The following is a 141,321-nucleotide window of genomic DNA, read 5'->3' as shown; positions in this document are numbered from 1 at the left end:
GAAAAGGTAGGAGAAGTGAAGTATGCAAGGATTTTGGGAGATGGAAGTCTACTTGTAGGATGTAATAATGAAGTACAGGTGGAAAAAGCAAAGAAGATGAGTTTTATTGGAAAAATAAAAATAGTAAAAGTAGTAAGAGTGGGGGAGAAAAGAATTGGAGGAAGTAAGGGAGTGATATATGGAATTCCACTTACTGTGAATATGAAGTTGGTGGAGAACCTGAGAATGAAGAATAGGTCAGTCAAAAGTGCAGTAAGAATGACAAGGGGAATGGAAAAAGTAGAAACAGAATCTGTATTGGTTGAGTTTGAAACAAAGGATGTACCAAAAGAGGTATATTATGGATTTATGAGATATAGCATAAGGGAATATGTACCTAAACCAATGAGATGCTATAATTGTCAGGAATTTGGGCACATGGCTAATGTATGTAAAGGAAAGAGAAGGTGTGCTAGATGTAGTGGGGATCATGAATATGGAAAGTGTGGGGAAGAAGTAAGGCCAAAGTGTTGTAACTGTGGAGGGAACCATAGTGTTGCATTTTGGGGATGTGAAGTGATGAAAAAAGAAGTGAAAGTGCAACAGATAAAAATACAATGAAACATTTCATATGTTGAGGCTGTAAAGAGAATTGAACAGGAAAAGAAGAATCGGAGTGAAGAAATGGTGACAAGGGAAGATCATCAAGAAAAGAAGGGAAGATGGGAAGAGAAGAAGAAAATAGTGACATTCATTGCAGGGGTGATAAATGCTACGGCTGAAGTCAGGTCTAAAACTGAAAGAATTCAGATTATTGTTAAAGCAGCAATACATCATTTAGATATGGCAGGATTAAAGTGGGAAGAAGTGAGGGATGAACTCAGTGTACAGTCGAGTCAAGAGACAACATGTGTGGGTTAATTTTAGTAATGCTAATCCTTCAATGGAATGCAAGAAGCTTGATCGCAAATGGGCAAGATTTTAAACAATTTGTTAGAAGTAGAAGAGAAAAAACAGATGTTATATGCATTCAGGAAACCTGGCTAAAGCCTAATTTGGACTTTATAATATATGGATACATATCAGTTAGACAAGATAGGGAAAATGGTGGTGGTGGGGGATGTATTACATTTATAAGACAAGGGATTCCGTATAGGGTGTTAGGTGTAGGAAAGGAGCAAGAATATGTAGTGGTAGAAACATGGGGGGAAAGGAAAAAAATGGTAGTTATAAATTATTACAATCCGTGTAAAAATTAGATATAAACAAACTTGATGAAATAGAGGGGCAAGACAATAATAATATTGTATGGTGTGGGGATTTCAATGCGCATAATGCATTGTGGGGTAGTGAGAAGATGGATAGTAATGGACAAGTAATTGAAGAGTTATTGGATGAGAAAAACCTAGTATGTTTAAATGATGGAAGTAAAACAAGGATAAATGTTAGTAATGGGAGGGAATCTGTACTTGACCTCACATTGGTGTCCAGAAGTATGGCACCGATATGTGATTGGAGTGTCTATAAAGACGGAACAGTAGGAAGTGACCATTATCCAGTATTGTGTAAAATTAATATTTCTTTATCTCAAAGTACAGAAGGAAGAGGAGGAAGATGGATATTTGAGAAGGCTAATTGGGAAAATTTTCAGGAAGAAAGTGACAGATATTTGAACCAGATTGATTATAATGATGATATAGAGACACTGGAAAGTAAAATAAAGAATGGTATAATAACAGCAGCAATGAAGTCCATTCCAAAAAGTAAAGGTAATGTAAAGAGGAAAACCGTACCATGGTGGGATGAGGAATGTAAAGAAGCAGTCAGAAATAGGAACAAAGCATTTAAAATAATGAAAAGAACTCATAACTTCATGCATATGATTAAATATAAGTATGCACAGGCAATAGTAAGGAAAACAATTAGACAGACAAAAAGAACATATTGGAGGAATTATTGTAGTTCAATTGGGAATACGACTCAGATCGGAGAGGTGTGGACAATGATTAAAAAGATGGGTGGTGAAAGGAGAGAATGGAGTTACCCAGTACTGAGTAGTGGAAATGAAATTGCAGTGACGAATAAAGAGAAGGCTGAAATGTTAGCAAATACATTTGTCAATGTGCACAGCTCTAATAATTTATCTGAAGAAGGGAAGAGAGGCAGAGAGAAAACTAAATCTGAAAATGTAGAGGCACTTACGAAGATGGGAAAAGTAGAGGATGAGCAAAATGTACTGTTTAACATGGGAGAGTTAAATAGAGCAATGGCCAAAACTGGGAAGACTGCACCAGGAAAAGATGACATTTGTTATAGTATGTTGAAACAGTTAAGTGAGGAGGGGAAAAATAAGTTGTTGATGCTGTACAATAAAGTGTGCGAGGAAGGGAAATTACCAAAGAGCTGGAAGGAGGCAATTATTGTTCCGATAAGAAAACCTGGAAAAGAAGCTAGTAAACCAACAAGTTTAAAGACCTATTGCCCTGACATCTCATGTCTGTAAATTAACGGAACGTATGATAAATGAGAGACTAATGTATATTATGGAAAAAAGAGGTATGGTGGTTGAATGTCAAAGTGGGTTTAGAAGAGGTAGGAATACTATGCATGCAATATTGTGTTTGGAAGATAACATAAGAAAAGCTCAAGTAAATAAAGAGACAACAGTGGCAGTATTTTTCGATGTGGAAAAAGCATATGATATGCTATGGAGAGAGGGATTAATGATTAAATTGTATAATATGGGAATTAGAGGAAATTTTCTTAATTGGATTAAGGATTTCCTGGAAGGAAGAACAATTCAGGTTAAAATAGGGGCAGACATGTCAAATGAACATGTTGTAGAGAATGGAACACCTCAGGGGAGTGTTGTAAGTCCCACATTATTTTCAGTAATGATTAATGATATATATGTAAATATACCAATAGGTATGGGAAGATCACTGTTTGCGGAACAGAGAAAACTAAAGTGATGTTTTTTACAGGGAAGAAAATTAAGGAAAATATTCATATAAAACTATATGGAAGTAATTTAGAGAGAGTTAAAACATTCTGGTTTTTAGGATTACAATTTGACACAAGGTTAACATGGGTAGAACATATTAGGAATGTAGAAGATAAATGTAACAAAGTAATAAATATAATGAGATGTTTAACAGGACTAGAATGGGGAACAGACTATAAGTCACTGAAATATATATTTTAAAGTTTAATAAGATCAAGGATGGATTATGGAAGTGTGGCATATGGATCAGCAACCACATCTGTACTTCGGAGGCTTGATGTAATACAGGCTAAAGCACTGAGATTATGTTTAGGAGCAGTTAAAACATCACCAGTGTGTGCTCTACAGGTGGAAGCGGGAGAAATGCCATTGAACATTCGACGTAAACAATTGCTAGTAAATTATTGGGTAAATCTAAAAGGACACGGAGATAGTCATCCAACTAAAAGAACATTGGGAAAGGGAGAGAGCACAAAAGTTTAGTTTTGGGTGGATAGGAGATGAGGCAGCGAGAGAATTGGGGGTATATGAAAAGGAATTCTGCCCAACAGTAACATGGCCTGATACACCGGTATGGAAGCTAGAAACAATGGAAGTTGATTTTAAGTTACTTCGAGTCAAAGCAGTAAGTAATAGTACAGACCTGGCAGCGGAATTTTATAGAGATATAGATTTTAAATATAAAGAGTATGTTCAGATTTATACAGATGGATCAAAGGATCCAGAAACAGGAAAGGCTGGATCTGCAGTTTACATTTTTAATCAAAGAGGTGAGATAAGCAGACGAACAACAAATGATCTGAGTGTGTATGCAGTTGAATTATACGCTATTATGATAGCATTAGAATGGATTGAGGAAAACAAAATTAAAAAAGCTTTGATTGGAAGTGATTCAGTGTCAGCTTTATACAGTCTCATGACTGGTATATCTAATAGCCATCAGGATTTACTGTATTCAATATTGATAATGTACACAAGGATGAAGGAAAAATGCTATGAGATTCAACTGACGTGGATTCCTGCACATATTGGCATTGTGGGTAATGAGAGAGTGGACAAGTTAGCTAAACAAGCTGTGAAAAAAGAGAATATTGAAGTAAATATTAAGTTGTCAAAGTCTGAAGGAAAGAGTATAGTATGGAAAGAAGCCATTAGAGAATGGCAAAATCAGTGGGACAGGGAAACTAAAGGGAGACATTTGTATGCTATTCAAAATAAAGGGTTGTGAAGAATAGGGGAGGGAATAGAAAAGAAGAAATAGTTATGACAAGATTAAGGATAGGTCATAGTAATCTGAATAGCACATTATACATTATAAGAAAGCACCCAACTGGTTTTTGTGGTTGTTGTCAGGTTGCAGAAACTATAGAGCATGTGTTGTTGAGTTGCAAACAATATGAAGAACAGAGGAAAAATATGATGGAAGAGTTGGGAAAAGTTGGAATAATAGGGACAGGAATGAGGGAAATACTGCAAAGTGAGGAGAATGAACAAAGCAGAGGAAATATTTTATTTTATTTATCAAGAACAGGTCTGATGAGAAGAATACGATGTAAATGGGTATTAAAGGAAAATAAATCTGGAAGATGGCGGTAGTGCAACAATAATGGATGCAAGCTGCCGATAAACCCTAAAGAAGAAGAAGAAGAAGTAGTTTAAAATGGTCATGTGGTGTGCAGTGGCAATGAATTTAGGGCTATAGTATAACGTGTTACATCACAGGTGTAGAAATGCCTTCAACCAAGACGCCTGCAGGTTATACATGAGGTCTGAAAACTGTTCCGTCTTGACTTGGTAATACATGAACGCTAATAACAAATCATGTAGGGATCACTTGGACCCTCTGTCGTGAACATTGCACAAGAGCACATGCGCTAGTTAAAAAGTAATGCGAACAGAGCACGACGAGGACGGCAGCTCAAAATGTCTGGGAAAGACTTTGAATCGCTAGAGAAGCTTCTGGAGACATGTGTACCTGAGGCTGAACTCAGAGAAGTCCGAAGACTGCTGTTCGGAAAACAACTGAAGTAAGTCACAACCGCGCATTCACTAGAGACGAAGACTACACACCACAAAGCTCAGTTATATGACTGGAGAGAGCTGCAGCACACACACAGATAACAGATGACTCATTTTATTTGAACATGCTGTACAGTGAAACTAGGTAACTTAGCCTAAATCTGAAATAGTTGAGGAGGTTAACAGGTTCAAGCGGGTAAGTTAGCTCTTGTCCAATTGTAAGAGAGCTCTTATAGAAGTTCATTTTCGTAACTACATTTAAGTTGAAATTGAGTAAATGATTTATGGTGGACTTTGGCCACAAAGGGGTCTCTCTCTGGGAATGTCGTTCGCCTGACCGAACCCGGAAAACAGGTCTCATCGCTTCCGCTTGTCAGGGAACGTGCTAACAGCCGTAATAATAGCGATATCTATGGACTTTCAAGATAATCATTTAAACTAGCTATAGCAGTTTTTATTGTTGACGTTTTATTTAATTTTTTTTATATATAAATGTTAGTGAAAAGAATAAAAATAAAAAACGTTTAGATGTCATTCTGCATGTCATGGACGTTGGTTATGATAATCGTTGGTATCTACTTTGACGGCATCTTGACGTGCTCTAACTTTATATGACGATGTAATCCCCATAGATGTCCCATGAATAGAAACAAGTAGGCCTAACCTTTTCCTTGGTTTAATTTATGCATTTTCTTAAATAAAAAAAGGATTTCCTCTGGCCAGACGAACCAGCAGTTTATTTGTTCGTGCTGCAGATTGCAAATTGATCTATAATAAATTTGTGTGATTATAGACGTTGAGTGTTTGACATTTAAAATTATAATGCCTTTCAGGGACCTAAACCTTCCTCAGAGTGCAAGAGATGCAGCAGAGGAGCAAGATTTTGATCTGAAGGGTTATGTGTTTGAGGCATCTCCAGAGCAGCTCAGACCACCCAGAACCGTCCGCGTGGGACTCATTCAGAACAAGATAGTCCTTCCCACTGATGCTCCTGTACTTGAACAGGTGAGAGAACAAAGAACACAGTGCATATAAGGGCCAGCTGGCATATTTTGGCTATGATAGGCCCATATGTACATATACTAAAAGAAATTCCATACGTGTATTATCCATTTGAGTTATTCACACTTCTGGCTCAGTATTCTCATTTTGCTTTCACAGATCACAGCTCTGCACAAGCGCGTGGGGGAGATGGTGGCAGTGGCGGCCATGTGTGGGGTCAATATTGTGTGCTTCCAGGAAGCCTGGAGTGAGTACACACAAACACATGCATCTAACTCTCTTTCCTCTGAATTCATCAATCTCCATCTGTAGCAGGAATATATACAGCTCTCGGGTGTCATATGAAGTTTATGGCATCTAGTTTGTTTATTGGTCAACCTTGTTGTTGCGGGGTGTTTTAATTAATCAGACAACACTTAACAATATTAACAAGCAAAACTTTTCAAGGTATTTTTATATTACGTAATTTTTCACTAAAATTTAATTATTTATTTATTATTTATTTTCACAATAGTCCTAGTTTAACATCCTGTTAGGTTTGAAATTATATGAATGTATGCAGTTCAAAATGTGTGTGTATATATATGGAAATCAAATGATTTAGAAATGGTATTAAATAAATTGTTATACATTAGTGGTGTCAAATGTGTATACTGTATATATAAATACACACAGATACATGTATATATTTAAGAATAATATGTAATGTAATGTACATTTATATGATATAAATCATATATACATGTAAATATTTCATAAATATATACAAGTGTGTCTGTGTGTATATATATATATATATATATATATATATATATATACACACACACACACAGCACACAAACTTTTTTCTTGGATGTTATTAATCACTTTGACTGCCCTATTATATATGTAATACATTACAATTTCTGAGCAATTTAATGTTTAAGTATTAATGATTACTAATCTTTCAGTTTTTTACAGTGGTGTAATTACTCTATCAATCAATATAATATGATTAAAATAGACATGCATCATATTTTTTTAATTAATTTAAAGCAATTTCTAAAATATTTTTAAGTGAAGAATAGCTGAAGAATAGCATGTCACACATCTATATAGAGTCACAAATGTTAGTTTTTTCTGTTTCCATTTCCTGTTGTTCTTTACTGAGTTTATTTATGAGCATATGGATCGGAAGACCTCCTTCTTGACCTACAGTGACGTAACATGCCCGTGAAGACATCAGCAGAATCTGGTTTACATCAGCAGAGCGCAGCAGGACGGTAGTGACGAAGTTTCAGCTGCGCTCGCAGTTTGTCTGTTTGTGTTGGCCGTGGCATGCTGTGGGGGTGCAAGCTGATGAAAGGGAGTCTCATGCTCCAATTATAAACTCTCCAGGCATCCCAAAGGTCATTCAGTCCCTCTGGGTTTCAACAGGTCTCTTTGCCCAGGCTTCAACATCCTTAACCACCCCACGTAAACCTTTGACCCCTGAGCTCTGACTTCCTGTGTTTCCATGCAAATCTACGACGCATCTTTGCTTTGATAGTATTGATTTAAAAATGCGTGTAAACAAATAATAATTTCGTTCTGCTCTAAACAAAACAACAACTGCCAATGAAAAATAAGACCATAAACTTATCCACTATACTCCTCATCCTCCCTCTCAGCAAGCAAAACAAAGTTTTATTGGACACCAAGGAGAGTCAATTTCGATAGTTTGAACTCTCATAAATAAAAATCAGTCTTGGTAAGAATAAATTCATTCAGGGAAAGCATTATTTTTTTTTCCTGTGTTCTCCATCCATAGCAATGCCTTTTGCATTTTGCACACGAGAGAGGGAGCCCTGGACAGAGTTTGCCGAATCGGCCGAGGATGGGCTCACCACACACTTTTGTATTCAGGTAAGAGTTAAATAAATGAATAATATTTAACCTCAGTCCAAACTCAAGACGAGGCTGTGTGTTAGCAAGGACTGAATGGTTTGATTCCCTTGTGCCCATTGCAGAGGGAGTTCATTTTAATATAGGGCATGTTTTTTAACTGGTGCAGTGCTGTGCAGCTGCTTTGACGCTGGTGATTTGTTAATGGATGTAGCAGGAGGTTAAGCCCACAGAGGGGATGGGGACATACTGACCACGTCAAGAGCCACAGGCCGATGAGCACTGCGGCACGTAACTGTGGAATTTTCTGACACTGAACTCTGAGGAATTACATGGCCTTTGACCGTTTACAGAGAAACTGCAACTATGCTTTCGCAAATATGTCCTTCATTGATATTTCTAGAACCAACAAGCGCTGTATTATTTATTTAAGCACTGCTTGGTCTTTCCTGTTCAGTGTCATTTTTCATCATGCAGATTCTTCAAGACCACTAGAGATTATACACAAATGTCTAGGTTTATTCATTTCTTCAAAATTAAACAGTTCATCCTACATAAAATGATTTGAATATACCTCTTCTGTGATGACCGTTTTTAATTTCTAAATAAAGATACATTTTAATGTTTTGGAGAAGTAAAGTGGTAGGGTGATGCAAATCGTCTGATATCATGTAGAAAGTAAATGAATGAAATTCTAATATGAAATAATATCAATAATAACAAACTGTAAATAATATTATATGATGAAAATTTATATTCACTAAATAAAACTTCTATCTGTTTTTTTTTTCATTTTGTTTTTGAACATAAATTAAAAATTTCATTATTATACAAATTTGATGAATAAAAAGAAAAAAAAAACATTTGAAAAAGAAAACTATATTAAGTAGTTTGTTTTTATTATAAATGTTAAGATAGTTTTTCAAAACTCATGGCTTTTTAATATTTGAAAACATTTCATCCAGCAAATCAGCCTCATGTTGTGCGAACATCATTCAAAATAAAAAGGAAATATAAAACAGGAATTTAGACCCTCATCTCTGTGTCAAGGTCAGTAAACCTCCTAAAATATCCGATAATTTGGGTTTTTTACAGCAAGGCAAAGTTAGCTTTGGTTAAAAATGTCATGTGCTGCTTGTGTTCTTTACTTCTTAATGCAGTCGTTACATCTAATTCTGATACTACATGTGCTTGATTTTCATTTTGTAGCTGGCCAAAAAATACAACATGGTGGTGGTGTCTCCCATTTTGGAGAGAGATGAGATCCACGGTGGAACATTGTGGAACACTGCAGTGGTGGTGTCCAATAATGGCAATGTTCTAGGCAAATCACGGAAGAATCACATTCCCCGCGTTGGAGACTTTAACGAGGTCGGTGTCACCCTCTGCATAACAGTCAAACAACTGTCAGTGTGAAAGAACACAGCTACAGTCACACTCTATGTTTAGGTTAATAGAGAGTCATCACTTGCTTACATTAAGTTACATGAGTTAATTAAGCTGTAAATTAAATATTGATACAGTACAGTCCAGTTTAAGACCGTGAAAAAGCTTTTGCATTTGTAAAATAAAAATAAAAAACATACAAATTAAGATTAGGTACTGTATTCAAATATACATTAGCGGTCAACCATTTAGATTAATGAGGAAAAAATTATCTATTTTAAAAATTATATATTTTGTGTGTTTTTGAAAGAAGTCTCTTATGGTTACCAGGGCTGCATTTATATGATTAAAATACAGTAAAACAGTAATAATGTTTATTCCTGTCATGGCAAAGCTAAATATTAATCAGCCATTATTTCAGTTTTTAGTGTCACATGAGTTTTCAGAAATCATTCTAATATGCTGATTTTGTGCTCCGTTAGTATCTGTTATTTTTGGTACTCGGTTATTAACAATGGTTCTTCTTATCAGTGTTGAAAACTATTTTTGCTGCTTAATATTTTATTTGTGGAAATCATGATACATTTTATTTAATGAATATAGAGCTCAAAAGAACAGCATTTATTTGAAATATTTTGCAACATTATAATTGTCTTTACTGTCCTTTGCTAAATTAATAATCTTATCCAAATTTTTGAATAACATAAATTGATAGTAATAAGAAATGTTTCATGAGCAGTAAATCAGCATATTGAATGCTTTCTGAGAGATCATGTGACACTGAAGACTGGAGTTATGGCTGCTGAAAATTCAGCTTCGTCATCACAGGAATAAATTTCTTTTTAAAGTATTTTCAATAGAAAAAAAAATATTTCACAATATTACTGTTTTATTTTTGATCAAATAAATCTAGCCTTAGTGAGCGCAAGATATTGTTTTCAAAAACATTACAAAAATCTGAATTTAAAATGATTCCAAACCTTGGATCTCTACTGTATTATACAATAATTATGAACCATGAACATCAATATTTGCTTTTGCTTGACTGACAGCAACACTCAAGCTGCACGAACTCCACTAGTTTGTGTAAAACCTGAATATCATGTTCTCCAGAATTCTTGATCCAGAGCGTCTTGAGCTCCAGTGGAAACCAGAACTCCTGAACTTCTGAACAAAGTTACATAATTACTTATTTGAATAGTGACCTAGAAATAGTGCTTATTCTGACATATCTGTTATTCATTTTAGGTCGTTACAATGTATTGTTTTTCAGAATCTTAAAACTTTATTTTCAGGTTTAAGTTACCAAAAACAAAAAAACAACACCACATTTTTGAACCCCTCTGTTTGAACCCCTGTGTACACATAGCTATCTGTATTTTGTGCCACCACATGGGCATTTATGTATCTTAGTGGATAGCTGTTGTTCAGTGCAACCACCATAGACATTCTTGTTATCAGAGATTTCCTGCATGTTAGGTGTCATTTTTCAGGTTAAACGTGTTTGTGTGTGTGTGTTTATGTGGTTTATGAGGACACAAATTTGTATAAAGACATGTGTATGACAGGTATTACAATGAGAATGTAATTTATGAGGACATTTTCAGTGTCCCTGTAATTCAAAAGGCTTATAAATCATTCAGAATGGGTTTGTTTGTTTTTATCTAAAAATGCACAAAGTTTCTTCTAAGGGGAAGGTTTAGGTGTAGGGCGATAGAAAATATGGTTTGTACAGTAGAAAAACCATTATGCCTATAGAGAATCCTCATAAACCATAAAAACCAACGCGTGTATCTGCAATACTTGATCTTTGGGCCGTCTAAGTGGTTGATTTCTCCCCAGCTGCGCTGTTTATCAGTTTCCTGTTGTGCCTTTGATCCATTCCACATTGTTATACTGATCAGTTCAGGAAATGTGCCCACTCTCTTTTCCTGTTTTAGGGGACCAGCAGGAACCAGATGGCAGAAGATGGCTCAATTCTGTTTTTTTCAGTAAAATTAAGGAGAATTTTGCTGCCATCTATGCTGATACATATCAGTGTTGGAAAGGTTTACACAGAAACTCTTCTGAGAATCCAGCTCAGCCCTGCGTGAATTTCCATGATGCAGCAGTTGCATGAATTTACACTAACATCACAAACTATGGCCACAATTTAAAACACTGCATAATGTATATAATGTCTTCATCTTCTCAAAAGTAGATGCACAGATATCACATAGGCCGATGATAATCTATAACCACCTTTCCACTGTTCCAACAAACAGATTTAGTCAAAATTGTTCTGAAGAAGCCATTTATTACTCTCTCCTTATTCACCATGTTAAAATGAATGAAAAAGATCACCAAAAGTTCTTTAATAGTTCTAAAATAATTATTTCAGGCATTATTATTCATTATCCAGCAATGCTTAGTATAAAAGTATCTGCCATTCTCACCTTACACTGAAAGTTTCAATTATTCATTTTCAAAAGAATATTCTGTCAGTCACAAAAATTGTAAATTAAAATGGTTTTGCCTAAGCCATTTTCTGATAAAAGATCATTTCAAACCTAGTCACATTAGCTGTTGGTGAAGGTGATCATGTGTAGTTCAAAACTAACGTGCTACTGATATTCCTGTGTTTAACTCTTTTGTACAATTTTTCAATAAATAAAATATAGAAATAAAAAACATTAGAAATATCCCCACTACTAAAGCACAGACTGATCGTATATTAAATCAGCAATATATCAATCACAATTTTATTACATTAGCACTTTTATTACTGCATGGCCAATCAAATTCAAATTCTGGAAATATCTGTTGTATAAACAAAAGAATAAAACCTTTGCAACACACATAAAACCCTCAGTTATCAGTGCCCTTTTGCTACATAATCTAGCGAGCTCACATTATCCTCCTCTCTGCTCAGTACATTAACTCATTTAGATCTGTCCATATGGCAAATATGGGTGTATGTGGGAACTTTTATGGCAATAACCTTTTGATGCATGTCATCCACTACAGTGCAAAGGTCTTTTTTTAACCATTCAAGATGTGAAGTTACATCCAGGCTACTATGGGTGGCCTTGCCCATAATTTTTTATGATGGCGGTCTTGTTAATGTTGTTTAATTTATGGCGACATCAGTTCAAAATTCCTGTTCTTAATGTTGTAGCCCATGTGGGATATTAAGTACTATCTTTTACTGCAACAAGAAAAGTAGTAGATCTTAAAGGGATAGTTCAATAAAAAATTACTTTTTGGTTTTTTTCATTGGAACAGATTTAAAGAAATTACATCACTTGCTCATCAGTGGATCCTCTGTAGTGAATGGGTACCGTCAGAATGAGAGTCCAATATGGCTGCATGTTTTAATAAACAAATCCATCCGAGATGTTTTTAACTTAAAAATGTTGCCTCTGGCCAAAATATGAGATGTTTTAAACTTAAAATGCCTCAATAATGGATTTGTTTCTTATGAATATGCAACTTTTCTCTTCGTAAGACATTAATTGATGGACTTGAGTCATGTGGATCGTTAGTGTATTATTATGTTCTTATCAGTTTGGACTCTCATTCTGACGGCACCCGTTCACTGCAAAGGATCCATTGGTAAGAAAGTGATGTGATACTAAGTTTCTCCAAATCTGTTGCTATGAAGAAATAAACTCATCTACATCTTTGATGGCCATTTTTTGGGTAAATTCTTTACTGTAAACTCTCATAATTTTGGTTTGAAAAGCTCAAACTCAAACTTGATTAAAAATGTAACTATATCCTTCTCCAGTCAACATATTACATGGAAGGGAACACGGGTCACCCTGTATTCCAGACACAGTTTGGAAAGATTGCTGTTAACATCTGCTACGGCCGACACCATCCTCTCAACTGGTTAATGTACAGCATACATGGGGCTGAGATCATCTTTAACCCTTCGGCCACAGTTGGATTGCTCAGGTATCATGTTATATACCTGTTTTATTGGAATAACGCAGAGCCTGTATTCCATCATGCTGATGCTGTTTTGTGTTACAGTGAACCAATGTGGCCGATTGAGGCCAGAAATGCTGCCATCGCAAACCACTGCTTCACCTGTGCCATCAACCGTGTGGGAACAGTATGTGCCACCTGTTCTCCAATAAGTGTGCCAAAAAAAATATTTCAACATGCTTAAAAATCACATAAATTATCCAATAGCTGCTCTTGATTCTAAAACATACACAGAGATTTCTCAGGAAATTTCCTGCTTGCCCCAACTATGCACTGTTTATACTGTGATAATATGACAACAACAACTAAGGTAAACTATATATATAACTAATATGATTAGATAAGCACACGCTAAATCATTTAAACAGGATTATAAGCCAAACTGCAAATAATGTTACAGATGAAAAAAACAAATTGAGTGCTTGCTTTTTTTCTGTGGCTCTGTGGAGTCTGGTCTCTGTTAGTGGTTATAATGTCTTAGAGGGATGACTTTTATTCTAAGAGATAGATACAGTAAACCAATTATCTTTAAACTGGCTTAAATTGGAGTTATTTCGACAGTCTGTTATGCAGTGCCCATGTGCCTCACATATGAAATGTGTTCAGATAGGTGTTTTCTTCTGCCCTCTACTGCTGATTTCTGGGTATTATTGAGCCTTGATATAGATCTGTCTTTTCCAGGAGTATTTCAAGAATGAGTTCACATCTGGAGATGGAAAGAAAGGTATTTATCCATTTATTGTGAGCATGTGCATATATTTGCGTAAGTAAACTTGTTTTCTCTTGTTTGTGACTTGAACGAAAGTTAAGGCCAAAAGGTCCTTTAGTCATATATATGTACGTTTGGTGTCAGTACGAATTTTATTTTTTATTTTTAAAGAAATTAATTCTTGATTTCTGTTCATCCAGGAATTCAGAAAAACAAATATAATTGCTTCTGTAAAAAAAATATATATATATATTTTCAACATTGATAAAAATACAAATGTTTCTTTATTGGCAAATCATGCATAATAGAATGATAATGAAGAATTATGTGACACTGACAGCTTTGTCACCACAGGAAAAAATGACATTTTTACATGTAATACAGTACATTAAAAAATTATATTGTAAATTGTAACAACATTTCACAATTGTACTGTTTTTACTGTAGTTTTAATTTAAACGTAATTAAAGAAAAAAAAACCATACCTACCCCAAACTTTTGAACAGTGTACATTATAGGATTCCTTGTCTTCCATAAGTCAAGCAAACAGATAGCCATCCCCAAAAGTCATGCCATTGGTTGAGCCAGTGTTTAACCACAAATTGGTTACTTACAGATTGCATATTAAGATGAATATGTATATGAATATCCCAGAAAATTGGGATATATTTCACTTAATGAACCTAAAAAGGTCTGAGTGTAATGGAGAAATTTCTCATAAGTCATTCATACAGCAGATGGCACTAAAATTAAATATGGGTCAAAACCTACAGATCATTCCCATCTGTATACATATTTGAGTCCACCTGAGATTGTCCATGAGCTTAATGTCTCTGTGTCAGCATATAAAGTATCAGCGTATCTGTCTGTCAATCTAGTACCTGTATCGGTGGCGGGCTGAGGACAAGGGAACTTGTTCACAGGTGTCGTGTTCCTAAAGCTCGAGTCTGTCAGGCTCTGTTCTCGCTTTCAGCCCTCATTACTGTTGCATAAACCTTTAACCTGAATGCAAAATCCCCCTTTGCTGTTTTACATGTGAAGCCTCTATGTAACATGACTAGGGTCACACAGACATAAGCCACAAACATATATGAGGGGCATTTGTCCATGAATAGGGTACAAAATACGGTCGAACTTATTTAAAAAACAGAAAAAAAGAAGGAACAACAAATGATCAGTGAAATTAGGTGCTCAATCTTCAGAAAATTTTGAAAATAAGCCTCAGGTGATGCAACTAGATATGATATGAGGTTTGATTTTACAATTCTTTTTCTGTGAGGTTCACATGTTTTGCAACCCTGTTAAAACATAAATAAATACAGTGACATGGCATTGATGAAAATGGACTGATAAAATGTTAAAACAAACAAAATACTTCATGTCAGGATGGATGTTTTGACATCCAATGTTTTTCACAAGACTTATATTATTTACAAAACTCTTACACAAATCCAAACTGATCACAACTTTAACACCTCTAGTCATTCTTTCAAAATCTGATCTCATGCTTCCATTACAAATACAAATATTTTTGACCACTCAAACATTGTTCAGAACATAAGATTATTGTAATATATATTGAGAACATTTGATTTAACATTGTGATCTTCTTTCAATTAAGTACTTCTACCAATCAATTCATTCAAGAGCAAACAATGCAACATACATATTTCTAATCCTTTTAGTTTTTTTGCTTAAATAATTACAGTAATACAGGCAATAATTGTCAAATTAATTGTCAAAAGGTATGATGGCTGGAACGTCCAGATGATATAATCTGGCAAATGTGGACGGCGAGGCCCAGCCGGCCGCCGCAAAGATCTGTGCAATAGACACAACGCTAAACCATGCCCAAGAAGAGTGGTGCAGCCACCGAAGCATATAAAGAGTTGTTCCAACTGCCTAAATGGGGCAGAATGCTCAATATAATTATCAATATAATATCCTTAATGCTCTGACGGGGCAGAGTAAGTTTAACTTCTGGTCATTCTCCAAAGGAGGAAGTGCCAATAGCCACTTTACCGATGCTAACTCCAGTAAAAGAACAGTGTGTAGCATCAGGGAACGAAGTTTAATGGATTGTAGATCTCAAATTGAGCAAAATCAAATGTAGGCATTGTGATGGAACGAGGCAGATTAAGCCTCCTAGACCCCTTCAGAAAGCGAACAACCAAATTGTTCCTGCCCACCGACTGGCCAGCTAAAGGACTGTGATAGGCTGCTATGGCTACTACATAGACCTTGAGCATGGAAGGGGAACGGTCCTTGTTGAACAGCTCTTGCAGGAAGGACAATATCAGAGATATGTCACAGGAAGCTGGGTCTTCACTGCAGGTCATGCACCAGGAAGACTGTAAAACGGAGCTCTATCTTGAGAGAGTCAATTGTAGGGCAATCAGTGGAAAAGCATAAAGGAAGAGGTTGGGCCACGACTTGCCCAATGTGTCCGTGTCCTTTGAGAAATAAGTCGGGCAATGAGAGTTGTCTTTTGAGGTGAAGAGGTCGACCTCTGCCTTGCCAAAAATCTCAGAGATTTTCTGAACCGTCTGCGGGGCCGCGGTACTAAAGGGGCCGCATACAAAGCAGGCCCAACTGTAGCACCGCAGATGCAGATTCCATGAGTCTCAGTATCTTCAGAAATATCTTGAGGGGTCAAGAGTTTGAAAAGAGGCTGCAAGCTGCTGTATAGCCAGTGCACATTCTCGCATGCCCGATGCCCTCATTTGGGCCGAGTCGAAAACTGCTTCCATGGAATGCTATCCGCTGGCTGATAGACAAAGCACTCTTGGCAAAATTGACCCTGAGCCCCAGGCATTCTAAATAGCTGAGGAGAAGGGACCTGTGAGATATTATCTCATCCTCCGACTGGGCTAAGACAAGCCAGTCATTGAGGTAATTCAGAATGTGGATTCCCATCTGTTTCAGAGGTGAAAGAGTCCATGCACTTCGTTAAAGTATGGGTAGCCAGGGACAGCCCGAATGGGAGAATGTGTATTGATATGCCAATCTCTCCAAGGCGAATCTCAAGAATCGTATGTGATGGGTGGTTATCTGGATGTGAAAGTACACATCTTTCAGATCCATGGAGAAAAACCAGGACCCTTGGGCACTCTTGTGAGAGAATCTGCTTCAAAATGGTCATCCTTGAACAGCCATTTCATAAGGGCGTGCTCTAACACCACCAGGCTGGCCATGGACCTGCCTTTCGCATGGACTGTCGTTTTGGTGGGATGTAAATCCAGGTCAGTCACACTGTGCAGCTCCTTAAAGCTGCGAGGTGTGGGCCGGACTCATCCATGCTCTTGAGTAGAGCCCTGTGCTGTTTTCCTTAAACCCGCTCCCGCTGAATGTATGACCAGGGCTGCCTGCTCCTGCAACCTATGTGTTCCACTCCCGCCCGAAATGTTTGTGTACACTCCTGTCCGCTCCCGCGGACTTTATCTCAGAGCTTGTGAAAAATGTAAACAAATAGGTACTAATCTCATCCAAGTTAACATCCAAAATAACAGATTTTAAACATGATTGCATTTAAATAATATTAAGTAACCAATGCTAAACCAAAGCAACGACCATGAAAGAACATTTTTTTTATAAGCGTTATAAAACATTAACCGTTAAAACAAAACTGCAACTAGCGGCACCTCAGTTTATAAACGCAGGCTAGGCCTACTGCATACATGCACCAAACGACTGACAAGGAAATAACTTTACCATTAAATAAATAAACAGAGAACTTTGAAAATACGCTAGATATCATTTTAACAAAATAAATACAAAATAGATAAAGCAAAATAGAATGCGTTAAAAAAATCTCACAGATTTCACATTCACAATAGCTTGCTTAACAGGCTGTTGCAAAAAAGAAAATAAATTATATATAGTGTATTTGCAACAAAGCAGCTCCGCTTTGAATTGTAAACCTAGGCTTCTTTGGGCTTATTACTTTATTTTAAAATATATTCAAATAGAATTTTTTTTTTAAATTGTATAGAAAAAAGCTATTTTAAATAGTAAAAACAGGAATATTGTGAGATATTATTACAATATTTTTGATCAAATAAATGCAGCCTTGGCAAGCATATAAGACTTTTTTTGTAAAAACATTAATAAAGTCTAACAGTACACAAACTTAAAATGGTAGTGTGCATTTTGTGTATGATTTCTAGTTTGTGTCATCCGTAGCGCACCATGACTTTGGCCATTTTTATGGCTCCAGCTATGTAGCTGCACCCGACGGCAGCAGATCCCCAGGATTATCCAGAACCCGTGATGGCCTGCTGGTGACAGAGATGGACTTGAATCTAAATCGCCAAGTTGCAGACAAATGGAATTTCAAGGTGGGCATAAAAAAAAAAAAAAAAACTAAGTTCCACTTTATATTTCATCAGATAGAGAGGTTAGATAGTCAATTGTCTCTGGTAGCATCTGCGTGCCATTCACATGTGTGAATCTCTCCATAGATGACTGGGAGGTATGAAATGTATGCAGAGGAGCTCAAAAAAGCCATCCAGCATGACTTCAAACCCAATATTGTTAAGGAGTGAGCTTATCAGGAAAACATGAGTGCCAAAAGCCATTGAGAGGAACCACACTTTTATCGGAAAGACATGCTTGGCACATGCAGGAGAAACACATTATGTATTAGAATAAGTCATTGTACCTCTACTTGAATTTCACAAAATAACCTTTATAATTTATCGGTTAATTTTTACGGTCAATAAATGGAAGGATGCATTTGAATAAAATACAAATCCAACTTTATTAATTTCTGAAATGCAACTATATATATTTCATAAAAATAAAGTTTGCCATATGAACATTCCTCATGTTCATTAAAAAAAAAAGCACAAGCAGATGTAATTGGACATCTGATGTCTTAAAAATCAAAGAAATAACAACAAAGGACCATTTAACCTGAATGATCAAAGATTAAATAACATAATTATGGCTGGTGGAACAACATGTGCAAGCATTTCATATGTCAGCCGTTGTGTCACAAACCATCGACGACTGAACCATTTGAGCCACTGAGCAGGCGTAGTGTGTTAACAAGATAGCAAACAGCAAAGCATTGACAACACTGTGTTCAGACCTTTTCAAATGGTAAAACTCTAACCCTAGTGTTCCTGTTCTCTAGGTGGAATTAACCGAGTGTAGTTACTATGAATTACCTCAACATAATATAATCATGAGAATTGAAAAGTGTAATACAGTAAATTACTCCTAAACGGGTCTAATACTGTTCTACTGCTATGAGCAAATTTAAAGTGTACTTTATGATCATTCAGGTTCAGAGTTGCCCACAAAGCACCAAACGCTCTCTTGCTACTCTACATGAGGCTATAACAGATGTCCAGGTGATTTTGTTCTTGAGGAAACCCCTGGAGAAGTGAATCCACACATAATATTGCACCTATGAAACGTTTTTCCCCCCGACAGTGGAATAGAATTTAACATTCTGGATTTATCAAATCTTACCTGAGTTTTTAAAAACAACTTTTCTCTTTTACAATAATTAAAACCTTTCATTGTGTTAAGTGGATTCCAAGAGAAACATTTAATGAAAAATCAACACAACCCCATGATTTTGCAAGGTTACCCTGAACAAACACAAAGTGTCTATCTTTACATGAATGGAAAAACAATGTACACTCCTCCTTCACCTCTTACAGTGGCAGACACTACATATGAGCTATAGATAAAAATATAAGTCCACATCACAATAATGACGAGTTACATATACATAGCATTTCCCTTTCCTTTCTGTGTAAATATTTCATTCTGTGGCCAATGTAGCACCATAGTAATGCTTTGTGCGATGCTATAGCTCTAATGAAGACCATAGCCAGAGGTGACACATACTACCTACTACTGGCCAGCGGCACTGGTTCCTGTTGGCAAAAAATGCTACCCAGCCAACCACAGTGGATGCAAAAGTTGTTTAGAATGTTTATTTGTTCAGAAGCTGTCAAAACTCAGCCGTCTTTGTAGATGAACAAAATATCTTCGTCAGTTCCATAGCTTCTTCTGGCCTCCTCGAAATTACTAAAGCTTGTGCAGCACACACCTGTCAATAAAAGAGATGGGCATATATTTTAATGTGTAAGATTCTGTATTATCATTAGAAACACATTACCCAAAAATGAATATTTCCTGAAAATGTACTCACCCTTAGGCCATCTGAGACATACATGAGATTGTATAACAATTTAGTATTACATCACTTGCTTATCAGTGGATCCTCTGCAGTAAATGGGTGCCGTCAGAATGAGAGTCCAAACAGCTGAAAAAAACAATCCATGCGAATCCAGTCTGTTTAAATTTAAAATGCTTTGATGTATTTTTTTCATACAAACACTCTGCTTTTTACCTAACAAAATGTTTATTTGTGGACTAAAGTATTACTCGTGGATTATTGTGATGTTTTTAATCAGCTGTTTGGACTTTTATTCTGACAGCACCCATTCACTGCAGAGGATCCATTGATAATCAAGTGATGTAATGATTAACTTCTCCAAATCTATTCCGATGAAGAAACAAACAGTCTACAACTTGGATGGCCTGAGTAAATTTTTTAAGCTAATTTTCCTTTTTGGTTTAACTATTAATTTAACAATAACCATAATAAACACTATAGTAAATAAGGCTGGTGGGTGTAACATGTAAGTGCCTTTAAAAACTTGATTTGAAAAAAAAAAAAAACTTTTTATATGTGTAAAGTATTTGGAATTAAATATTTGAATTAATATTTATTAATATTATTATGTATTTAATTAATAATTATTATTTAATTTTTTTTATGTTTTGAATTAAAAGTGTGCTAGTGCTGTCTTTAAGAATAATGGCAAAACTTCACAATACATACGGTCCGAGTAGGCGGGGTTGTTGTAGAAGATGCTGCCAGTTTTACGATTAAATCCACACACCACCACAAAGTGGCCCTGGTAATCTGGCTTCCTGCAAAAGCACTTCTGACCCACAGGCAGGAAACAGCAGTATTTGACAGGTGTGGCGCACAGCTCACACACCAACAGCACTGCGTTGACCAGCACGATGGCCACATGACCCTGCTCCAGGTGGCTCTGGATCTCCTGAACCGTAACAGAGCTACAAGAGCAAGATGTGATCAGATTTCATCATACATGGCACAGGAGCTTCATTTTAGTGTAATATGTCTTGATATAATCTCACAATGAAATCTTCTGATGTCACAGAACTGGAACTATATACACAACTATTAAATACAATGTTATACTGTTTTGTCTAAATAAAAAACAACCAGTTTCCATGATTTTTCCAGTTGCGCTTATTTACTGCACAGGATGTTTTTAGTTTAGTCTTTATAATATGATTTAAAAAATGTTTATTAAATATACACATTAAATGTTTGTTTGTAGTTTTTTTTTAACAACTGTATTCATTTCCATGAATTTTCAAGCATGCCGTTTCTTTTCATATATATCCAAATTTTCAATTACGATTTTGACCGGCACAACGTGTCTGTATGCGCCACAAAGGAAAAAAAGAAAATGTGTTAAATGTGGAAACCTCACCATTTTTTCACCAGGACTCCTTTGCTTTCAGCCTTCAGAAATAGTTCATTCACCCTGTCCTCTTCCGTGTCAAAATGCTTTTTGTAGAAAGACTAAATGCAGAAGAAAATTATTCAGATGCCAACTGAGTACGAACTGGTCCCTTGATTATAATTACAGCTCTTCAGTCATAAATAAAATCAAGAATATTATTTATGTTAATGATAAATGCCATTTTCTTAGAAAAAAGGACCGAAACATCCATTCTTTCGTGTGCTGCATGTGACACTCAGCTTGTACTCTCTCTGCAGTGATCATGACTGTATCAAGTGATTTGAAAAACAGATGGCACCTGGTTCCTGAAGCCCTTGTCCACACCAAGCGTCTGTGTGCAGAAGCAGTGTCTGACCCCCAGCTTACACATGAGATAAGCCAGATCAATAGTCCACACACTCTCAGTAAACTCCAAGTCCAAACACGCTCTCTGAAATTCCTCATCACTTACTGGATTTAAATACCTGTGAACAAAAACAAGAGTTTAAACATCTGAACATTCGAGTAACTGCATAATACATCACTCGGGTCAGGATTCACACTTACTCTAGTACCATTCTCGAACAGGCCAAGCCACAATCCCAGTGGTACAGCTGTCGGATGACCGGTACGTTTAACATCACATCATCTGGCAAAACAAGGTCAGACAGGAATCTGAGCAGCATTCACATTAACCCAAGTTGCATTATCAGGTTGTATTGAAGATCATTTAATTTTGGTAATGAACTGAGGTATATAAAACCATTATGTTGTATTTATGCATATAAAATAGAAAAAGGTAAATGAGAGTGAATAACAACTTGGAAAAGTTATACACAAGCAGCATGAGGATAATATATGAACTGTTCATTAAAATTCTATATATCCGGGTTGAGGATTATGTATATTAGAGAAGGGTCATGATTAATTGTAATGCTAGTTAGTTTCCAGCCATCTAAGATGTTCCGTTTAAACGGCATGTATCACAAACTCACCGTTCATGATCCAGTCAGTGTGTGTCTCTCTGTATAGTTGTGTTTCAGTGATGTTTATTAGCAGGGCTTGATTCATGAAGCTTGTCTGCTAGCTAGGTTAACGTTAGCCGGACAGCTGTTGCCCTCCTGTCCTCCACACAGGACTCGCTAAAATCTGTCCATCTTCAGCTCAGTGAAAGCTCTTTAATGACTGTTAATGAAAAGCGGTCAAACAGCTACAAACACGACTTGTTTAACCCACGCCTTGCGGTCATTCCCAGGGATGAATGTTTCACTTCCTCTGTGTCAATTCAAAATTGGCTTTGAAAATACACGGAGCTGCGCCCTCTGCTGGCGAGACGAGAATTGACCGAGAAACTCCGCCTTGATTCGACAAAAACAGTGACGAACTACAATATTTATATATTTATTTTTTATTTTTTGAGAAATCTGTTTTTTTTACTCGCACTTACTAATCTTGAGGTGAAAGGTTTGAGTGTGTTAAATATATTTAAGAACATTCCCCCCCTAGATTAGTAAATGAGAGTAACTTAAGGTTAAATTTGTGATTAAATTGGTTTATTCTAGTGCTAGGTATTCAGGCATATTGTTTCATTTGATATGCTTATAGGGCTTTTTACTAATACCTAAATACCTAGTAATAGTAAAGAACCCATTTAATCACAAATTTATCCCAAATATCCTAGGTCAAATCTGTTGTGTTTGAATGTTGTGTCGTTCAGTCCGGTAGGGGGCAGTACGTGTCTCCAGTAGAATAAAATCCCCGGAAATTCAATTGAACGCCGAAGACAAGACTGTCTGTGGACGTTTTTTTGCACGTTTGGGTGAGTTTTTATTAATTTCTCTGATAAGGGTAGACTAGTCTGTCTTGGTTTATTTGTATATTTATTGTCAAATTATTACTTCTAGTTATGTGTGTGTTTTTATTTTACTTATGACAAACTTGCGTTGAGAACCGTCTGAGCCATTCATTTCATTTAAACGGCTTCAATTAGATTTCACTTCATCGTAAAGCAAAGATTTATATTTTGTCCTCTGCCATTTTCTCTCTCTTAAAGTTGACTGATAGCTTGTTAAGATGTCCATTGGAGTTCCTATCAAAGTTCTTCATGAAGCAGAGGGACACATAGTCACCTGTGAGACCAACACTGGGGAGGTCTACAGGGGCAAACTGATCGAGGCTGAGGACAACATGAACTGTCAGGTACAGATAGATGTGTTCTGCTAATCTTCTGAAAGTCTCTTAATTATTTTCTTATATAAACATATTAAAGTAATACTTTCTTAGCTATCTTAATGATACTTGTATACTTAATTTTGTAGTGAGATGACTATATTCATCTCAGTTCAAGCAGCATGTGAATCAATGCTATTTTCCTCTTTAATATTTGCAGCATGAAAAACATGAATAAATATTGGAATGCATGTTGAAAAAATGCAAACAATTTAATATAAATGAATGTTTCATGAAATCGATCAGAGTTTTAAAAAACGTCAATAAGCCTACGTTTTATTACTGTTTTTCATGTTAAATGTGAAGAATGACAGGTTGGATGCCACAGACTTTTTTTTTTTTTTGGCAGCGTATAGGTGGAATTTTCACATTAACTTCACGCAATATTACATGATTATATTATCGTAGTTTTGACTTTCTTAAAATATTGTGACGTTAATCTTATTTTTCAACTTGGCACTAAAATGCCGCTGTAGGCTGTTTGTACTGCAACTGCATGTAAACAAAATCTTGCCACAGAAGCCCAAAAAACAAAAACAATATATAAATAAAATGCTATGGAGATGTTTGAATTATTTATTAATAAACTAGTATTTTCTGAGTCATTGTCAAAAGATGAATTTGACGGTCTTGAGGAGATGGCGTCTTTACGGATTAGCCTACATAATGAAAGAGTTTTTATTTTTGATTTAAATTATTTAATTTCAAAGTATTTAATGCTTTCTATAAGATCTATTTATCATGTCTGTGAGGAGGCAAGTATTCGCTAAGTTTCGGTTCATCATTGTGAAGCGCTCCTGCTCAAGACCAAGACGACAGGAAACGCATCCTGTTTGTTTTCCTTATTTTACAAAAGCACAGGACTTTGTTGATTATTGTGAGTGCATACAAATAAAAGTAGACTCTTTACAATACCGAATGATATATTACTCTTACCTTTTATGAGCAAAAATGACGCCGTATGATAAGTTTCCTCTCTTTTAGGGCTGGACTATATGGGCAAAATTTGGGGCTCCAAACAAAAAAATCGAGTAAGGAGCCATTGGCTCCTATAAGAAAAAAACTTAGGTGCCAAATGATTTTTTTAGGTGCCACAGAATAAACATGTTTTATGCGTTTTATTTAAATTATTTATTTTACATTTTAACTTTTTAATCATACTGACGTGTTTATGTCTCATCTTTTCTTGACTTTATCAGCATTTTAATCCATCTTGTAGATGACCTGGGAATGAAGGTTCACTTAAAGTGGGAGCTAAATGTATTTTCCAACTTGAAATATACAGTCATGCGTTGTTTATTACACAAAATCTGTACCAATATCATGGACCATAAGCATCACTTGGCCCCCGAGTATAGTTTGGGGTCCTCCTCAATGTATCCTGTAAATGTTGTCATACTCTCTCAAAAATAAAGGTGCTTCATGATACCATAAAATAACCTTTTTTCCTGTCTAAATGGTTTCATAAAGAACCTTTAACATTTGAAGACAATAACAGATTATGAAAAGGTCAGAAAGAGATTGTTCTTCAAAGAGCCTTTGACTGAATGGTTCTTTCTGGAACCAAAATTGTTCTGTGAAGAACCTTTTAAGATCCTTTATTTTTAAGAGTGCATGTCTTTCACACTTTCTGTCTGTTTTTCTTAATTGGTAAAATTAAATTTTATAGGAGGAGTTGAATCATGTAGACAACAGGTTAAGTAAAAACATTAAAATTCAATAGCTCATAAATATAGCAAAATGCTCCTCTTTATAGTTATTTTTCTAGCTGACTGATGAGCTTATGGACACCGAAAGGTTACGGAGGTTAATATTACGTTGCAATGTTTACAAGCTTTACACGTTTACCGCAGTTTGAAAGTGTTGTACTGTAGAATCTCTTATAAAATAGCCTACCTTTTGATGTTATTTCATGCTCATTATGTACTCTAGTAGTAAAGAGCAAGGTATGATAGGTTCACGTGCTGCTTGAACTGAGGCACTACTCGCGATCGTGCCTGCCGCATTAGGGACCGTTCATATGTCGCGTCTTTTGCGCGCTCAAGTTCGTTATTTCAAATGTAGGCGCGCGGTATGCGTGCGTGCTCATAATGGAAGCGACGCGCTCGTTTTTTTCCAGGCGCGCCCACACCGCATCGAGTTAAAAACATCTCAACTTTTCAGAATCCCGCAAGCGCACCGCAGGTCATGTGACAAGAACCAACCAATCAGCTTAATCCTTTCCAGCACCAACGTTGAAAGCTCAGCCAAGATGAAGGAACAGCTGATCATAGCTGTATATGGATAGCCATTTTTAAATAAATTTAGTAACAGAGCTACTGCAAGTGATTTTTAGTGCTGCAAATCCATTTATCCTTTGCTGAAATTTACGCGTCTTCATGGAGAGGAAAAAAAAGCAGAAAGCGGCGCGCCTAGCGTTTTCCACGCGTTTTAGGCGCGATTTGTGAACGGCCCTTTAAAGAGCACCAAAACTGTATTTATTGTTTGAATTTTTTATGAATTTGGAATAATTTTAAAGCTGATACTTTGTAAATTAAAAAGTAACAAATCACAAAGCTTTTGAAGTTCACGCATTAACAGAACACAGCATGGACTAAGATCTTGTTAAGAAGAAGCCTTATGATTGTAAACGAGAACTGTTAACGATATTGCCAATATCCACACAGATGACAGCTTTACCTGTTGTAGTTTGTTCAAGTTATGAACGAAATAGACGCTGTTTTTCTGCACTTTCTCTTCGAGTCTCCATCATTTCTCTCTCTCGCGCGTTTATCAGGTGTGTGTCAGCGCTGCTGCGCGGCAGATGAGGACGGTTTAAAACTCTTTTTCCCACTAAAACTTCGATGCGCATTCTCTCAATGCGCGAACATAACAAAAGATGTGAATGCAAAACAATCAGGAAAAAAGGCATTACATGCAATTTTTTAAGAGATAACATGTAAATACATAGGCGTAGTCGCCAGTGGCGACCTCAGCAAAAACTTCACTCGCATTTTAATATTTATGGTCGCAAATGCGACCGTTTTAGTCGCAGTTTGGAGCCCTGCAATATATTTCTTAATTTCAGTCAGTACGGTATAATTCTGATATCGATATGAACACTATTAAACAAGCCTCATAAAAACTGCCAAGAATGGCCACAACAGATGTCTGTATCTACAAATTTATGAAAAATTTATTGAAACTATGTAACATTAAAGGGGGTTGGGGGGTGGCACAAATGAATAAATGTTCACCTTTTATTTGTATTTATCCTTCATACAAACAAGAAATGTGTAATCACTGTCAAATAAACATCACAGACTCACCTTATTAATATTAATATCTTTAACTTCAAACTATAGGCTAACATACACTACCAGTCAAAAGGTTTTGAACAGTAACATTTTGAAATATTTTTACTATTTAAAATAACTGTTTTCTGTTTGAAAATATAATTTATTCCTGTGATTTCAAAGCTGAGCTCTAGCATCATTACTCCAGTCACATGATCCTTCAGAAATCATTCTGATTCACTCTCAAAAAACATTTATTATGCTGAAAACAGCTGAGGGGAATTTTTCAGGTTTCTTTGATGAATAAAATGTTCAGAAGAACAGCATTTATCTGAAATATAAATCTTTTGTAACATTTTGAATGTCTTTATCATAACTTTTGATCAATTTAAAGCATCCTTGCTAAATGAAAGTAATTATTACTATAATATAAATTTCTATTATATAATAACAATAATAATAATAATAAAAAGCTTTTGAAGCTTTTTAATGGTATAGTGTATAATGTTATAAAGCTTTTTATTTCAGATAAATGCTGATCTTTGGATCTTTCTATTCATCAAAGAAAATCTGAAAAAAATGACTCAACTGTTTTAAATATTGATAATCAGCATATTAGAATGATTTCTGAAGATAATGTGAAACTGAAGACTTGAGTAATGATGCTGAAAATTTAGCTTTGATCACATAAATAAAAAAAAATCACATTTTTCAAAATGTAACTGCTTTTTGTGTATTTTGGATCAAATAAATTCAGCCTTGGTGAGCAGGAGATAATTCTTTATAAAAATAAAAAAATCTTACTGTTCAAAAACCTTTGATTGGTAGTGTAAGATGACTATTATAGATTGAATGTGCTTCAGCCAGGATAAAGAGTATGAAACGTGCTTCAAGTTGCTTAAGAAAACAAATAAAAACAACAAAAAAAGAGCAATAACAAAAGCATGTTACTGGAGACCGGCTTATTATTAAAAATACAAGGGGACTCTCGGCCAGCAGGAGGCGCTGTGAGCGGCAGCGGCTGTAATCAAAGCAGCTCCGCTCATGAACGCTACTTTATCAGATAAAATGAAAATGCCACCGAAACTTTTCTGAAGACAGTCCTTTCCCTTCAGAGATATTTTCATTTAAAACACCCACAACGCGTTTTGATTTCAAAACGTGCAGTGCTCATGTTTATTCAACGCTACAAATAAATCAATGTATGGGAAACACTGGTAATGAATATCGGAAATGTTTAAAAATCATATCACCGTTATTGAAAAAAAATATCTCGATACATATTGATATTGAATTACTGTCCAACCCTACTCTCTTTATAAAGAATGCAAGTGATGCGCTGGTGCCTCCATGTCCTGCAAAGTACGCTTCAGCTTCCACTCTCCACACAAATGACTGTGTATGCGTCTAACAGCACACATACATCTAGGTTAATTTTTTTTTATTAATATTGTGAATTGCATGACATGTTTTATGTCAATGTATTTTTTTAATGTAAGTCTTGTTGATTTGATAAGGCTAAATTGATCAAACTTATCCTCAATTAAGTCGGAGAGAGAAAGACACTGGCTCAAGTCAGACTCAGGCCTAGAATTCTGAACCTGTGCAGGGCTCTATTCGTTCCCTTATTTAAATTAAATGTTCTCCCTCGGCTTGGTGGGCCCCCAATATGCCCAGGCCCATATGTACCAGCATACCCAGATGCTACACCCCTGTATGCATGTATGTATATGTTTGTTTGAAACAGGGATTGTACAAAAGTACACCAGTTTCTTGTTGAAAAGGGTTTCTATATCTTTTTTTTTCTCTCTCTCTAAATTGTCATTCAGATGGCAAACATGACAGTCACATACAGGGATGGCCGTGTATCTCAGCTGGAGCAGGTGTATATTCGTGGCAGTAAGATCAGGTTCCTCATCCTTCCCGACATGCTGAAAAATGCTCCTATGTTAAAGAGTATGAAGAACAAAAATCAGTCCGCTGGTGCAGGTCGAGGAAAAGCAGCTATTCTTAAAGCCCAAGGTAAATACTGTTTACTCCAGCCCACACGTCTAACATCAATATTTTTTTTATTTTATTTTTTAAGAGAATTGAAGTGACTTATCAATGGATATTGTTTTTATAAAGATGTTATTGAAACGGCAATCAAACTAAGTTTGCATTAATGTTTTCACAGTGGCTGCCAGAGGCCGTGGCCGGGGTGGACCAGGACGAGGGAACGTGTTCCAGAAGAGGCGCTAGTTTTATGTTGATAACTCTTTTTTTTTATTTTTTATTTTTACATTTTGGTCTGATGTATTTTAGAAGTTCATTTTATGCTTTGAGAAATAAATGGGTGATTTTGCTATTTTTCCTGATTCTGTGAGTTTCTTTCTTTTTTTTTTTTCTTAGCATATTTATAGTTCTTTATATATCAGCAGCCATACTAAATGAGCTGTCAAGTTTTAAGACACCACAGTCAAACAAATGCAGTAAGAACACTAATGAATCCGTGCATTATTCGTTCTTTTCATATTCAATTAAGAAAACAAATTCGGAAAATCAAAAAAGGACTTATTTCCTTATTCGTTTACAAATACAATATTCAAAAAACAAATAATGAGTGAATTTTTTTTTTTTGTATTTTCGATTACATGCTCAAACTGAAAATGGGAAATATGAAAAACGCCTCCACCATGAATCTGATTTTGATATTTAGTTATCCAACTTTGTCCGTGTATCTTTTGGTCATTTGATTTTCTATTTAAAAATAAATACAGATAAATGAGAAGCGGTTTGATTTTCGTTTTGTTTAAGAAACTCAAAACGAAAATGTAGCTGGATTTTTCGTATTTTTGTTTGTGGGTAAAAAATTAGATTATGCTTTAATATTTGTTTGAATGTGTGGGCGGCGCTGAAACGCCCCTTTCATCCCTTCTGTATACTGCACCACAAGCGGCAACCGCGAGCTCAGTTCATTTTCAGGAGAGAAGCGGCAGACAGCAGAGTTTATTAATCCTGCGAATTCTTTGCTAGTGGTGCTTGCAAGCTTTAAGTGAGTCATTGCGATCGAACCGAATCATTTAAACGGTTGATTCATTCAGAAACGAAACACTGTCACGTTGCTCAGAGACGCAAAACTGTGCTTTGGTGGCTGTGTTTGGAATTATTTTCTGTTGTAGAAATAGAGCTAAAAAAGGCAATATGGTGTCTAAAACGCAAGTCTCTTAATTAACTTGTTTACTGAACTGTTATATATATGTATGTATATATTCATGATGATTTTTGGAGGAAAAGATGGCATTCTTTGTGTGATTTTGATTTAATATATGAAATTATATAAATATGTGAATTTTCTGCCCCTATATCTTCAATTTTGTGATCATTCTAAATGCATTTTAGGAGACTGAATCACACAGTGAAAGAATGCGCGCGCACATCATTAAAACAAAAATAGCACACTCCTCACCACTGTTTTTTTGGCTAATTTGTGCAAAACCTCTTGCTAACATGTCAAAGCTTCATTTTAACCACCAATGCAACGATCCAATTATTTAGCTTACCTCTACATTCTTGCGAAGGGTTGATGTCTTGTCGAGATTTTATAAGCTGCTAGTTTGGTCTTCCTAGGCAAGTACAGCTTACACTGCATAATAGAGCATACATATGGCCAGGGGTTCACTTCATTTCCTTCGAGTTCAACTTCAGAATATGACGGGGTTTCGTTTTCAGCGGTGTCTGCACCACTAACGCCTGTTTTGTCCGTCTGCATCTTTCTTGTGATTTTAGCGCCAGTTTGCCCTCCTGCCCATTATGCCGTACTTTCCAGGGAGCCATTTTTTTTTTTTTTTTTTTTTTTTTTTTACTCAGTAATTAATGTGTTTTAAAATGTAGCGAAGTACAATACTTCAAACAAAATATACTTAAGTAAAAGTAAAATTACAGATTTAAAAAATTACTTTAAAAAGTATTAGTACACAAAAAAGCTACTCAATTACAGTAACGCGAGTAAATGTAATTCGTTGCTTTCCACCTCTGGCTTTATATATATATATATTTCTTTTGACCAAACAGAAATTAATTTATTCAATGACATTTGAATTTTACTGTAGGCCTATGATCTACAATGACATGAAATATGCGGATTTTTAGCCTACTAATTTTATTCTATGTCTAAGAAAAACCTCACAGGTAGCCTAACATGTTTTCATTTGCTATTACATACAGCAACTGGGGCTTTATCTTGTAGAGTGTAGTCTGCACTTCTCCGATCGGCGGATCCCGATCCACATCTTCCATCCCGATAACAGGGGAAAGAGCTTCAGCTCCGTCAGTTTGGATCGTAAGACACCCTAAATAACACGAAAACCTTGCAAAACTCAACAGGATGTGCTTTCTGCCATCTCTGTCTACATTAACTTCTTTCTGAAACGTCAGAAATGAACCAGGCTCATGAATCAGACGAACCATGTCTAGCTGGACATGTCTAGGCTACTTTTAAAATAATGCATTTAAATAGAATAATAATAATAATAATTTTATATTTAGGCCTATGTAATTCAAATGAAACCAAGAGAGGTGCAGTGTTCCCGTATGAACTCAATATCTGTAATGATGTCACACCATCACTATATTAATACGGTCATCTACAGAGTTCGTGAATTCAGTTCATAATTCTAAGTAGCCTATAGCCTATAATTAAAACATTTAAAGTCTAATTATGGGGAAAACTTAACTTATTTTAATATAAATTTTATTATAAATGTGGGGTTGGGTTTTTCCCATTTTATTTTTTTTAATGAATGGCCTAGAATAAAATAAGTAGGCAAAAAAGTAGTAGTAGGCCTATATTTTATTCCATGTCGTTGTAGATCACATGCTAAAGTAAAATTCAAATGGCGTTTTATGAATAAAGTTGTCAAGTTTTGTCAATAACATGCAGCAGCTGGAAAAATATAATATTATTTTTTATTTTATTATTAATTTAATTAATTAATTATTATTATTATTATTATTTTATCTTGCAAGCACCACTAGCAAAGAATTCGCAGGATTAATAAACTCTGCTGTCTGCCGCTTCTCTCCTGAAAATGAACTGAGCTCGCGGTTGCCGCTTGTGGTGCAGTATACAGAAGGGATGAAAGGGGCGTTTCAGCGCCGCCCACACATTCAAACAAATATTAAAGCATAATCTAATTTTTTACCCACAAACAAAAATACGAAAAATCCAGCTACATTTTCGTTTTGCGTTTCTTAAACAAAACGAAAAAACGAAAATCAAACCGTTTCTCATTTATCTGTATTTATTTTTAAATAGAAAATCAAATGACCAAAAGATACACGGACAAAGTTGGATAACTAAATATCAAATCAGATTCATGGTGGAGGCGTTTTTCATATTTCCCATTTTCAATTTGAACATGTAATCGAAAATACAAAAAATCACTCATTATTTGTTTTTTAGTCCCTTTTTGATTTTCCGAATTTGTTTTCTTAATTGAATATGAAAAGTACGAATGATACACGGATTCTAATGTATTTTCTTAAATGATTCTAGCAATTGAGCTGCTGGTCATGACTGAGGGTGTTCAACCGCTTGATTTACATGAGTTTCACACGTTTATAGATACTGGCTTGCAAATGTGAGGAGTGCAAATGTTATAGGGTACCTAACAGATGTTTAACCAAATGTCTGCAGATGGCTGGCACTGCATATCTTAATACTTTCATTAATCCTGCATGTTAAGAAATTACATGCAAAGCTTATGTAAATTCTATTGAAATGTATAGTAGCTGTACTACAGGCTGAAACAGAGTTTTGACCTTACATCAAGTACTGTGGTTTCGTAGTGGACATTTCTTCAGCAATGGGCTGTAAAAACTGCTGTAATGCTTGTCTCCAGTGTCTCTTTGGCTATGAAACCAATGTAATGCTGGTTATTAATAACAAAGGTGTTGGAGCCCTCTTCAGACTGATCCAGTTTTTGATCATTACCTATGTTGCTGTGTGAGTACATTTTTACAACGTTATACAGTATTTAAACTTTGGAAGAAATATTGATTGCATCTGCTTGTGTTCATCTAAATTTTAAGACTCTTTGAAATAAGTGTAATTAAAGCTCGAAAAGCTTGAGGTAAAGCTATTTAAAAACCCAACTGTTTTCCATTTCTTGTGGGTTTTTTTTCTTCTTCCTTTGTTACAAATGTATATATCTTTACACCCAAGCTTAAGCGTGTTGTGCTCTTGGAATGCAATGCAGTCTTGATAGTTTAGCCTAACTCCATATCTGCATTATACTGTTAAGATATGTCTGCTGGATTCAGCGCGCTTACCAGGACACCGACTCAGTGATCAGCTCGGTCAGCACAAAGGTGAAAGGAAATATTTTGACCAATTCACCCATTGAGGGGGTTCATGTTTGGGACGTACCTGAATATGTTATCCCACCCCAGGTATCTACATTCGATTGACAGAAACCCATTGCAATAGTTTCTCTGAGAGTTGTTTTGTTTGTCCATATGGCATATGCTTTTTGTAGAAATGAATTCCAGATTCAGTCAGCCTTGTTTTTGATTTGGTAGGGAGAAAACACTTTCTTTGTGTTAACAAATGTGATTCTGACTCCAGGCCAGAGACAGAGCAAGTGTCCTGAGGTACGATCAAATACTTCTATGTTTTGTCTGTTTTCACACAAGAAGAGAGCGTTGCATGTTGGATTACAAATGATTCATTTTTTACAGATTCCGAGTGAAGTCACTAAGTGTGAATCTGACAGTGATTGCAAAGAAGGATACAATGAAGTCCATGGCAATGGTATGCGTTTATGTTCTCTCAACAATACTGCGTAATAATTCAATTTTCTGATGTAAGCTGTAAGGTAATGGCACAAAGTGAACTCTGTTCCTCTTCACAGGTGTTCAGACTGGACATTGTGTGCAGTACTCTGATACGATCAAAACCTGTGAGGTGCAGGCATGGTGTCCGCCTGAAAATGACGCCAATATTCCAAAGTGAGTGTCTTTAGCAAAAGTGGGCAAGTTTGATGACCTTTGCTCGATTGAATCTGTGAATATTAATATAGTCTGATTTTGCAGACCTGCTGTTCTAGGTGCAGCAGAGGACTTTACAGTGCTCATCAAAAACAACATACAATATCCAAAGTTCAAATTTAGAAAGTAAGTTCATGCATTTTAGTCTGCATTTAGAATTCCAATTCCAAATGTTAGTGTGCTAGTGAATCTGTTGTTTGTGTTATCTCTAGGCGAAACATTCTGCCTCACATCAACTCCACATATTTAAAAAGCTGCATGTTTAATCGTGAAACAGACCCAGACTGTCCTATTTTTCGTCTGGGGAACATGGTAACTGAAGCAGGAGAGGACTTCAGCGTCATGGCTCTTAAAGTCTGTATCTTCAATAAAGCTGTATTTCTGTATTACTTCTTTATAGACACAACTGTCAAAAAATGTTTAAATTAATATTTATGCAGCAAGGATGCATTAAATTGATCACAAGTGACAGCAAATACATTGATAATGTTATAAGTTTCATTGATATAACAACACAACACTGATAATATGTTTCTTGAGCATCAAATCAGCATATTAGAATCATTTCTGATGGATCATGTGAAACTGAATATTCAGCTTTGCCATCACAGGAATAAACATTTTACATTTTAAAATATTTTAATACTTAAAATAGTTACTTTAAATAGTACAAATATTGTTTTACTGTAGTTTTGATTAAATGAATGCACCCATTATGAGCATAAGAGATTTCTTTTAAAACATAAAAAGTACTACCTTTGAACTTTTGAAGTATTGTGTATTTAGTATTAAGTATTTTATTTATATTTATAGAAGTTTTATAAGTGAATTACTGTAGTTGACAGTGTGTTTTACTGTTGAAGGGTGGCATTATTGGGATTTTCATTGACTGGAATTGTGACTTGGACTTCTCGGAACGTTTCTGCATTCCCAAGTATTCTTTTAGCAGACTGGACAACAAAAATCCTGAAAATAATGTTGCCCCTGGCTACAATTTCCGGTAAATGCAGTTAAACTGATTTAGATTTTTTTTTTATTGTAAAGCTGGAGGGTAACAATTTTGTTCTTTCCCACAGATTTGCAAAGTATTATAAAAACAATGAAAGCATTGACACACGGACATTGATAAAGGCCTTTGGAATCCGCTTTGATGTCATTGTGTTTGGGATGGTTTGTGAACTAGTCTACTAGTAAAAAAAATAATAACTAGCATCTATTTATTCGATTTTCGATATCCGTTAATCTCTTATGGTCTCTGCAGGCTGGTAAATTCAATATTGTGCCCACTATTGTCAATCTTGGTGCCACTCTTGCCTTTCTCAGTTTGGTAAGCTCTGTTTTTGTTTTTTTTCAAAGACACCTATTTGAGTAAAATGCCTTTGGCTCAATAATTTTTATGTTGTTTCTGAACTTCTCCCAGACGGCTGCTGTTTGTGACTGGGTCATGCTTACTTGTATGAAAGATCGTGACAACTATGCCAAACATAAATTCATTCATCTGAACCAAAATGGTGACAGTATGCCACTGGTAAGTTAAAAAAATATTATAATAAAATTAGGCAATATTATACTTATAAAAATGATATTATTTTATACTGTTATAGAGCTCCATGGAGACAAGCTCATATGGGACTCCATGATGGAGTGAACTGGACACTTTCACCGCACTTAAAACCAGTAAAACACAATATATTCTTGTATATATCCTATATATACACACTACTTCAAATGTTTGGGGCTGGTAAGCTTGTTTAAAGAAGTCTCCTAGTCACCATTTTTGCATTTATTTAATAAAAAAAATACAGTAAATATTATCACAATATAAAATAACTGTTTTCTACTATACATTTAAAATGTAACTTTTTCCTATGATGGCAATACTTTTTTTTTTTTTTTTAACTCGCCACAAAAAAATTGAATGGTAATGTATACTAACCCGTGTTTATCCATCACATTTGAATATGATAATATATTAATTAATTTTAATTAATGTTTATTCATTAGTTTGTGAGTGTATCAGTGTTTAGTCACACTTAAATTTATTAGTAAATCAGGTTGACTGTACATGCTTTGACCTCTTCATTTGTTTTTTTTTTAAATCAAAGGCATCTGTGTTAGGAAAAACATACTAACAGCATTTTTGTAGTTAATATGAGTCATAAATTGGTTGCTTTGCAGGTTAAAATTGTAAAAAAAATCCCTCATCATATTCTGTATTGTTGATTGTGGTTTATATCATTCCCATTTTGGCATTGGCATTGAGATTGAATGGTCAATCATAAACTGAATAAAGTCTTATCTACTGAAGTCTGTCTGAGACGGTACGGCCTGATAGAGTCTAAGGCCACTGTATTTCCCATCAGGGCTGGGGTATTCTGCTCTTATCATCCATATACAGCAACTGGGTATTACTGGAACAGCATCTCTAGGTGTGCTGTCACCAAAGCGCCATCTAATGAATTGAGCATAGGCCCCATGACGCAGCTGAGCCTCCTCACGCAGCTCCGCTAGTGGATCCACATAGAACAGAGTGGTCTCCAGGACAGAGCGACTGACAACCAGTGTTGAAAAGAGCGGGGACGAGGTAATGCAGCGTCCTTTCCTCGACCGACAACACAGCTGCTCCTGCAAGGAGTTGGAAGGCCGGCAGCAGTCACACTGACACCAGGCTGGACACCCAGACTGTGGCATCTCCAGTAATGACGTGTCAATGCTTTGTTTGCTGCTGTGACTTCTGGGAAGGTTTTCATACACTTTTAGCCCACGACTCTGCTCTACACTTCTGCTTTGACAACACTGCAGAACACTCATGAAAGTCTTCATGCCTGTCAAATCATTCTGAAAGAGAACAGACCAGGGTTATTACAGTTTACTGAAACTAAAAAAAAAAATGTTTTAAAAGTACATAAAATGTTAATTGATAAAAAAAAAAAGTAAACCTACTTTAAGCATGTTGGTGAGGCAATATTTCAAATTTTCATCCATTCAAGTATAATCAATATAGACATAAAAAAATCGACTATAAAATTTCATAAAATTTTCTATAAAAATGATGACAAAATTATATAAAAAATAATTTTAAATAAAAAAAAAATTATTTTTTGAGTTAATGCAATGCCATATAACGCATAACATAAAATCAGTCTGACCAAATATTAAAACTCATTGAAAATGAAAGTCATCATTAACTCTCATTATCTTATCATTAACTAATTAACCTAATACTGGTAGCAGATTATTATAAGAGAGATAATTTAATGAATTTCATACAGTGTTAAAGGCACAATATGTAATTTTTCTGCTTAAAAATAGCAGAAATCACTATATCTATGTTATATATATATTTTTTAGTTGTGTACTTACATTATCCCAACAGTTTCCACAAACTTTCAAATTCGGAGAAAATTATAGTTTAATTAGAAGACACTGCACGTTTCTTTATTTCCGTTTTGTCGGCCGTCTATGGTGTCATATAACCTTTGACCCCTCTAGTTTATCTAACTTCTTGCGGAACCCGGCGGAACGCAAAATACAAAGGTGAACAGAAGCAAAGAAGAGACGAAAAAGAAAAAGTAGTAGCTAGCCTTGATCAAGACTATTATATTTTATATTTATATTGTTTATATTAGTATTTATACCTCAATCAATAACTTAGCTATGGATCATGATTATGTTTTGCCTGCACGTTCTGTGAAGCGCAAACGTACAGGTGAAATAAATGACCCGAGAAGGTTTTGGGACAAGAGAAGAAACAAGACGGGTAAATATTGGAGCTGCATTTCTAAGATGGAGAGAGCTTCGTGAAACTTCGCTGAAACTACAGAGAGATGCCGAACTCGCTTGCATTATAATAAACAGGTAACTGTATCTATCTGTATATTTTGTGAAACGATGATGTCTTGTGTAAAACGCAGACAGACTAGCTCTCATGTATTGTTAATGTAAATCCACATTTGTTCTATATCTAGCTGGATAGAGTAGCTTCAAATGCAGTTCACTATCTTGTTTGATATCATAGTATAAACGTAATTATAATTATTAACGAAAGGCGACCGTGTTTTTTAACATATATTACTACTAGCTAGATGAAATATTGATTTGATAGGGGTCTGATAATTCATATATCTCTCCGTTCGAAAAGACGTGATTGTCAAAATACTAAGTTAGAATGAATGCAGAATGTGGGGAGCGACAGAGCGCGTGTTCCAATGACAACAACTCCCATGAGCCCACGCTCTTTCCCGACGTCATCAAAGTACGTCTTAAGTTATTATTTTGATTGAGTGACCCCTGGTGGCCAAAAATCCCATACTGTACGTTTAATACATATCGACTCCTAAAACACTCATAAAACACCCAAGTATGTCAGCAAAAAACAGTACATGATGCTTTCTGATCATTTTCACAGAATTTAAACACTCTTTTCACAATTTTACCAGAAAAATAGTGGTGGCAAACCATAGTAAAAGATGTCTTTACAATGCAAAATGGATTTTGCCATTTATGATTTTACCACATCATTATTTAAATATCAGGGTGCTTTTCACCAACAAAAATCGGAGGATTTGAGAAGTGATTAGTGAGCCACATGGAGTGTTCGCTGACACTTCTGGGTGCTTTATCAATGTGTGATCGTGAGTCAGGACATACTGCCATTGTATTGAATTCATCGTTTCTTTCTGACTGAACTAATCCTTTAATACAAAATGTATTAAATTTTTTGAAAGTTTAATAACAAGTATTAATTTACTGTCAGTTACTATATTATATGAGGAACTCGACTTACTTTGCGCTGGTGTAAGGAAAGGGGTTTTGTCTCCTGTAATCTTTTCTTTCTGGATTTTTTCACCACCCGTAATTGATCCTCATCCACAAATGACACACAAAGGAAGCACTGCAACAAACACAATACTAAATGGTAGATTCATGTACAAGGAATCTCAGTTTAAGATGTATTTAGCCTGTGTAAAGCATTAATGAAACTGAAGTGCTATATGTCAGTGTTTCTAAGGTGTGTTGACCTCTTCTCGGTCCTGTATGGCCTCAAATTTCCTCTCAATGTAGTTCTGTTTTGCCTCTTTGGAGTAACAGCCGGTCCCAATAAACCAGTCCAGGAACATTGTTGTCTTAAGACAAATTCGATGGTAAACATTTCATTACTTCAGACACTTTTCCAACTTGCTGAGTGTTTAAGGGCTACTCACAAGAGCATAATACGAGAGCGTAGATCCAATGTAGATGATTAGCTGAATGATGCTGAACTTTCCAGCCTGCAAAGAATTTACTAAATATTTTATATGCTAAAGCTAACATGCAAAGTAATGACAATATAGTATAATATAATCTCACCTTCCCAAACACCATCACATCAAACCTAATCCCATACATTTTAAAGAGCGTTCGCTGCTGCTCACCATTCACAATAGAGTATCTTGCAAACCTACACGAAATAATGAATTTAAATATCACACAGTTCGCATGTTCAATATGATTTAAGTTGTTCACACCTGAAATTGAGCCCAGGGTACAAGGTTCGGTTGCTTTCTTTTTCGTCCAAGCGACGGAATGAGTATTTGGGCAGACAGCTGTGAAAGATGTGGTTCAGGTCACAGTCCCAGTTGATCTGGATCCCGATCACACCACCCTGTGGAGCAGATACTACCAGAGATGTAAACACTTGACAACAATTCACTTACCTACTTTGCAACTAAATTACAAAAATACACTACTGTTCAAAAGTTTGTGGTCAGTAAGATTTTTATTTAAAGAAATTAAAACTCTTATTAAGCAAAAATGCAATAAACTAATCAAAAAGGACAGTAAAGACATTAATAATGTACCAAAAGACTATTTTAAATAAATGATGCTCTTTCAAACTTTATATGAAAAGATTGTTTCCACAATCACCTATGTTAAGCAGCATAACGGTTTTCAACATTGATAATAATAAGAAATGTTTCTTGAGCTCCAAATCAGCATACGGTATTGGAATGATTTCTAAAGGATCATAAGACAATACAGACTTAAATTCAGGATACTTTGATGAATAAAAAGAACATTTATAATATACATTACCATTCAAATGTTTGGGGTCAGTTATTTCTTTCTTTTTTTAAAGATTTTTTCTTTTTTTTCCAGCAAAGATGTTTTAAATTAATAAAAGTGATGGTAACAACTTATATTTTTAGAAAATATTTATATTTTACATAAATGCTGCTCTTTTTTTACTTTTTATTCAAAAGTATCTCAGGTTCTTAAAATATTAAGCAGCAAAAACTGTTTCTAAGATTGATAATAAATTAGCATGTTGTTAATAAATCAGAATGATTTCTGAAGAATTATGTGACACTGAACACTGTGATGGATGTGATGGATGATGAAAATTCAGCTTTGCATCACAAAGTAAATCATTATTTTAAATAGTAATAACGTTATTTTAAATAGTGATAATATTTCACAATATTACTGTTTTTTTCTTTTATCAAATAAATGCATCCTTGATGAGCAGAAGAAACGTCCTTAAAAAACATAAAAAGTCGTACTGATCCCAAACTTCTGACCAATAGTGTATGTCCTAGTATGCTTAGAAAGAAAGGTTTTACCTCCACTGCTATCTCTGAAAACTTCTCCTTGGCCTCACTCACAATGTCTCCCAAACGGAAAATGGGGCAGTATGGATTTTTGTAGTGGTTATAAATGCAACCTTTAAGGTCCGTGTCTTTCATTTCAGGCAGGATGTTTCGTCTAAGATAAAAACATAAATTAATTACTATATTATCAGTATATGCTTACTATTTGCTCAATCAGATTTTATATATAAGGTTGAACTCCTGAAATTGAAAATGTTATTGCTACTGCTAACAGTTCACGCTTTATTTAAGGTGTCCTTGTTTCACGTTACATGTACTTACTGTTATAATAACAATGAATTATGCATAATTACATGGAAGTAACCATAAACCAAACCCTAATCCTCATCCTAACAATACAGTAAGTAGTACATGTTGTTAATTAATATTAATAAGTACTTAAATGTATAATTACACTCTAACAAGGACACCTTGATAAAGTGTAACCCATTAAGCATGTTAGTGCACCAACATTTGTACAGTAAATATCATAGCATTTGCAACTATAAAACTTTTGTACTATACCTTATGTAATTAAATGCTGGAAATCTGATGTTATTCTTGATCATCACAGTGAAATTTTCTGCAGATGCCAAAATAGCCGGCCTGGGGAAACAGAAATGAAAACCTGACATAAAAAGACTTCTGTACACCGAATCTCTGTTCATATAAAACTGCAACTTCCTCAAACAGATTCCTCAAAAGTCCCTGGCATTGGTAGCTTTGAACTGCAGTGTCAACTGTTTTTGATTCATTTTGCAGCAAAGCTGATGATGAGCAGTTTTCTATTGCCAAATAGCTTTGCTTACACAAGTTTGAATCTTTATTAACAAACAACAGTATACAGGACAAACAGCCAATCAAGAGTCAATCCTACATTCAATTAGGACAAAATACTGTTCACCAAAAAATAAATTTTAGCTCATTATTTACTCAACTTCATGTCATTCCAAACCAGCATGACTTTCTTATTTGTAATGAAAAATGTCTCAGTTTTTTTGGAACATAAAATGAAAGTCACTTTCATTATATGGACAAGAAATTTGTTTTATATTAACATAATATCTGCATATATTACATACAGGTTTGAAACGACACAAGAATAAGTAAATAATAACAAAATGTTAAATGAAAACTATCCCTTTTATATGAATTAACACGTTACAGCACCTGGGATTCCTCTTGTTCTCAATGGGGCACCAAGCTGTAACTTCACATGTTTTCTTTAGTATATCTAACTTCACACAGGCACCTGTTTGAAGACCTTAAAAACAAACACAGAAACAAACCTCAAATCATGCAAAAACATCCAATAATGGTTTTCGATGAAATAAAACACTTGGGTAGTGATAGTATTTCCTGTCAAGCTGTATGCCTTAAAATAGTTTCTTTATATGACATTACCATGGTTATGTTGGTTAGAAAACCCTTTCTCACAGTCTTTATCTGTTCGACACAGTTTCCCATGTGGCAGAACCTGAAGTGTGAACATAAAACCGTCTGTTGAATGGATTATATATGGCTTAAAATGGTAGTGGTAAATTAATCACACCCAAAAAATAGAATTTTTTTTAAAGTTTAAGATACATTTTGTATTGTATTACCAAATAAACTGAGATTTGAATAGCTGCACTTACCTCGGGGCATTTACCTTGTTTTTGGTTCTTTGTTACAATGACATTTGTTGCCACAAAAAAGGAGTTTCTTCCCTGCCGAAATAAAACAAGAACAACATTATTTATTAGGCTACCTTTATTTGTTTGACTTATTACCTTAACTTACTACCTCATATTTAAGAATCACTGGAATGAGCATAAATCTGTTTTGGTGGCATGAAATAATAATAATAATAAATGGTGTATTGTTACCTGATATGGTCCACTGTAGTCCACCACATCCCACACAACTTCTCCAATGTCTGGTATAGTTATATTTGCCACTCCCTTAACCTTTGTGGTAACAGAACTCACGACAAGATCGTACTCTTGATATTCTTTATTCCATAACATCATGATGCTGTAAAATAAAGACATTACTTTCACTTGATGCTGAGAATCAAGAATCTGCGTTGGTCAGTGTACATGTAAACACTCACTGGCATTGACTCTACATGAATGAGCTTTTGTTGAATGATGCGGGGGAGACATGCAAGAAACAACGGACACAAACACTTACCAAATGAACATCAAGATAACTCCGTTTAACGTCCATTTCAGCGACCCGAGTCTGACGCTCTTGATTTTGACGAGTTTTTGCGTGTCATATTCACAGAGGTTCAGCAGAGTGCAAGGCATGGTGGTGACTAGTAAACAGTCAAGGCACGGACTATGGCAGTGAGTGCGGAGCTCGGGCTCCGCAGGAGGAGGAGGAGGTCACGTGGTCTTTTGGAAGACAGTTATATTATAACTCTCTTTCTTGGGACGGAGAAAGACTTTCCACTTACAGCAGACTAACGTATTCAAAATTAGGCTACATTATATCCTCTTTCATCTTGGAATCATGCCTTCTCTTGTCTTTAACATTATTTTAAATACATTTTAAACAACTAGGCTATTTTTTTCGTTTCTGCGGAATTCCATTCTTTTTTAAATCTTAACTTGAAAGATGAAAAGTTATATTTTTAATTATTTTAATTTATAAGGTATATATTTCAACTTATTTATATAGGCCTTCATATTTAACATATTTTTTATAATATTTTCATACCATTCACAGTGGCCCCAAAAACAAAACATTTCAAGTTAATTTTTTGACAAGAGCCAAGAAGTAAATGCAAGGATCATTCCTGCCTAAATTAAGAAAATGTATGTTTTTGAAAAAAAAAAGTATCTTATGCAGGATCATTTATTTGAACAACAATGCAGTTAAACAGTAATACTGTGAAATTTAAAACAATGCAACTCCTGGCTAAGTTGAATTTTCAGCAGCCATACTCTTTAGTGTCACGTGATCCTTTAGAAATCATTCAAATATGTTGATTTGGTACTTTAAAAACAGTTGTGTTTCTTAATATTTTTGTTATGTATTCTTTTCTGTATTCTTTGTAACAAATTTATTTGAAATAAAAAAAATATTTCATAACATTATTAATATCTATAATATCACTTTGTATCAGTTTAACCCATCTTTGTTTAACAAAAGTATTCATTTCTTTGAAAATATAATTTTAATGATATCTGAATGTGAATTTGCTATGAATTAACCTCATACAGGCCAAATCTAATTCAGTTTATTTAACAGCATGCACAGAAGAATCTTCAAGGTTACATTTTGAGTTTCTTTCATGTTGTTACATCACAGTCTCATCAAAATACTTTTTTTTTCATCTGTAAAACCAAGGTCGGCGTGATTTTGCCAAGTAAGACATGATCCTGGATCAACATTATTGTCCAGAAATATAGACTTGACCCAAACCCTACCCCTAAACCTAACCCTATTTATTCCTAAAACCAGAGGGAAATGATAGCTGATTAACAAGAGTGTAGAAGCACCTAACACTGATTGTAAGCCTAAAACAGATATTTCCTGAAAAGTTATATCTCAATTCTGACTGGTTTATTGGAATGTTGTTCCAGGTTAAACAAGGATGTTGATCCAGGAACATGTCGTACTTGGTGAAATCATGCTCACCGTCAAACCATTATCCTGTGCATAACAATGGAGAAACTTGAGAGTGGAAAACTTAAGTCCCCACATCTTATATATTTGCATAGTAAAATTGTACAGATTGCATTTTATCCAACATGTTTCCAACTATGTCTAAATAGCAAACAAACAAGATTTGAATAGGCAAATTCTGAAAACTGATTACATGAACATTCAATACTGATTGTTACATATACATATGGCAGCAAATGCAGTCTCAGTGTGTACAGTAAGTGACACGCATGAGCTTTATATTCACCATAAGCGAAAAATAGAGATAATATAGTAAATTCCCAATTTATCTTGTTTTAGGTTTGTGTAATCTGAACTGTGGTAAACATGGTGCATTTCTCTCATTTTACCTAATTTGTGTTTTCAGCTTTGAACAAAGCCTGCTCTGATTCACCCCCATAAAGTCACTTTGCATAAGAGATTGAGTCCCTGTTTCTACATAAAACAATACACATCTTGCCAAACCTCATATCAGTGCAGGACTCTGCTTTGTGTGCTTCACTCTCCCAAGAGCAACATCATGACCCTCGTTGGGCAAGTTCTTTTTTTTGTCGCACTTTTGATAGTTGGTGTTTCTGGAAACATTTTTAACCTCATTTTTACTATACAACAGCAAGTGAAGACCAGGAGCGTTCAGACTGTCAATTTGATCCTAAACGTCATCTCCATCAACAACATTATCTTGGTACTCGCCACCTTCATGTTGGTAGTTAGTGTCTTTCAGAATCCCCTGATTTGGTGCATCAGGCCATATCCTTTATCTATTCGGACTGAAATATATCTAATGATGAGTTGTAGCTTCATCAGCTTCTGGGCTATTGCATGGCTGAGTCTCTTCTACTGCATCAAAGTTGTGAATTTCTCCTCTGATTGCTTCCGAGCACTGAAGAGGAACATCTCCTCTGTGATCAACGCTGCAGTGCTGCTGAGCTGTGTGTTATCCTCCTTGTTGTTCTTTCCTATGTTCTCACTCGACGCTGCAGATTCAATGGAACAAAATTACAACGTGAACGACATTGGCAACTTGACCTGTCCACTGCCCTCCTTCACTATACAGATGAACGCAAGCGCATACGCTGCTGCTATTCTTTGCCTCCTCTGCCCGATCCCTCTGACGATCATGCTGCCTACCTCTATCAGAATGGTCATCCATCTATGCGCCCACACGCTGGCTCTCAAGAAGAACCAGACCCAGGTGCAAGGATCTGACTCATACCTCCTGGTGTGCAAGATCACCGTCTCCCTGGTGGGAGTTTATATGTCCACTCTGTGTATCGTGGCTTTGTTTATCATTATAAGGTTAATTGGGCAGTCTATCACCTACCACATCTTAGCCAGTGCCTTTAGTTTTTACAGTGGCATGACTTCTCTCCTTCTGACAGCTTCAAACAGGTATCTGAAAGAGAAACTCTGGAGTCTGTTCTGCTTTTGGAAGGCAGAGGAACAAGGTAGCAAAAGCCAGACAGTTGTGACAGGGGATGTTTGATCTGAATTCTTCAAATCAAAAACCTCTTGTTTTAAGTCTCTTAAAAATAAAGAAAGTAATAGTAAGCAATAAGGTAAACATAAAATTATGATTTAGTCACTTTGGATAAAATCATCTGCTAAATGAATACTTGTAACTCTTCCTATTTGATTGCCTTTATACTACAGTTGGCTGAATAGTCAGGAGAATAACCAACACAGTTTCATAACAATTCTTAACTATTTTTATATTTTGGTGATTTGGTTGCTAATTTGTTTGAATCTCACTCTTATGTTTTCGTATGATCTGATTATGTGGTTATGTTTAGGGATGGACCATCATGCTTAATTTTGAACATTTCTGAAAATGTCATTGTTAGATTCACAGTGCATGACTCCATACAAAATCACCAACTCTTAAAATATGTATGTTTTCTTTTGCAGTCGGATTGGAATACTAGAATCAAGTTAGTATTTGTTTAATCATTTATTCAAATAAAATGTTCTAATTACATTATGTAGCGCAATGAATGTATCTTGCTGTGATAAAAAAATTGTATTGTGATATATGTAGACAGACATACTGTAGTCTTATATTTTACTGTGAAAAATATCAATAAAAAAATTCTGTTCCTAAGCAACTGAAAATAGCAAAAGACTATATTACTCATATCTCATACTTATATTGCATTTGCTGTTACAAGTTTGGATAAGACTTTATTTTATATAATGACAAAAATACTTAATAACATTAATAACAATTGTATCATAACAATAAATTATGCATAATTAAATGCAAGTAAGCCAAACCCTAATCCTAACCCTAACCATTTAGTTAGTATATGCAGTTAATTAATATTACTCAGTAATTAAATGTATAATTATACTGTAACGAGGACTCCTAAAAATAAATTATAACTCAAGCTTGGGATTGTGCATGCATTTTGGCTTTACCAGTCTAAAATCTATGCTTTCTTAAGGCTATGTGAGCATAAGAAATAGCATTTATTGGACAGTTCATGTAAGAGTTTTTGCTCATTTTAAATGTATTGTTTAAATGGGAGTTTTTGAGAATTTGGTATTTCACCATTCAAGGCAACACACAACATAATATATGAATACAATGTAAATTGTACAAATGCATACCTTTAGGCATAATTTTATTATAACATTTTTATTTTGAATACAATGATTTCAATACCATAATATTTTCTAAACCGTGTTTTATCTAGTCCATATTACTGCAAAAAAACTTGATTAAAGATATTTTTTAATACTAGATTATTGGACCGCCTAAACAGACTCAGTTAAACATTTTCTGTAACTTTAGCTTGAGAAACTCTGGTAAACCTTTGTTCTCAAAGGTTTGTGGCAATGTATCAACGTTCATGATAACCTTATGGGCTTCATCGAAGACTTCCACACCGAACTCCTTCTTAACTCTGTCTCTCCAGGCACTCAGAACAGGTCTGCCTTGAAACACATCTAGACCTGTACCGACCGGCTTCAAGACACACAAAAATTGGTAAATATGTCACGTTTAAGTAAAGTACTTGGTCTAAGAAATCAAATGCACAACATGTACCTGCATTATCTCCACGATAGCTACAAGATCAGCCAGAGATATTTTATCTCCAATTATAAAGGGCCTGCTCTGAAGAAACTTGTCTTTAAAAGTTTTCAAAGATGCGTTGAGGTCCTCCACAGCAGCATCCATCTTCTCCTTAGGAACTGGGGCCCCAGTGACTGCAGGCAAGACCCCCTAGAATTGGAAAATACTAGTTTGACTGTGGATAATGCATGCATTAAAGAGAGTAAAAAAGAAGCTAAAAGAAAGCTTGCATAATCACAGTTTACTCAGTACACACAAACACAACAAATGACCGGTTAATAAAGCAACTCTTACCCTGAACCAGAAGACCTTTGACCCATGAGTTCTTATGTTCGTGTGCTGCCAGGAGAGAAACTCGTCGACTCGTGCACGCTTCTGCAGGTCAGCTGGATACCAGTGGTCAGGAGTGCAATGTTTAGCTGCCAAGTACTGCAGTATAGCTATACTATAGAGAAAGTATACAGTCTTACTTCTAATCTTAATATGAATCAAATGTAAATCAGGGCAACAACATACCTCTCTGTTAGAATAAAATCTCCATCTTTGAGGACAGGAACTTTCCTTATGATGCTGACCTTACCAAATTCCTCTCCATATTGTTCACCTTTAGAGCAGGAGAAAAACGTCTGATGACTAATGCACTTTATCACAATGGAATAAACATAAACTTAAAACTGTGTCTAAAGTATAAGGAATTTTTTTAACATGATCAACGTTAAAAACATTTAGATCAGGTGAAACGGCTAAATGTTACAACTGCAGATTACCAAGATTACATGCACAATTCCATAAAACAGCTACATATAAATAAATCACAAATCACCTGCAGATAAATCCACGGCTTTGAATTCAAAGGGAATTTTATTTATCTTGGCAAATAGGAAGACGGAGCGGCATGGCTGGGAATGCAAATCGAGATACAGTTTCAGTGGCATTTTGGATGAGAAGTGTCCAAGACGAGCGACTCTCCGGACTTCTCACCCTCATATGTGCTGTTTTTATGCTCCGCCCTCCATGGGTCAATGGCACAATGTTCTTGCGACACCCTAACACTACCATGTTGTGGCTGTCGGCTTCGTTTATCTAATTCTAGCGTTAGATGTCATGATCAAAGACAAATGGCAAGAGCTGAGAAAAACTTGTCTGCATGTCATGAGGAAATTGTCTGAGATATCGTGAAGGGACGAGAGCAAGAGATAAAACATTGTAAAGAAACTGAGTAGGAACTTCAAATTTCGCTAATAATACTTTTCCCAGTATAGGCTAATGGTTAACTCGGTTTTCTGTGCGTTTTAGGGGGTTTGCGTTAAGAAAGATTGCGGTAATATGTTAAAGTCCATTCAAATTCACCCCATCCGTGAATCTTCCTAACTCTTATGAGCAGTTTATTTAGTTAATTATTAATCACTAAAATATCACAGTCATCAAAGTAGTAGGCCTAGGCTAATTTGCATTTACCATAATATTTGAATAGCTTTAATATATAGGCTACCAAAAAAATTGGTAAAAATTCTCAAAATCTCAAAATTGAATTTGAGATCATTTTATAGGCAAGACCTGCTTATATTTTAGATTTATGTCATGTTTTCAGTAATCGCCTTCAGTATTTCAGTCGTCTTTTTGCCTGCCATTACATGTAGGCTATTTTCTCCTTTTACTGTTGCCTAATTTCAGCAATGTAAATATGCAGCACTTTTATGCTTATAGGCTCTTATTTTACAGGCATCTTTCCTGCATCAAATGCTTTACACAAAAAAGAGAGAGAATTAAAAATTTTGAAATATCATAAAATTCTGTTTTAGATCTGACTGTTTATTTTGCTTTATATACATTTATAAGTGCCATGTGCACTTACAATGACAGGTCAGAAAGTTTCATAATTTTAATTGAAGAATTCTGCCACATGATGGCGCAAGAACACCTTTTCTTTTCGCAGAAGAACAAATTTGATTCAAAAGTCAGCAGCACCTTCTGGAGCAAAAAGCAGTGAGCGAGTAGTATATCAAATGTGCAGAAATTAAAATGAATTTACTCACCCTCATATCATTTCACTTTCTTCTTGAAGAGAACGTTATAATGATCTTTTAGTTTATTATGGAAATTCGTTAAGCTCTATATAGCATCAAAGGAGTGCTATTTCTGCAATGGGAACCAGGCAATTGTCCTTATCAGATACAAATTAAATCAACTGTTAGATCATCCACCACAGCCCCATCAAACTCCAAAGAGAAGTAAATAAAGATCGCTTGTGGTTTGGAAGAATAAATGTAATGGTTCTGGTGAGGCCATTGGGTTTTTCCTGCTGAGGCTCCCGGCAAGACTTCACTCAAAGTCTGGTTTGAATTTAAAAAGGCACGTGGTTCCAGATTATAGCAGATAAGAACCAAACGGTCTGTGTAAAACCAATCGGTCTGTGTAAAAGTCTGGCTGAGATTGTTTCTCCATGTTCTCTCCTATAAACAGAAGATGGTATTGACAGATTCACTTATTTATTGCTCTGAGAGGCATGCATTGCTTCTGTTTGATTTGGTGATGAATTTTCTAAACAAACCCAAAGAATTTTTTTTTAAGGATTAGTATTTTTGTTTGTTATTATTCAAGGAATAGGAGATGACACAGCACTGCTTCTGAATCGTTTGCTATCCTTTTGTAAATGTGAGGTTGAATGAAAATTTGATTCTTATTCAATTTGATAATATTTACTTCAGTGAGCCTTGTTCTCATAGTCTAAATATAAGTAAATAAAAACCTTCTTTAAAGTTTTTTTAAAGTTAGATTACAGTTTTAATTACAGTTGGTATTTTTTAATAATTGTTATTGTTTTTTTCATTTTTAGCTTATGTCCTTTAAATTATACTAACACAACTTTTGCTAAAATATTCAAATTAATATTAAATATTATTAATAATGCTTTGGATTTTTATTTGTTAGTTCATGTTAATATATAATCTCAATGACTTTATTAAAGTAATGTAGCTGATTACATTTGATTACTTTTTGATTAATTTACTCAATTTTATAAATTTCAACTGTTAATCATTTTCAAACATTTAAACCAGGCAGACTTTCGCCTCTTCTTACTTTGAGATCATTCTGAGGATTAATGGGTTTAAAAAGAAAGAAAGAAAGAAAGAAAGAAAAAGGTATATAAATAGTTTAATAGCTATGATATGATACTGTTTTTGAAATCAAATCTTTGCATAGCCAATTTCTTGAAAAAAAAAAAAAACCAACAGGTTATTTTTATACAATAGGGTGACCATATTTAAGTTTTCCAAAAAAGAGGACAGTGGTGGGTCTGGTTCATTGTTGGGGCAGGAGGCGGAGATTCGCCTAACATTTACGTATAGCAAAGTTTTTTGTTTGTTTGCTTGCTTTGTTCATAGATAAGGTCATTATTTATAATAAAAAAAGTAGAAAGAATAGAGAATGCCAGTGTTGAAGGCTCTTTTCTTTTTAAAGAGGTTATATAACGTTGCTAAAAAGAACATTATTTTGTGTATTTGGTGTAATGCAATGTGTTTATGCAGTTTAAGGTTCAAAACACATTATTATGTACATTATTGTTGCTCTTCTATGCACCACCTTTTTACATCAATTTTTACAAAGCTCATTGTTCTGAAAAGCGAGGTGTACACTGATTGGCCAGCTATCCAGTGCATTGTGATTGGCTGAATATCTCAAGCTTGTGACGGAAATGTTACGCCCCTTACCAATACTGTGGTGTCCTGGCTCGACAAGACACAACCAATAAAACCCATTACAAACGAGGCATTTATAGCATCCAGGGTCAAACAAAGATTAAAGAGATTTATTTTCAGCTGTATCTTGAAAATGATTACTGAGCTGCTTGGATTGAGTTGGGCAGGTCATTCCACCAGGAGGGAACAGTTCATGAAAAAGTCCATGCAAGTTTTATCACAGGTTGAATGCAAAATGTTTCAGTAATGGCATTTCAGTCAAATGTATTTTATGCAGTATTTCAAACCTTTAACCCACTTGGCAAAATCAACCAATGGCAAGAGTTTAAAAGTAGCCAAATTCTGTGGAAAAAAAAACATGGATTTGTCAATCCTGCATCCAAAAAGGACTGCAGGAGTCAGGATCTGCTTTACAGAATCCGATCTCACCGGCAAATTATTTTATCTTGCAAGATGTGCTCCCTGTACACTGAGTGTGTGTGATCTCGAAATCGAAAGTGAAAGTGAACAGCGCGAATGCTCATTTAAAAGAGATGTAAATACTCCGCATAGCCCACTGAGAGCGGCTTCCTGATGCACCAAAGTTATACACCACGAATGTTAAAATGAGTGGACGCGAAAATCGAGGGAAAGAAACACGTTGCAGGAGCAGACAGCAATGATCAGAAATTTAGCGGGTGCGGGATAAAGAAAGCCGACTCCCGGACATTTTGGGCGATTAAGAAATCCCGAACGGACGCATTTTTTAGGTCCAAAAAGAGAACGTATGGAATTATTTATAAATCAACCAAAGTAGGAAATAAATAATCGAATAAGCTGTTCTATTTTGTCCTAAACTCCTGAAACATTGTCTCATATTTTCACGCAATACAATTTATGAAAGAAATCAGTTAAATATGCATGTGGGTAGCCTATGTGGGAAAAAATGTAAAATGTAATTGTATTATGTAAATGTATTAATAAGGCCAGGTAAAAGTAAAATGTGGAAGTTGTCGAGATCTCACAAAATTACGTCGTTTTTCTACACTCTAGGCTAGGTTGTATTTTATAATGAGTGTCCCAGAGTTCTGTTGTTTCGCTCTGTCCAGAAGCAAAAGAGTTAAAAGTCACGTGGGGAGATCAGGCAATATTGTCACTCCGGCCCATAAGGAAAAAAGCGGTGTATTTGAGGAAAGAGAACAAAGAAATAATTGCATATAAATAAGCGCAGTCTCCGCAGCAGCAGTCGTCCACACGCATCGCGCGAGCTTGCACAACCTTCTCAGGCACGTCCACTTCCAGCTGCGGAGCTCCAGGATTGAGGAGGATGCGGGTCTCCGGGCTTCTGTCAGGCGCTTTCACTCTGCATGTGCTCCTGACCGCAGGATGCATGCCTCTGCATGAGGGACGAGGACTCAGAAAGCATAAAGAGCCTCCGGTGAGTTTATTAAAGCACACATTTGATACATTGTTTGATTCTAGCTCTTAAAAACCGTAGGCTGCTGTTTAGTGAGTGTTTTTTATATATATTTAGCTGGTCTAAAGTTGTTACTTGCCACAAAATTTTTAAGTTAGATTTTTTGTTTAAAATGTTTAAGATTTTTTTTTTTACTTTCATGCTACATGGCAAATACAAATAGATCAGCTGCACGAAGAAAGCAAAATTTGTTGAGTTTTGTCTTGATACGATTATTGGCACCGGACTCGTTTATACCTGTTCATCATCATCATCATTAATCAAAAATAGTAAAACAGCGTCTGAAGCCTAGAATTACGAGCCAGAACCTGTCAGTTTCATCTGGCTTTGTTCACTTTTTATGATTCAAGTTTAATGATGCTTACCAGAGCAACTTTATATCATTTAACTGTTTAACTGCCACTAAATGCTCTTGAAAGCCTAAATAAATTTTTTTCAACTCAAAATATACTTACAGGCTTCCTGTTTTCTTTATGGTTTTCTGTTTATGCCTTATATTTGAGTTGTTTTTTTTTTGCTTATTAAAATAACCTAACCTGTGGATAAAATGGATTTTAGTGTCGTGTTAGTGTTGTGTTTATGATATAATGTTGTCTGTTTGTTCTCTCAGCGATGACAAAAGAGCGAGGGATTTGTGCAGGCATGGGCAAGTTTGTCTTTTCTGTGCCATCTGGAGGGACACACACTCCCTCTCACACACAGATGCATACTGTAGAGAGAATTTAGGGAATGTGATAGTCTGCTCACAGAAACCCCACTGTCCTTTTTCCTGTTATGATTATTTTGGCCCCTTGTTCCCAGGCACGTCCACAGCAAAAAGAGAATAGATTATGTAGTTTAACAACTGTGAAAATGCTTGTTTCTTTTTTATTATTTTCACATACCCATCTCATTTTCACATTTGACCTGGTGCCTCTAGGACACCCAGTTCATTCATACCATTTATTTGAGGTTAATATTATGCAGGTTAATATTTACACCACCTGAGTCATGTAATTTTCAATTAATTTTAGTTAAGGTTGAATGCCTGAATATGGGAAGCAAAAAAATGCATAAAAGTTGTCAATACAGTGGTTAATCAGAATCAGAATCAGAATGAGCTTTATTGCCAGGTATGTTTACACATACGAGGAATTTGTTTTCGTGATAGAAGCTCCGCAGTACAACAGAATGACAGCGACAGAACATAAAACACATAATAAAAGAATACAAAAAATACAAAAAGTAGGTAAGGAATGACAATATACAAATTGACAATTGTAGGCAGGTATATTACAAAAAGCAGTTATGTATGTACAGGTATATTATGTGCAACATTTAAGTGTACACTAAGTATGTGTGTTAGATAAATAAGTGTATGTGTATATAAATATAAAGTGTAGTGTGTTCCACAGTTATTATCAATTGTTCATTAGATATCAATTGTTCATTAGATGGATTGCCTGAGGGAAGAAACTGTTCCTGTGTCTGGTCGTTCTGGTGCTCAGTGCTCTGTAGCGCGACCAGATGGCAACAGTTCAAAGAGGGAGTGTGCTGGGTGTGAGGGGTCCAGAGTGATTTTGGTTTGTTTTGCTCACTCTGGATAAGTTTTGCTCACTCTGGATAAGTACAGTTCTTGAATAGAAGGGAGGGTTGTACCGATGATTCGCTCAGCAGTCCGGACTACCCTCTGTAGTCTTCTGAGGTCAGATTTAGAAGCTGAGCTGAACCAGACAGTTACTGAAGTGCAGAGGATGGATTCGATGATGGTGGAGTAGAACTGTTTCAGCAGATCCTGTGGCAGGTTAAACATCCTCAGCTGGCGAAGGAAGTCCAACCTCTGCTTGGCCTTTTTCACAATGGAGTCAATGTGAATGTCCCACTTCAGGTCCTGAGAGATAGTGGTGCCCAGGAACCTGAATGACTCCGCTGCAGTCACAGTGCTGTTCATGATAGTGAGTGGGGGAAATGCAGGGGGGTTTCTCCTGAAGTCCACAATCATCTCTACTGTTTTGAGGGTGTTAAGCTCCAGGTTGTTGAGAGTGCACCAGACAGCCAGCTCTTTAACCTCCTGTCTGTAAGCGGACTTGTCACCGTCCTGAATAAGGCCGATGAGTGTGGTGTCATCTGCAAACTTCAGGAGCATTTAAGTATTATTTGCTAGCTTATTGCATTAGTGGAGCCACAACAAAACATCAAACTGATTGGGAAAAATTGGGATTATTATTTATTTTTATTTTTTTGAAAAAAAAAATGAAAAAAAGGCTGGTTTATACACTCCTGTATTGGGACTGTGCTGTATAAGAGCAGTTTTATTGGATCTGTAGGTGCTTATGTAATTTTTTTTTTTTTTGTGAAAATAAATCTGTCAGCTGTATTTAGGTGTTAGGTTTATAATATTGAGTTTAATAAAACTTCTGTAAAAAATACATGTGGGCTATATATGATCAAATTCAGCGAATGTAAGTGCTTAAGATACTGATGCTTATCTGTTTAGTAGGCTAATCATGAGAAGTCACTGCACGTATCATACTTTATCTTAACAGGATATTGTATACTTTAGTCATTTTTCCTTAGCCTATGTGTTCACATCATGCCCATAAATAAAGAAAAAGTTTGTCTGGTCTGGCTATATATATATATATATATATATATATATATATATATATATATATATATATATATGAATTCACCTGCAACCCAAACAGTGTTTCCAACACAAACAACATTGTGTTTTAGAGTCTAGCAGTTCAAGGTTATTGGGTCAGGTGATTCACTCACCTTAACTGGTTGGGAAATGCCTCTGCTAAGATTTTGACAGGGTCATTCAAGGAACAACCTGATCTTCTTGGATGTGTCAGAGCAGGAATATCTGTGTGGGAGAGGTTTATGTGAATAAGCCAAGTACCAAAGTCCTTCAAGCAATTATCCAAACTTGAAACATTTACCAGTGCTGGTAGACAGAGGACTTGAGCTGCTGGGGATAAAGTTTAAAAAGAGCACTGGTGCATATACTGTATCTGGGAGCTTATCACTGAAAGCTTCCATTAAAGTCTCCTTTTGTCCTGTACTGGACCACTCATCACTCCCAAGTCAGCTGCAGATTCTAGAGGATTTACCTGTGGATATTTGTTCAAATGGTAATCCTTTAAAGCTTCATTTATCTTGTCATGAAGAGTTGTGATAAAATAGTGTAAGGATTAGCTTTTCTTTTTTCTCTCCCTGTCTGATGTCTGTAAACCAGATTGGACAGTGACCCAGATCTTTGATCCTGCACTCTACCCATCCAGCATGTTTTTTTAGGGTCAGAAGATTCAAGCACTTGATGAATGTGGAAAGATGAGGGGTCGACAACTATCTTACTAAATCAAACAATATTTCAACATGCATGATGCTTTTATTTTACTTAAAGGTGCCATTGAATGCAAAAAAAAAAGAAAAAGAAAAAACCCTTTTGTAAGGTGTTTGAAGTTGTGTGGCTGTAGTGTGTGAAAACAACCAGCCTATAATGGTAAAAATCCATTCACTTATTGTTTTATAATTCCAAAAAATCATAAACAGTCTTTCTACACAAGCAGTGCTAGACTATGACAACATAGTCGATGAAAGTCCCACCCATGTGTGACGCTCTCTGCCTAATTAGCATATACACAGCTCTGAGTGAGAAGCTGCGGTCCGCCATTACTGTTCTCTCGCTGTAGCTGCTGGAGGTACAATGTCAGCGCCAAAGAGCCATTAAAAGTGTGTGTTAGGATGCACTAACGAACATAGGAGTCTCCTTAGACCACTGAGGATATGGTGGTTACATTTCATTTTACACCAGACTCGACTGCCTCACAAACGAGGATGAGTTCAGTGCTGGAGTTTTGCAGAGATTGCTTCTGAAAGAGGGGTCGACCCCAGCGCTTTGTGCTCAAACGTCCAGACTCCAGACAAAGTAAACATCACGCGTCATATTTTGTTTTCCAAAAGAGCATCTTGGCTCCTTGTAAGGCTAATGCTAATGCTGCCTTCACGTGCCACCAGAATGATCGTGAATAGAAATGTGATAGTTAAAAATTACGTTTGGAAGTAATGTTTAAGGTCAGTAACACAGTCACAGTAACACTGGTATGCCATGAGCATGAGCTATTGAAGCTCTGCACTCTTTTAAGAAGCTAGCAGGGTTGCCAGGTTTTCACAACAAAACCCTCCTGCGGACATGAAAAGCAACCCGTGGCATCTGTGTTAAAAAAACCACAGACTTGACAACACTGAAAGGGAGGCGGGAGTACCAACTCATTCTCATTTAAAGGGTACATACACATAAACAGAGCGTTTTGGCTCACACCCTAAAAGTGTCAATTTCAAGAAGCTATTAAAATTATCTGTGGGGTATTTTGAGATATATTAAAGGATCCAAATAGGCATACTCCTTTACTATACAGTAAAAACTAAAATTGAAAACAGTAATATGTCCAGATTTATAGTATTCTTGAAGCAGTAGGCAAAAAAAAGTAACCGGATAACCTACTACTGTCAGCAAAGCACCTCCTTAGAGAGTATGTGAATTTGGATGCAGCCAGTAAGTATTTTGATGTTTATGTCTTGGCCCAATTCACTTCAAGTAAGTGCTTCACTGTAACTCATATTTTTGCTTTTTGTAAAGAGAATGATGGAAATGTAGAAATTAATTTAGTCACAATTGCTCTACGCTGGGACAGGCAGTGTTGCATGAGAGTGTGGCTCAAGCACCGACCCAACTAGTGAATTTAACCACACATGAAAGGAGATGGCAGTATTTATAAATTGGCTTTGTCTGGGGGCTTATCTGAAACATAAATTATGTCGAACTACAGGCAAAACGCTGACTCAGAATATTTCCAGGATTAAAAAATGTATCAGAAACCATTGTTGGCTAGCTATCATACTCACTGAGACAATTTTTTCTCTCCCTCTCTGATGTCTGTGAGCCTATTAAGCACTGACCCAGAATTTTGATCCTGCTCTAAAAAGGTATTTTCAGTAGCTTTAGGGTCAGATGGTTCTTTTAAACAGTGCTGATAAAAGTGGACAGCTACGTTCTCACACTTATTTCAAAATTCACTCTGATCTTGCATCCAGTATCAGCATGAAAATACCCATAGCATTCCTTTCCACATCATGCCACAACCACTAGGCTTTTTATCGGTGCATACCGCAGCTTTGATTTCTGTTTTGTGTATTGCAATTTTCCTGCTTAATCTCCTTAAAGACGTTTAATGAAATAAACTGCTTAAACTTTGGGGATTGCATTTTGGCAGAACTTCAAGACACCTTGGGATATTTTTTTTCTATAGATTATTACACACACACACACAAGAAAAAGCAACCTATTGTGTTGACTTCATTCCCCCCTGCATAGTATAGCAAAAAGTGTGTCACAACTTGAGCTTTGAGCTGTAGTTCTTGAAACTTGCATCGCATGAAAAAAATACAAAAAGCACCTCATCTTTGTGTTTGCCAGAAGTGGAATGTGTGTGTTATTCCAGGTTTATGGCAGAGGTCTACTCATAGGTCAGGAGTCACGATGCAGTTGGATGTTATGGTGATATAAACAACCAAAATTTATTCAAGCATCTGGTTTGAATTTCATTAAGTTTTTATCAGACTGATGTTTCATGAGCTGTACGAGGAGCCTGATTTTAATGTATGCATTAAAATAGTTTTTAATGCATTAAAATAATAATATGTCAGGTTGATACAACTGTCTTAATATTGTTATGAAAAAAAATGAAATTCATGAAAAAAAAAAAAACGTAGTACTAGTTTGGTACAATCTTTATTATTATTAATAATAATAAATGTAAAAAATATTAATATTATAAGAACCTGCTTTGACTGTGTCATTTCTTATTAAACATTTAAAACACTAATCAAACCAACAAGCGGAAACATGTAGGGGGAAAAAAAACAAATCTGGAAATTATGCCTTCTAGGTCAATGTGTCACTTAAAGGGATAGTTCACTCAAAAATGAAAATTCTCCCATTAATTACTCACCCTCATGTCATTCCAAAACATAAGCCCTTTGTTCATCTTCAGGACACAAATTAAGATATTTCTGATGAAATCCGACAGCTTTCTGACCCTGCGCACAATCTGTATTCTTGTAGCTTCATAACATTACAGTTGAACCACTGATGTCACACGGATTATTTTAATGATGACCTTATTAACCTTTTGGGTCTTGAACTTGTCAGTTGCGTTGCCTCTATGCAGGGTTCAGAAAGCGGTAAGATTTCATCAAAAATATATTTTAATTTGCATATAAATATTAAATGGATAATTTTTTATCAGTATCAATTTGTGTTTCGAAGATGAACAAAGGTTTTGTGGGTTTGAAATGACATGAGGGTGAGTAATAATGTCAAAGTTTTCCTTTTTGGGTGAAACATCCCTTTAAAATATTAGATAATTTTAAGTAAGAGGATTCAAGACTAAAATGTCATGTTGCGCAACTCCCTAAAAAAAGTGATCATTTGTAAATATATTGTTGATCATATTTGTAAAAAAACAAACACCTTGAAAGAAAATAAATAAAACTTAATGTGTTAATAATGATTAAGGTGTGTTCACTGACATTGCTTTATGATACATATGAAAATAATATACTGTAACTGTAAACAAATATTTTTGTGAAAAAGCTGTAAATGTTTTGCAAAACCATATGACACAAACATAAATACAAAGAGTACATTTCTAATAACTTGGCTTATGTGTTTTGAACTAAATGTTTTCTTTTCTTTATCTATACATATAACTGTCTACCTGCACATGTTGAAAATCAGCAATGCATGCTGGTAGAAAGTCTCACTCAGAGACCAGGGCACATTCCACAGTTCCTGCTGGGCTTTGTCTCCAATCCAATATAGCAGCTCTGCCTCACGCATGAGGAGTCACCGCTGTGCCGCCGTCCCTGGGAGAGAGACACGGGGTCACTGAGGGGAAAACGTTTAGCCTGTTTGCTGTTTCTTTGCAAAAGTCCTAAACATTTTATGATATGTTGTAAACCAGTCAAGAATTTGTTTTTTTAAATAAGGGCACCTTGTCAGAACTGTGTTTTCCCTCTTAGTCCAAAGGAAGACATTAGGATAACTTTCAAATTTGCGTATAACAATATAACAGCTTGTTGTAAATTCTTCAAATCTTAACATATTTAGCTTTTAGAACTAAATGTTGATTTCATTTAAACATAGTATTTAGACATTTTTCTGTAAGTGGGTAAAAGTTGAGCACTGTAAATGAAATACGAAACATCCTGAAGTTTAAAGCATCTGTAAATGCTCATAATTCTGCCTGAAAGCGCTACAACGCTGCCCACAGCATTTTTCTCAGTCTTTAACGCCCATGTTAATGAACAACCATTTACTCCAAAGAATGTTTAGGGACACTAAGCAGTCCATCTGCAATCATATCCCACAAGCTTTTTTTGTATCAGATTAGGGCGGTTTGCTTTTATTTATGTTTAGTAATGTGCAAGATGTTTATTATCATAAACTGTGGCCTTTCCAAAAGGGTACAGTATGTTTTTTTAATCTAATGTCATATTATGATGTTTGAGACGAACAGACTTTCGTTAAATAAATGTCATGAACAATTTCATTTTACAGTAAACTTTAGTGTTCAAATTTTTGGGGTCATTTATTGTTGATTGTTTTTTAAAGATGTCTCTCATGCTCACAAAGGCTGCATTTAATTGACCAAAAAATAAAAACAGTGAAATCTCATTACAGTTTAAAACACGTTTTCTATTTTAAATTGTGATTTATTCCTGTGATGGCAAAGCTGATTGTTCATCAGTCATAATGGTGTAGTTATGCTAACTAACTAACAAGCTAACCGATATTAGCATGAGCACTAGCTATTAACATCAGTATTTCTTTAGCAAATTAGTGTCGATTGTTGCAGTTGATTTCATGCATGTCTTATGTCTTTCCATCACAGGGTTTGTCACAGATTCCTCACTCCCTCTCTGAAGAGAGGAGAGACCCTCAGGACACATTCAAACCTCATGCACTGCCAAAAGATGAGCCACAGCTCAACACCCAACTCAGGAACAGCTCCGGGGGTGCAGGTCCACCACGCTGTGGCGTCCCAGACTACCCCAACCAGAGAGAGGTGCATCTCAGCAGTCACCCCCGGCAGAAACGCTTTGTGATTTTTGGAGGACGCTGGCCAAAAAATGACCTCACTTACAAGTAAGGTGTACAAGGAAAACAAGATCATTCATTTTAATTCTGAGTAATATATTTACCATTTTCCTAACGAGCCTCCTGCATTTTCAATTATGGGAGGCACTTTCAGTTAGGTCATGTCAAAAAGACAGAAACAAATTAAATTGTGCTACAAATAATTTGTTTTTGTCGGTTTGACATACACTGTGCATTCACCTGATTAAATTGACAAGATATCTCAGGAATAATTCACTCCCCAAATGCACGTCTCTTTCCAGGTTTGATATAATAATATATAATTATATTAGCCTATAAACCAATTGTGTAACTTTAGTGTGTAAGCTTAGATCTTAGATCGGGATCTTTTCAGTGGCGCAGAGCCTGTCTGTTTTCATCGTAAAACAAAAGGGTAATTTTTGTCCTCATTCACTATCTGAATGAACGATAATGTTTGTGTGCTGATAGCACTTTCTATCTCTGTTCTGATCGTGCTTACAGCAGGCAGATTATATGGAGGAATGCAGGGGCTTTATAGTCTGACCTATGAGGGGAAAAAGGGCCGTCTCTGAGAGAGTAATCAGCCACATTTGTACAGGAATCTATTCACAGGCAACACAGTGTGGATGCTTCCGGTTGAAGATGCAGGATACACGCTTTACTTTCTGTGCTCTTTTTGCTCTCAATTGTACTTTGTGTAAAGTTTTCATGGCTGAATGTTAGTACAAAGGCATGGATTGTAGATTAGAATGGGGAATTATAAGATAAACGAGATGTTTACATTTTTTGCCAACATTTGTGGGTGTGTGTGTACCGTATATATATATATATATATATATATATATATATATATATATATATATATATATATATATATATACTGTATGTTAAATTGCCTTGGCATTCATTTACAGAAAACTAGTTTACGCTGATGTAAAGGTGTTTCTACACAACGACTGAGGGATTTACTGACATCTTTCTATCTTCTCAGCCTCATAATCAATTTACTATATTTTGTTTCTATTTTGGAAAGTCATTGAAATAGTATTGTAGATTTTTGTATTGTAAAGCAAAAAGTATATTTATTGTAGTTTTATTCACCACTATAGAAGTGTAGTCAACTATGACACGTATTGAGTTTGACTTCTGAGAACCTTGGAATTGTGAAAAGGATGCATTTCACAAAAACACAAACATTAGAAATCTTAAGCTTGAGGGGCTGAATCAAGGCACATTCCTTAACAGACAGGTGTGTGGGCCCTCTGATAAAGCTTGGCTTCCGTTATTAAAATGTGCATTTCTAAATCATTTCTGATGCAAGTAGAAACAGCTTAAGTTCCTCTTACTTGAGCTATGTGGATAATTACTGCTGATCGACATAAATATTTGAAGAATGCTTAATTAAGTGCTCACCTTTGTTCAAATGAATATGATAAAAGGTTAATCATGCCCAAATTGTAAGTGAAGATCCAGAACAGTCTGATACTTGTCTGAGGTTACATGATCCCTGCGGTGTGAGTTCTGCTCCTGTCAGAGAACTGGGTCATGAAGCTACACACATAATAACACCGAAACCACAATTTTGTTATGCTCATAAATCAATCATTCAGAGCACATTATGAGATCATGTGACATGCTCACCAGACAGATGCCTATGGTGATGAATAATAAAGATGAACCACTGGTGGTCTCTAATGTGGGTTTGTGTCGGTTGGGGGTCCAGCAGTGTAAGGCCGGTGGTCTGAAACACAGAGTGTGTATGCAAACGTGATAATGGTATTTTTTATTTTTTTGATAAACTTTGAGTATGACTGTGGCCATGTGTGTTCAGAATCCATCGCTTCCCTTGGCAGATGAGTAAGGATAAAGTGAGGCGGGTTTTTCAGGAAGCTCTCAAGATTTGGAGCGATGTCACACCCCTCACCTTCTCTGAGGTCGTCGACCAAGAGGCCGACATAGTCATTGACTTCACAAGGTAACAAAACAAAATCATGTCTCAATATGCTTAGATGTAGCAGAGTGAAGAAGTTTAAAAGTGCATTAAATAATTTTTGCTTTTGGTCTCTGGCTCCTGTTTATCTTCTTAAACAACTGATATGAAAGTAGTCTGATGAATTTCATTATGACACGAGTGCCATGAAAAAACATATTCTCAGTAATAGTTATTTCTGAAATACCCTCTTCACGTGTGTATTTGTCATCCTTGATTAATTTATCCTGCAAACTACTTTCCAATAATACAAGTTTTACAAGATAAAGTGAGTGCTATTATGGTATGATAGTATAGTACAGCATAGTACAGCACAGTATAGTAAAGGACAATGCAACATAGTAAAGAAGATATTTTATGCTCACCAAGTTTGCTTTTATTTGAAAAACAAATACGGTAATATTTGAAAACATATTAGTAACTGTGTTCTATTTTAATATATTTTAAAAAGTAATTTTATTCCTTTCCTTCCTTCTGAAAGATTATTATCGGAAAGCTGAATAAATAAGCTTTCCATTGATGTATGGATTGTTAAAATAGGACAATATTTAACTATTGGAAAATCTGGAATCTGAGGGTGCAACATTTAGCGATGCATATTACTAATAAAAAATAACATTTTGATATATTTGCGGAAGGAAATTTATAAAATGTCTTCATAGAAAATGATCTTTACTTAATATCCTCATGATTATTGGCATAAAAGAAAAATCAATAATTTTGATCCATACAATGTTTTGTTGGCCTTTGCTACATATATATATCTGGGCTACTTAAGACTGCTTTTTTGTTGGTCCAGGGTCACATTTCTTATATTATAAATGTTGAAAACAGTTGTGTTGCTTAATATTTTTGTGGAAACTGATACTTTTTTCCTCAGGATACTTTGATGAATAGCGAGAACAGCATTTATTTAAAAAATAAATCTTGTGTAAAATTACACATTTATTTACTATCACCTCTGATCAGTGCGTCCTTGTTTAAAAAGTATTCATTTACAAAATCTTACAGACTCTAAACTTTTGAGTGGTAGTACAGTGAAGTATAATATAGCAACGATTAAGCAATTAGAAAACAGTTAACACTGTATATTTAGTTCCAGTCATAAATATAAATGGGGAATCTAGTGCTTTAACATAATTGTTTATTTTTATGCAATAGTCCTATTGTAATTCAAAGATCCCAGATAGCACACGTACTGTATATATGTCTGTGTTTCCCATATTAGGTTCTGGCATGGGGATAATTTGCCCTTCGATGGCCCTGGTGGGATCCTGGCTCATGCTTTTTTCCCAAGGACACACCGGGAGGGAGATGTTCATTTTGATTTTGATGAGTCCTGGACAGTGGGCAATGAACTTGGTAAGTTGTATGTAAAGATACAACTTACTGCTTCACTGCCTGCCACTGACTTTGAAAACTGTAAATCTCTGATACATATATCAAGAATTGTTGAGAACGAATCAGATCAGTTTTTATGGAAGGAGGGTTTTTTGTTTTTGAGTTTCTGGCTCCAAACTCAAACCAAGTTCATATCCATAAGATATATTTATCATATAAATGCATGACATCATACAAAGTGTGTGTTATTTTGTAATGTTGCTCAATTCACCTTTTAATTTTACGGTGAGAGGCAAGATGTTTGGTTTTCCATCCTCTCATTCTACACTGACAGCTACTCATCTGTTGAAGGAGAAAGTCTCCTGGCATTACGTTGACGCTTACATCATTAACCGATGCGATGTACAGTAACTGATGTAGATGCATCAGACCCTGTCTGAACAATCAGATCAGAACAAACCAACTGACAGGCATTCCTTGAGATCAGATTAAAAGTCAACTCATATTTGTCTGAAAAAACCTCATTTTAAATGTCATCCTACAGGAACTGATCTCCTACAGGTGGCAGCACATGAGTTTGGTCATGTCCTGGGTCTACTGCATTCTCTGGAGCCTGGAGCCATAATGTCACCATTTTACAGCTTCTCTTATCCTCTCCAACTCAGTGAGGATGACAAGAAAGGCATTCAATACCTCTACGGCTCCCGGCTGCAAACCCCACTCCAAATCCCTACAGAAACCAATGAGATTATCACCAGTGCGGTGAGTCCCCGAACATTTAAACACTGGCAGAATGACACATTTAAAAGAATTTAAATGGCAACATCAACAGCACTTGTGGTGTAAAAAAACATTTAAATTTTTTATTTTCCATAATAATCCATATAATTTTCATTTTATATATATATATATATATATATATATATATATATATATATATATATATATATATATATATATATATATTGTTTTGTGGTAATCATTATTAACGTTACAGTTACATTACAATTGTATTGTGTTATAAATATTATTGTATTAAACCCAAAATCTTCCTAAAATATCACATATTTTATATTAGTTTATATATATATTTCTTTCATTCTCGCTCTCAATATCCCATCTCCTCTCGCTGTCACTGTTTGTAGCCTGACGCTTGTCACACTGACTTCGATGCTGTGTCTGTAATCCGTGGGGAATTGTTCTTCTTCAAGGCCAGTTATGCCTGGCGCATCAGGGAGGGCCGTCTGCAGGCGGGATACCCTGCCCTGGCCTCTCGACACTGGAGGGGCATTCCAGAGAAAATAGGCGCCGCCTATGAAGACAAAAAGGGCAATATCTGGTTCTTTGAAGGTGGGTGAGTTCAGCACCGGTGGTTGACTGTGGTGATTTGTGGTTGCAGGACAGGATCAGACAGGCCTGCTTATATACATATCTATGGTGATGGGTGGTGCAGTACTTACCCTTGACCCATATCTAAAGCATCCTTCTTTGTGTCTCTAATGCAGGGCATGATTAAACACGAGCACCCAGAACACACACTACTAACAACAGATAAATACATGTGTTGTGTTGTGTTGTGCAGTAGTTAAACTACTATGTGGTTACTGTAGCTATGATGGTACTTGTGAATTTCACAGAATGAAATTGGGTTAAACTTTACTCTGCATTTAGAACATCGGTTCAATGAGTCAGACATGTGATATGTTGATTTAAATTTACTTTTTACCACTGTAGGGAATAATCACTCATGATGATTTTATAGACAAAAGGTGCTTGTGGAACCTTAAAAAGCATTAAAACAGCTTTAATTCACTTTTCCATCATTTAAGGCCATAAATAGTGATTTGTATAGCAATTATTAAGGATTATTTACTGACTTTCAATTCTCTTTATACTGATTTATATGCTATCTGCTGTTAGAATAACTCCATCTTAGAATACTGTGTATCATTCAAAGGATGATAAATATGTATATTTCTAATACATACCATAAATTAATACTTTGGACAAATGTTTAAATGGTGTAGTATTAAGTTGTGTCATTTTAGACAAACTCTTCCGATGGAGTCTTTATCATTATTTGCCTTTGTTTTTACCAACATGCAGAGAATTTGTAGATCGCTTAACAAATAATAAGCAAACAATGCTAAAATTGAATAAAGTGACAGTTATGTTTAATTAAAATACTACATTGACGCAGTCATATTTTCTCTTTACTCATGTGTACTCTTTCTGTTATATCCTCTGTTAGGTTCCAACTACTGGGTTTTTGATGCAGAACACAAGATAAAAGGACCGGAGCCTCTCCAGACTATAGGACTTCCTGTCACACACATTCAGGCTGCACTGTGCTTAAAGGAGGACCATGGCCACCGTACGTACTTTTTCAAATCAGGAAACTACTGGCGTTTGGATTCCCAGGACACGGCCTTCCCACGCAGCATCCAGCAGGACTGGGGGGGCATCCCTGATGAGATTGACGCCGCCTTTCAGGATGCGCATGGTACTTCCAGCTCAGCCTTTTTAATATATATTAATGAATGTTAATATTAATATGAAAGAAATCAGGTTATGTAAGTTAAAAAAGTTTGTTGAATCTGATGCATTTTTTTAATGAATCATTTTGGACCACTCAATGGACCATTCAAAAGTCACTTTTTCTTTTCTGAATGTGACCAAGTGACTAATAGTAAGAAACTTAAGTTGATTTCCATTGTAAAGTAATTTCTTTCAAACCTTATTAGATGTATGCATCACCTTTTATGCCAGATTCTTATATTTCATCAACCAATTCAATCAGAAGAATAAGGCAAATCAGTGGTTATGAATCAAATGAAATCAGTATCAACAAAAGATTAAGAGACTTGTCTCCACCTACTGGCCGTTTTTGTTAGTATTGAAATATTTTAGTTAATATTTAATATTTCAAGTAAACTTTCAATAGAATGTTATAGTTAAATATAAAAAATATGTATTTAAAAAAAAATAATCTTTAATATTTATGCAGTTGTAATTGCAGTGTAAATGCATTTTTGAGCTGTTTTAAGCATTCTGTGTAAATACATCTAAATGCTACTTCAGATGCAAATATCTTGCCACCACTGCAGTGCAAAGATGAATTGTTGATACTAATTTAATTGATTTATAACCAGCGATTTTCTTATTTTTGTTATGTAATTTATCGAAGAAATATAGGAATTTGACATAAAAGATGATGCATACATCTAAAAAGGTTTGAAAAAAATAACCCTATAATGGAAGACAGTGGAAATCAATTAAAGGGGGCATATATCCATTACATGGAAAAGTCACTGCTGTGAACTGACCACCACACAGAATATATATATATATAGAATATTAAAAACTTTGCTAGTCAACTTTGCTACGACACCAACACAAAATACACTTGTCTTAAATATATTGTCTTATCATTCTTGACAAAATCTCCCCAAAATATTATTTTTGTCAGATTGTACATCTCAGAACAATCTGTGTTTTTGGAATGTAGATCTATTTCTATTTTAGCCACACATGAACATGTGTCCTGCTGCATCATTTTAAGTCACTCTGACCACAACATAGAAGGCCTTAATAACTGAGACTATTTTTAGTGGATGAACACAAAATGTTTTTATGGGTCAAAGTGACTGAAAAAGATGGAGTGGGTCATGTTCACAAAGTCACTCAAGAATAGCATCCTAATATCTTCCATTAAAAAGACGCGGTCATTTGATCTGTCACTAATGCTCTGCCAATTTTAATTGGTGAGTGTGACAGACCTCTGACAGAAGAGAGCAATATTTCAGCAGCAATAGTTAGTGACATTTGTTTTTAGTCAAGTTTTGAGTAGTTTTGTTACCACACATTTGTGCACACTCATATTTCTGATTTATAATTATGAAGTATGTAGTTGTGCAATATTCTATAATAATAATACATTGGTTTATGAAGGGTTTCTCATTAATTCATTTTCTCGCGACCTTTTGTGTACTCCACAGGCTTTGTCATCTTCATCAGTCGCCGACAGTACTGGAAGTTTGACTCAGTTCAGCGTAAGGTTTTGGAAGGTTACCCACGCAGCGTTGGTGCAGATTTCTTTGGATGTAGCATGCCATAAACCCTCAGGAAACTTTTCTGTCTCTTACAACAACTTCTCACACTCTGGTTTAAAGCATACAGTTTGTATCTCTAATTTTTCATCATGAGAAACTGTACTATGTAACCTAAGTTCTTGTTCCCCAGGCATTTCTCTTCCTTTCACCTCAAAAGTGTCTGATTAATCTAATTTCTTCTCAGGAAATCTTGCACATCTGAGCTTTATGAACCGCGTGCAGCTATGTCTGTATTTGTTGTATTATCAAGCAACCACTGTGTAAAGAGACACAAATACCCTGTTGTTAAGGTGCTAAACAAGGTGCTAAAACATTTGTCAGGGATCTTTGACGCAGTTACAATGTTCTTGACACTCAAAGTTTTTATGATTCGCTGCAAGTTGTAATGTAACAAACTGTGCAGTTTGTATTGATTAATAACACAAGAAAAACCTATTTTAGAGATTAGGTCTCTCATTCAAAATGTTTTTTTTTCTCCCCATTTTGCATAGGGGAAGGATGTTTTTAAGATCACACAAACTCTTGACACATGATGACTTGTTTATAATATTGAGACTGTAACAGGCAAACTAACAGTCTTCAGTGCAGGACACTGACAATGTTTAAAATCTTTTTTGTTTGTTTTTTGTTTTGTGTTTAACATACTACAATATATCATATTGGCATATTTTTCCTTCACATCATGTGTGTGTGTGTATATATATTTTTTCTATATTTTCTCTAGTTTTTGTAGTTCTTATACCATTTTCTTTGGCTTTTCATATTAACTATGTAAATACTTTTATAAAATGTGTGTTGTATTTAGGTACAATTAAAATATTCCCTAAATTCCTAACTTTTCAGTGATCCACTCATTTATTCATTCATTTACAGTATGCACTGCATTAGAAAGAAAGAAAGAAAGAAAGAAAGAAAGAAAGAAAGAAAGAAAGAAAGAAAGAAAGAAAGAAAGAAAAAGCTATTAGAAAGAAGTCATGGACAAAGGTTTTTATAATATTAATTATTCTAATGTCTTCTATCAGATAATAGAAGATTAAAGACTATAAAACGAATTAAAAAAATGAAAACTTAAATATTTATTATTTATACAATTTTTGAAACAAATTACATCAGTTACTTTTACGCCAATATGACTTTCATTACGTCAGTGGAAGCGTGCAATCTCATTGGTCCCGAAACCTCCACGTGGAGGTGACACTCCGCCCCCATTAAAACTCTTATATCCAAACGCAAACATAACGAACCATTAAAAATAAACAGTCTGATGCTTACACTAAACGTGGACATGGATCTACTGAGGTATGAAGCCCATCCACAGTGAACCGATCGAGCGTTCAGCGTCAATTATATGAAATGTGTTGTGGGATAAGTGACTATACGGATACTTAATAAAAGTGTGCAGAAGAGTTTATTAATACGCCGGAGAAAAATCATGGCAAACAGCGTCACTCAAGAGTACATGCAGATCCCAGCCGTCACGCGAGCTTATACCACTGCATGCGTCCTGACCACTGCAGCTGTGGTGAGTAAAGCAGGCTACAGACAGACCGTACACCCGATACTGGACTTTCATCGCAAGATACATATAGAATCATCACACACTGAAGACTGGAAGTCTATATGTCTTCACATTTGTTCCCTACATTCAACATGCAGTGTAAATAATCAACATAATTATGAAGAAGGTATATTTCAAAATCAAGAATTGATTTTTCTATATAATTTAAAACAATTGTTTTGTTTATATTTAATATAATTATCGTGTGTATTGTATTTTTTGTGCCGCATCTTTACTGCAGTATGACAAATACATTTTTAAAAGTGCAAAATTATAAACAGCTTCTCAGTTAAAGAGGTCATAAAATGTTAATTTATACATGATACAAAATATTTTATATGAAGGATAGCTTGTCACAAATAACTACCCAATAATCACATTTATTAAGAGTAATGGAACATAGAGGAACATTTTTCATGGTCACCAGAAAACGTTCTTGTGACTTGCTTGATTTTTTTGTTTGTTTGTTTTATTACAGCAAATGGAGTTCATCACACCGTTTCAACTCTATTTTAACCCTGACTTGATATTAAAGAAATACCAGGTTAGTACCCTATTATCATTGAAACGTTGTATTTATCACAGGCACAGCCACTTTATCAACTCTATTCATTCTTTTATTTTGATATACATTTATGTTTGCTCTCTTCCTCTTTGCAGGTATGGCGACTGATCACAAACTTCTTGTTTTTTGGACCTCTTGGATTCAGCTTCTTGTTCAATATAATTTTTCTGTATCCTTTTCTCGCTGTTGGCCATCTGTGAAATGTTAAGGAAGTGTGCACACAAAAACACATTCTCGCAGTTTCACAGTGTGTTTGCTTTGCATAACAGCCGTTTGGCTCGTATGCAGCTGTGCTGTAGGTCGTCAGAGTTTATGTCCTTGACTAAGCAGATATCGTTACTGTCGAATGCTGGAGGAAGGCTCTTTCCGCGGTCGAACCGCAGATATGGTCTATATGTTCCTGTTCGGTGGTATTCTTATGACTGTATCCTTCAGCATCCATCACTTTAACAACAACCAAGAATGCATCTCTTCACCAAACCATAGGCTGGAATGTCAATGTTTATTCATAATGACCATTTCACCCTTTCATGTCGTTTATTCATAGTGATAAATTAAGTTTTTAGTTCTATTTCAGTCTTATGTCTTTTTAATTTCTTTAACTCTAATGTCTATAGCTGTTTGGTCTATATGCCAACCTGTTCTTTTTAGGACAGGCTTTCACTATAATGCTGGTTTATGTCTGGAGTAGAAGGAACCCTTATGTCCGCATGAACTTCTTTGGCCTGCTCAACTTCCAGGCCCCATTCCTTCCCTGGGTGCTCATGGGATTCTCACTGTTACTGGGCAACTCCATTGTTATTGATCTCCTGGGTATGTTAACTTTTGTCCTGAAATGCAGTATTTGACATATTGTGAAATGTTATTAAAAGAACCATATTCCCATAATAATATTTCTGTGTTGCAAAGCTGAAGTTTTAGCAGCCATTTCTCCAGTCTTTTAGTATCGTGTGATACTTCAGGAATGATTTGAATATGCTGATTTTGTGATCAAGAGTTGAAAAGTTCAACTGCTTATATATTTATTCGCAATTATATATATTTTTTAATTCTTCAATGATAAAAAAAATGCATTTATTTAAAATAACTTACTTTACCTTTTGATCAATTGATCAGTGTGTCCTTGCTGATTTTCTTTTTCTTAATAAATAAAAATAAGTCATGTATGAATATTTATTTGTATAGGGATAGGTGTAGGACACATCTACTACTTCCTGGAGGATGTATTTCCTAACCAGCCAGGAGGCAGAAAGCTTCTTGCCACTCCTGGAATTTTGTGAGTATGCCTATAAATATTTGAAATATTTTTCTTTTTATCATTTGTTTGCCTTCAACACAGAAAACTGAATCAGAAATATTTATTAATGTTTTGCAGTCGAGTTTTGTTTGACATGCCTCAAGAAGATCCGAATTACGCCCCTCTTCCGGAAGACCAGAGTGGGATATCCTGGAATGGACAAGGTGTAGAAGATGCTGGCCAAGGTCAAAATGATGAGGATCTTCAAGGAGAAGAAAACTGAAGGTTTCAAAGACTGCAATAAATCTTGTCATGCTTTTAAAGTCCTCCTTGTTTTAGTTGGGAAAGTTTATGTCTGCATGACAAGTTCTGACTGTGTAATGGAAGACACTCCTTGATAAAGGGGTTTAGTATACAGTTCACTGTAGATCCAGGAAAGTTGGAGACTATGGCCACCTTAATGCCTTTGTGTACTAAACAAATATATCCAAATTTTGCATTCAGTGCCATGCACATCACAAACAGTTTTCCTTTGTTATTTTGTTCTGAAGGAACAATGCCTTTTTGTTTTACTTCACACCACATGGTTTGAAACAATTGCTATTTTCTCGACAACAACTATTTTATGAATATTCCGAAGCAGTGGTGGCTGGCAGGATTGGAGTTGAAAGAGAAGCCATTTAGTCTCCCATACTATAATCCATCATTTTGGAGGGCATGTGAACTCCACAAGAGGGAATTTTCTTGGGTACAATACTGTGGCACATCTCTTTTCCCAACAACACAGTCAGCGGTGAGGCAGGTGGACACATTCACAAATGTGCCGACTATCTGAAATGCCAAATTGAATTGCAGACTATGCATTTTCAAGCCGTTGGCTTTTTGTAAGCACCATTGCAAAAAACAAAAAGCTTGTATGCACTGAAGCTGAAAGATGGATTGTCTGGAAGAATTCGTGCTCCACAAAAAGATAACATTTCCTAAAAAACACATGGACGCTTGGGTTTTTCTCTAAATATGAATACATATGCATTTGTTTTTTTTGAAGGAATGAATTGTTTTCTTTTGTATTGTATTTGCCATTGGATTGTTAGTTTGTTGGACATTTCTGCTTTGCAAATAAAAATATGGCTCATATTTTTATACCCATATCTACAACATTTGAGTGACTAGTTTGCTTGTTCAGAACACAATACTGAGACTATTATTTCTTGAGACACTTGGCCCATTGGGACTGTCCTTGCATGTGCATTGTAAGTTTTGGGAACAAAAAGCGTTCTAACAGAAATTTTCTTAATCTTAATTTTATTTAAAAGCACATTATGTTTACAAAATGGCATCTATACACAAACACAAAACAAGACAAATAAAGATACCATAAAATATTCTCAACATTTCAAGACAGAGACTTGTCAGTCTCCAAGATGACAGAGACTGGGTACAGGGGCAGGTCACAACAGGCTTTGACTATAGGCCAGACTGGAACAGATGTTGCTTTAGTTTTCAGTATGTTATTCTGATCTGGAGGGACTGGATCATGACTGGCCAGTGGAATGTCTCTATGTTTTTATGTCAGTAACACTGGGTTGTAGCTCTATTGGTATTTGCCTCTCTTCAGATTTACATGGCTGTGGGAGGGGGCTGATATTTTCACCATGCTGGGGCCGTGTTTGCAAGTCGTCTCATTCGTCTGAAACAGAAAACGTTTGATATGAGTCACAACACCTCCAAAATCTCCAAATGAAAATCTGTAAATAGTACTAATACTATTGGTCTTAGAGAACTAATAGTTTGTCATTGACATATGGCTCGTCTCTCTAGTTAGTAGTACACATCTGCTAAAATGGTAATTTAAGTAAGGCAGTTAATTCTCTTACCTTGTGTTTCTGTCCTGGTCCCTGATCTTCTTCTCCATCTCAGCATCTGTCAGTGTCTCAAGCAGTGGACACCACTGGTCAGCATCACCTGTGTTCCGGATGGCAATCTCCACCGTGGGAAGAGGGTTCTCACTACAAAAAGACAAGTTGTTCATTTCTTTTTTTAGTAGTTTCACAAAACTCAGCTAAATTGCAGACAGCTATAGGCCATGAGCTTTTTGATGAGTTTTGTAATGATCTAGACATCAGGAACAGTCTGAAATGATGTGCAACTTGGAGAAAGTTCACATTTGTTTGCAAGTTCAAGTTGTAAAACAATTTCCTTTGCTCTTTAGCATATAAATGGGAAAACATTTAAATGAGTCAAACTCTAAAAATGTCTTTGTAATTATATGGGGACAACCAAAATACAGCAATTTTCCAAATGTTATCTCTGAAAAAGCTTTAAAAGGATTTATATTCTGCCTGGACTGTGATACAGTGTCCTTTAATAAAGGATTTCAGTGCGAGTGTGTGTATGTGTGTGCACGAGGCTGAACCTGAAGGCGTAGGTCCTCTGATGCCAGCTGAGCTGGCCGCGTATGCTGTATGCGATAGTGGTGACAAACTCTCCTCCCAAGCCCAGTTCAGAGCACAGCTTCAGAGCAAACTTCTCAGGAGAGTTCTCTTTCTCAGACATGTCCCATTCAAACTGGTCTACCAGAGATATGTTCCCAACATGGATGTTTAACTACATAGATAAAAACAAGAGCAATTAAAAAATCATGATCTATTTTCATCTAGCTGAAAATTAACAAAATCTGATGTTTAAAGATGGGATCATTGAAATCAAGGACAGAATGATGCATGTACCTTGATGATGACTCTCTGGTCCATCTGCTCATCCAGTATGCTGTCTGTGGGGTAGGACTCTATCTGCTGTCTGATGGCCGAGGCAATGGCTGGAACAAAGGTCAGTGGGCTCAGATCCAGATCGTCGCAAAGGATTTCAGCAAACATCTCCGGAGTCATTAGCTTCTCTTTAAGGTTAAGGGAAAAAAAGAGAGTCCAGGCTATTGTGTAATGCGGAATAAAGAGCATTCAAAAATAACTTGAGTGGATGCTGCCCAGGAAGTGTGTAGGGGAGTCTACCATTCATGTTCCAAGTGAAAGCATCACGCAGCTTCTGTCCGTCAATCTCCATGTCCAGTCGAATGGGCACCAGGATCTCAGGCTGAGTGGCGTTCTCATGGATGACGGCAGGGTCATGATCATCAAAGCTGTAACAGCACACATCCAGGGTGTAAAAACATTAAATCAGCTAAATTACACACGGGTAGAACAAAACAATGTGATACATAACTAGAGTTTTTTTTATTTTTTTTTTTATATATTTTTGTTGTCTATATTCTGTAGGTTTAATATCAGTGTAGTACAATGTAAGTTCTTTTAGCAGTGTTCAGTTCAAGTGCATAAGGGAAAATCATGCAAGCTCATTAAGCAAGAATGTCTGTAATCTTTATGTCCCAACTGTTTAATGTCTTAAAAACAACAGTCTTTACAATTATGACTGTGTACACAAAGAATGGCAAGACTTCAGCAGTAAAATAGAATAGTGGGCAAAAACCGAAAGTAAATGATCGGGGCCGTCAAACACCAAAAAGCAGGATTGTGTACAAACAATGCAGAACTATTGCAGCAAAAGTGACAGAAAACCTCAATATTCAGCCCAAAGACCCGGTTTCCACAAAAAAACTGAACTCTAAGAGCTTCACAAAGTCAACATCCATGAAAGAGCTACAATTGCTACAACTTTAATCACAGACAAACCAATGTGAAATATGGTGTCTTGATGAACATAAAACCAGGACAGTTGGAGCACAAAGATAAACATCTGCTCTTGCCAGACAACTCACTGTGCAAGAAGATTTCCTCCTCAAAAATCTCTCAAGCAAATGGCAGATGTTTAAATAGGCAACATTCAACTAGAGACAAGAAAGTTGGAAGCTGTATTAAAGAAATATTGCCTATTTCCCAGCTCTTCACACTATGTCCAACACTGTGTGTGTGTGTGTGTGTGTGTGTATATGGGTGGACTGTCACTTTAAGCAGGCATTAGAACAAAATCATTACAGGAGTGAGTCTTTACATGTTTTCACATATGATGCCAAAAACTGATGAATTTCACTCACTTTATGAACTGTGATGCTCAGCTCAATGTGAAATTGTAAGATTATTTTTCAAAAAGAGAGAGAAAAATTGCACCAGAGCGGGAAGGTTCTTTTTTTGTCACGTCCCATTCGATTGCGGTTAATGGTGGTGGAGCAAGGCACAGCGTCCAAGTGATGGGAACTGTTGGGAAGAGTGGGCACCCACTGACTGTTTCTCTTGGCTTTCTGCTCCCTGTAAAAAAAAAACAAACAAACAAAAAAACACCCATAAAAGACATTTATATAAATATAATTTATTTATTGCAACAACAGAGGAAAGGAGAACCTCAATGAAAGAAGTTTATTTTCCCTAAGTGTATTATTTAAACGACCTATATAATGCAACAAGACTATAATATTAATTATTTATGAGAAATTTAATTTTTATTATGAATAAGAATATTTTTTTAATGACCATGTAGAAACAATGCATTGTATTTTCTTTATCAAAGGTGAGAAATGGTTCACCTGAGATAAGCCGGAGGTTCAGTGCTGATGGACACGGCTTTGTACTTCTCGTCATGTCCCTCAAATATCTCCTCTACCTCTGAGGCCTTCAGCAGCGTCACACTGGTGGCTAAAGTGGTGTAACCGTGATCTAACACAAAACATTGCTTATACTGTAAGACAGAAAGTGCCACTTCCAGCTTACTCTAACCCTTTTAGATCGTTAGACCTCGAATCAAATGTTTACAATGAACTCACACTTACCGTGAGAGGATGCTACTATCTTCTTTCTCTCTTCTACGGTCGCTAGTCTTCTTGAGAGGGATGGGTAGCGTTTATATAAAGATCCTCTGAACATACGCAAGAAATTCCCCACCTAAAAACAGACACATAATGGGAAATGACAAGGACTGACTAAATAATTAGCCGTGGCTCTGTCAGTGAATGCACTCTCGTTATTTCTGGTAAATGAGAGTTGTGTAATAACACAACTACACCGCAAAGGATAGCCATATAAGGTTATTTAATGTGTAAAAAGCCAGGACTGATTCTTTTCAATGATTCATCAATCAGTTAGACATCGTATCCCAAATGACAACAATCATTTATCATAATCATTTCAGCTAGCTAATGTAACGTTAGTAGCACTCAATGCAAATCAATATGCGGTTTATACAAACATAAAAAAAGATTAGTGCGTTAAATTGCAGCACCTCTGATCCAATCATGTAAAATTCTCCATCCTCCTCCAGCTGGAATTTAATAGGTTTCTGTCCGTATGTTTTGCTTAACGCCATGGTGAACGTTAGCGCGACACGTTCTTTGAACACGCGTATTAGCAAAGCGCCGGAAGTGGCTAGAATGGATACAGCCACGAGCGAGTGACGTAAGTATGGCTAAATTTCGCTGCGAAATGCCAAACGGTTGTTGTCAACGATTCTCCTCAAATGGGTGTTTTGATCGTAAACTTAGGGGGTTCGAGGAGGACACGATGACAAAGTTCATCGTTTGGACGAAAGACAAGGCTTTTGGTGTGGACGGTGAGATTTAAAGCAGGTTTCATTTGGTGTATTTCCCAAAGCTAGATATACGCTGAGAACACCGATTTACTTTAGTTCACTTACAGACCCCAAACCCTTATCCAAAAAAAAATTAAGTGGAAACTCCAATATGTTCCTTTTGACGGGATACCCTTCATGGTGGTGGGGAGGAGGGTCTACTCCTGTCACCGAGGGGTAGACTAACACAAACATGAAAAACTGACAAGACAACTACAACTGGTATGTCAATAAACCGTTACCCTGGCCTGCATGCACTCTGCCCATTGTGGCAATGTGATTGATTCAATTCAATTCAATTCATGTCGATGGAGCAGATGGACCATCTCAATGTGATTGATCACTGTATTACTGTATTGATTACAGCAATGGCTGGGACTTCTGTGACCCTGGACCACAAAACCAATCATAAGGGTCAATTTTTGAAATTAAGATTTATAAAACATATGAAAGCTGAATAAAAAAAGCTTTCAAATGGTGTATGGTTGGTTAGGATCGGACAATATTTGGCAGTGACACAAATCTGGAATCTGAGGGTGCAAAATATTGAGAAAATCGCCTTTAAAGTTGTCCAAATTATGTCCTTAGCAATGCGTATTACTAATCAAAAATTACGTTATGATATATTCATTGCAGGTAATTTATAAAGTTCTTCATGGAACATGATCTTTACTTAATATCCTAATGATTTTTGGCATAAAAGAAAAATCGATAATTTTGACCCATTCAGTGTATTGTTGGCTATTACTACAAATATACCTGTGCTACTTACGAATGGTTTTGTAGTCCAGGGTCACATTTCATATTATGTGTAGAGTCAGCAGTAGCTTATTGAAAAGCCTTTGTTATGTATGTTTGCCTCTTTGACAAGTATGGGCGCTAAATATCAACTCAGATTGAATGTCAAACTGTATATTGTGTATTGTCTTTAGGTTGATGACCTCTCAGACCATTGTTATGAAGAGAGGCGACGTCTTCAAGACTCAAAGAAATTGGACTGCCCAGCCAGAATATATGTGGTTCATCTGATCAGATTCCCTGATTACAAGGTGTATATTTATTATTATTCAGTGACTGAGCTAAATAATTTGACTATAAATGTTACGACCGGCTCATTCTACTGTTACATAATGAAGGGAACCAACAACAAAATTTTAGTTTTAAAGCAAAATATAACTTTATAGTAAAAATTTAATGTATGGAAGAATGTCAATATAGTATGTTATGCAGTTTGTGTGTTGCGTGTGTAATGAATACATCAGTAATTTTATATATGTGAAGAAAACACAGAGTTGAGAGAAAAACAGCATTGTGCGAGTGTAAAGGGAAATCAAAATGGGTATAGGTGCCTACAAGTAAGAAAATGAATTGGTATTCTATGTTTTTTCAGATACCTGGTGACATTCATAAACAGAGGAAGGAGAGATCTGCGTGTCTGAGATGTGCCTTAACAAAAAAAACCATCAGCAGTGAAGCTTGAGGAGCAATATGTTGCCTTCTTCCCAGGGATCGAGGAGCACAAAAACCATCCTGTGGTAGGAGAGGTCAGCAATCATTTATTTTCAGGAGATCTGTTTACATAATGAATTACATTGTGAAAAAGAGTTAACTTACAGCCATTACCTAAAGGACATATGATATTATTCATCACTTTAGGTTCGTGAGCCAGTGGACACTAGCAGCACCCCTCCCAATGACAGCATCACTCCTCACAAAGACACCAGTGATCCTCCCAGAGACTCCAGCACGACAAAGAAAAGGCAAAGGTGTGAGCTCTTACTGCGGGAAATTTCAGCTCTCACTTACCATCTACAGGAAGAGCCATTTCTGGACTCCTTGACTTTTCGACTGAATGACCTTTTAGAGGATGTGAGGCATCATACCCCTCACAATGAAACCCTTTCCCTGTCTTACACACCTCCATCTAAAAAAAATTGATACCTCAAAACCCTCAGCATAATCCCCAAAAAACATCCAGCCTCTTGAAAGTTTGGCCATTGTGCTGAAGCAGTGAAAGCAGGCTGCAAGCCTTAAACGCAGATGTAATGTAGTTTTTTGCTTGTTGCGTTAGGTTCAATATCTGCATGATATTCTTAAGTATTTATTATTGTTCCTCTTGTATTAATGACCACAAAATAATAATTATAAAATGTGTTTTTCCAATTATGATTATTGCCTGAGACCTTGTTCTCCTCAGTTCTCCTCCCAATTTAAAGTATTAATTTAACAATATCTAAAAAAATAAAAAATAAGGGTGTACATTTGTTGCGAATTTGTAACAAAACTTTTACATTTAATGTAATTTAAATTAATTGATACCCATGTTTATTTATAAATCATACCTGTTTTAATGTTTATTACTGATGCATTTATTTAATTGTGTGACTTTCTATAGTTGAGGAATCTTCTGGAAAAGTGTTTACAGTAACATTGTTTGCCATGTGGCTTTTGTAGGTGAAATGAAAAAAAAAAACACACAGAAGCGTCACGTTCTGGGGTCTCAGTGGCCTCCACATTTATTTTGTAAGTTCTTTAAAAAAATGTAGTGCTTGTCTGTACATAGGAAGGTACATTTATTAATTATCTTCACAACAATAAAATTATAAATAAAACAATTACAAACTTAGAAATAAATAAAAATGGGGCAATGCCACAAACTAAAATTCAACATTCAAACTTTGACATTAACATTCAGAGTTAGAATTCAGAAATACAAAAGGGTAAAAAGGGGACGAAAACATAGAAAATGAATCTGGATATGGCACGTGTGTTGAATGAGGAGCTGAAGGTAGGAGTATTTCACTTCATGGTCGTAGTTTCCTGATAGCATATTTGTCAAGAAGATATTTTTAACAGTGAAACTGGTATATTGGCATATATTTTCTCCATGTATTTTGATCTTTCCATAAATCATAAATTACACACAATCTATAATTTGGTCCAGTTCAGCTATATAGTTGGCATAGTGTCAGAAAACGCTTGGTGTATTTCTTTCATCTTATTACAATATAAATTCCTCTTTATCATTTCTCTCAAATGATAACACACACACTAACATTCACATCTGAAATCTCTTCAAATACCCTCAAATCTTCTGCTCATCATATTAGATCACAAGGTAAGAAAGCACTCATGGATTTAATTCACAATGCAGAAAGGCTTAGCAGGGTGAAGCCACTCACAGTGTTTGGTACAAAAAAAGCCTTTCTGTAGAGTTACAGCGTTATAATGTGAATCACAGCGAGAGGCCAGCTGCAAATAAAAGAGAACGGCTTTGGCATTTATACATTTCTAAGACTTAGATAGCAACATTTGCATTTCTGTACACTAATAAGCACAAGTAATATTATTTATGGTTATTTAATGACCATAAATAACAGTGTAAATCCTGCAGCCCAGACCGGTCATCTCCTCATGCTCAAATGTGACTTTAACCAAGTCAGTCAGCAGTCAAAAGAGAATCTTACAGTCTTGAGTGATCTGATTATTACCTGAAAGGTTAGTTTCATTTTGTAATCATCTACAGGAAAACTGGCAGCAGCAACAGTCAAAGCAGCCACGCAGAACAAAAAGCAACAAAAGACTACAATTGACATGGTTTTACTGTACATGTAATACTGTAGCTTTACTGTAAGACTGCAAATAGCAAATTTTGCTATTGAGTCCGAAGGGAGAGTTTGAAGGTGAATCAATAGAAAATCCACTTGGAATTTGAAAAGGACCAAGGACCACATCACTACTCTCCTGCTTTTAGGACCTGTTTAAAGTGCTTGAAATGTCTTTGTTTAGTGTGCTCATGCGTGAACGACTGCATCTGGTAAGTGCTTCCCACACAGTGCGCCTCTTATGTGCAGTCTTAAGGCAAACCTTGTTAGAACCACAGTGTTCCTCCTGTGCCTGTCGCATAGTCCGTAGGGACAGGAAACACAGGGACAGCTTCCTGCAAGAAACGAGCAGTTCAATAATGCAATTGATCCAGATAACACTTTCAGGGTTAATAAAGTGACTCTTGGTAATGCCCAACAGCTTCAGGCTTGCCGAACTCCGCAGAGCTCTTTCAGAAGAAGCCCTTGGGTATTTTGAACCCTTTCTGCTTCATGCGTGGTAGAGTCAGGCTCGGCGAGCTCTTCGAGCGGCAGGTTTTGGGGGCGCCACGCTTTCGCAGCAAGAAGTCGTAGTCGGCAGATGAGTTCATGGCATAGAAAACGTTTCCATTATCTGGGATTTTAAGTTCTGTGGAGAAAAAAACAAAATGAAGGTTAGAAATATCAACAACAAGCATAACTGGGAATTGAAAATACTGTCAAAATTAGAACTGGAGTTTTGCAGCTTTTAGTGCATGTGTATTAGATTTCAGACTATTTAAATCGTAATGCACTCTAAAAAGTTAAATAAACATTTATCTGATATATTTACAGTACATTTGAATTTAAAGCCTTTATTTTTCCTGGAAATTAGACCTAAAATGGACATCTAAAAATGTTTTCGTCTGATAAATACAACCCGCCATCATCTAGCAATAGCAATGAGCAAATCAAGATTTTGACAGACTGTGAAAGGCTATTAATTTATGGCTGATAACCGATAAATATTAAAATGTCTAATTAGTAAAAAAAAAAAAACATTATAATGTATATTGTTATTAAATAGTTGGTGAAATATGAAATGAGAGGGTTAGATGATGGCTAAGGTCATTTAAATGTAACTAGTGGAAATAAACATTAAATAACCATAAAAAACAACAACAATAAGATCTCTAATATCTGCCAGTAATGTTATCCCTATACAGTAAAGCCCTATAAATAACAAGCTCTTCGATATTTCTAGCCCCAACTTCCTGTTTCAGGTTTTTACCTTTATGCTTGGAGACCCTCTGCAGCAGCTCATAGTCTTCTGACCTGTCATAGTCCAGGTTGTGCTTGGCCATGGCTTTCCTGATGACACCCGGGGTTTTGTCCTGACTAGTGACCTGCAAAACACAACCATCAAGATCAATTTTTCTATTACCCCTCCATCAATTCTTTGTTATATATATCTCTGTCTATCTCCTATAATGTCTCACTCACCAGGATGCTCTTGTACATGTTGCCATTGTCCTCGTCAAGGCTGACTCTGATAATGCAGCAGTCGTTCACCTGCTGGTTGTGTAGCGGCAGGGAGAGAGACGAGTAGTCTGAGACACCAGAGACCGAACGTTTGTGAAAATGGAAGGTCTGCCCTGTGGAGATGGAGACTGAGGATGAAGAAGAGGAGGTGGAGCTGCTGCAGCCAGACTCCAAACCCAAGCCTAGTCCGGAGGCCTCCAAAGATGAAGGAGTGGATGACTCCCAAAGCTGGAAAACAGAGAAATTAATGATTATGTTTAAAGCTCACAATAGCAAGTATTATGTTTCTATTTAAATGACAAACATGCTCAAGAAAATGCAAATACCTTGGAAGAGGAATCAGAAGCAAGCTCCCCTGTATCTGAGGTTGATGAAAAATGTTTCACAGTTGGTGTGGAAGTCTGGAGAGAGAGTCAGTAGTCAGGTTAATACAGAGCCACTATGTATATTAGAAAACACACACACACACATACTGTATATATAAATGGTTGGTATAAATCAAATTATATTTTTTATTTTATAAAAAAAAATATATATAAAAAATATATATATATGATAAGCATACTATTAGGTCTGTAGATAAACAATATGGCCTTACTCTTTGACTTCCTGTTTCTGGGGAGTTGAGCAGACTGAGACTCGTCTCCTCTGCGTCTGAGCTGCTGGATGCCGCTGAGGTGAGGCTGACAGAATCTGCTCCATCTTTGAAACTGTCTTTGAACTGGCTTAATCGCGGCCGCTCAAAGGACTTAGAGTGTGACGTCCCAGCGCTGCTGTAACCCGACTCCTCGCTCATGCGTTTGATGATGCCCCCGTTCTTTTTGCACACTGACTCAGATGGCGGCTCGATATCACAGGACATAGAGTAGCTGAAATAGAAAAGAAACCGTAGATGTTTAATACATAAAATATCTTACATTATTATCACTCAAATAATTTGTTTTCCTATCATATCCTATATATTTTTGTCTTTCTCACCTCTCAGTCTCGGTAAGTCTCTCCACCCTCTTGAACCATTCAATGAAGCGCTGGTTTTTGGTGAAGTTGTAATAATTGCATGTCAGTTGCAGCAACTTGATCTGAGCAATTACTTCAAATTCCTAAACAAATAAACAAAAACAATGCACTTCATTTATTTATGTTTATTCATTTTGTTTACTTGTGTATTTATTTATTGATATGTTTCATTAAAAGTGTTCCTCTTAAGGCCAAGAATGATGATAACTATACGTAACCCTGGACCACTAAACCATACATAAGGGTCAATTTTTTGAATTTGAGTTTTATACATCATCTGAAAGCTGAATAAATAAATAAATCTGTTAGGATAGGACAATATTTGGCTGAGATATAACTATTTGAAAATCTGGAATCTGAGGGTGCAGAAAAATCGAAATCTCGCCTTTAAAGTTGTCCAAATTAAGTTCTTAGCAAAGCATATTATTAATCAAAAATTAAGTTTTGATATATTTACTGTAGGACTTTTACAAAATATATTTATAAAACACAATCTGTTCTTCATATCCTAATGATTTTGGGCATAAAATAAAAACCCACACCAACAGGCAATAACATTCTGTTTATAATAAGTGTTCGCAGTAATGTCATGTGCTGCCTTAAATCTGTAAGATCATTAAACTCTGGATTCTGATTGGCTGTCCATGTTTTATCGTTTATTATTTGGAAATTATTCTTTTTAAGACATTCCAATATTGTTCCTCTGTGACTCACCTTCCTTCTCTTCTCAAAGTTTATCAGCCCAACCTGAACAAAAAAAATATATATATAATAAATAAATAAATATATATATATTAGGATATTTCCTAATTACAAAAAATATTACATAGCTCCACTGAACTCTCACCTCGAGATAGTCTTTCATTGCAGTATCCAACATGACTAGATCAGTCAGAAAAGTGCCAAGGTATGGAATAGTTCCTTGTACAACACCCTAAACAGAAGGAAGAAGAAGAAAGACACTAAATAAACAAAGTTTACAATTCCATTCAGGACAGTTTCTTGTGAACCCTACAAATGGTACATCTGACCCGTTTTGACCATAAGAGGGCGCTGTTGCTCAATAAATATCAAGTTCAACTGCCATTATGTGACATTTATTTCAGTACATACCATGTCTCTTTGCTGCTGGTGTCTTCTCTGGGCTCCTTTGTGGTTAATCTCGACGATGGCAGATTTGGAGGTGCCCTCCTGTGGAGACATCAGTTTCAAATAATCAATTTGGGTCTCCAAAGTGAAAGCATTTACATTGACGTAGTATTAGCAGTGGTATAACCTGAAGGTAGATAAGGCTGTCAAAGTGGAATCTTAAGACTGCACTGTCATGATATACCATGACGTTGATGAACGTGGAGTTGACTGTATGGTGTTTAGTGATAGAGCCAGCCAACACCTTGGGGAAGCCCTTAGGTGTTAAGGAGGGGTTTATCTGGAGGTACATAAGCCCTTTGACCTCATCCAAGGAATTCCCTCAAAATGGACGGCAGCAAATGCTAGGTTCTCGGCGTCAGCACACATTCCAAGGATGCTTTCCGATGTTCTGCTCTAGTTTCCTCTCTAACGTTGAATGTACATAAAGGAAAGCTTTTGTCATGCTTGGTTTCCCTCTATCGCGGGACAGCTATTTTCAAGGCAAGTTTCGGAAGTCACTTCTGCGGTGAAGATTTCTAGATAACATCAGTTCAATTGAACCTATTTTTAATTTCTCAATCTTTGTGAGTCACGTTTGTGTGTCATGGAACGTCAGGTTGCCATAACAAGGACTGAGTCAATTTCTCTAACAAAACATTGCAACATTTCAGTGTTTTTGTCTTTTTTTGTTGTTGTTTTGTTAAAACAAGATCAGTTTACTTGATTATAAGTGAAGTTGTGTAAGACTGATTTTCAGAGAATCTACACTACTGCTCAAAAGTCTCTTTTGCTGAACAAGGTTGCATTTATCTGATTGAAAAATACACTACAAACTAAAATATTGAGAATTATTATTACAATTTAAAATAACAATTTCTATTTTAATATATTTAAATGTATTCCTGTGATGGCAAAAATTGGAAAATTAGAATTTTTCAGCAGCCTGGGTCACAATATCCTTCAGAAATAATTTTAATGTGCTGAAACGGTTCTTATTATCATTGCTAAAAAATGTTTAATATTTCTGTTGAATCCATGATACGTTTTTCAGGATTTTGTTTGAAGGAAACCTTGTCTTTTCTTTACTATCATTTTTGATTAATTTAATGCATCTTTACTGAATAATAGTATTATTTCCTTAAAGTATTACTTGTTCGGTTGAGTAAACAATGGTAATATGGTATAAAAAATAGTATATTGTGTATATATTCTCTGAATATATCTCTTATCTTACACAACATGCATTAGACTAACCACAGAGCTGAGGAAAAAATTACCGTGCAAAATTCACTGTTCAAAGTTGCATAATGCTTTTACCACTAATGGATTCTTTTCAAGACGTCTATCAAATGCAGAAGCATGCCAACTAGTGAAAAGTGCAACAAAGGCATTTGACGCTGTACTCAACAAAACTCAGCAGGCCATAGAAAGCAAGACGTTAGGCCAGCAGGTTGCACATACTATGCAATTGAATACGGCTCTTCTGTTTACCCTGTGGCTGCTATAGAAACATGGTTTTACAGGCCTTTAAAAGACTGGTAAGTCACTAAGCTGTCTGACATAACCACATCCTGTCTTCCCCCAACAACAGATACAGTGAACGTTGGTGGCTTATAGTGCACTTTTAAAAATTTGAAAAACGCTAGGTGTTTGAACATGTGACTTGCAACGTGACAAGATTTTTGGAAATAGAAACATTTCCTAGTTCAGTCGTCAGGATATCACTGAATCAATTGTTATTATCTTAAAAAAAAACAAAAAACATGGACAATTCTATATGTTAAAAATTGTTGTAAGTTCCATATACCATTAATAATTATAATGATGTTTGAGGGTCAAACTGACCCTTTAATATTAATTCACCAAAAAACACACTATGAAAAATAGTAAATAGTAACCATTGCAAATAGTTAACAGCTCAAAACAGTATTATATTGTAACTAGTGTGACTCTTTAGTTTATTGTTGTTATTATTCTGATCTATTTATTTCATGGTGTAATTTTACCCTGTTGGTACAGTTGTGTGTGTGGGAACGTTTGGCAAAGTTTGAGAAAAACTGTGTGCAAAACACACGTGGACCCCTTTACCAACCACTTTACTCACCTTAATGAGAAGCTCTCTGCTGAGGGAATAATTATTGTCGTCGGAGAAAATTTCAGACAACTCCTGGAAAGTGCGATAGCTTTCCCTGTAAGCAGAAGAAAACTGGTCAAGTCACAAACAGCTACATCTACGTTAAATCCAAACATTCTAATTAACTAGCATTCCAATTTTTAATGCTAAGTTTTATTCTTGACTCTGGCTAATCATTACTGACAGAAATCCATTCAAACTCTTACCGGGACACATCATCCCAGGTCCTTCTCAGTCTATGGATGGCATTACTCTGCAAGGCGGACAGGATGGCTTTCAGAGAAGAGAAGCTCTTCAGGATACGGCATTTCTGATGTCAAGACAATCAAAAAGGTATTTATGAACTATAACACATATGGGCTGCTTGAGAATAAAATGATGCCCTATATATACAAAGTCTAGTGTTCCTATAATAAAGTAAAACTATTGGCCCATGCCCATGCAAAACTTGCTACAATAATGCTAACTTGCCTTGGGTGTTTTTAGAGAATTTATATGTGGCAGGTAGGTGTTTTCAGAGCGTTGTAATGTGGTCACTAGGGCATTAGGTCTAGCATTTAAAATTGTGGTTTACCATTTGAGTTGCTTCTTCGATATGATTTTGGCGTCTCTTTTTGAGTTGCACCCCCATGCAAGGCATACACCATTTTTGCAACCCAAGCTCATTGGAAAAACATGCCTATGGCAACTATGTCAGAAAAGCCTTGTAGCTGTCTATGTGATGAAAATGTCATAATGTATTACAAATTATGTACTATGGTAAAAGTGTAACATAACATAGTAGCTTGCAATGGAACTGAGCGAAAATACGTCATAAGTAGTGAAATGTATGATTTTGGTTTTGTTAGACATTTTGCATTTTGTGCCTCTGACTTCATTCCATGAAAAACAAAACAGTTAAAATGATGCCTCACCCTGGCCACTTCTATCCAGTGTTCAATGCGTTTCGCTCTTAGAAAGGGTCTGAGAGACTTGTTATCCAGGCAGGTGGCAATCACACAGTTGGTCACACTGTTGAACTGAGAAACAGTGGCACGGATGGTGGGTGCCAGGTGCTCTTTGCCCTTCTTATCTCGCTGGGACCATATGCCACCCAAACAATGGTATGGAACCACCCTCTTAAACAGCTCCTGTAAAAAAAAAACTATGTTTAATTGCATTCACCTGTTTCATTTGATTTTAGCCTTGAGAATGTTTTGCAGGACAACTTTATTTACATTTATGGCATGCAACGACTTGAGTAAATCATTTTCTCAGGTTTAATTCTCTCAGCTGACTTTAATCTTTAAATTCTTCAAATCTACCAAAACATGCTGACTAGCATATACTTTGTGCATAAACAGTCCCCATAAATCAACATGGGATTGAACAGCTTGCATAAAGGATAAGGTACAGGAGTGTCCTTATACTCTCTTCAGTTTGCCTACACTTTTGTAGCCCACTTTAACCAGCTAAGATCCTTAACCACTAGATTGCTTAAACTTTTGAAAGATTGAACATTTTTGATCTCTTACCGCATCCATGACTGTTAACTGCTCAGCGACTAGGGCAGGACTGAAAGACATGAAGTGTGAGGGAGAGAATTCATCATCCAAGCTGCTCTCCTCTGGTGTGGCAAAGGGGCAGGTGCACAGGTCAGCTGCAAAGAAGAGGCAAGTTGTCAAACAATCAGTTTTTCAGTTGTTTAGCCTTTAATATGAGATTCAGTGGGTTACTTTATCATCAGTACCTTCAAGCTCAACCTCTGTGTTTTGCCGATGCTGGAAGTGTTCCAGAAGGTTATGGGCTCGTCTCTCGAGGTCTGATCCAGAGAAGTTCATTTGCAAGTAGGATATGAGGCTCTGCAGGCATTCATGGTCAGGAGGGCTCCAGAAATCCTCAGAGTACTGATCCAGCCATGCACCCAGGATAGATGAGACAGTACTGCAATGCACATAAAAAAAAAGAATAAAGAATGCATCAATATCAATATTCTGTGCGATACCAATAAGCCAATCATTATTTTAAGTCATGATTAGGTGGTATAGGATATACCAATACAGTACAACCAAAAATAACAAAACAAATAATTATTGTCTGCTATGGTAACTATAATATGGTAATTATAAAAATCAACAAACTCTCTTTTAACAGTATCCAAATGAATTGGGTTCAGTTTAACACTGTAAATACTTACTTTTTAAGATCTGTGTGGTCCTCTGAGGACAGTTTTGGCTTGCCTGAGACTGGCTGATCATGCAGTTTGGCATACCTTACATAGATAAGATTGCATTTTAAGTAACATAGTGTATGTTTTTATATTTCCAAAAGTACTTGGGGTTGATGGCTTGTTTACCTGTTCAGCAGCAGGTCCAGCACTTGTTTGGTGGTGGCAAAAGCTCGGTAGGTGCAGAGGAAAATAGTGACGTATGTGTAGTCCTTTCCTCTGAAAGCCGAAACCATGTACTCCACTAGTTTCTCCAGCGTGCCAGCCTTAATAGTCCGACCCTTGCATGTCTCGTACAAACTGAGGGCAGAGTCTGTCTCCACACCCAGCCATCGCTGCCCCTTACTAGCCGTCTGGTGGAGCTGGACTTTTCGAAGTGTGATGGTATAGATGGCTCCGTCTTCTACCTCCTCTCCAATCTCCTGAACTGAGCTCTACAGATAAAGAAAAGGGTTGAGTATTCCTAGCATTATATTCATTACAGAAAATGATTAAATACACAATTTTGTGGTCATTTCACTGACGAACCAATCAGAATCAAGTATTCCAGGGCGTCATGTAACAATAAGTCAATACAGAAGTACATTCTACCATTCAGTCTCACAGAGCACCTTATCATAATAATGGCAGCAAAGATGACTGATTATTTTTCAAGTGCTATTCTTCTCTCTGCATTTATGTGGTGAATTTACAAGGTCACACAGTTCTAGCACGGCAGGGACTTTAAGGGTGAGTTGGGGATTACTGCTCATTTCCTTAATCCACACACAGCCTTAACACAGAGCACACAAGACCAAGATTGTGGCTCTTTATCAGCCACTGTCACATGGCTAACCCAGCCCTTTAACTCCACATCTTAAATGTGCACTTAGCAGCTTTCTCTGGCCAGTACGACAGTGGTCTCAGACACCTATTGAAATGGATCACCTGTTCTGCAAACAAATGGTCTAAAATTTTCATTTGAGTCTAAATTCACTCTCTGACCAACAAAGATTGACATAAATGATTATAAAAACTAAAACTGTACGCTTTAATTCAGTATGGATCTTATATAATATAATGCTAAGTTGAGAAAGTTTGCAGTTAGTAATTTGCAACTACTTGTACTTGACGTCATAATGGAAAGTAAGAGGGAAATCCCAGGGAACTGTGGGAAGTGACCGAAAGCTTTGCCTTAGGCAGTGAGCCAGTCGTGTGAGGGTGTATCCTGTGTAAGTGTGGGTGTGAGTCAGTGTATGGTCAGGAGATGACTGCTTAAACAGATAACTCAACCCCAGGGCTCTGTCCAGGAGTAGTTATGGTAACAAACACACAAGCCACATAACAGTTTCTGTCAAATACCGTTGCTGTGGTATTGTGGAAGTACATTAATAGGCAAAAAAAGGAACAACGCTTCTTTCAGTTTCAGATCCGTTACACAAACCTGTAAAACACACAAGATGTAGATGCGAGACAATTTCCCTCTGATCATTACAAACAATGATGGATTACTCAGAGTATTTCAGCAATGTATGTTATATAATATTTAATTAAATTATATTATATTATCCTCAAAGATTAAGTTAATTAAGAAAAATTGGATATAGACTTCTATTATCAATCCCTCCAAGGCTTTAGGCAAGGAAACACCATGCATGAGTGGCCATAATATTATATTACATTTAAAGTTGGACATGGTTTAAGTAAATTAAGACATTAATAAAAGGAGAAGTAAACCACTTTACATCTATATTACATTATATTAGTATGAGAGTATCTTGGTGCAAGTAAATACAGGAAAGGGAAAGTAGACCACCTCAGCAAAACAATAAAGCAAAACAAAAAGTGAATTCACACACACTTTGGAAAGTCCCTCTGTCTCCAATTAAAACTTGTGAGCAATAGTAGGATAACCCAAACAGGCCTGAAGAAGGGGGGTCTGCCTGACACAACACCAGAGCACTATAAATGTCCGTCTCCGACGTCTGATGTTTCAAAACAGACACAGAAACTACACTCTGCTGTACTTTCTAAGGGAAAATCCACCTCACAATATACGGTCAGAGAAAGCGTAACAAATGTTTATATGGTGAAACAATATTGTTTCTCACTAATCATAGGTTTGCATTATACCTATAATTGTATGAGGTGATCACAGTCACAAAAAAGCCTGACAGAATGCATTTACTCTGCTCTGTGAACCCCTCGACTGCCTCTGATCCACTAAAGCCACAGGGTTTCCTGTGAAAAGACAAAGAGTGCTGAAAAGTTACTGCGGAACAGCTTCCTAGACAGCTGCATCCTTTACAAACAATGTTGAGAAAACACAAAAACAATGCAGAATTCCTCCTGTCAAAATCAGGGAGGAGTTAAAAGATGTTAGAGGACAAGCCCTATTACGTGTCCTCTTTAACTTATTCACATCAAGAAAAACAAGATTATATTAAAAATAGATATCAATAGGCTGTGATTTTGACAACTTGGTTTATCGTGACACTCACACAAGACATTTTATTTAGTTTTAGTTTAGTTTCATTAAGTTAAAACTAGTTCCATTTTAAAAATGCATCTTTTTGAATGCAAAACTAGCTGTTTTTAAACAGGAAAGTGTTGTGAGAACGTGCTGCTCATGGCGTGAAATGTTGAAAAACAGATAAAAAACCGCTGTCAAAGGTGTCCGTCTTGTGTAAAACTGAAAAAACTAACTGCATACCGTAATGCAAAAACACGTCCTGCACAGACTGCTTTGCTGTTGCAAAAAAATAAAGACAGAATGCAAATATATGAGGTCAGATGAAAGGAATTTAAAGCAGCAGTGATCAATCTGCTTGTCCTCCTGCTGATCATTAATACGCCTGGCTTCATTCATATTTTTATTATGTGTCATAACATTGTCTAAATACCTCAGCACATGTTTGCTTTTATTGCCTTGGCTGGGTAGGACACATAGCTGTGACAAATATTGTCTCTGGGAATGATTTTATCTCGTAATACAATATTTATAAATGCCTTGAACGGAAAACAGCTTAAGACACTGTAAGCTCCGACCAAATCTCTTTTCTGTTAGTAATGGTCAGGAGCAAAATTATGCTTATTTGTGCCATGAGGGTTATGGATTCGGATTACGGTTCATATTTTCTCTCAAGATTCACAGTCCTGTACGAGTTATTAATCTGGAGAGAGACTGGATACGCAGAGTGAAGCTGCGTTCTGTGTATTTTGGCATTGCTCAGTAGGTTTTTCAGCAGACTTGGTTACAGCTCATTAAACCTCAGCATAGATTCACAGCTGCAAACAGTGGAAAAAAGGCAGTGAAAGGTGAAAAGGTGATTTCTCTTCTTATCCGCCTTATTCTGGAAGTTTCCAACCTTTTCTTTTTTTATCACCCACTGACGACTTCTGGCTTTCGAACCACGAGGCAAATAATGTGAGAGTTGGTATAAACTTTTTTTTTTTTTTTTTTAGCAAAGATGCATTCAATTTACTGTCAAGTGACTAAATATTATTACGCTGGTACACAAAAGTGTATTTCAAATGAATTTCTTTTTTTCTAAAAATCGTGAAAAAAACGTGTCATGATTTTCACAATAGGGATTTCTGAAGGATCATTTGACACTAAACACTACAATAATGGTTGCTGAAAATTCAACAAAAATAAATGACATTTTTAAATATCTTACAAGAGAAAAACATTACTGTATATTTGAAAAGATTAATTTAAAAAAGTTTTTACTGAGCATCAACTTTCACCAAAACAATGGAGGAAAAATCACTGAGCTAATTATAACCATTAACCTCTGATGAGCTTTTATTTATTGATTGCACAATGCAACTATTTTTCATTTGATAAATGGTATTATCCATATTTTTTCTTTTTCTTTGGCTTGGATGTTGTTAATAATCACTGGAAGCTGTTGTCGCTTTTTTGCCTGTGTTTTGGTTGAGCCAAGGTTTTTGTGAAATCTGTTCCAGCTCTTCAAAATGAGATTAGCAGAGCTAAGGAAGGAATTCTTCAATATAAGCCTTGGAAAAAGATTTACCCGACTCTGCCGGAGTGCGGCTCACAACTTCTGAGTGCGGTGGCTTCTGGCTCCGGTATATCGCAGATGAAGATATAAGGAATGGATGCAACTATTCTGAGAGCAGATTTTTTTTGCACATTGCAGAAATGTATTTGTCCACATTTTTCATATGACAAATAAAAGATGAAAGATTTTTCATTTTTGGCGCACTAAAATTTGGCAGACCATTTATTTAAAGTGATTTACAGTGCATTCAAGCTACACAATTTATCAGTATGTGTGCTCCCTGGGAACTAAACTCATGACCTTGGCATCAGTAGCACTTTATGCTCTACTAGTTGAGCTGCTTTTCTAAACTTAACCTTACAAACCTGATTTAACAGTGGCATATTTATTAATATTTAATGCCTTGTACAATTGTTTAATTACATCAATGCACACCTATGTATTCCTGTTACTTTCCCCTTTCCTGCCTCTCACATCCTTGTTTTCTCTTCATTGCCATCCCACTATTCCTCCCTCTCATCCTTCTCTTTCCATTCAAGAGATCTTTCAGGACAAAAGCATCTCTGTATGTGTCAATGTAACCCCTGTCTGTTCTCCTCATTATACAAAGCTCAGCTCTGCCGGCCCCATTATGACATTCCGAATCCAATCTATCACACAAAGGCCTCTTTAAGAAAAATGCAGAATTTGTAAACACTTTTAACAAACACAGAAGAACAATGACAAAATGGATTAGAGTGAAAACCCAGTGACAAAAGTGCCAGTCAATTCTACGACCGCTGTTCACTGGCCAACAATCAAAGAACCTTTACAACATTGAAGTTTGCGTCAGTAAGATTTTTTGTTTTGTTTTTTTTGGAAGAACTGATCGAAAGTGACAGTAAAGATATTTATAATGTAGAAAAAGATTTCTATTGCAAATAAATAGTGTTCTTTTGAAACTTATTTTCATCAAATACTAATAATAATAAGAAGAAGTGGTTCTTGAGCAGCAAATCAGCATATTGGAATGATTTCTGAAGGATAATGAGACACTGAACAGGAGGAATGGATGCTGAGAATTTTCTAAAAACAGCAAACTGTTATTTTACATTGTAATAATATTTCACATGATTATGATAATTAAATGCAGTGTCTTTCTAAAACATAAAAAAAATCATACTGATCCCAAAGTTTTGATCAACAGTGTATGTTGTATATTATTTTCTTTACAGGCTGACAGTATCTTGGACCATATTTAATCTAAATCTAAAACACATGACGGACATCTTGGAAATATGCCTCAGGAGCAATTTTCTATTGGTATCGAAGTCTATGTGCCTGAATACAGAAAGTCTTTTTTTTTTTTTAACCTGTCGAGATTATAAAATATGAAAACAATTATTTTCTCAGAATGAGTTTCTGTTGCTCAAATCACGCTCCAAACAGTATTCTTCAAGCCAGTCAAGCTAATGTGCAGAGGCAACAAACTATCAATCACTCTTTCTCAAGTTGATCGTAACAATTTCACCCACTTATTTGTCGACAATCACAGCATTAAAGTGCTCTTACACAAGACCTTACACTGGATGCTTTATAGCAGCTGTTACGTTAAGAGATTAGCTGATCTATGTACTGAGCTTGTAATGATCTATTATACAAGGGAACTTTTACATCTGGCTGATTTGGTTTCGATCTTCAGAGCTGAGGTAACCAATTCTGAGCTCTTGCCAAGCCATCAGCTGCCTTGAATCACTATAAAAGCAGAGATAAGTGCTTGCATTGCCATTTTTTACTGCCTATGCCATAAATGAAAGAGGATGAGAGAGAGAGAGAGATAATAGAGAAGGATTTAAAAAGCAAAGTTACTCCATCCATCACTCATGGTTACCCTAGAGCCAACTTTTTGGACGTCTGTAAGTCGACGAGTCAACCATTTTTCACATTAAAATGGATGGAAAATAAATTTAGATTTCTGTAATGAGGAAGGAAAACAAACAGCACCCACAAGTCAGAGCAAATGCACCCACAAAGGAGAAAGGCTCTAGTGGGTGGAATGGGAGATTTAACCATCACTAATTGTGTAATGAGAGCAGCTTAGATTTAGTCCCGTGAAGGTTAGCAACTGGTGACACGCTGGATCCTTCTTTTTGCGCGTGACTGAGGTAAAGCTTCATTGTCGTAAACAAGTTTTGGTGTGAACTGCAGTTTAAGTCACAACAATGTGCTGTTGCCATTGAAATGCAAGATAAAAAAAGGACATGCTGTTCACAAACCACAGTCAGATATCACAGGTTTAGTGTAACAACTAACAACTGTAAAAAATGTGTGACTGCCATGGTGATAAAATAATTCCCTCGCGTTCAAGAAAAACATTTTGCGCTGCAGAGTTTGATAAGTCACAAATAGGAAATCAATAATGAAAGTCTTTCATCACAACTATCAAGTAAATGCATGCTCATGTATTATATAAGATGTTCTCAAATATAATCATTCGTTCTCAGCTAACATATCTGCACTATTGTGGGCAATCTCATCATAAACAAACTAGAGAAATAACAGAGCATCAATAACATTGGATTTTATTAACAGGTCAGCAAAATTCCTAGATAATAAATACCATATTACAGCATTTTTTCCACACCTTTAACTAAAGCCTGTGTTTTCATTTAATACCTAAAGGGAAGGGAACGTGATTCTCATTTGACTGTTATATTTCCATGGCCTTTCCTGAGGAGAATTAGAGAGGGGAAAGTTGGAGACAGAGTGAATCGAGGAAAACAGAGTGTGCCAGTGCTCTTGCCAAGATTATGGTGGAGTTTTGATTTACTTCATGTAGGCCATCGAGAACAAGAGATTTCTGTGCAATGCATTTACACTGCCTTGTCGTATTTATCTTGGCAGTCAATATCATATAGCTAAAAGACAAAGATCATATAAAACCAGCAGAATTTGTAACTGAGGTGGCAGATGTGCAACGAGTTTATAAATTGCAATTTTCTATAAAAGAGAGAAACACTGGCAAAGTACAACAGAAACACTCATGCCAGCACAGCTTCAAACAATGTGCTGAAATTAAATGTCTAGAAATAAAACAGTGAAAGAAACCTAACATTCATATATACATATAAAAATTAATACATCATAAAAACATGAATTTCAACGCAGAAATACACACAAAATGTAATTTCTAACAAAATAAAATTATATTTCTAAATACTATACTGTCAGTATTTTTAAATATCTTTATAATACTGTAGTGTATTGTATTGATATTGTGGGAGTTATCTATTGTATGTGTGTGTCTTCCTCTCTCTCTCTCTCTCTCTCTCTCTCTCTCTCGCTCTCTCTCTCTCTCTCTCTCTCTCTCTCTTTCTATATATACATACATAATGAAAATAAGTTCGGTTAAATCTGTGTATTACCTCCAGGACAGGCAGGTCAGGGTCCAAATGCGTAAAACTATTTAAGACCACCGGACATCCATCTTCAGGTGCGATCTCCAGCTTCACCCCATCCCAGATGTTTTTAATTTTCCATGTGCTGGACTCAAACAGCTCGTCCAGGGACGTGGGTTTGACACCGAGGGCGTCCGACTGCATTCCCATAATGTAGACCATTACTGAAAGACTGTCACTGTCTCTGTTTACGACTCCATATCCTGTCATCCAGACTTCTACCGTAGCAACGACTGTATGTCTGTGCGAGTTTGGCTGAAGGGAATACCCTGAGCCGCTAGGCCCCGCCCCTTAAGAGAATTCAGCCACCCCCGACGCGCATATGGCCCCGCCCCTTCCATGACTAAAATCGTGACGTTAAATTCCGGGAACTCTGAGCTACTAAAAATATCACTTTTAATCGCTTGATTGTAACTTCATATGCCAAAAATAAACGAAAGCAATTGAAACAATTATGCTAAACTATTGTATGATTCATTATTTAGTTTATGGCTTAAACATTAATGAATAAAAAGGATTTGCTTAATGAGTTAAAGTGACTCAATAATTATTTATATTAATAGAAACAACAATCATAATAAGCGCATTTAACACTTCTTTTGTCTACAGATTTTTGATTATTATTTTAAAAAATAATACAAAATATATTTCACATAGGTTAATTTTGGCATTGTGATCCAGACTTTTGTGGCACTATGAAGAATATCTAAACAAAACAATAAAAATATTTTTATTTGAAAGAAAAAATTAGTTTTTAAAGCAGCATATATTGTCTTTCGTAAATGGCTATTCAGCATATTGCACAGCTTTGTTTTGTTGTAAATTAATCAATTAAAATAAAACAAAATAAGATAGATAGATAATAACAATAATAATTTATATTTTAATATTTTACAATTTATATTTATATTATTTGTTCTCTAAAGGGTACAATGAGCTAAAGGTCCCATGTTTTATGCAAACATCATGCTACTGATATAATACTCAAACTGGAACAAAGTGGACTTTTCATGTACGCTGGCTCATGTTAATACATTTTCTTCCTGATCCGTCCTTTTTTGGGACACCTACACTATATATGAACAACCTAAATTGTAGGTTATTCGTGTTTCAACCTCAAAATATTTGCTGAGCTACAAGCCTAGTTACCAGTAAAAAATAATAATAATAAAATACCCCCAGCATGATGATGATTCATGTATACTATAGCGCCCTCTGTTGGAAAATACTGGTGACTTATTCTTCGAGGATGACTGCAGCACTGACACAAAGCTCTAAGGAAATTGAAATCCTCCAGAGAAATTGTGTTTTGCGAGAAATAGCAGCAGCTGTCTGAGGCACCTGCTGGGGATGATGGTGTTTTCCATGAGGTAACCATTATGGTTACATCGTGAAATCTGACAAGACGGCTGTCTAAGTGAAGGAAAATGTTTTTTGCTGGAAGCTGTGACCTGCACTGAAGAAGTTGCACTGAATATATACATACATATATATATAGTACAGACCAAAAGTTTGGAAACATTACTATTTTTAATGTTTTTGAAAGAAGTTTCTTCTGCTCATCAAGCCTGCATTTATTTGATCAAAAATACAGAAAAAAATGTAATATTGTGATATATTATTACAATTTAAAATAATTGTTTTTAAATTTATTATACTTTAAATTATCATTTATTTCTGTGATGCAAAGCTGAATTTTTAGGATCATTATCACATGATCCTTTAGAAATCATTCGAATATGATGATTCATTATCAAAGTTGGAAACAGTTCTGCTGCTTAATATTTTTTTAGAACATGTGATACTTTTTTAGGATACTTCGATGAAATAAAAGTAAAAAAAAAAGACAAAAAGAAGCTATGTTTTTAAAATATAAATATTTTTTAATAACAATATACACTACTGGTCAGTAATTTGGGGTCAGTAATTTTTTTTTCTTTCTTCTTTTTAAATAAAATCAATACTTTTATTCAGCAAGGATGTGTTAAATTGATGAAATGTGATAGTAAAGAAAATATATTATTAGAATATATATTATTAGAATTTTTTTTATTTTGAATAAATGCAGTTCTTTTTAACCTTTTATTCATCAAATATATTAGACAGCAGAACTGTTTCCAACACTCATAATAAATCAGAATATTAGAATGATTTCTAAATGATCATGTGATAGACTGGATGTTACATGTGACACTGAAGGCTGGAGTAATGGTGCTGAAAATTCAGCTTTGCATCACAGGAATAATTTATAATAAGTGAATTCAAATAGAAAACTATTATTTTAAGTTGTAATAATATTTCACAATATTACAGTTTTTTCTGTATTTTTGATCAAAGGCTTGATGAGCAAAAGAAACTTCTTTCAAAAACATTAAAAAAAGTAATGTTTCCAAACTTTTGGTCTGTACTGTATATATATATATATATATATAAACATATACATATATATATATATATATATATATATATATATATATATATATATATATATATATATATATATATATATATATATATATTGCAAATAATACTTTGATGAATATTGATGTAGCAGATGATGTATTCTTGTGACTGCATGTCGAAGACTGACACGGAACAGAAGAAATTGTTGAATAAAGTCTTAATTTTTGTTTAACGTTGCAGATGCATGGTTAGAAAGCTGTCGGTTTTCATCCAGATGAACGTAGGTCTTATTGGTTTAGAACAACATGAGGGTGACGATGACTGAATTTACATTTTTGGGTGAACTATACCTTAAAGAACCTTGAGAGATCAATCTTCTAGAAAAAGCTATTAATTCCATGGAGGATGTCGCTATCATGTCCTGGCCATCCATGTCATTCAGTTGTTCAGTACTGATTATAGTTGCAACAAAAATATGTATAGCCAGTATCTGCAGCACTTTTCAAAGCATAAACATTACACCTCAACAAAAGGAAGCAAACAAAATAACAAACTCAATATCCATAGACAAGCCGAACCAATAGGTGTCAGTATAAAGTACAACACTGCCGGTATTATGGGGAAGAATAAGAGCTAAGTGTAAAAATGTTTGCACCTTAAACTCAGTTATTCTGCAATCACTTTAAGCTTGATTTAGGATTCACATATAAGCTTTTACTGATATTTGCTGTGACTACTTCTGAAAATAGATTTGCAGCCATAATTCAAGGCAGCACAAACTGAACTGGACGTGAATAACCCTGGGATCTCTAGTTGAATTGAAACAGTTGTTAGTTATGCTCGGCTGCCATGCAGAGCAATCACACAGAGTTATTATACTGTACGATTTCTATGCATCAGAACAAGAACACAGAATACACATAAATGCACATCATACAGTTTATTTATTCAGGCGCTCTGTGAACTCTCAATCCAGTGTCATGTTATACGACATTTGATGCAGTATTTTTCCCAGTAAAATGTTGTTCTTAGAATTGAACAATAACCACACAACAGCATTTTTAGATCTACTATTAATGTACACTACTACTAAAAAGTTTGATTTGGGGTGAGTAGGTTATTTTCTTTTATTCTGCAAAAATATAAATCTGTAACATAACAAAATATTTATATTCCAAAGAAATGCTGTTCTTTTAAAATTCTATTAATCAAGTAATCCTAAAAAATGTACCATGGTTCCACAAAAAATATTAAAGCACAGCACAGCTGTTTTCAATACTGAAAATAAGAAATATTTCTTGAGCGACAAAACAACATATAAAAGTAATGTTTCTGAAGGATCATGTGAGACTGAAGACTGGACTAATGGTTGCTAAAAATTTAGCTCCGGCATCACAGGAAAAATAAATTCAAGTAAAAAAATGTAAATTGTAATATTTCACAAATAAGTGTTCTTAACTAATATATATATATATATATATATGGACCTAAATATCCATGCAATATTTAACAGAAATAACGACCCATGACACCAAAAAGTTTGGGATTGCAGTAACATGTATACTTAGGCTATCTCTGCCGCTGGAACTCAGTTGCACAACCACTTATTTGCGCTGCTCTCTGCTGAGATTGACAGATAACAGCTTGTTGTTCTCTTACAGCACCAGCATGGTTTATAAATCTTTGGAGAAGCTTCATTTGATCTCTTTTTTTCATTTTGCCCAGACATATCAAAAGCCAGGTGATTATAGGATCTGGAAGCCCTTTTCCACTGGGCACTTAAACAGGGCTAAAGAACTTTTCTATTACCCTTCCTGCCAGGAATCAAGGCCATCAGAGTTCTCGCATAAGTGTTAGCAAACAATATTCACCCTGAACCCAGTCTCCTCTCCTAACAAGCCTGTGTCATCCTGAGAAAGGACACATGTATTTTGAGAGTGCTAAACTTCAAATAGGAACAAATGTAATGAGCCTGAAACATTTTGTCCCTTTTCTGCTAACTCTGATTTTGAGGTGCTTACAACTCCATAAAGCTGAAGTATCACATCAGTTCTGACTGATTCGTTAGAATGTTTTGAACATTTGACTTCTTGATGTTGTTCTTTCTTTCTTTTTCTTTACTATGTCAAACTAGAGAATGACCTATGCACTTCTCAAGCTGTGGAAAGCACCTGAAAGATACTAACACAGCCAAGATTGGTTTAAAATGAGCAGGAAGCAGCTTGTCACTCCTTGGTATCAAGTCACAACCACACAAACACTACCGCCGTAAAGACATTTCAAACTGTAGTTTGATTGACTTGAACAGATTTCTTTAAAATAATAGCCCACTATCTTAAGAAGTAGTTATAAAACATTAATTTAATCTACATTACTATTAATCGATCTGTTAAAACCAGCTCTGGTAAGATGAACTAGATACATTTTTAGACTATTAGAGGAAATAAATGCTTCTTACCTTTTTTCTTTCCTCTAAACTTTTCAAATAAAAGTACAGAGCTTCATTCGTGAACACACAACCCAAGCCGCACCAGCGTATCAGCTGAACAAGTTGATCGAACCTGTCTTTCCAACACATCACCTTCTCAATTCAGACTTTTAAAAAGTCAATTGCAAGAGATCCTCAATCTTGTGACAGATGGGAAGCACAAAATTCTCCTTCGCCATTCGCTGACCCCAAAACACTGTCCCTGTCCGACACGTATGGACGCAAACAGCTGTATCAATACAACCCTCACTCTCTCAACCGAACACTACAATGCTTGCTGAGGTTTTTTGTGTCATAAACTCTTCTGTTAAAACCCTCAAGGTTACTCTGAAATCATTTGTATTGGCTATGATGCACAGGCTGCTCTGGGAATTCAGTAGAATTCCCACACAAAATGAAATTGCAAGTGAAGCAATCAAACAAACCTATAAACCTGTGTGACAACTTTCTGATCCAACAAGAAATCAAATCATGCGAAAGAGCAATTTCTGCTGTTCACAGGATGTCACTAAAAAAAACATATTTTGTTATCCTTTTACCTTTTGGTTTCCTTTAACACTAGCTCTACCAAAGCATGTTCTTTTAAACCAGTTACAAAAAACTTATTTTAGATTCAATTTATTTTTACTACAATACTGTTCATTTTTTATGATGTCACACAGTTATAAAAGTTCTTGGAAATAAAGTCCAACAAAATCAAGGTACCAGACTGATAAGAAATAGTGAAATAATGTAAAATAATCACTGGATTTGGCACAGTTTATAAGGTTAGTGATATCAAATCATTGAAGGCTATTTTGAGTTTCTGTTTTTTTAGGTATAGCAGGAAAACTAGATTTCCATTTTATAAATGAAATAGACTATGTACTTTATTCAGTCATAAACCTCTTATTCAGAGTCTCTCTGTTTTTCTGTTTGTTTTCTATACAGATCTTTCATAGACACTGCCATGCCATTAGTTAAATGGATAGTTCTTGGCTAGAATAAGCTGCAGTATGGACTGTCAAAGGTCTAGACCAAACCTGACCCACAAACACAGACCACACACACAGGTGGAAATTGATGTTCAAGAGGCCAGACCTTGTCAATGCATGTCCATGTGGCTTAAAACAATGATGTTGCTATAACAGGCCAGTGTAAAACACTTCTTGGGAGTGCAGTCCAAACAAAAACAACAGTTTTAAGGATTGAAAGTCACCAAACTTCTTTTAAAAAATAGGTCAAGAACTTAATTCACTGACCCAACGTAGTACGTAAACCTCAGATTATTTTTCAAACTGAGAGCTCACATACTTTCCTTTCTTGAGTGCCACAGAAACACCATTCGGTGGCTCAATTTATTACCCTGCTGTATTCTCTGGAGCTCCATTACGATTCTAAGATGCTTTGACACTCTTTCTCCTCACCACTGAGGCAAAATAAGAACCTATATCAAAAGCCCTGTCCAGTCACAAATAAGTACAGTCAGTTACTGGCTGAGACATGGATACAAAAGAACCTGACACTGTCATCAAACACCGCTGATGAAAAGATTATGATCCTAAATAAAAAAATAAAATAAAAAAGTTGTTGTGCCATGCTACTGAATGAATCTTTAGTTTAGTGATTTTATTAAGATCTGAAACCAATGGAGATCAATTTAAGGTGTTCACTGAGACAAATTATGACTTTAAGGATTTGTCAATGACATACAGTATAGGAGTGTCCATGATAATGTAAAGGAAACAATCTTTTAAAATCTATAGCTCAAAACAGAAAGTGTCAAGTCATGTTAAAAACCTTTAAAACGGAATTAATTCAATAACAAAAGCAATATTTTCATACACATGTACATTATTATTCTTAAAAGTAATAATTCAAATAAAAAGTTAGTTTCTTTTTTGTTTTGTTTTTTACAAAAGTTATTTTTTTTTTCTAAGAGATTATAATAAAATATACCAAACTACTTATTAATGATTTATTTTCAAGAATTGCGTTATTTACAGTCGTATCACCCTAATATACAAGATACAGTGTGTGTGTGTGTATATATATATATATATATATATATATATATATATATATATATATATGTGTGTGTGTATGTGTGTGTGTGTGTGTGTGTGTGTGAATGAAATTCATTTAAATTTTGAAATTTGAAACATGCTCATGAAGTCACTGTAGTATGAGGTGCATTTTAACATATTTTAAATTAAATTAATACATGTGGACAAACAAAGAGCATCATGTCATTAACCCAGTTGCTTTTTCTAACATTTCATTCAAACAAATCCAAAACAAAACCCACACGACCAAGAGTGGATCACATCCATTTCAAGATGACTAATAAATCTTAAAGCAGTTGCAGTGCAGTACTGAAGTGTACCATATAATATGCGATAAAGAAAGGCTCAGTAACCTAGACGCATACTCACACCTGCAGAAGTGCTGACACATAAAAACACCTGCCACTTAGAAAAAGTAACACATCATCCTTGAACATCTCTGGCCGAAACGTGCCAAAAAAAAAAAAAAAAAAAAAAAAAAAAAAACAGTCACGGCCAGCATAGCAACAACATCCCGTTCAGTAAGCCAAAAGTAGAGCTCACTATTGAGCGCAAGACATTCATAACTAACTCCAGATGCTGTTATTGATTAGTTGTAACTCATTTCATGGCCAGGAACAGCAAGAACTGACATGCTTTCAACATGAAAACACCACGTCACTGGCTCTATTCCAGCATGCATTAAAAACAGCAGAATACAGTCAAAGGGTGAGCACATACTTTTACTAAATGAAAACACATGCACACATACACACACACCAACTCGCACCAGAACAAAATGACTGCAGTCTCTCTCTTACCAGATCATCCAGGATGGAGACAGGGAAATCAAACATGCACATCTTCACAGGCTGAGCCAGGGCTTTATGCAGGCTAAACAGAGATTTGGGCTCCATCTTACCCGATGGAGAGAGTGCAGGCTGCTGTCCAGGCGCCTGCTTCATATTAGGGGAATGCTGCTCCCCCTTGTCTGCTCTCTCATTGATACACAACTCCCTCCCTCCCTCTCACTCTCTCTCTCTCTCTCTCTCTCTCCCTTTCAAGAGTGAGTGCACAGGGGCTCTCTCTTTCACACAGAAAAACTACTTGCCTCTCTCTGTGTATTTCTCTTCAATAGTTACACGCAGCACAAACAGGAACTTACTGTAGCTGTCACTAACACTCAGCTGTCATCTACTTCCCTTGCATCAGGAGACGGTAAGAAATCTGAACAACTCGACCTCTTCCCAGCGCTTCCTTTTGCATATTGTCTCGATCTCTAACAATCTCCTACCCATGTAAACACCAACACCCATACATGCGACGTAGGTATGCAGGTAGATCTGGCTTTCAAATGCAGGATCTCTGCAGAACAGTGTCCCTCCCTCCCTCTTAAGGCACTGCATTCAGTCCACAGCTGTCGCTCACTCCTCATGAAGATATAGATGAGTGTGGCCGGTTGTTTTCTGCGTTCTGCTGTGCTTTTCCCCTGACGTGCCCCTTAGAGACCCTGTGCTTGTGTATCTGAGAGCGCTTCGCCAGTGGAAAAGTGCTTTCTGGCTCATGTGCTCTGTGCATTTTGTTCGAGCAACAAATAAAGTGCCCAGAGTGTTTTCTCGCTCGCGTGACCAGTCTGCCCAGTGACCTGTGCAGCTGGGAGTCTGGGTCTGGATCCTACAAAACACACACACACATATATAATTGGCCGACATTCACTCAGATCCATTAAAAAGTTGAAAAAAATTGCAATGCCCTATCATTAAATCTAGGTCACAAAGCTTTTCGAACACAAACAGTTGTCCTATTCTAAAACAGCCTTAACCATAACAGTATATGAGATATTTGTCTTGTACTCTGCGTGAGTTAAAGGATGCAGATAAATGCACACATCCGCCATGCAACAGGATAAAAAAGCATAACCCTGGATAGCACACGGTTCGATATTGGAGGGTTGCATGTGACGATTATCTAATGGCAAGCATAGTTGAGGACCACGGGGAGGTGGCACTCTATTATGAAAGCACAGACTGTGGGAACTGTTTTGAAATGCAGAGGATATCCTACGCAGCCATAGAGAGATGTGGTTGCCATGGAGACAGCAAACGCTCAACCTTTGAAAAGAGATGCCTAGAGGAACAGCAATAAAGTCCACAGAGACAACTGTATTTGCACAAGAGCACCATATCTCACCACGAAGACGTGTATCTATATCACTTCAGTTGCATTCTGTGGTCTGTCTGGTGACATTTAGAATTCACTTAGAATATGCACTGACATGTCTTGACTGCATTCGTGTCATTCCATTCACGTCCAGGCATGTGTAAGCTTTCTTGTGAACACATGGATTGTTGAAACACTACCTCTCACGTATGATGGCTTTAACGGTTCAAACTTTAAACACAGACCAAGGAGATGTAAAATGTATTATAACACTCAATTTTAACGATAGTTGAACAATATTAGAATTCTATACTATTTTATCTTAATATAGAACAAAACACTGAAACTAAAATCAATTGCTGCAAGTGAATTTAGGCATTACAACATTATAATTTACAGTATGAAAAAGATATTCATTTTGAGATTTGATAAAGATTATATGGTTAATACAAAGTATTTGGATTATTAGCATCAAAATTAACTTGTGATAGATGAGAGTAAAGGTAATCTAAATGTAAAAAAAGAGCATGCATAATTAAATATGTTTAAATGTTTAGGGTCAGTACGATTTTTAAAGTAATTCATACTTTTATTCAGCAAGGATGCAATAAATAGTATTTGTTTGAACTTTATAGTCATCAAAGAATCAAAAACCTTATTTAAACTGTAATAGTATTATTATTGTATTGTGTTTTCATCATATGGATGGTGGCTTCTTTTAAATTAATTAAATATTCGACTCAAACTTTTGAATACTGTACAATATGTAGTCAATAGGGATATATTAAAAAATCTCTAATATAAGACAATAATCACTATGGAGCCAATATATAGTGCATCTCAAATTTGTATCATGCAATGTAATGCTTGCATTGCAAATCATTTAAAATTTACATTTTATTGTAGAAGAGACTTTGAAGCATTTAGCTTCAGTTAAAGTGAACCTAATATTGTATTTTTGTATAATGCATTATTTAATTTTCTCACAAAAATTATTGATACCTCAAAACATTTGCTGAACCCCTGGCAGAACAGTTGCGTTCCCCCATTTATGAGCCCTGCTTTTATAAACACTCTCTAACTAAGAACTAGATAGGTAGTAGAAAGGCAGGGAAGGAAGCGCAGCTTCTGTCTGAACACACACAGAGATCCAATTCCACACAAAGACAGGACAGGGTGGTGTTGGAGCGGAACTGTTGGAGCCATTCACTTTAATGTCCCACTCTGCCTCAGGAGACTGGCAATGGAATCATAAAGAAACGTTACACGAAGATGGGAAACTTGTCTCTCAAAATAACATTTTCCTAGGGCTGTACCTCAACAATGATTAAAATATGTATCCTTCCTAGACATTCAAAATGTTATTAGTCATAAGTCATGTAAGATGAATCTGTTATGTGGCATTATAAAACCGGATTCCAAAAAAGTTGGGACACTGTAAAAATTGTGAATAAAAACAGAATGAAATGATTTGGAAGTTTCAAATTTCAATATTTCATTCAGAATACAACATAGATGGCATATCAAATGTTTAAACTGAGAAAATGTATAATTTTAAGGGAAAAATAAGTTGATTTTAAATTTCATGGCATCAACACATCTCAAAAAAAGTTGGGACAAGGCCATGTTTACCACTGTGTGGCATCCCCTCTTCTTTTTATAACAGTCTGCAAACGTCTGGGGACTGAGGAGACAAGATGCTCAAGTTTAGGAATAGGAATGGTTTACAATTCTTGTCTAATACAGGCTTCTAGTTGCTCAACTGTCTTATGTCTTCTTTGTCGCATCTTCCTCTTTATGATGTGCCAAATGTTTTCTATGGGTGAAAGATCTGGACTGCAGACTGGCCATTTCAGTACCCGGATCCTTCTTCTACGCAGCCATGATGTTGTTATTGATGCAGTATGTAGTCTGGCATTGTCATGTTGGAAAATGCAAGGTCTTCCCTGAAAGAGACGATGTGTGGATGGGAGCATATGTTGTTCTAGGACTTGGATAAACCTTTCAGCATTGATGGTGTCTTTCCAGATGTGTAAGCTGCCCATGCCACACGCACTCATGCAACCCCATACCATCAGAGATGCAGGCTTCTGAACTGAGCGCTGATAACAACTTAGGTTGTTCTTGTCCTCTTTAGTCTGGATGACATGGTGTCCCAGTTTTCCAAAAAGAACTTCAAATTTTGATTCGTCTGACCACAGAACAGTTTTCCACTTTGCCACAGTCCATTTTAAATGAGCCTTGGCCTGGAGAAAAGGCCTGCGCTTCTGGATCATGTTTAGATATGGCTTCTTTTTTGACCTATAGAGTTTTAGCCGGCAACGGTGGATTGTGTTCAACAACAATGTTTTCTGGAAGTATTCCTGAGCCCATTTTTTGATTTCCATTACAGAAACATTCCTGTATGTGATGCAGTGCCATCTAAGGGCCCGAAGATCACGGGCATCAAGTATGGTTTTCCAGCCTTGACCCTTACGCACAGAGATTGTTCCAGATTCTCTGAATCTTTGGATGATATTATGCACTGCAGATGATGATAACTTCAAACTCTTTGCAATTTTTCTCTGAGAAACTCCTTTTTTGATATTGCTCCACTTTTTTTTGCCTCTGAGAGGCTCTTTTTATACCCAATCATGTTGCCAATTGACCTAATAAGTTGCAAATTAGTCCTCCTGTCCTCCAGCTGTTCCTTATATGTACATTGAACTTTTCCGGCACCTTATTGCTACCTGTACCAACTTTTTTGGAATATGTGTAGCTCTCATAAAAATGCAAAATGAGCCAATATTTGGCATGACATTTCAAAATGTCTCACTTTCAACATTTACACAATATTTAATATATGCCAGTGGCAATAGCAGTAACTATTAGACCTCTAACTGGAAGAACAATGAGACATGTGGTGACAGTTACACATGCTATTGCCAAAGAGGATGCCACAAAAATTCTGGATCCTCTTTGTTGTGCAATGACTCGTTGATTATAACATGCTGTAAAAAAAATGTCTACGCGTTCTTAAAAGCTTTTCCCTTTTCCTGTTTATAACATGAGTTAAAACATCTCTAAGTTCCCCGTTTCCTGACACAGAACATTTTCCTTTTGCCAGTTTCCATATCAGTACAGAACACACATACAAACACACAAAAAAAACACACACACACATACACACACACACACACACACACACACACACACACACAAACAAGATATGAAACACAGTGACTGAGAAAAATAAATAAATAAATAAATAATAAACAGTGATCAAATGTGACTTATTCTTCTATATCATAATAATTTGTTGGTAAAATGCATGAAAATATTAAAAAGCAAAAAATGATAACTAAGCCATAAATTACTTGCTCTAAAGTCATCCTAGGTGTACAATATATGACTTTCTTCTTTCAGATGAATTCAGTTGGTGTTATTAAAAAAAAAAAAGTATTTGATCTCTCAAGCCATTTGATGCAACTTAATGGGTGGTGGTGTGTGTGTGTGTGGGGGGGGGGGGGGGGGGGGATCAAAGGCCTTCTGTAGTGAATCGATGCGTTTTTGTAATAAAATATCCATATTCAAAACGTAATAATCACTTTAATCTAGCTTGCGCTCACTGTTGTAAAACGGGAGCAGTTCTGGGGGAATGATGTATGAGGTCAGCATTAAACTTAAGGGGGTTAAACAATATACGTTACATATTTAGGCATTACCTTTTTCAGTTTTTTAAGGATTAAAATGAAATTCTCAAATATTTTTTAAATGACACAAAACTCGAGCAACTTTAACAGGTAACTGAAACTAATCTATAACCAAGAGTTTTAAGCAACTGCTTTTAAGATGAATGGGAATGCTAGCAGATAGAGACCTCCTTGGCCCAACAATGTCCTTGTTTTGTTCTATAAATATTATCCCTAGTAACAAAAACATATAATTAAGTCTGCTATGTAGGTATTTTCTTCTTTCTGGAGTTTTTCTTGGCAGTTGGCACACAACGAAAAGGTGCATTACCGCCACCAACTGGTATGGAGTGTGGATCTGAATGACTACTACTTATTTTATTCCAAATAAAATAAAATAAAACCGAATTAACAAAACAAACCAAAATCAACAAAACAAAAATAAGGACTCAAATCTTCTCAATCATTTTGATTATTCTAAGATAATGAAAAAAACGATTCCATAGCATTTTTCTTTTGAGTTTTTTCTAAGAATTTCTACTAAATCAAAATTTATTCTTTCCATTCTAAGGTTTCAGATCATTTCCCACCTTTTCCCCTCATATTTCTTACAGTGCACCATGACGTGTTCTATTGTCTCTTGTTGCCCACAGTATTCACATCTTCCGGTGTTATGTTTACCTATTTTAAACAAAGTGCTGTTTAACCCTGTGTGCCCAAATCTAAGTCTAGATATAATTGTCTCTTCTCTCCTTTTCTTTCTTGCACATCTCATTATCGCCACTCTCTTCTGAATTTTGTAAAACCACCATCCTTTCCTCTTTTCCTCCCACTGCTTTTGCCACCTTTTCTTCAACTTCTGTTTAATAATGCTCTTTATTTCCATCTTAACTGTCACATCGATGTATTCTCTTTTTAAGACCTCCTTTGCAGCTTTATCTGTCATTTCATCTCTTATGATTTCTATATGTGCTGGCAGTGGCACCCACAAAAAATATAACTTCAATGCCCATCATTTGAATTCTATATAATGTTTGTTGTATTTCTAACAAAATATCTTCTCTGCTGTCTCAGTGACTGCTCTGTAGACTGATTAATGATGAAGTTGAATCTGGCCAAATAATAACTCTCTATGGTCTTATTTCCTTTATCCACTGTACTGCTAACAGAATAGCTAGCATTTTTCCTGTGTTTACTGATACATTATCGCTAATCCTCTTCATTATTGTAATATTAAACTCTGGAACAATAGATGTTACTCCTATCCTATCCACTAAACTCTTTGATGCATCTGTGTAAATCTGGATATAACTGTAGTAACTATTATATTCCTGTATAGTATGTGAATTCAAAATAAACCCCCTATCTTTGTTCTTCTTTCGTAATAATGTAAGATCTACTTTCCCTTCAGGTAGTACCCAAGGTGGCACTGCTGGCAATGGTACTGAATTTTGATTCTATTAATTTTAACTGTTGCTTTTTGTATAACGGTCCACCCAACGCTTTTTGTCTTTTGTTTTAAAGTGATTTGTGCTGGGTGATCCTCATTATGGCTTATTTTATTGCCGTGCACACGTGACCAGGTATTTTTCTCTACTGCTAGGATCACGTTCTTTGATTATTGAAGCATACTTTTTATTTGTATTTCAAATAATTTAATATATAAAAGCTATTATATTATTAAAAAAAACGTTATACATTTTATATATATTATAAAAACTATTACTTCTTTAAAGAAAATATTTTAATGCGAGATTCGGTTTTTGAGCCCCTCGCGCCCCCTGGAGGGAGTAACGTTAAACGACGTTCTCCGAGGAAACGTCTATTAGCTTGTAGCATTTGTTTGATTGCGCTTGCCGTAGACTTGTGGGAGTTTATGTAAAACCATGATGGCGGCGGCCTGTGCAAGAACGCTCAGTAAGGTCGCCCGGTTAGTTTTAGACACGCCGACATGCCGTGTAACAAACGCCGCAGCACTAGTGCCGAGATTCTCCATGAGATGCCAAGGAAGGGCTTACGGTACCGGTGGAGCGGGGTTTAGATCCAGAGCGTTGCTCGCTGTGCCGACGCGTGGCAGCGGGAGAGTCCTGGGATGCGCCTTCTTGCTCGGTGGTGGTTTCGGCTTGTACCAGACCGTCAAACTCACGCTTCAGCGTCACCTTGCAGACGAAAAATCAAATGTATATATATATATATAAATAATATACAGTTCTGGATGGGAGTGTTGATGTGCCCTTAATGTTGGGGTTGTTTACTCACCGTGGTTTCTTGTGTTGACCAGGCACCTGAGCTGGGGACGGATCTGAAGTTGACACTGTATCAGTATAAGACCTGTCCGTTTTGCAGCAAGGTGCGAGCCTTCCTGGATTATCATGGGCTGCCATATGAAATTGTGGAGGTCAATCCCGTCATGCGACAGGAGATTAAGTGGTCCACGTACAGAAAAGTCCCCATCCTGATGGTGAACGGGACGTTGGTATGCAGCTCTTCGTATCTTTCTGATGATGATCGATATCGTATTTCTGGTATATGATGCGTCCTTCAGCTCATCAAGTACCTCTCTTTGTTTCTCAATAGCAACTCAATGATTCTTCAGTAATAATAAGTGTTTTGAAGACATACCTGGTCAGCAGGTGAGTATTTTCTGCTTGCTATTTCTATATGAATGTTCGAGTTAACATTTAAGCGGTTTTAATGACTTTAATAGTTGCATAAACATTTGGTATGTTTGTGTATTATAGTAATTTAGAAATGCCTTTAACACTTTAGTATAGAGACAAATTTCCATTAACTAGTTGCAAATAAGCATGCCTATTATTAACATATTGACTGTTTATTAGTACTTATAAAGCACATATTCTGGATCCCTAGTCCTATCCAATCCTTAATTTTAACAACTACCTTACTAACTAATAAGTGGTAAATAAGGAGTTTATCAAGGCAAAAGTCTTAGGTTTGTTAAAAGCAAGGATTGGACCTTAAAATAAAGTGCGACCAAGTGACCATGGATGCCCCAAAGTATGATTATTCTTCAGAAAGCACAATGAAAAGTGACAAACATAATGTTTTGTTCACAGTTTGATTGGAGGGGGGTTGATTGTGAACTTTTGAGAACTGTGTTCAGTTTTGTGATAGTTGCTTTGCTTTAAGCAAATAAATGTAAATATAAAGGGAAGTCGTGGCCTAATGGTTAGAGAGTCGGACTCCCAATTGAAAGGTTGTGAGTTCGAGTCCCGGGCCGGCAGGAATTGTGGGTGGGGGGAGTGCATGTACAGTTCTCTCTCCACCTTCAATACCACGACTTAGGTGCCCTTGAGCAAGGCATCGAACCCCCAACTGCTCCCCGGGCGCCGCAGCATAAATGGCTGCCCACTGCTCCGTGCGTGTGCTCACAGTGTGTGTGTGTGTTCACTGCTCTGTGTGTGTGCATTTCAGATGGGTTAAATGCAGAGCACGAATTCTGAGTATGGGTCACCATACTTGGCTGAATGTCACGTCACTTTCACTTTCACTAAATGCAAATTTTGATTTTGTTCATTCACTGCTTCTTTTAGGGAAAAAACTATGTCTGAGATTCTCACATGTTATCCTGAGATGAAGGCAAAAAATGACAGTGGAAAAGATGTGATAGAGTTTGGCAATAAGTACTGGGTCATGGTACGAGACACAGATGCTGATCATCTATATCCTGGAAAAGACAACAGAAAGTAAAGCTAATCAGTCTGAAAGTGATTGCTTTATTATCTTTTTTTTAACTGAATTTGCAGTCAAACATAACCATTGGATTAACACTTTTTGCCCAGAGAGGAGATTAAATGGCGGAAATGGGCAGATGAGTGGCTGGTGCACTTAATTTCCCCAAATGTTTACCGAACACCGACTGAAGCCCTTGCATCCTTTGATTACATTGTGCGAGAAGGTAAATTTGGCACATTTGAGGGTTTCTTTGCCAAGTACTTTGGAGCTGCTGCCATGTGGATCATTTCAAAGAGATTGAAAAATAAGTATGTTTTTAAGCATTTTAAATAATACATAATAAAGATATTTGTCAAAAATTTCTTGATCATAAAGTTTAACCTCATCATACTACACAGACACCATCTGCAAGATGACGTGAGACAGGATCTCTACAAGGCTGTCAATGATTGGGTGTCAGCCATTGGAAAGAACAAGAAATTTATGGGAGGAGATCAACCCAACCTTGCAGATCTGGTAAGTGGTTTTCTCAAAGTCTAAAATTATACATAAATCCACTACCGTTGTAAAGTTTGGGTCTGTAAGATTTTTTCTTTTATGTTGAAAGAAGTCTCGTTTGGTCATAAAGGCTTAGTTTATTTGATCTAAAATACAGAAAAAACAGTAATATTGTTAAAAAATTATTACAGTGTAAATAGTTTTTTATATTAATATATTTTAAAATGTAGTTTATACCTTTGATTGCAAAGCTGTATTTTCATCAGCCATTTATTCATTAGCCAATGTTGCAAAAGTTGTACTGCCTAATATTTTTATTATCATAAATAGTTTAAAGAACAGCATTTATTTGAAATAGAAATGTAACATTATAAAAGTCTTTACTGTCACTTTTGGTCAATTTAATGCACACTTTCTAAATAAAAGTGTTTTTTTTTGGAACCCAAACTTTTGAATGGTAGTGTTTATTTTTCTCACAGTCACAATTGCTTTGATGATATGAATTGTATTATTTCTGATTCTTCTGATTTTCCTTATTGTTTAAGCATCTGTGGTATGGTGGGAAATACATTCTTATACTGTGTGTTTTCGACACAGGCTGTGTTTGGTGTTCTGAGGGTTATGGAGGGCCTTCAGGCATATGATGACATGATGGAACATACCAAGGTGAAGAACTGGTATCGACGTATGCAGAAGGCCACACAATGAGAGTCATAAAATCAAAGCTTCTGTCATCGCTGCACCAACTTGAAACACTTGATACCACAGCACAACAGGCTTGATGCCATCTAATGGTAGTTTACTGGTTTTGCAAATCTTAAAAGACTAATTTTTGTTAAGTTATTTAACTGGCTTCCATTCTTCCTTTGCTCAGACTGTAATCACAGAGCTAAGAGTTTAATTCTAAGAGATTAAAAACAAACAAAAAAATGCTGTTCCAAATATAATTTGTTTTGCAACCAAACTGGATTTCGCTATTTCATATAATCTATAGACATTGTGAATGGGTTTTAGAGGGATTGTTTCAAAACCATCCAGTTTTTTCCATCTCTGTGAACTAGTTTGTAGCTTGACAACATTACTGGACAAATGTATAATCTGGTAATTATTTTCAGCATATGACGGTTAATTTCTTTCCACAAGTTACTCATTCTTTTGAATGTTTGTTCTTTTGTCTTACTGAAATGGTGCCCCTCTCATGATGAGCTCAGCCCTCAAACATGCTTGTGTCTACCTCAGTTTGCATTACTGTTGACTGGGTCATATGTGTCCAATGAATTTAAAATTTGTGGTTTACTGAATGTTCATATTAATGCCTTTCAACCTTGGGATTTCAAGGGGTTTAACTTCAAATGTGATCTCACGGAGTAATGGTTTAAATCTGAAAGTTGCTTTGGACATTTGTAGTATCCAGTTAACCAAGAACTTTGCCTATGCATCATATTCACATTCGACAAAAGTGATACTTTTTTGTCAATGAAATAAAGTAAAAATCTCAAGCAGATGTTTGTCAGCTGGTTAATAATGTTTTCTCGAAATAATACTGCGAACTCATCTTAGATGAGACTCCTACATATTAAAATACACACTGTTATATTAATTCCAATTTAAGGTCACCACAACTGAACGCGAACAAAATGTCAATTTATGAATGAGAAAATTTCACGGACAAAGGTTAGTATAGGAGGCACATAGCAACGCGTCGTTGGCATAGAAACATAATCAGCTTCAGTTCATTGGGCGTTAAACATTTTTTCAAATCTTTGTCGCTTAAGTTTCGAACCAGCCAATCAGAAGCCAAACAGAATGTAGAAGGCGGGATTTAGAGCGTCAGACGCGTCTCCGATTGGCGGCTATTGTTGTCCATGCGAACGTCTACCGGGTGCTGCAAACAACATTAACACAGGGGAAGCAACGTTACATACTTGTATCGAGGTTAGTGGTATTTTTTATTCATATCACACCAATCGTTTAAAGTACATAAGTTTTCATCGATCAGGATTATTTAACTGGTCATATAAATATTTCGTAACTGGTCATAGACTTGACTTAGAACCAATAGTCTTTTAGTTCAAAAGATATGCAAGAATGATTAATAACACTTCTGTTTTACTTTTCTTCCAATTTTATGATACACATCTGGTGAACTTTTTAATATTCTTAAGACAAATAAAGATCGCCCTTACTGAACTGAAGGGATGAAAGCACGGTCCTGCTCCCCGCCCGTCCACGTTCATGTGCCAGACTCAACATCTGTGCATGTCCACCTGAAGAAGAGTCCACAGAAGAGCCAGGTCGGGATGCATGCTGTTTACCATTCCAGTTTAAAACAGTCAGTTTGATTTACTGAGACAGTGAAATCACTCATCACAGCTCTTTATGTTCAGCAGGGGAAAGTGAGCCATTTACGATCCACAGCCAGTGTGAAGGTCCGAGCTCCCTGGGTTCCTCCTGGAAAGGCTTCAAGACGAAGAGAATACATATGGGAGGTTTGTTAACTCCTATTCTACCTCATTTGCCAGCACAAATCATCTATAATGATTTTTTTTTTTGTCTCTGAATGACTGTACTTTAATAAAAATTTCTTTCAGGGGGCTACTCGCGGCTTAGAGATCACCCCGGGACGGGCCACTGACCCTTCTTCACCTCCTCTGCAGCTCACTGACCTGTCCAGTGAAGAGGTCGATGCGAGAGGAGTAATCGACAAATATGAGAAAAAAATTGAAAGTCTAATGTCAGAGGTTGATTGTATAAAAAGTGAGGTATGGGTTATACATAATCACGACTATAAGATGGATTCACAATTCATTGTTCAACATTGTGGATTTGAATGTCTGAATCTTCATAGGTGAAGTTACGGCAGGCAGAGGACCATTTAAAGCACCAGTCACAGCAGTTGAGCGCCTGTCGGCGTTTGATTGATCAGCATGAGGAAAGACTTGAAGAAGCCAGCAAGGGCTTGAGAAGGTCGAAGCGTGAGAACGCTGATCTGCGTAGCACTGTAGACGGGACGCAGGCTGAGTCTGGACATATGAGGTATAGTTCTTTCTGACACATTAGTTTCTTTTTAGGGTTGTTGTGACCAAATGCTTAAAATGTGTGAATTATGTGGATAGATCAGAAACGGGACCTCCACATCAGGAGATAGAAACTTTGCTGAGGAAACTGGTGGAAGCTGAGATAGACGGCCAGGCTGTAGCCAAAAATGTGACAACACTGAGGGAAACTGTGGGCAAACTCAAGAAGGTTGGCAAAACTCCCAACTTTTCAGTTACTTGTTTCTCTTGAATCATAATAATATAAAAAGTCAATTTGTGCTTTCAGGACAAAAAACAGTCAAAGACGAAGTCTGATCAGTTGGGTCGTCAACATGAGCTACTAGAGCAAAAGTTGGACACGTTTGTGGAGACAAACCACACTCTCAGACGGCTTTTGAGGGAACAGCATGGACGAGAGGTACAAAAACTTCCTAAATTAATTTGTCTCATCATGTTTAGGTTGGCTGTTGGTTCTGCAGTATTGCACACTTTTTTTCAAATAAAAAAATGTCTGTTTTGTCTGTTCTTTTCACCAGACAGATGCACTGAGGTTGTCTGATGAGAAGGAGATGCTAATGAGAAAACTTGCTGAATCTGAGGCTGAGAAAAGGGTTTGTAATCTAACTCTGTCTCTGTATATACATTTCTGTATATATAACAATATAGTGAGCTTGATACACATACATCACACTCAAAAAGTATGCGTTAAATTTATCTAAAGTGACTGTGAAGACTTGTTTTGCAAAAGATGTCTGTTTGTAAAAAGAAATGCTGAACTTTTTAAAACTTTTTATTCATCAAAGAATCAGCAGCACAACTGTTTTCAACATTGATAATAATTCAAAATGTTTCCATGGACCAAATCAGCATATTAAAATAATTTCTGAAGGATCATGTGACACTGAATACTGGAGTAATGGCAGCTGAAGATTCAGCTTTGCCATCACAGGGAAAAAAAGACGTTTTAGAATACATTAAAACCAAAAAAACATATTTTAAATGGTTATTATGGTTTACTTTCTCTTTTAGAAGCTTGAGACTAAACTCAACCTCAGGGACAGAGAGGCCAATGAGATGGCTGAGAATTTGGAAAATGAAAAGGTAATAATGATATCCCACAAATTCCCTCATTTTTTTTATTTATTTGCATAAGATTCTTCTACGGAATGTTTTATTGCCTCTTCTGCATTTCTTAATACTTGCATATAATGAATATGCATCAGATTAGCTCCAGTGTTGTAGGAAGTGTTTTGTGATCCCAGGATCATCTGAAGACTGCAGGAGAGCTGTCAAAGGTTCTTGAATCCACCCGCAGTCGCTTGCAGAAGCAGCTGCTCAAGAAAGAAGCTGAGAATAACCGGCTGGAGGCTCAGATTCAAGTAAGCCTACTTTTACTTTAGTCATGGTTTTTAATTGACATAAAGGTCCATCATGTAAGTCTGTACTGTACCGTGGCACAGAGGCTGGAAGACACTCTGCAGCATCAGCAGGAGGAGGTGCAAGGCCTGCTGGAGCAAATGAGAGAACTGAAGCAGCATTGTGAAGGAGACAGAGGTGTCCACAAACAGGTCTTGGAGGACCAGAGGAAACAGGCTGAACATAGTGTGAATACAGCTGCACAGCTCTCTGCAGAACTCCTGGACAAGGTACTGGCCAGAAGAACAATACATGAACTGTACTACAAGGTTTCATAAACACAAAGAAATATTTAGTAGACTTTCATGGTTTACAAAGTGCTAATTGATTAAATCATTTTCAAAATGTCCTTTTTATAATATGGCACTGCTGGCTCATGTATTCATTTTAAATGGACACCAAAGTTTGTTTGAAAGGCTGATTTTTTTATGCAGATGGCCAGTATGAGCCATGCAGTGCAAACTCTGATGTGTTTGTGTCATCTCCTCAGGAGGCTCAGTTAGCAGAGGCTCTCTCCACTGCTGAGGAGCTGCGGCAGCGTTACTCCAAACAGAATAGAGAGAAAAGCCAGCTGGAGTCGGAGATCAACACCTTAAATAAGTCAGTGACTCTTTCTTCACTTGTTCTAAGTGTTCACGTCTATGATTTATTATTTTTAGTCTGAGTTATGGATTGTGTTCTGAATAATTTATGATGCTTGGGGCGATACATCAGTGAGATCTGAGTTTTTAAAATTCTCTTTCAATTTAATTGTCAATTAATATCTTTGTAAAAAAGTGAATCTCATAAACCCTGCTAAGACAATGTCCCAGTCAGATTTCATTTCAAAATCTTTTTTTTTTTTTTTTTTTTTTGCATAAAGTAAATAAAACCTGTATTTCTGACCATTAAGATTTGCATTGTTTTGTGGTAAACATTTTTTTCTACCCAGTTCTCATTACCACTGTAATCATTTTACTTATTCTACTTGATCTAAATTATCTTTATCTTTACTTCTTCATTTTCTTATTAGCATAATAAATTACTTCATCCCATATGTACAATGTAATTTTTGACATTTCTTAATTTTGGAATTTTCTGGGATTTACTATATTTACTTTTGAATGTTCTATCTGTCTGTCTTTCTGTATGTCTACATACTACCAATCAAACTTTTTGAACAGTAAGATTTTTAATGTTTTTTAGTCTCTTTTATTCACCAAGCCTGCATTTATTTGATCCAAAGTACAGCAAAAACAGTAAAGTTTTGAAATATTTTTACTATTTAAAATAACTTTTCCATTTTGAATATATTTTAAAAATTGAATTTATTCCAGTGATTTCAAAGCTGAATTTTTAGCACCATTACTCCAGTCACGTTATCCTTAAATCATTAAATATTGAGATTTTCTGCTCCGAAACATTTATTATTATGTTGAAAACAGCTGAGAAGAATTTTTGTTGCGTTTCTTTGTTGAATAGAAAGTTCAGAAGTACTGCATTTGTCTGAAATAGAAATCTTTTGTAACATTATAAATGTCTTTATCATAAAATGTTTCTTTTTGGAGGTTTTAAATATTTTGCAATATGGCGATACGAATTAAGGGGAATAACTTTGTTCTTAATTCAAAATTTCTTGTTCATTTCTTTTCCAGTTTTTTTTTTTCTTTTGAGGATTGAAATTTTTTTGGAGTTTCTTGATATTAACCCAATTGTCATGTTTTGTGGAGCTCACAGTGGATGGTGATTGTAGACTTTGTCTTTTTGCAGTCGCCTCATTGAGTTGAGTGAACAGCTGCGCGGTTGTGAGGAAAAGTCCAGCACAGAGAGAGAGGGGCTTCTCAGCCGTCTGCACTCCCTCACCTCAGAGAACACGTCCACCAAACTGGAAAACCAGAGACTCAAGGCAAGAAATCAAATAAAACCTGTCTAGATCTAGAACTTTCTTATTCCTACAAAACCATTTAAGCGCTGATTTTTTCTCCTCTTTAAGAGCACTCTGTCAGCCACAGAGGACAGGCTGTCTTTGTCTCAGTCGGAGGTGCAGCAGCTAAAGATTTCTCTCAGAGACTTTGAGAGTCTGGTGGAGGGTTACAAGAGCCAGGTGCTTTTAACATAGCTCATTACAATCCATCTTCACTGAGTCGTAGTACGCTAACCCTTCGTAATTCTTGCAGTTACAAAAGACACGTTTGGAGTCAGATGAGTACACTTTGAGGCTGGAGATGGTGGAGAAGGAAGCACAGGGTGACCGCGAGGAGATGGAAAGAGAGGTGGAACAGAGCCGCAAGCAGCTCCACGCTCGGCAGAAGGAAATGGAGATGCTGCGTGAAGCTCTGAAGCGCTTGGAGAACGAGCTCAGGGAGGCCAGAGAGAACATGCACATCCAGGACAGGAGAAACACAGAGCAGAACAGCACTCTGTCTGAGCTCCGAGTCAAGGTGATCATGCGTGTTTAATCATGTTTACAGTGAAATCACGAGGGGTTTTCATTTCATCATGTATTTTCTTGTTTGTATATAGATGGAGCAGCTGAGTTGTAAAATAGAGAATCTCCAGGAGAAGAACTTATTTCTACTTGAAGAAAACATGCAGTTGAAACGCTCCATGGAAGACACTCAAAGGTCTCCTGCACATCTGTAATAATATATTATTATTATATTTTTTAAAAGACCTTATGAAATCAAAATTCTGAAAAATTTCCATTTCCTTCTTCTATAAAATGAACCAAAATATATTGATGGCATTATCTCCTTATATAATGTAATGTAGTTTAATATAATATTTCAAAGATCTTGTGAAATGAAATGAATTATTCATATTTTAGTTAAAAAAATGAAACCAATACTCTTCCTGTAATACATATATTATAAAATATATGTGCAAAGGAATCAAAATTAGAATTTCTATTTAAGTTTTCATCTCCTCTAATTAATAGACCAAAATATATTGAGAATATTATTTTCTAATCTCCTGTCACTGGCTAGAAAACATCACATTTTAATTGTATTGATTTATGTAATATTTATTTAAATTTGATTTATAACTTTCCTTCTAAACAGGAAATGTCCACAGAAAATACTCATAAATGAATAACATTTAATTGGATCTTTAACATAAACACCCAAGTGACATAAAAAGCTGAAGTTAAATACAGTCAAACCAAAAATTATTTTGTTAGAATGTTGGAATTTTCTTTTTGCATTTTTTATTTTATTTTTTTACTAGTGGGTACAGGACACTAGTTCATTTATGTATTTGAGGATTGTAAAATAAAGCAAAAGGTGACATATTATACCCAACAAATCTGCATGTAGTGGACTACCAGTAAAATTGAACACTTTGACCTGATCGTGTTTTTTCATTTATCACTAATGCGACCTTTTTGCACCACAGACTGAACAAAATTAAGCATTGCTTGGTAATTGGTTGACCTAAATTGGTATTATCTCTTGTGTGCTTAAATTTAACAGCTTTAACAGATTTCTGTATCATTCTCCCTTCTTGGTTCACACAGGAAGATGGAGGATGTGAGCACTCAGAACAGGGATCTGCTTCAGGTTGTCGCTAAGCGTGAGGAAACCATCCACAACACACAGCTGCGTCTGGAAGAGAGGAGTCGAGAGTGTGACTCCCTCTACAGACAGCTGGAGCAGGCCAGGGAGGAGGCGCAGAGACAGGTCACAGTCCACAGCTAATTCTTTTTGATGCTACAGATGTTGCACCTGTGTGAGGTTGGTGTATACATGAGTCTTTGTTTACAGGCGGACCAGAGCCTGGAGCGGGTGCGCTCCAAAGAACGCTCAGCTCAGTCTAAAATGCTGGATTTGGAAAGTCAGCTGAGCCTGGCTAAAAATGAGCTGGGTCAGCTGCGCCGCAGCAAAGAGGACGTAAGTGTTCGCTGAAACTTTCCATTGCACATTTTTTAACAAGCTCCACAAAAACAAAAATCATCAAATGATTATAATGTTAAATTCTCTGTGAATAGTAAGAGTAAATCAATTTGAGCTGTGGTTCAGTTTGACTTAAAAAAGTCCAACATGACTAAAATGTATGACGTGTCTAAAGGGAGTTCATAGCAATGGATGGGAGAACTGTCATTCGTCATATCAATGCTTTTTGCATTTGTCCTTAGAAACTTTGCATTCACACAGAAAATGTTTCCATTCTCTAGCAAGAGACATAAAATGCAGTGGGAGGTGGAAAAATCTTGACAATGCTTTTGCGAGTTTGGGGAATCCAATACTTCTGTAAGAGAATGCAAAAGCATTGAAATATATTTTCCATCACCATGTGCCTTTAGAGAAACATATTCATAATAGAAGTCTATGAGGCAAGTTTTTAGAGTTGCTTCTAGAGTTTTTTTTTTTTTTCAATGTATTTCACTCTAGAAATTTTGGAAAATTAATATTAATAAAAAGTAGACTGAAACAAGCTTATGCCAATGTGATAACATTGCTTTATTATTGAGAGAAATGTCACCAATGAGTATAATTACAAAAGCTTAGTATTTGATATACAGGTGCATCTCAATAAATTAGAATGTTGTGGAAAAGTTCATTTATTTCAGTAATTCAACTCAAATTGTGAAACTTGTGTATTAAATAAATTCACTGCACACAAATTGCAGCAGTTTAAGTCTTTGGTTCTTTAAATTGTGATGATTTTGGCTCACATTTAATAAAAGCCCACCAATCTCAACGAATTAGAAGGTCCTAGAGTCTGGAGGAAGGATGGAGAAGTTTCCAGTCTGTGATGATTTGGGGTGCACTGTCATCTGCTGGTGTTCGTCCATTGTGTTTTTTGAAAACCTGTCACTGCACCCGTTTACCAAGAAATTTTGGAGCACTTCATGCTTCCTTTTGCTGACCAGCTTTTTGAAGATGCGGATTTCATTTTCCAGCTGGATTTGGCACCTGCCCACACTGCCAAAAGCACCAAAAGTTGGTTAAATGATCATGGTGTTTGTTTGCTTGACTGACCAGCAAACTCACCAGACCTGAACCCATCAGGAATCTATGGGCTATTGTCAAGAGGAGAATGAAAAACAGAGACCAAAAAATGCAGATGAGCTGAAGGCCAGTCAAAGAAACCTGGGCTTCCAGACCATCTCGGCAGTGCCACAAACTGATCACCTCCATGCCACGACGAATTGAGGCAGTAATTAAAGCAAAAGAAGCCCATACCAAGTATTGAGTACATGTACAGTAAATAAACATACTTTCCAGAAGGCCTACAATTCATTAGAAATGTTTTTTTTTGGTCTTATGAAGTATTCTAGTTTGTTGAGATAGTGAATTGGTGGGTTTTTGTTAAATGTGAGCCAAAATCATTAAAATTAAAAACCAATCAACTAAACTAATTTACTTCAGTCTGTGTGCATTGAATTTAATACACAAGTTTCACAATTTGAGTTGAATTACTGAAATAACTAAGTGAACTTTTCCACAACATTCTAATTTATTGACATGCACCTGTCCAGATGGAAATTCAAGCCCATCGATTTTTAAAAAATTCGAAAAATCTTCATCCAGTAAACATGAACCATTTGAAAGGTCATTAAGAGTCAGTGATTTGTGGGAATCAGCAACATGGTGCTGATGCTTTGCTTGTTTTAATCTGCCATTTCCCTTACATATCAAATAATCATATATGCACTTGCATTAGGACCTTTTAGAAGCAGTTTGGGTTTCATTTTTCAGACGGAGAAACGATTTCAGTGCAAACTTCAGGACATGAAGAACCAGTTGGAGCAAGTGAACAGCGCCAACCGCAGCCTGCAGAACTACGTCCACTACCTTAAGGCTTCATACACCAATGTGTTTGGAGACTCTGCTTTAACAAGCTCACTAAATCCCCACATCTAAACACGGACCACAAATGAGCCATTTCTCTATTTAATGCAGTTATTCTAAGACTTTAAATTACCTCAGTGATTTCTTCTGATGATCTTTTAATAAAAAAGTGCAAAACAAATCTCCAATGTACATGTTTCATTTAAATCACCATGAATTAAACAGTCACAATATTCCTCAAAAGTATATATAAAAATACTTTAACTGCTTTCAGATGACAGTACAATAATTCATTAGAACTAATCTGGAATTAATCACTGTCACTTTCCCCCCTCACTGTCTGCTTCTTTATTATCCATGCTGAACTTTTATTCCTGTTCACAGCCCATGTAGGCATCGCTCATGAAGTACAGTGTGTAGTTGTGTACAGCAACAACAGGTGCCACAAATTTAAGTTTCACCTGAGGGATGAAAACAGAACCCAAGTCATTAACAGTTCTCACAAGACTCTTATTTTTAATACTACACAGGAATAACGCACTACTGTAGGACTTTACCTTGTCCTTCTGTTGAACAGTTAGTCTTTTGATTGATATGAGACTGTTTAATTCGGGGTGTCCAATAACAACCCACCATCCCTCTTCACGTTTCTGCACAAAACAAACAAAATGTCATGAACATCTCATCAGTTGATCTTATTGTAAGATTGGGCTCAATAATAATTCCAGCGCAACTTCAAGCTGCAACTGTAGTGGCGTAAATTAAATATCTTTCCAAATGGAATAACATATTGCATCACAATGTAACAAGGTCATTACAACTTAACATCAACAGTGGACTCAAAAACTGCCCACAGAGATAAGAATAGAAATAAAGACAGAAGAGGATGGAGACATCTTCTTCATAGATCATTAGCCAGTAAGTCTGAGGTGTGAGCAAACTTAAAAAAGAGGTGGCCGTGAAGTAAGCACAGGTGTTATTAAAATAAATTAAGCTGATACATTTAAGTAAAGCAGATGAATTAATCAAGATGTCACAATGGGCCTTTGTCCATAGTTTGGACAAAGCTTTCTGCAGAAAACACGGCGTTGCAGGGCTTCTTGCTTTATTAGACAACCTTAACCTATAATTATAGCATTATTAACCTAAAGTAAAACATGAGCCAAGTGTTGGGCTACATTTGACGGTTATTTGAGAAATATAGGATATATATTACAGAAAGCTTGAAATGTCTTCTTTTAAACGAAAATATTCAAACCAAAATAAATGGGCTACTCTCTGATGATGTAATCCATATGAAATATGCATTTCTCTCTGGTGTTCATGGTGAGTCTGCATCGTCAACTTCATCTTTGCAGCGACACAGAAAACACCAGTTTATTACTAAACAATAAAATGACTCCTTGGATATTTTCGAACCAGCAGGCCATTCTGGGTTGAGCGAGACCCCACGGAATGAGCGAGTGGATCGGGATATTCAGAAATGTGCTCTCCGCTCACGAGCTCGGATCGGAACAAACCTTAGCCTCATTGTCTGCTGACATTGCAGAAACATTCAAATAGACATAGCCAGACTTTTTTTTTTTTTTTTTTTGGCCTAGTTAGTTTTGCCTACGTTCCTATGGCCCAATGACGCTACAATGAGCATTTACTGCTTTTTAAAAATGCGGGTCAGGAAGCAGGTCAGGTACAATATTTTAGCTGCGGGCGGGTTAGTTGAAAACGTTGGTTGGGTGTGGGTTATTAATACATTGACCCGCGCATCACTGGTCAGGACTGTTTTGTCAAAGCTAGATCTTTTGGTTCTCCAGCTGTGGCTCACTATTGGTGGTACTCAGGATACGATTAAACATATAATTAAATTATTTAAAAAAAAACAATTTATTTTTGGCTTTATCAGAGCCATGCTAAACCTTCAGATTAAGCATTACAGTAAGTCTATAACACTATGCCCATCACAAGCCATGTCAATGTTAGTCACAATGGTGGTACTTGCAAAGCCTAATATTTTCTGATTTTTCTGGTTTAATTTAAAGACAAGTATTTAACACAAAAGTTCAGTAGAATTTACATAGGCTACTACTACTACTACTAAAAAGAATCAAACATTTTTTTAAGGAATAACCACACAACATTTCTTCCATGTTTTATTTTTAATTTAATTTTCAATAATTAAAAGATAAATGAATGTTTTATGCCTTCATTTGATAACCAGAAAAAATTTAAATACACAACAGAATTTCCAAGGGGAAAAAACATTTTATGAGGCTATTTTAAGAAAAAATAATAATAAAGTTGTTTTTATGCATTTAAATAATTAGACATGCTAAAGACAGAATTAGGTAACAATAAAACATATGGTGTAGAAAAATTAAAACATTTCATAGGGCCCTAACATGTAATAAATTGATGTGAAAATTAATGTTTTATAATTTTAATTAATTAGACATCCTTTTTGATTAATACAATTTAATTTAACCATTAAAAAGGAGTTGAGAAAAATGAAAACAGAAAAAAATGGAATCCAGAAAAATTAAGACGGAATAAATTGAATTTGGAAAAATAAAAAATGATTTCATAGGGCCCTATAACCATTTTAAAAAGCTATTTATTATATAAAGAAAATCATTATAAATAAAACACATAATGTATCTTAATGGACAAAGACAGTGATATAAACGAGTTGTAGACAGTTTATTCTGAAAAAAATGCATTGCATTGCGTTTATTCTGGGCTCACCTGCTTGCTTGTACATATTGGAGAGAAGCATATTGAGTTTGGCCTTTATCATCTTACTCCATTATGCCACATTTTGCAGTATGTGAGGAAAATACTATATATATATATATTCATTAAAATAATGAACTGTATATTTAATTTGATATTTTAATAGCATCTAATACATTAAGCAATGTTAAGTGTTTATGTTTTTCTAAGCTTAGCGAGAGACTTTGCGCAAACGTTCATATTCTGGTGTTTTGGCCACAGATTTGCCGGTCTTGTCTTTTTCTTGCAGGACCCTGTACGTTATATTACTAAAGTTCAATCGTTCAATCACCACCACAGCATCTTGTCTCCATTGGCTACACACACACTTTGTGTTGATTGCAAGTGACGTCACAGGTAGCGGAGAGTGCAAGTAGCGATTGCAAGTGACATTGTAATTTATTTACTTTTTTCTTGTCTTCACCACCTGGCTACTGTTATAAAATGTTGAGAGATTTAAACAAAAAGTAATGAAAAAAAATTCAACAAAATAAAAAATAAAGGCTGCAAGAGTTAGTGATGGGAAGTTCGATTCTTTTCCGCGAACCGGTTCTCTCGGACGGTTCGATTCAATAAACCGGTTGAAAAAACCGGTTCACCGGTTCTTTTACGCTCGACGTAATGACGTCATTGGCGATGACGTAATGGCGTCACGTCGATCAAACGTTCAAATATATAAAGTCAGTAATCATAACTTTAGTCAGTTAAAAACCTCATAATCATGAAAAGTTTACAATTAAGTTTTGCAACAACAAACCCAAATACAGTAACAGCAATAATGTGCATATGAGGATTTAAGTCTTGAAGATATAAAGTAAATAAATTAGGTGTCATCAGCGCAGAAACCACTATACATAAACCATTGCGATGCATTTGTTATTAAAGGAACTTACGTTTCGCCAGATTGCCCCTTCATCCAAGCCCTCGGTTTACCCGCGTTCATAACATTAGCACAGAATCAGTTCAGAATATACCAAAAGAATCAGTTCGGTTCAGACGCGCTGTGAGTCAGTCGGCTTCACGCTGAATCATGCATGCGCAGTATCATCAGCTCCTCGGTTCTCGAATCGGACGCGTCCGAAAGAAACGGTTTTCGGTTCAGTGTACTGATGATCCGAAAACGGTTTTCGGTTCAGTGTACTGATGATCCGAAAACCGATGCAACCGGTTCTTGACTCGAGAACGAGAATCAGCTCATCGGTTCTCAAATCGGACGCGTCCGACAGAAACGATTCTCGGTTCAGTGTACTGGTGATCCGATAACCGATGCAACCGGCTCTTGACTCGAGAACGAGAACTGCTCCAGCAGTGGGCGTGTTCGTTCGTCATCTGGCACGGCTCGGTGTTCATCTTCAGTTCGGTCTACACAGCAGTTCAGTCAGTGTACTGTTTGAGTAAATGAATTACTCCGGGATATTGGTTTATTCTGACTCAGAGGGAGTGTCAGTCACGTTAAAAAAGTTAACATCGTAAGTAATTTGTGGATTAATGCTTATTGGAGACGTGAACCGTTTCAAACGATTCAGTTCGATTTGGTGAACTGGTTCAACCGGTTCACTAAGAAGAGCCGGTTAAATTGAACGATTCGTTCACGAATCGGACATCACTACTGAGAGTGCAAGTCTGCAGCCAGACCCTCTTGTACCAGTCCGCGCCCTGCTCACGCGGAGACAGTGAAGGGATGTTCAGCTCAACTTCTCACGTGTTGGATGAGAAACGAAACGGACTAAACCGTGACACAGCTGAATTTTTTTTTTGTAAAGCAGAACTTGCATACATGTTTGAAAAGCCAGAAGTAAACGTCGGTTCTATATAAGATTACTATTTTTATTTTACCTTAAAATTATATCGACTGAATTTGATTTTAAAATCACCTTCTGTAGCACACTGAAAAGTGTTTCATTCATCAAATTAAAAAAATTTAGGGTAATGATTCACATCTATTTTTTTAACTTGAGACAATAGTTATTTATTTTTCAGTGGCTCAAGTAAAAAAATATAGACGTGAATCATTACCGTAAATTTTTTTTTATTGGATGAATGAAACACTTTGCATCTTTATTTTATTCGCACCAACATTATTTTGATTTTGACGGTGAGACTGTGCCTCAGACTGTTAGGTCTAATGGCGGCGGCGCTTCCCGTGATTCATCTGGGTTTGCTTTACATGCGCCCGTTTCAGTGGTGGCCGAAACGACTGAATATTTCACCCCGTTGTCCTCCGCATCGAACGATCTCGGTGACGCGGAGGTGTGTGATGTCGTTAAAACAATGGACGTCAGCCGAATTTCTCCTCACCGGGGTTCGGCTGGGAATTTGTGCTTCCCGAGAGACTGTCACGACAGATGCGTCTTTGACCGGGTGGGGAGCTGTTTGTCAGGGGCCCACGGAGTGTGGACAGCGGCACAACGCAGCTGGCACATAAACAAATTGGAATTACTGGCGGTTTTTCTGGCTCTCCAGTATTTTTCGAGTCTACTGATCGGCCGTCATGTGCTTCTCAGAACGGACAACACTGCGGTCGTGGCTTATCTGAACCATCAGGGAGGATTGCGTTCTTGCCCCCTGTGCAGGCTGGCGAGGCGTATTCTTCTTTGGTCTCACGACAGATTTCTGTCGATCCGGGCCATTCACATCCCCGGACGACTGAACTTCGGAGCGGATTTACTATCCAGACAGGCTCTGGAACAAGGGGAATGGAGATTACACCCCCAAACGGTGAATCACCTATGGCAGATTTTCGGGGAAGCGAAAGTGGATTTATTCGCGTCGAGCACGACTACGCATTGCCCGCTATGGTTCTCCCTATGCCCTCCATCACCTCTGGGTCTGGATGCGCTAGCTCACAGCTGGCCCAGGACCAGTTTGTATGCGTTTCCTCCGATTCGTCTGGTCCCAGCGGTATTATGCAGAATACGGCGGGACAGAGTGGGACAGCTGCTGCTGGTGGCTCCGCGATGGCACACACAGCCGTGGTTTGCGGATCTCATCAATCTGTTAGCGGGCTCTCCGGTGGAGATTCCCCTCAGATGGGATTTATTATCACAAGCACAGGGACGGATCTGGCATCCGAGGCCAGATCTGTGGAACCTGTGGGCGTGGCCTCTGAGCGGAGTGAGTTGATATGTCCCGGTCTTTCTGCTGAAACTACCGAGACTATACTGAACTCTAGAGCAGTTTCTACGAGACGCTTATATGCTTTCAAGTGGAAACTGTTTATGACATGGTGTGAAACTCATGATGTGGATCCAGTTTACTGCCCTGTGGCTTCAGTACTGGAGTTTCTTCAGGACCGTTTTTCGGATGGATTGACACCAGCCACCCTGAAGGTTTATGTGGCAGCTATCTCAGCTCACCATGAGCATCTAGGTGGTGTTTCAGTGGGTCGTCATCCACTGGTTTCTCGCTTTATACAGGGTGCGCGATGGTTGAGACCTTTCCGCCCTGTGCGAGTTCCTTCATGGGATTTATCCATTGTGTTACTGGGTTTGTCAGGGCATCCGTTTGAGCCCCTGGAAACTGTATCGGATAAGCTCCTGACTCTGAAGACACTTCTTCTCATGGCTTTATCCTCCCTCAAGAGAGTTGGGGATTTACAGGCTCTCTCTGTCTCACCCTCGTGCATGGAGTTTGCACCAGGCTCTGTGAAAGTGTTGTTGCGACCTAGGCCTAATTATGTTCCTAAGGTCGCGTCTAATCCTTTTCATTTTCAGCAGGTGGTCCTGGAGGCTTTTTCTCCTGCTGCGGCAGAGTCTGGAGATCTAAGTCTTTGCCCTGTGAGAGCGTTAAAGACTTATGTGGATCGTACTGCCCCATGGCGTGAGTCTGACCAGCTTTTTGTCTGTTTTGGACATAAGAATAAAGACCATGCAGTTACGAAACAACGCATGTCCCATTGGCTGGTGGAGGGCTCGCTTCGCCCTTAGGAGTAAAAGGTCATTCCACGAGAGCAGTGGCTTCTTCTCAAGCCTTTCTCAGTGGATCTTCTTTGGATGATATCTGTGCTGCGGCAGGCTGGTCCTCACCGAGCACTTTTATCAGGTCTTAAGTGGCTCCTGGCTCCCGGGTTCTCTCCGCTTGAGCAGATGCTTCCTTGGATCCAAGCTATCAGGTACGTCAGGCGTGTTGGTATAGCGTTCCCATACGTGGTGACGTCACCGCAGCATCGAAGTGACCTATGAAAGGGAACATCTCGGTTACGTATGTAACCTTGGTTCCCTGAATAGGGAACGAGATGCTGCGGTTCTGGCCGTGCCATACCTTGATAGCTTTCTTCTCTTCTTCGTCATGAAATCTGAGGTAAATGGCGCGCGGCACCAGGTATATATATGCTTACGCATGCTGGGCGGTGCCACGCGCTATTTGGCCAATAGGATTGGCGGGATGGTATAGGGCTTCAGACATTCGTCACACCGAAGGTGTTCCCATACGTGGTGACGTCACCGCAGCATCTCGTTCCCTATTCAGGGAACCAAGGTTACATACGTAACCGAGATGTTTTGAACACGATGAGCGGCCAACAGGTGAGTTTGCAGTCATTTCTGGTGAAAAATCAGCCTGAAGGGGTTGTTATTCGCTATGTAACAACCGCACGGAATTCAGGGGGCAGAGATCAGCACACTCGGATGTCAGTAACACACAATTCTTTATTAACTGTTAAAACATGACACCATCACATAAAAACAGGTTACCCCCCTTTTTCAGTGTATTGGTCCACAAGCAGACGAGCTCAACGTCCGACGAGGAGGAGACACAGAAAATCCCCTTCCACGTTTGCGTCACTCGACAGACACAAGTCAAGCAGTCTCGGCAGACACAAGCAGTCTCTCCAGTCTCTCTGTAGTGTACAGTTTATGGGTGCATCGATCAGGAGCTCTCCTAGCCGGCAGTCGTTCCCTAACTATCTGACACATTTACCCCCCACTAACTGTCTGTCTTCACCGCCGGAGACACTAATTATCCCGAGCGGCCGTCTAGCGTGTCCCCACAAGTGAGAGCTCCCCGACTCTCTCTCTCGAGCAGCACTCAAAACGTCCTTAAATAATCCTCATCTCCTCCCACATCAGCTGTATACACTCATTTAATTACGCAACACTCATTCATTGCGATGAAGGGGGGCATGTACATTAATTACCCCTAAATTCCCATCATTTATTTCTATTCATCACAGCTATAACAACCGCCTCGCTATACATGATCCCACTTATTACATTGCTACCTACAAAATAAATAATTTGACAAAATATTGATTTAAAAATTGATATCATACGGATGCAGAAAATGAGTTTATAATCCCATAAGTATCAGGGGTTTAGCCATTTACCCAAATCTAGGGCCTTGCAGAATCTCAATAGGCATGCAGTACAAACTTTGGTTCAGTTATACTAAGCACATGTTTGTCTTCCATCCTGGAAAGTTTGGTGAGGCTATGAATAACACTTTAAGATATTAATGCCCAAACATGGTTCTCTGATAGTGTTTTTGATGCTATAAAAATAACAATCTCAAGGACTGACAAAAATATGAATATTTTTACAGGTCTTGGTTTTGGGACCCAAATATAATATAGAAAAACTCTTCATCTGAGATGTTGCTGCAACCACTTTCCTGGATTCTGACTGATTTGACATGGAATGAAGCCTCTAGTATATTCTATGAGACACTAGCAGGAGAAGACCAGGGTTGATTTGGAGGTCCAAACACACCCTTGCCATGAAAAACAGACCGTTGCTATGGACGCGGAACGGACTATTTTCTTTAGCGGAAGCAATACAATCGTTTTTAAAATCAATAAACTCATTTTTAAATCAATATTTTGTGCAATGTAATAAGCGGGATCATGTATAGCGAGGCGGTTGTTATAGCGAATAACAACCCCTTCAGGCTGATTTTTCACCAGCAATGACTGCAAACTCACCTGTTGGCCGCTCATCGTGTTCAAAACTTCCCTCACGCTAGCGTTTCTTCTTCTCTTCTGTTCCCATGTTGGTGGCGGCGCCAAGCAAGTCGCTAACAGCGCCACCTGCTGTTTGTGGAGTGCGAATTACATGACCGTTTACTATGAAGGTAAATCAGTAGCAAAACTCGAGAGGTTGAAGATCTGAATGTGAGAACTTGTCATATTAATATTTGTATTTGTAAGTTAAAATTTACACTCATGGCTCTGATGTGAAGAGTTGAATCTTTCAATTTGCACACACAGACAATGATCAAAACACCCGTGTTTTGAATTGGAAGTTGTAGATTAATAGTCACAAATGTGTAGAATGACATTCACACAAAGAAAATGACATATACACACGTTTACAACATATTTACTTTTGCACTTTACTTCAGTTTCGCTGCACAACGTCAAGTCGGCACTTACAACCTCTCAGATCTGGAAGTACAAGTTCAAATCCTAGCGCTCTGACTTTTGCTACTCTTTTTGCGGTATTCTGTTGCAAAACTCACTTGTGCACTTGTATATGCAGATGTGAGAGAGCAGAGCTGGGGGCGGGGCTTTGGTGCGAATGAGAACATTTTATTGGTCGATGCCCGACCAATGAACAACGCCAATTGTTTTCACTGAATATCCTTAGCTTTGACAGGATTTTAAGACACTGCATTCATTTTGCCATTCAGGTATTATCTGGTAGACAAATAATGCAACATATTTTATATGTATATCCCACTGCATATCACTCTACCAGAGTTGCAATATAATGCTGTTTTTATTATTTTTATGTTTTGTAAAAATAATTTTAACATCTTCATTGGGTTAAATTCCTAATTTGCTTGTCAGTAATGAACCTTTTTAAATGCAACATTATTATTATTATTTTTTTTTATAAAATCGAGTGTCTAAATGTACATTAAACAGCAAAACCTAAAAAATAAGCACTTATGACCAGAAATACTGTTTTGAGCAACTAGTAGAGCTAAATACATGTATTTATTAAACATCAACAAGGCCATCTAGTGTTTAAGCAATGGAATTGCATATGAATATTATCTTTCTGGCCACCAAATGCCTCTAATTTAAAGCGTGCCTCTTTGCACTGGAATTTAAACCTAAATACTACAGTTATTGTAGTTTAAATAATAACCATATTAGAAAATGTTATATTTCAAATGGTCATTCATGAATCATAATTATTGCGCATATTATTTAGTACCATGATCTCTTCAAATTAACTAAACATGACTGAGTTAACATTCAGTACAGTTATTTTATTGGTTAAAAGTTACAGTTAATTGTTTAGTAGAGTTGTGACGTTCGCGAACGAACCGATTCTTTTGAACGGCTCATAAACATGAACGATGGGAGCCGAGTCGCGGCTGGAGGGGAGCCGTTCTTTCTGTCGTTCTTTTATCCTATGCGTATTTCACACAGATGCACACAAATGAGCTCCTCCGTGAGACAGAACAGTTGTAGGGGGAGGGGCGCACCCAGCGCAGGCCAACCCTTTATAGCGTGATGATATTAGTTATTAGTTGTGCACGCATCCTTCACGTCCTTCACATCCTGCGTGCCTCTGTCATTGGGTAGGAGCATTGAAAAAAAAGCTGTTTTGCACAGACATTTATTGCAGCCCACTTTGTTATTGTTCATTGACTTGAAGGGGCTGATGTTTGCAAAGTTTACAGTAGTAATTGTATGTAGACATTTCCATTTTATTTATTCTAACTTTAAATATTTTTTGTTTTCTATCAAAATGTTCTTGTGTGATAACAATGTTCTTGTGTGGAAGTGTTTGTAGTAAAAGCTGTTTTGCACATAAATTCATTGCAGCCGGCTTTGTTTTTGATGTTTATTCGTGAGTAGGTATTGTATGAATAACATAAGTCAACGTAGCTTTACACACACACACTTTGTACTAAAGGTAAATCCAAAATAGTGATGTCACTGTCTAAGCAGAGGGATTTGTGCAACCCTATGGAATATAGTCCACACATGACAAATGAGGTAATAATCAATATTTCAGAATAATTCAAACTCAGATATTGGTGTGTGATATCTGAGTTTTAATTATTTGACTACAAATCTCACCTCATCATTCTTCCCAGTGATTATTTCCAGGATAAACTGAGATGGCTCCAAGCTGGCTTCTTAAAACTGACTAAATATTTAAAAGAGCCAAAAGAGCCGTTCTTTTGAACGGCTCTTTGAAAGGAACGGATCGCGAAGATCCGGATCCCCTCAAAGAGCCATAAATCCCATCACTATTGTTTAGTCACATTTAACTGCCAAGGAGGAGTATGAGAACATAATGCTGTTCCATTTTCCAGTATAAATTGCTATTATAACGCATATAGTCATTAGTCAACGCAGTTATCCATGCATAATCAATGCACTTTTTGTGTTACAAATTACTAGAAATCGCTGCAAATATAATAAAACTGCTGTCTGTCCCAATTAATACATTTCAAGCATATTGACAAAACGTTTTGTTTAGTACTATTGATAGCTCCATGAACCACGTGAACGCGTGGCGGTGAGATGAAAGCATGCTTTGGTACAGTGAGTTTACTCTGCAATATGCAGTGGGATATACATATAAAATATGTTGCATTATTTGTCTACTAGATAATACCTGAATGGCAAAATGAATGCAATGTCTTAAAATCCTGTCAAAGCTAAGGATATTCAGTGAAAACAATTGGCGTTGTTCATTGGTCGGGCATCGACCAATAAAATGTTCTCATTCGCACCAAAGTCCCGCCCCCAGCTCTGCTCTCTCACATCTGCATATACAAGTGCACAAGTGAGTTTTGCAACAGAATACCGCAAAAAGAGTAGCAAAAGTCAGAGCGCTAGGATTTGAACTTGTACTTCCAGATCTGAGAGGTTGTAAGTGCCGAATTGACGTTGTGCAGCGAAACTGAAGTAAAGTGCAAAAGTAAATATGTCGTAAACATGTATATATGTCATTTTCTTTGTGTGAATGTAATTCTACACATTTGTAACTATTAATCTACAACTTCCAATTCAAAACACGGGTGTTTTGATCATTGTCTGTGTGTGCAAATTGAAAGATTCAACTCTTCACATCAGAGCTGTGAGTGTAAATTTTAACTTACAAATACAAATATTAATATGACAAGTTCTCACATTCAGATCTTCAACCTCTCAAGTTTAGCTACTGATTTACCTCCATAGTTTACTAGCATGTGTGTGGATCTGAAGGCATTTGCGTGTGGATCAGGAAGGCGAAAAATTAGTGCCAAAAGTCACGTGACAGTTTTTCGTACTTGTAGAATTTTGTTTTGTACTTGAAGGATTTTGTTTTGTACTTGAAGGATTTTTTTTTTAATTGAAGGAATTTTTTTTTTTTGTACTTGAAAGATTTTAGTTCGTACTTGGGAGTATATTTTTGTCATTGAAGAAATATGTTTCTTTGTATATGTAAAACGTACTGTATTTGTTTGATAGCTACGTTTTTTATTTGCAGAACAAAATGCATTAGTTTGTGAGTGATGTTTTGTATTTGCAAACCACACTGAGTTTGTTTGTGAATCGTAGGGTATGAGTAAAACACGTTTTGTGTGTGTGTGAGGTTTTGGCATGATTCTCACTCTATACTAACGTTACCTAGACGTCATTTGTAAACATCACAAGCCCATTCTGCCAAAGACTACCTAATTCAAAAGTAAATTAAGCACTTTACTACAAATATGTTGTCCAAAAATGCCATCTAGTTAGGCAGCTCAAAAGGTTTTTAAAACAATGTGTACACGCACGCGCACATATCAAACACACTGATTCAGCGCGCGAAATATGATTTAGCTTCATAGCAAATCAAATTAGTCAAATAAAGGCTATAACAAATCTTATAAGATTCTTAACGCTTTGTATTCATACTGCAAACTATGGGCAATAACATCCGCCATGACTTCTTATTACTGTAAACACGCTTAAAATAAAAATATTATTTATCAACCAGCACAGCCGGTGTAGCAGTCGATTCTGTTCCCCTCGGAATGTCTGTTCCCCTTTACGCAAACATACTACAATTCTTGCGTAGTTGCCGAGTACGATCAGAACTAGCGTGCGCAAGAAGCACGACTGGATGTATGGCAAGTCAAATGGTTCAAAATACCGTCCTAAATCCTAAACTTGAAAATAGTTTTAAGACGAGAGGTTTTTCAACTTGAAATTTTTTTCCTTTTTTTGTTTTTCAGTCAGATTTATTACCGATTACAATGTGATGCTTGAGGCTTTGGCTATTCTGTTTTATACTGTCGTATACTTATTCATTTATGCTTCTTTTTTTTTTTTTTTACTTTTTATTATATGCCTTGCTGTTGTTGTATTTATGTATGCACTTAAAGCTTAAAAAATATTTGTGTGTACAAAACATGCATTAGAATAAGTATACAATGAACCATAAATGTTGTGTACAAATCACCCTATGCACACATGAAAATTTTAATTCATAGTGATCTTTTCCCCCTTTATTCAATAAATTATAAACCTGGTTAATAGACTCTGTGCCTTGGTCAGAAAGAATGATCTTTGTTGCCCCAAACCTGTGAAATAAAGTAATGCAGTACACAACTGCTTTATATTTAATCAGAATAGCATAGGCTATTTTGTGTAATGGTCAAATAAATGTACTCATTTACATTGTTGGTCCTTGTGTCTTCTATCAGTTTGTCTCACAGCAATGTTGAAAATGAAAATACTTAGTAGCCTTTTTAACCATTTATCAACGTCCATCCCCATTCCAGGCCAGAATCTAGCTGAAATGGCAAGCTTCCTTTTTTCTAATTCTAAAATAAAAATTGTCTGGCCTCTTTTTGTCCAGCAACCACTTTTCTTCTAAACTTTACATTGTTTTTTTGAGGAGATGTGATCAAGTTTGCCATCTATTGAAATAGCTGTATTTAAAATCTAAACAAATAACCTGCAATGAGGTTCTAAAGGTCCAATTGAAGGAATACACCCATTTAAAAAATGTGCTAGTTGCTTTAAGTCAGTTAAGTGTTTAGGAATTTAGGCTACTTTGGGGAAATGTTTGATTAACTATTTGGTTGGGTTTATTACACGGACCAGGCAACCGGAGGGGAAACAGGAATTCCAGAGGGGAACCGAATCGACTACTACACCGGTGCTAGCAGAGAAACAGACGGCTAGTTCCTAGTTATGCATACACTAGCTTGATGTGCACGATAGCACAAAGTACATGCACACCACACTAATAACACACTTTGAAAAGTTAACTCTTTTCTTTATCTCCGAAACAGCACCATGCATATTAAACACACATGACGGTTTCAAAACGCAGTATTTCCGCATCCGGGTTCGCAGGCTCCTCCATGCATTAGAATTGTTTGTAACAGATTTTATTGAAAAAGTCAGTATTATAAAACTGTCCGAGGTACTAAAAACGTGAAACGTCTGGGAAGGCACAATATCCACATGCTTTTATTTTTCTCAGAATACTTTTCTTAAATACACTTGCTTTAACAAACATGGATTACCCTTTAAATTTAATACTGTATTAAAAACAAGTCAAGTTATTTACAGGAAATAAAAATGAAAATGTCAGCAGAAATAGCAGATTTATTTCAAATGCCATGCAAGTATACATATATTGTTTTATAAATAAAAATACTGCCTTACAGCTCAGAGTATACCTTTTTTATTGCCAGAAGAATTTTAGACTAGTCTAACAATATTTTTCTTTACAAACATATGTGAGGCCCAAAAACTAAATATCTCACACATTTAATGGCTACACAATTATTTCCTAACACTATTAAGCACCTTAAACATGTACAAAAATCACAGAGTAAGAGTGTGATGTGGAAACATACACAGTCTTTGATTTGCTATGTACAGTACATATGATGGGACCAGACGAAGGGGCATTCCACAGTTGAGGCCCAAACGTGTAAGTATTTACAAGGAGTAAATGGTTTAACATAAAACATTAGGTCAGAGGCAATATAACATAATAGAAGAGTGCCATAATAGCAGCACTGATGAGACCAGAAATTGGCACTGTAACAAACCAAGCGATAAAGATATTCCGGAACAGATGCCAATCAACGGCCTTCTTGGAGCGGAGCCAGCCAACTGACACCACTGATCCAACCTGTTCATAAACACACAAACAAAGAAGATAATAGAACTGGACATCTGTTATTACAAATTATAACTGTATGGATTAATGTAGCTACTAGTAAGTAACCCACCTTGCAATGAGTGGTGCTGACTGGGAGTCCGATGTTGGAAGCGACAACCACAGTTACAGCAGAGGCGAGCTCAATGCTAAATCCACTGCGAGACAGACATGATGATTATAATAAGCTGTATAAGCATCTTTTAACACAGCAAAGGACTGTTTAAATGGAAAAAGTCCTGCAGCATTGTCAAAATGTCATAATACTAAAGACAAGACAAATCTTCTTTACTGCTGTGGTGCTTGAGGGAATTTCCATGAGACAAGGAGTGTTGTTAAACCGTTTGTTTACACTGTACAGTCAACAGAGATAAGAAAGTGGGAACCGGCCCTTAAGCCTCATGAGAACCACGATGATAAAACTGAACTATAAAGCCTGATCCCACAAATAAGCGCTCTTATCAGTTTCTGCTTAGAGGAGGTACGAGACGTCAGGGTATTAGCAGCTTGTTACCTGGAGGGAGTGATGGGAGTCAGGTCTTTGCCCATTGTTTGTATGACCCGCCGACCCCAGATCCAGAGCCCTGTACAGATACCCACTCCTCCATACAGGAGCAACCAGATTGGTGTGGGAGCAGTGGGTGCTACAGAAGCGCTTTCATAGATCAGCCAGAGTGCAACGAGAGGGCCAATCGCATTACTATAAGAGAGGAATGATGGGTAATGCTATCAGTTATAGACTAGCACTGTCGTCTTTATAAAACAATGTGGTTAGAAAAAAGGTTAAAAATGCAAGATATACACTACCGTGTATGCTTTAAGGGTTGGTAAGAAACTGCAAAATGCTACATTGGTGCTCATTTTAGTGGACACAAAATGAATATCCATTTTTCATACTGTATATTATAATGCGGTGACATTTAAATTTACTTGTAGTTCAGTTTTATTAAAAAACATTTTGGACAAAAAAAAGTTTATTATGTCTCTCATACCTAACGTCATTTCCCCCATGCGCAAACGATCCAAAGCAGGCAGTGAGAATCTGCAGGAACTGGAAGAGCATGGACACCTCTGGCTTGTCTATCTCAAGCTCATCTATTTCCTCTTCCAGTGAGTCTTCTCTGACGGTCTCGTCTCCCATCTCCACTGCCAGAGCTTCGTCTCCTGCAGCAACTTCTCCATCAGCCACTGCAGTGCAGTAACTGTTATAGCTGTCATACCGCGAGCGCCTTTTCTCTCCATCCAGTCCAGTCCAGCTTCCCTCACCCTCCTTCAACGACCCATGTATTCCGTAGATGGCCATGGTGTAAGAAGTATAACTGTTGTTGCGGCGGATGGGTTTGTCTCCGGTCTCTCCCATGCATTCGCCCACCTTGGCCAGGTGAAGTTTGTGAAGTAGATCCTTGTAGATTCCAGAATCTTTGTGTACAGTGTGAAACTGGCTTCCGCTCAAGTCTGGGACAGCAATTCCAGCACTGCCATTTAAAGCTACAATGGATGACCAAAATTGTAGATTAAAGAATTAGTAATGTAGACAAAATAGAATCAGTTCATTAGAACACATACAGTTAATTTTGTGTATTTATCATTTCAAGAGGCTGACCATGAGTGCAATCCAAATCTTTGGTGTCAAAATCTTTGTTGTCCAGGTCAGTTTCTGCTGAACCTCCGATGTCAAAGGCCACCCTGTTGCTGTCAACAGGGGGTGTCTGTGGAACAGGAGTGTAGCATCGAGGTGGGGCAGGATGGGCCATGGGGCCGTTTGAGCATGGTTTCTTCTCAATCAACTGTGTTCCACTAGTGTCGGCAATATTCTGACCTGAAAAAAATGGAAATAATTACAGAAATAAGTATATTAACAGGACAGATCCAAATGCATGCAAAATCAATGTGTTAGTTTATTAGAAACATACAAAGATAATTTATTGCATCATTGTGCCATGGGCAAGGGCTTATTTGGTGTCCAAGAAACATTTCTACTTCATTATCAATGTTGCTAAACATTGTTTAAAAATTTTTTGTGATGTTCCGTTATTTGTGATACCATGTTTCAAACTTTAGTTAGTGTGTAATGTTGTTGTTAGAGTATAAATACTGCATTTGTGTTTGTCGCACATTTTGCTGAGGACAGCTTTCGCAATCTCAATCAGTTTAATGCCGAATTCGCACAAAGATTATTCCTGAAAGATGGAGCAGTTCCCTCTTTGTCTGGAGAAGGCGTTGTTTATGGACCACAACCTGTAAGTGTATTTTATTATTTAAATTGGTGCGTTTAACAGTTTCTGTAACTTATTACACAAAGGGCAATGCTGTTTAGCTTTGTTAACTAGATGTTAGGGCTGTGCAAAAAATCGAATGCGATTTTCATGCGCATCTCGTCAGTAAAAATGCTCCTGTGATTAGAAGTACATCTCCAGCACATGCTCCTGCCCACTTGCTTCTCAAAACAAGTCCAAAACCAATCACGTTTCCAGGAGGGCAGCGCGCGCTCAGCTGCTGTCGAATCACAACACAGGAACCGCTGGCACAATCAGAACTCGTTACGTATTTCTGAAGGAGGGACTTTATAGAACAAGGAAGTCATCAGCCCGTTTTTATGACAGTGAAAACAGCGGTATACAGATACGTGAACTGTGTGAAAAATACAGTTTATTTACACGGGAAACATGAACACATGTTATATTGCACACTGTAAACACAATCAAAGCTTCAAAAAAGCACGAAAAACGGGACCTTTAATGCATCTTTACTGAATAAAACTTTTGAATGGTACAGTATGCACTCATAATGTAAGTTTCAATTACATTGCGAAGAACTAAATTTTTAAATTAATACTGATGTAAAAAGGGTATATAAATAAATAGTTACTTTTAATCTTCTTCTTTAACTGTGGACAGACAATGAACCAGACCAGCGCAGCAGTAAGCAGGGCACAGCCCAGTGAGATCAGCAGAGTACCCCACCATGGTATCCTATCAAATCCCAACACTGTAGAATACAGAGAAGAACGAGATGAAAACTTAACACGTTTTAGTGCTAAACAGTTCTAAATATGCTACATTCTCATAATGAAAAGTCCTACCATCCTCCTGTAAAGAATTTGGGTTTCTCTAATTTGCAAATTAGCATTAGCTTAATTTCAAAC

At 36.5% G+C, this 141,321-nt stretch overlaps 15 protein-coding genes across 17 annotated transcripts in view; 9 read left to right on the top strand and 6 right to left on the bottom strand.

Annotated features, from left to right (window-relative positions):
* Positions 1 to 4,720: 4,720 nt before the first annotated feature.
* upb1 (ureidopropionase, beta) lies at positions 4,721 to 18,695 on the top strand. The gene is made up of 10 exons (XM_059503493.1): positions 4,721 to 5,010; positions 5,836 to 6,007; positions 6,164 to 6,251; positions 7,794 to 7,888; positions 9,077 to 9,238; positions 13,023 to 13,192; positions 13,271 to 13,352; positions 13,907 to 13,949; positions 18,117 to 18,271; positions 18,395 to 18,695. The coding sequence occupies exons 1-10, from the start codon at positions 4,907 to 4,909 to the stop codon at positions 18,476 to 18,478; spliced, it is 1,155 nt and encodes a 384-aa protein (XP_059359476.1). The 5' UTR covers positions 4,721 to 4,906; the 3' UTR covers positions 18,479 to 18,695.
* A 1,176-nt stretch (positions 18,696 to 19,871) lies between these two features.
* LOC132097640 (protein GUCD1-like) lies at positions 19,872 to 22,832 on the bottom strand. Its single transcript, XM_059503494.1, has 6 exons — positions 22,495 to 22,832; positions 22,067 to 22,148; positions 21,819 to 21,984; positions 21,488 to 21,579; positions 20,800 to 21,041; positions 19,872 to 20,001 (listed from the first exon to the last, which is right to left on the bottom strand). The coding sequence occupies exons 1-6, from the start codon at positions 22,568 to 22,570 to the stop codon at positions 19,910 to 19,912; spliced, it is 750 nt and encodes a 249-aa protein (XP_059359477.1). The 5' UTR covers positions 22,571 to 22,832; the 3' UTR covers positions 19,872 to 19,909.
* A 378-nt stretch (positions 22,833 to 23,210) lies between these two features.
* On the top strand, positions 23,211 to 29,352 carry snrpd3 (small nuclear ribonucleoprotein D3 polypeptide). Its single transcript, XM_059503495.1, has 4 exons — positions 23,211 to 23,318; positions 23,553 to 23,698; positions 28,833 to 29,025; positions 29,180 to 29,352. Exons 2-4 carry the CDS (start codon positions 23,573 to 23,575, stop codon positions 29,242 to 29,244), a joined length of 384 nt encoding a protein of 127 aa, XP_059359478.1. The 5' UTR covers positions 23,211 to 23,318; positions 23,553 to 23,572; the 3' UTR covers positions 29,245 to 29,352.
* A 3,155-nt stretch (positions 29,353 to 32,507) lies between these two features.
* On the top strand, positions 32,508 to 35,917 carry p2rx4b (purinergic receptor P2X, ligand-gated ion channel, 4b). The gene is made up of 12 exons (XM_059503492.1): positions 32,508 to 32,989; positions 33,288 to 33,435; positions 33,565 to 33,636; positions 33,724 to 33,796; positions 33,897 to 33,993; positions 34,078 to 34,158; positions 34,245 to 34,386; positions 34,896 to 35,032; positions 35,109 to 35,202; positions 35,294 to 35,359; positions 35,453 to 35,560; positions 35,637 to 35,917. The coding sequence occupies exons 1-12, from the start codon at positions 32,850 to 32,852 to the stop codon at positions 35,670 to 35,672; spliced, it is 1,194 nt and encodes a 397-aa protein (XP_059359475.1). The 5' UTR covers positions 32,508 to 32,849; the 3' UTR covers positions 35,673 to 35,917.
* Positions 35,918 to 36,028: 111 nt separating this feature from the next.
* LOC132097637 (P2X purinoceptor 4-like) lies at positions 36,029 to 42,977 on the bottom strand. The gene is made up of 13 exons (XM_059503491.1): positions 42,837 to 42,977; positions 42,530 to 42,677; positions 42,299 to 42,370; positions 42,066 to 42,138; positions 41,832 to 41,925; positions 41,187 to 41,267; positions 40,635 to 40,776; positions 39,540 to 39,676; positions 39,382 to 39,472; positions 39,237 to 39,302; positions 39,054 to 39,158; positions 38,819 to 38,926; positions 36,029 to 36,870 (listed from the first exon to the last, which is right to left on the bottom strand). Exons 1-13 carry the CDS (start codon positions 42,953 to 42,955, stop codon positions 36,328 to 36,330), a joined length of 1,779 nt encoding a protein of 592 aa, XP_059359474.1. The 5' UTR covers positions 42,956 to 42,977; the 3' UTR covers positions 36,029 to 36,327.
* A 1,861-nt stretch (positions 42,978 to 44,838) lies between these two features.
* Positions 44,839 to 45,804, top strand: LOC132097150 (taste receptor type 2 member 30-like). Its single transcript, XM_059502776.1, has one exon. The coding sequence runs from the start codon at positions 44,839 to 44,841 to the stop codon at positions 45,802 to 45,804; it is 966 nt and encodes a 321-aa protein (XP_059358759.1).
* Positions 45,805 to 46,940: 1,136 nt separating this feature from the next.
* On the bottom strand, positions 46,941 to 48,381 carry gstt1a (glutathione S-transferase theta 1a). The gene is made up of 5 exons (XM_059503490.1): positions 48,218 to 48,381; positions 47,911 to 47,998; positions 47,689 to 47,839; positions 47,368 to 47,544; positions 46,941 to 47,286 (listed from the first exon to the last, which is right to left on the bottom strand). Exons 1-5 carry the CDS (start codon positions 48,327 to 48,329, stop codon positions 47,086 to 47,088), a joined length of 729 nt encoding a protein of 242 aa, XP_059359473.1. The 5' UTR covers positions 48,330 to 48,381; the 3' UTR covers positions 46,941 to 47,085.
* A 3,798-nt stretch (positions 48,382 to 52,179) lies between these two features.
* Positions 52,180 to 68,976, top strand: mmp11a (matrix metallopeptidase 11a). Its single transcript, XM_059503487.1, has 8 exons — positions 52,180 to 52,512; positions 60,495 to 60,748; positions 62,553 to 62,696; positions 63,940 to 64,073; positions 64,597 to 64,814; positions 65,198 to 65,402; positions 66,304 to 66,555; positions 68,051 to 68,976. Exons 1-8 carry the CDS (start codon positions 52,402 to 52,404, stop codon positions 68,167 to 68,169), a joined length of 1,437 nt encoding a protein of 478 aa, XP_059359470.1. The 5' UTR covers positions 52,180 to 52,401; the 3' UTR covers positions 68,170 to 68,976.
* Positions 68,977 to 69,370: 394 nt separating this feature from the next.
* LOC132097635 (derlin-2-like) lies at positions 69,371 to 71,850 on the top strand. The gene is made up of 7 exons (XM_059503489.1): positions 69,371 to 69,686; positions 70,201 to 70,266; positions 70,383 to 70,456; positions 70,618 to 70,711; positions 70,905 to 71,100; positions 71,473 to 71,563; positions 71,663 to 71,850. The coding sequence occupies exons 1-7, from the start codon at positions 69,597 to 69,599 to the stop codon at positions 71,805 to 71,807; spliced, it is 756 nt and encodes a 251-aa protein (XP_059359472.1). The 5' UTR covers positions 69,371 to 69,596; the 3' UTR covers positions 71,808 to 71,850.
* Positions 71,851 to 72,812: 962 nt separating this feature from the next.
* LOC132097634 (SWI/SNF-related matrix-associated actin-dependent regulator of chromatin subfamily B member 1-A) lies at positions 72,813 to 76,921 on the bottom strand. Its single transcript, XM_059503488.1, has 9 exons — positions 76,751 to 76,921; positions 76,302 to 76,413; positions 76,059 to 76,188; positions 75,646 to 75,783; positions 74,533 to 74,660; positions 74,254 to 74,420; positions 73,941 to 74,131; positions 73,402 to 73,533; positions 72,813 to 73,214 (listed from the first exon to the last, which is right to left on the bottom strand). The coding sequence occupies exons 1-9, from the start codon at positions 76,832 to 76,834 to the stop codon at positions 73,175 to 73,177; spliced, it is 1,122 nt and encodes a 373-aa protein (XP_059359471.1). The 5' UTR covers positions 76,835 to 76,921; the 3' UTR covers positions 72,813 to 73,174.
* Positions 76,913 to 79,191, top strand: si:dkey-31c13.1 (uncharacterized protein LOC100002197 homolog). The gene is given in 7 exon segments (XM_059504439.1): positions 76,913 to 77,103; positions 77,195 to 77,317; positions 78,028 to 78,144; positions 78,486 to 78,548; positions 78,550 to 78,639; positions 78,752 to 79,074; positions 79,076 to 79,191. Coding segments are annotated over 7 exon segments (924 nt in total). The 5' UTR covers positions 76,913 to 76,929; the 3' UTR covers positions 79,110 to 79,191.
* A 1,882-nt stretch (positions 79,192 to 81,073) lies between these two features.
* Positions 81,074 to 96,397, bottom strand: ralgds (ral guanine nucleotide dissociation stimulator). Its single transcript, XM_059503486.1, has 17 exons — positions 96,100 to 96,397; positions 88,818 to 89,122; positions 88,659 to 88,733; positions 88,212 to 88,405; positions 87,997 to 88,121; positions 87,397 to 87,612; positions 86,689 to 86,792; positions 86,453 to 86,537; positions 84,331 to 84,408; positions 84,065 to 84,151; positions 83,932 to 83,964; positions 83,179 to 83,300; positions 82,799 to 83,069; positions 82,527 to 82,601; positions 82,162 to 82,428; positions 81,950 to 82,064; positions 81,074 to 81,328 (listed from the first exon to the last, which is right to left on the bottom strand). Exons 1-17 carry the CDS (start codon positions 96,340 to 96,342, stop codon positions 81,153 to 81,155), a joined length of 2,571 nt encoding a protein of 856 aa, XP_059359469.1. The 5' UTR covers positions 96,343 to 96,397; the 3' UTR covers positions 81,074 to 81,152.
* A 14,237-nt stretch (positions 96,398 to 110,634) lies between these two features.
* On the top strand, positions 110,635 to 114,574 carry ptgesl (prostaglandin E synthase 2-like). The gene is made up of 7 exons (XM_059503485.1): positions 110,635 to 111,058; positions 111,160 to 111,354; positions 111,456 to 111,511; positions 112,433 to 112,585; positions 112,682 to 112,882; positions 112,973 to 113,090; positions 113,670 to 114,574. Exons 1-7 carry the CDS (start codon positions 110,765 to 110,767, stop codon positions 113,778 to 113,780), a joined length of 1,128 nt encoding a protein of 375 aa, XP_059359468.1. The 5' UTR covers positions 110,635 to 110,764; the 3' UTR covers positions 113,781 to 114,574.
* Positions 114,575 to 114,713: 139 nt separating this feature from the next.
* Positions 114,714 to 123,475, top strand: odf2b (outer dense fiber of sperm tails 2b). Of its 3 annotated transcripts, none has more exons than XM_059503483.1 (19): positions 114,714 to 115,007; positions 115,238 to 115,366; positions 115,463 to 115,561; positions 115,664 to 115,834; positions 115,921 to 116,108; positions 116,189 to 116,318; positions 116,397 to 116,528; positions 116,647 to 116,721; positions 117,140 to 117,211; positions 117,373 to 117,489; positions 117,571 to 117,756; positions 118,017 to 118,126; positions 119,276 to 119,411; positions 119,499 to 119,609; positions 119,683 to 119,946; positions 120,029 to 120,144; positions 121,023 to 121,185; positions 121,270 to 121,395; positions 123,208 to 123,475. In XM_059503483.1, exons 2-19 carry the CDS (start codon positions 115,271 to 115,273, stop codon positions 123,370 to 123,372), a joined length of 2,457 nt encoding a protein of 818 aa, XP_059359466.1. In that variant the 5' UTR covers positions 114,714 to 115,007; positions 115,238 to 115,270; the 3' UTR covers positions 123,373 to 123,475. The 3 variants fall into 3 exon arrangements, with proteins under 3 accessions (XP_059359466.1, XP_059359467.1, XP_059359465.1); XM_059503484.1 differs by having other exon boundaries at positions 115,460 to 115,561; positions 120,029 to 120,129; XM_059503482.1 differs by having other exon boundaries at positions 115,460 to 115,561.
* Positions 123,476 to 137,596: 14,121 nt separating this feature from the next.
* Positions 137,597 to 141,321, bottom strand: part of slc20a1a (solute carrier family 20 member 1a) — a 7,686-nt gene continuing 3,961 nt past the window's right edge. The window contains exons 6-11 of the mRNA XM_059503481.1: positions 141,045 to 141,164; positions 139,780 to 139,995; positions 139,169 to 139,664; positions 138,691 to 138,876; positions 138,250 to 138,334; positions 137,597 to 138,149 (exon numbers count right to left, since the gene is read on the bottom strand). Coding sequence (XP_059359464.1) covers positions 137,985 to 138,149; positions 138,250 to 138,334; positions 138,691 to 138,876; positions 139,169 to 139,664; positions 139,780 to 139,995; positions 141,045 to 141,164 — 1,268 coding nt within the window. The 3' untranslated portion in view covers positions 137,597 to 137,984. The remainder of the gene's footprint in view (positions 138,150 to 138,249; positions 138,335 to 138,690; positions 138,877 to 139,168; positions 139,665 to 139,779; positions 139,996 to 141,044; positions 141,165 to 141,321) is intronic.

This window comes from Carassius carassius, chromosome 21, assembly GCF_963082965.1.
Source record: "Carassius carassius chromosome 21, fCarCar2.1, whole genome shotgun sequence".
NCBI lineage: Eukaryota > Metazoa > Chordata > Actinopteri > Cypriniformes > Cyprinidae > Carassius > Carassius carassius.
The sequence above is the reverse complement of the archived record's forward strand: the minus strand, read 5'-3'. Positions and strand labels throughout refer to the sequence as shown.

Excerpts from the sequence above, each read along its gene's own strand:
- odf2b (XM_059503482.1), top strand. The coding sequence starts at position 115,271 with ATGAAAGCACGGTCCTGCTCCCCGCCCGTCCACGTTCATGTGCCAGAC. Across the intron at positions 120,145-121,022 it reads CAAAGGTCTCCTGCACATCT|GAAGATGGAGGATGTGAGCA; the intron begins GTAATAATATAT and ends TGGTTCACACAG. Across the intron at positions 121,396-123,207 it reads TGCGCCGCAGCAAAGAGGAC|ACGGAGAAACGATTTCAGTG; the intron begins GTAAGTGTTCGC and ends TTCATTTTTCAG.
- ptgesl (XM_059503485.1), top strand. The coding sequence starts at position 110,765 with ATGATGGCGGCGGCCTGTGCAAGAACGCTCAGTAAGGTCGCCCGGTTA. Across the intron at positions 111,059-111,159 it reads TTGCAGACGAAAAATCAAAT|GCACCTGAGCTGGGGACGGA; the intron begins GTATATATATAT and ends TGTGTTGACCAG. Across the intron at positions 111,512-112,432 it reads AAGACATACCTGGTCAGCAG|GGAAAAAACTATGTCTGAGA; the intron begins GTGAGTATTTTC and ends TGCTTCTTTTAG.
- LOC132097150 (XM_059502776.1), top strand. The coding sequence starts at position 44,839 with ATGACCCTCGTTGGGCAAGTTCTTTTTTTTGTCGCACTTTTGATAGTT.
- gstt1a (XM_059503490.1), bottom strand. The coding sequence starts at position 48,329 with ATGCCACTGAAACTGTATCTCGATTTGCATTCCCAGCCATGCCGCTCC. Across the intron at positions 47,545-47,688 it reads CAAAGGTCTTCTGGTTCAGG|GGGGTCTTGCCTGCAGTCAC; the intron begins GTAAGAGTTGCT and ends TTCCAATTCTAG. Across the intron at positions 47,287-47,367 it reads CTATCGTGGAGATAATGCAG|CCGGTCGGTACAGGTCTAGA; the intron begins GTACATGTTGTG and ends TGTGTCTTGAAG.
- upb1 (XM_059503493.1), top strand. The coding sequence starts at position 4,907 with ATGTCTGGGAAAGACTTTGAATCGCTAGAGAAGCTTCTGGAGACATGT. Across the intron at positions 5,011-5,835 it reads CTGTTCGGAAAACAACTGAA|GGACCTAAACCTTCCTCAGA; the intron begins GTAAGTCACAAC and ends AATGCCTTTCAG. Across the intron at positions 6,252-7,793 it reads GTGCTTCCAGGAAGCCTGGA|CAATGCCTTTTGCATTTTGC; the intron begins GTGAGTACACAC and ends CTCCATCCATAG.
- LOC132097634 (XM_059503488.1), bottom strand. The coding sequence starts at position 76,834 with ATGGCGTTAAGCAAAACATACGGACAGAAACCTATTAAATTCCAGCTG. Across the intron at positions 75,784-76,058 it reads GAACCTCCGGCTTATCTCAG|GGAGCAGAAAGCCAAGAGAA; the intron begins GTGAACCATTTC and ends TTTTTTTTACAG. Across the intron at positions 73,534-73,940 it reads CAGAGGACCTACGCCTTCAG|TGAGAACCCTCTTCCCACGG; the intron begins GTTCAGCCTCGT and ends GTCTTTTTGTAG.
- mmp11a (XM_059503487.1), top strand. The coding sequence starts at position 52,402 with ATGCGGGTCTCCGGGCTTCTGTCAGGCGCTTTCACTCTGCATGTGCTC. Across the intron at positions 52,513-60,494 it reads GAAAGCATAAAGAGCCTCCG|GGTTTGTCACAGATTCCTCA; the intron begins GTGAGTTTATTA and ends TTTCCATCACAG. Across the intron at positions 60,749-62,552 it reads AAAAATGACCTCACTTACAA|AATCCATCGCTTCCCTTGGC; the intron begins GTAAGGTGTACA and ends ATGTGTGTTCAG.
- ralgds (XM_059503486.1), bottom strand. The coding sequence starts at position 96,342 with ATGACAGGATATGGAGTCGTAAACAGAGACAGTGACAGTCTTTCAGTA. Across the intron at positions 88,122-88,211 it reads CACAGAGGTTGAGCTTGAAG|CTGACCTGTGCACCTGCCCC; the intron begins GTACTGATGATA and ends TCTTCTTTGCAG. Across the intron at positions 87,613-87,996 it reads AGTTAACAGTCATGGATGCG|GAGCTGTTTAAGAGGGTGGT; the intron begins GTAAGAGATCAA and ends TTTTTTTTACAG.
- LOC132097637 (XM_059503491.1), bottom strand. The coding sequence starts at position 42,955 with ATGCCTTGCACTCTGCTGAACCTCTGTGAATATGACACGCAAAAACTC. Across the intron at positions 42,139-42,298 it reads AACAAGGTAAATGCCCCGAG|GTTCTGCCACATGGGAAACT; the intron begins GTAAGTGCAGCT and ends TTCACACTTCAG. Across the intron at positions 39,159-39,236 it reads CGCTCTCGTATTATGCTCTT|ACAACAATGTTCCTGGACTG; the intron begins GTGAGTAGCCCT and ends ATTTGTCTTAAG.
- LOC132097640 (XM_059503494.1), bottom strand. The coding sequence starts at position 22,570 with ATGAATCAAGCCCTGCTAATAAACATCACTGAAACACAACTATACAGA. Across the intron at positions 21,580-21,818 it reads ACAAGGGCTTCAGGAACCAG|TCTTTCTACAAAAAGCATTT; the intron begins GTGCCATCTGTT and ends TTCTGCATTTAG. Across the intron at positions 21,042-21,487 it reads GGAGTCCTGGTGAAAAAATG|CTCTGTTACGGTTCAGGAGA; the intron begins GTGAGGTTTCCA and ends TTGCTCTTGTAG.
- p2rx4b (XM_059503492.1), top strand. The coding sequence starts at position 32,850 with ATGGGCTGTAAAAACTGCTGTAATGCTTGTCTCCAGTGTCTCTTTGGC. Across the intron at positions 33,797-33,896 it reads CAATGAAGTCCATGGCAATG|GTGTTCAGACTGGACATTGT; the intron begins GTATGCGTTTAT and ends TCCTCTTCACAG. Across the intron at positions 35,033-35,108 it reads GCCCCTGGCTACAATTTCCG|ATTTGCAAAGTATTATAAAA; the intron begins GTAAATGCAGTT and ends TCTTTCCCACAG.
- snrpd3 (XM_059503495.1), top strand. The coding sequence starts at position 23,573 with ATGTCCATTGGAGTTCCTATCAAAGTTCTTCATGAAGCAGAGGGACAC. Across the intron at positions 23,699-28,832 it reads AGGACAACATGAACTGTCAG|ATGGCAAACATGACAGTCAC; the intron begins GTACAGATAGAT and ends ATTGTCATTCAG. Across the intron at positions 29,026-29,179 it reads AGCTATTCTTAAAGCCCAAG|TGGCTGCCAGAGGCCGTGGC; the intron begins GTAAATACTGTT and ends ATGTTTTCACAG.
- LOC132097635 (XM_059503489.1), top strand. The coding sequence starts at position 69,597 with ATGGCAAACAGCGTCACTCAAGAGTACATGCAGATCCCAGCCGTCACG. Across the intron at positions 69,687-70,200 it reads TCCTGACCACTGCAGCTGTG|CAAATGGAGTTCATCACACC; the intron begins GTGAGTAAAGCA and ends GTTTTATTACAG. Across the intron at positions 70,457-70,617 it reads TTGTTCAATATAATTTTTCT|ATATCGTTACTGTCGAATGC; the intron begins GTATCCTTTTCT and ends TTGACTAAGCAG.